Source organism: Ambystoma mexicanum, chromosome 3q (genome assembly GCF_040938575.1).
Source record: "Ambystoma mexicanum isolate Mex_15411 chromosome 3q, UKY_AmexF1_1, whole genome shotgun sequence".
Taxonomy (NCBI): domain Eukaryota; kingdom Metazoa; phylum Chordata; class Amphibia; order Caudata; family Ambystomatidae; genus Ambystoma; species Ambystoma mexicanum.
Window position 1 is genome coordinate 521,808,345 of NC_090926.1, and position 144,179 is coordinate 521,952,523.

The following is a 144,179-nucleotide window of genomic DNA, read 5'->3' on the forward strand; positions in this document are numbered from 1 at the left end:
GGGGTGCAGGGGGAGATGTGTGGAGTCCTGGTGGAGGGTGCCCCTGCACTGCAGGGGGGTGGGGGTGGTGGGAGACGTGAGTGGGGACCTGGTGGAGGCTGCCCCTGCACTGCTGGTGGGTGTAGGTGATGGGAGACATGAGTGGGGGCCTGGTGGAGGCTGTCCCTGGTGGCTGGTGCGTGGAGGTGCAGGGAGACATGAGTTGGACATGAGTGGGGGCCTGGTGGAGGCTGCCCCTGGTGGCTGGAGGTGCAGGGAGACATGAGTTGGACATAAGTGGGGGCCTGGTGGAGGCTGCCCCTGCACTGCTGGGGGGTAGGGGTGATAGGGGACATGAGTGGGGGACTGGTGGAGGCTGCCCCTTGTGGCTGGGGGGGTGGGGGGGTGGAAGACATGTGTGGGGGCCTGGTGGAGGCTGCCCCTGCACTGCTGGGGGGTGGGGGTTATAGGGGACATGAGTGGGGGGCTGGTGGAGGCTGACCCTGGTGGCTGGGGGGTGGGGGTGGTGTTAGACATGAGTGGGGGCCTGGTGGAGGCTGGCCCTGCACTGCTGGGGGGTGGGGGTGATGGGAGACATGAGTGGGGGCCTGGTGGAGGCTGCCCCTGGTGGCTGGGGTGTGGGGTGCAGGGAGACATGAGTTGGACATGAGTGGGGGCCTTGTGGAGGCTGCCCCTGCACTGCTGGGGGGTGGGGGTGATAGGGGACATGAGTGGGGGCCTGGTGGAGGCTGCACCTGGTGGCTGGGGGGTGGGGGTGGTGGGAGACATGAGTGGGGGCCTGGTGGAGGCTGCCCCTGCACTGCGGGGGGGTGGGGTGATAGGGGACATGAGTGGGGGCCTGGTGGAGGCTGCCCCTGCACTGCTGGGGGATGGGGGTGATGGGAGACATGAGTGGGGGCCTGGTGGAGGCTGCCCCTGCACTGCTGGGGGGTGGGAGTGCAGGGGGACATGTGTGGGGTCATGGTGGAGGGTGCCCCTGCACTGCTGGGGGGTGGGGGTTGTGGGAGACATGAGTGGGGGCCTGGTGGAGGTTGCCCCTGGTGGCTGGGGGGTGGGGGTGATAGGGGACATGAGTGGGGGCCTGTTAGAGACTGCCCCTGGTGGCTGGGGGTGGGTGTGCAGGGAGACATGAGATGGACATGAGGGGTGGCCTGGTGGAGGCTGCCCCTGCACTGCTGGGGGGTGGGGGTGATAGGGGACATGAGTGGGGGCCTGGTGGAGGCTGCCCCTGCACTGCTGGGAGGTGGGGGTGATGGGATACATGAGTGGGGGCCTGGTGGAAGCTGCCCCTGGTTGCTGGGTGGTGGGGGTGCAGGGGGACATGTGTGGGGTCCTGGTGGAGGATGCCCCTGTACTGCTGTGGGGTGGGGGTGGTGGGAGACATGAGTGAGGGCCTGGTGGAGGCTGCCCCTGGTGGCTGGGGGGTGGGGGTGATAGGGGACATGAGTGGGGGCCTGGTGGAGGCTGCCCCTGGTGGCTTGGGGGTGGAGGTGCAGGCAGACATGAGTTGGTCATGAGTGGGGGCCTGGTGGAGGCTGCCCCTGCACTGCTGGGGGGTGGGGGTGATGGGAGACATGAATGGGGGCCTGGTGGAGGCTGCCCCTGCACTGCTGGGGGGTGGGGGTGATAGGGGACATGAGTGGGGGCCTGGTGGAGGCTGCCCCTGCACTGCTGGGGGGTGGGGGCGATGGGAGACATGAGTGGGGGGCCTGGTGGAGGCTGCCCCTGGTGGCTGGGGGGTGGGGGTGCAGGGAGACATGAGGTGGACATGAGTGTGGGCCTGGTGGAGGCTGCCCCTGCACTGCTGGGGGGTGGGGTGGTGGGAGATATGAGTGGGGGCCTGGTGGAGGCTGCCCCTGCACTGCTGGTGGGTGGGGGTGCAGGGGGACATGTGTGGGGTCCTGGTGGAGGGTGCCCCTGCACTGCTGGGGGGTGGGGGTAATGGTAGACATGAGTGGGGGCCTGGTGGAGGCTGCCCCTGCACTGCTGGGGGTGGGGGTGATAGGGGACACGAGTGGGGGCCTGGTGGAGGCTGCCCCTGGTGGCTGGGGGGTGGGGGTGCAGGGGGACATGTGTGGGGTCTCCTGGTGGAGGGTGCCCCTGCACTGCTGGGGGGTGGGGATGGTGGGAGACATGAGTGGGGGCCTGGTGGAGGATGCCCCTGGTGGCTGCGGGGTGGGGGTGATTGTGGACATGAGTGGGGGCCTGGTGGAGGCTGCCCCTGGTGGCTGGGGGGTGGGGGTGCAGGGAGACATGAATTGGACATGAGTGGGGGCCTGGTGGAGGCTGCCCCTGCAATGCTGGGAGATGGGTGTGATGGGAGACATGAGTGGGGGCCTGGTGGAGGCTGCCCCTGGTGGCTGGGGGGTGGGGGTGGTGGGAGACATGAGTGAGGGCCTGGTGGAGGCTGCCCCTGGTGGCTGGGGGGTGGGGGTGCAGGGGGACATGTGTGGGGTCCTGGTGGAGGGTGCCCCTGCACTGCTGGGGGGTGGGGGTGGTGGGAGACATGAGTGGGGACCTGGTGGAGGCTGCCCCTGCACTGCTGGGGGTGGGGGTGATGGGAGACATGAGTGGGGGCCTGGTGGAGGCTGCCCCTGGTGGCTGGGGGTGGGTGTGCAGGGGGACATGTGTGGGATCCTGGTGGAGGGTGTCCCTGCACTGCTGGGGGGTGGGGGTGGTGGGAGACATGAGTGGGGGCCTGGTGGAGGCTGCCCCTGGTGGCTGGGGGGTGTGGGTGATAGGGGACATGAGAGGGGGCCTGGTGGAGGCTGCCCCTGGTGGCTGGGGGATGGGGGTGCAGAGAGACATGAGTTGGACATGAGTGGGGGTCTGGGGGGCTGCCCCTGCACTGCTGGGGGGTGGGGGTGATAGGGAACATGAGTGGGGGCCTGGTGGAGGCTGCCCCTGCACTGCTGGGGGGTGGGGGTGATGGGAGACATGAGTGGGGGCCTGGTGGAGGATGCCCCTGGTGGCTGGGGGGTGGGGGTGATAGTGGACATGAGTGGGGGCCTGGTGGAGGCTGCCCCTGGTGGCTGGGGGGTGGGGGTGCAGGGAGACATGAGTTGGACATGAGTGGGGGCCTGGTGGAGGCTGCCCCTGCAATGCTGGGGGGTGGGGGTGATGGGAGACATGAGTGGGGGCCTGGTGGAGGCTGCCCCTGGTGGCTGGGGGGGTGGGGGTGGTGGGAGACATGAGTGGGGGCCTGGTGGAGGCTGCCCCTGGTGTACGGGGGGTGGGGGTGATAGGGGACATGAGTGGGGGCCTGGTGGACGCTACGCCTGGTGGGTGGGGGGTGGGGGTGCAGGGAGACATGAGTTGGACATGAGTGGTGGAGGCTGCCCCTGGTGGCTGGGGGGTGGGGGTGATAGGGGCCAATGAGTGGGGGCCTGGTGGAGGCTGCCCCTGGTGGCTGGGGGTGGGGGTGCAGGGGGACATGAGTTGGACATGAGTGGGGGCCTGGTGGAGGCTGCCCCTGCACTGCTGGAGGTTGGGGGTGATAGCGGACATGATTGGGGGCCTGGTGGAGGCTGCCCCTGCACTGCTGGGGGTGATGGGAGACATGAGTGGGGGCCTGGTGGAGGCTGCCCCTGGTGGCTGGGTGGTGGGGTGCAGGGGGACATGTGTGGGGTCATGGTGGAAGGTGCCGCTGCACTGCTGGGTGGTGGGGGTGGTGGGAGACATGAGTGGGGGCCTGGTGGAGGCTGCCCCTGCACTGCTGGGGGGTGGGGGTGATGGGAGACATGAGTGGGGACCTGGTGGAGGCTGTCCCTGGTGGCTGGGGGGTGGGGGTGCAGGGAGACATGAGTTGGACATGAGTGGGGGCCTGGTGGAGGCTGCCCCTGGTCGCTGGGGGTGCAGGGAGACATGAGTTGGACATAAGTGGGGGCCTGGTGGAGGCTGCCCCTGCACTGCTGGGGGTGGGGGTGATAGGGGACATGAGTGGGGGACTGGTGGAGGCTGCCCCTGGTGGCTGGGGGGTGGGGGTGGTGGGAGACATGAGTGGGGGCCTGGTGGAGGCTGCCCCTGCACTGCTGGGGGGTGGGGGTGATAGGGGACATGAGTGGGGGCCTGGTGGAGGCTGCCCCTGGTGGCTGGGAGGTGGGGGTGGTGTTTGACATGAGTGGGGGCCTGGTGGAGGCTGCCCCTGCACTGCTGGGGGGTGGGGGTGATGGGAGACATGAGTGGGGGCCTGGTGGAGGCTGCCCCTGGTGGCTGGGGGGTGGGGTGCAGGGAGATATGATTTGGACATGAGTGGGGGCCTGGTGGAGGCTGCCCCTGCACTGCTGGGGGGTGGGGGTGATAGGGGACATGAGTGGGGGCCTGGTGGAGGCTGCACCTGGTGGCTGGGGGGTGGGGGTGGTGGGAGACATGAGTGGGGGCCTGGTGGAGGCTGCCCCTGCACTGCTGGGGGGTGGGGTGATAGGGGACATGAGTGGGGGCCTGGTGGAGGCTGCCCCTGCACTGCGGGGGGTGGGGGTGATGGGAGACATGAGTGGGGGCCTGGTGGAGGCTGCCCCTGGTGGCTGGGAGGTGGGGGTGCAGGGGGACATGTGTGGGGTCCTGGTGGAGGGTGTCCCTGCACTTCTGGGGGGTGGGGTGGTGGGAGACATGAGTGGGGGCCTGGTGGAGGCTGCCCCTGGTGGCTGGGGGGTGGGGGTTATAGGGGACATGAGTGGGGGCCTGTTGGAGGCTGCCCCTGGTGGCTGGGGGTGGGGGTGCAGGGAGACATGAGTTGGACATGAGGGGGGGGGCTGTTGGAGGCTGCCCCTGCACTGCTGGGGGGTGCGGGTGATAGGGGACATGAGTGGGGGCCTGGTGGAGGCTGCCCCTGCACTGCTGGGGGGTGGGGGTGATGGGAGACATGAGTGGGGGCCTGGTGGAAGCTGCCCCTGGTGGCTCGGGGGTGGGGGTGTAGGGGGACATGTGTGGGGTCCTGGTGGAGGGTGGTGGGAGACATGATTGAGGGCCTGGTGGAGGCTGCCCCTGGTGGCTGGGGGATAGGGGTGATAGGGGACATGAGTGGGGGCCTGGTGGACGCTACGCCTGGTGGGTGGGGGGTGGGGGTGCAGGGAGACATGAGTTGAACATGAGTGGTGGAGGCTGCCCCTGGTGGCTGGGGGGTGGGGGTGATAGGGGACATGAGTGGGGGCCTGGTGGAGGCTGCCCCTGGTGGCTGGGGGGTGGGTGTGCAGGGAGACATGAGTTGGACATGAGTGGGGGCCTGGTGGAGGCTGCCCCTGCACTGCTGGGGGGTGGGGGTGATAGCGGACATGAGTCGGGGCCTGGTGGAGGCTGCCCCTGGTGGCTGGGTGGTGGGGGTACAGGGGGAGATGTGTGGAGTCCTGGTGGAGGGTGCCCCTGCACTGCAGGGGGGTGGGGGTGGTGGGAGACGTGAGTGGGGACCTGGTGGAGGCTGCCCCTGCACTGCTGGGGGGTGTAGGTGATGGGAGACATGAGTGGGGGCCTGGTGGAGGCTGTCCCTGGTGGCTGGTGCGTGGAGGTGCAGGGAGACATGAGTTGGACATGAGTGGGGGCCTGGTGGAGGCTGCCCCTGGTGGCTGGAGGTGCAGGGAGACATGAGTTGGACATAAGTGGGGGCCTGGTGGAGGCTGCCCCTGCACTGCTGGGGGGTAGGGGTGATAGGGGACATGAGTGGGGGACTGGTGGAGGCTGCCCCTTGTGGCTGGGGGGGTGGGGGTGTGGAAGACATGTGTGGGGGCCTGGTGGAGGCTGCCCCTGCACTGCTGGGGGGTGGGGGTTATAGGGGACATGAGTGGGGGGCTGGTGAAGGCTGCCCCTGGTGGCTGGGGGGTGGGGGTGGTGTTAGACATGAGTGGGGGCCTGGTGGAGGCTGGCCCTGCACTGCTGGGGGGTGGGGGTGATGGGAGACATGAGTGGGGGCCTGGTGGAGGCTGCCCCTGGTGGCTGGGGTGTGGGGGTGCAGGGAGACATGAGTTGGACATGAGTGGGGGCCTTGTGGAGGCTGCCCCTGCACTGCTGGGGGGTGGGGGTGATAGGGGACATGAGTGGGGGCCTGGTGGAGGCTGCACCTGGTGGCTGGGGGGTGGGGGTGGTGGGAGACATGAGTGGGGGCCTGGTGGAGGCTGCCCCTGCACTGCTGGGGGGTGGGGTGATAGGGGACATGAGTGGGGGCCTGGTGGAGGCTGCCCCTGCACTGCTGGGGGATGGGGGTGATGGGAGACATGAGTGGGGGCCTGGTGGAGGCTGCCCCTGCACTGCTGGGGGGTGGGAGTGCAGGGGGACATGTGTGGGGTCATGGTGGAGGGTGCCCCTGCACTGCTGGGGGGTGGGGGTTGTGGGAGACATGAGTGGGGGCCTGGTGGAGGTTGCCCCTGGTGGCTGGGGGGTGGGGGTGATAGGGGACATGAGTGGGGGCCTCTTAGAGACTGCCCCTGGTGGCTGGGGGTGGGTGTGCAGGGAGACATGAGATGGACATGAGGGGGGGCCTGGTGGAGGCTGCCCCTGCACTGCTGGGGGGTGGGGGTGATAGGGGACATGAGTGGGGGCCTGGTGGAGGCTGCCCCTGCACTGCTGGGAGGTGGGGGTGATGGGATACATGAGTGGGGGCCTGGTGGAAGCTGCCCCTGGTTGCTGGGTGGTGGGGGTGCAGGGGGACATGTGTGGGGTCCTGGTGGAGGATGCCCCTGCACTGCTGTGGGGTGGGGGTGGTGGGAGACATGAGTGAGGGCCTGGTGGAGGCTGCCCCTGGTGGCTGGGGGGTGGGGGTGATAGGGGACATGAGTGGGGGCCTGGTGGAGGCTGCCCCTGGTGGCTTGGGGGTGGAGGTGCAGGCAGACATGAGTTGGTCATGAGTGGGGGCCTGGTGGAGGCTGCCCCTGCACTGCTGGGGGGTGCGGGTGATGGGAGACATGAATGGGGGCCTGGTGGAGGCTGCCCCTGCACTGCTGGGGGGTGGGGGTGATAGGGGACATGAGTGGGGGCCTGGTGGAGGCTGCCCCTGCACTGCTGGGGGGTGGGGGCGATGGGAGACATGAGTGGGGGGCCTGGTGGAGGCTGCCCCTGGTGGCTGGGGGGTGGGGGTGCAGGGAGACATGAGGTGGACATGAGTGTGGGCCTGGTGGAGGCTGCCCCTGCACTGCTGGTGGGTGGGGGTGCAGGGGGACATGTGTGGGGTCCTGGTGGAGGGTGCCCCTGCACTGCTGGGGGGTGGGGGTAATGGTAGACATGAGTGGGGGCCTGGTGGAGGCTGCCCCTGCACTGCTGGGGGTGGGGGTGATAGGGGACACGAGTGGGGGCCTGGTGGAGGCTGCCCCTGGTGGCTGGGGGGTGGGGGTGCAGGGGGACATGTGTGGGGTCTCCTGGTGGAGGGTGCCCCTGCAATGCTGGGGGGTGGGGGTGGTGGGAGACATGAGTGGGGGCCTGGTGGAGGATGCCCCTGGTGGCTGCGGGGTGGGGGTGATAGTGGACATGAGTGGGGGCCTGGTGGAGGCTGCCCCTGGTGGCTGGGGGGTGGGGGTGCAGGGAGACATGAATTGGACATGAGTGGGGGCCTGGTGGAGGCTGCCCCTGCAATGCTGGGGGATGGGGGTGATGGGAGACATGAGTAGGGGCCTGGTGGAGGCTGCCCCTGGTGGCTGGGGGGTGGGGGTGGTGGGAGACATGAGTGAGGGCCTGGTGGAGGCTGCCCCTGGTGGCTGGGGGATGGGGGTGATAGGGGACATGAGTGGGGGCCTGGTGGACGCTACGCCTGGTGGGTGGGGGGTGGGGGTGCAGGGAGACATGAGTTGAACATGAGTGGTGGAGGCTGCCCCTGGTGGCTGGGGGGTGGGGGTGATAGGGGACATGAGTGGGGGCCTGGTGGAGGCTGCCCCTGGTGGCTGGGGGGTGGGGGTGCAGGGAGACATGAGTTGGACATGAGTGGGGGCCTGGTGGAGGCTGCCCCTGCACTGCTGGGGGTGGGGGTGATAGCGGACATGAGTGGGGGCCTGGTGGAGGCTGCCCCTGGTGGCTGGGTGGTGGGGGTGCAGGGGGAGATGTGTGGATTCCTGGTGGAGGGTGCCCCTGCACTGCTGGGGGGTGGGGGTGGTGGGAGACGTGAGTGGGGGCCTGGTGGAGGCTGCCCCTGCACTGCTGCGGGGTGGGGGTGATGGGAGACATGAGTGGGGGCCTGGTGGAGGCTGTCCCTGGTGGCTGGTGCGTGGGGGTGCAGGGAGACATGAGTTGGACATGAGTGGGGGCCTGGTGGAGGCTGCCCCTGGTGGCTGGGGGTGCAGGGAGACATGAGTTGGACATAAGTGGGGGCCTGGTGGAGGCTGCCCCTGCACTGCTGGGGGGTAGGGGTGATAGGGGACATGAGTGGGGCACGGGTTGAGGCTGCCCCTTTTGCCTGGGGGGGGTGGGTGGAAGACATGAGCGGGGGCCTGGTGGAGGCTGCCCCTGCACTGCTGGGGGGTGGGGGTTATAGGGGACATGAGTGGGGGGCTGGTGGAGGCTGCCCCTGGTGGCTGGGGGGTGGGGGTGGTGTTAGACATGAGTGGGGGCCTGGTGGAGGCTGGCCCTGCACTGCTGGGGGGTCGGGGTGATGGGAGACATGAGTGGGGGCCTGGTGGAGGCTGCCCCTGGTGGCTGGGGTGTGGGGGTGCAGGGAGACATGAGTTGGACATGAGTGGGGGCCTTGTGGAGGCTGCCCCTGCACTGCTGGGGGGTGGGGGTGATAGGGGACATGAGTGGGGGCCTGGTGGAGGCAGCACCTGGTGGCTGGGGGGTGGGGGTGGTGGGAGACATGAGTGGGGGCCTGGTGGAGGCTGCCCCTGCACTGCTGGGGGATGGGGTGATAGGGGACATGAGTGGGGGCCTAGTGGAGGCTGCCCCTGCACTGCTGGGGGATGGGGGTGATGGGAGACATGAGTGGGGGCCTGGTGGAGGCTGCCCCTGCACTGCTGGGGGGTGGGAGTGCAGGGGGACATGTGTGGGGTCGTGGTGGAGGGTGCCCCTGCACTGCTGGGGGGTCGGGGTTGTGGGAGACATGAGTGGGGGCCTGGTGGAGGTTGCCCCTGGTGGCTGGGGGGTGGGGGTGATAGGGGACATGAGTGGGGGCCTGTTGGAGACTGCCCCTGATGGCTGGGGGTGGGTGTGCAGGGAGACATGAGATGGACATGAGGGGGGGCCTGGTGGAGGCTGCCCCTGCACTGCTGGGGGGTGGGGGTGATAGGGGACATGAGTGGGGGCCTGGTAGAGGCTGCCCCTGCACTGCTGGGAGGTGGGGGTGATGGGAGACATGAGTGGGGGCCTGGTGGAAGCTGCCCCTGGTTGCTGGGTGGTGGGGGTGCAGGGGGACATGTGTGGGGTCCTGGTGGAGGATGCCCCTCCACTGCTGTGGGGTGGGGGTGGTGGGAGACATGAGTGAGGGCCTGGTGGAGGCTGCCCCTGGTGGCTGGGGGGTGGGGGTGATAGGGGACATGAGTGGGGGCCTGGTGGAGGCTGCCCCTGGTGGCTTGGGGTGGAGGTGCAGGCAGACATGAGTTGGTCATGAGTGGGGGCCTGGTGGAGGCTGCCCCTGCACTGCTGGGGGGTGGGGTGGTGGGAGACATGAGTGGGGGCCTGGTGGAGGCTGCCCCTGCACTGCTGGTGGGTGGGGGTGCAGGGGGACATGTGTGGGGTCCTGGTGGAGGGTGCCCCTGCACTGCTGGGGGGTGGGGGTAATGGTAGACATGAGTGGGGGCCTGGTGAAGGCTGCCCCTGCACTGCTGGTGGGTGGGGGTGCAGGGGGACATGTGTGGGGTCCTGGTGGAGGGTGCCCCTGCACTGCTGGAGGGTGGAGGTAATGGTAGACATGAGTGGGGGCCTGGTGGAGGCTGCCCCTGCACTGCTGGGGGGTGGGGGTGATAAGGGACATGAGTGGGGGCCTGGTGGAGGCTGCCCCTGGTGGCTGGGGGGTGGGGGTGGTGGGAGACATGAGTGGGGTCCTGGTGGAGGCTGCCCCTGCACTGCTGGGGGTTGGGGGTGCAGGGGGACATGTGTGGGGTCCTGGTGGAGGGTGCCACTGCACTGCTGGGGGGTGGGGGTAATGGTAAACATGAGTGGGGGCCTGGTGGAGGCTGCCCCTGCACTGCTGGTGGGTGGGGGTGATAGGGAACATGAGTGGGGGCCTGGTGGAGGCTGCCCCTGCACCGCTGGGGGGTGGGGGTGATAGGGGACATGAGTGGGGGCCTGGTGTAGGGTGCCCCTGCACTGCTGGGGTGGGGGATAATGGTGGACATGAGTGGGGGCCTGGTGGAGGCTGCACCTGCACTGCTGGGGGGTGGGGGTGATAGGGGACATGAGTGGGGGCCTGGTGGAGGCTGCCCCTGGTGGCTGGGGGGTGGGATTGATAGGGGACATGAGTGGGGGCCTGGTGGAGGCTGCCCCTGCACTGCTGGGGGGTGGGGGTGATAGGGGACATGAGTGGGGGCCTGGTGGAGGCTGCCCCTGCACTGCTGGGGGGTGCGGGTGCAGGGGGACATGTGTGGGGTCCTGGTGGAGGGTGCCCCTGCACTGCCTGGGGGGTGGGGGTAATGGTAGACATGAGTGGGGGCCTGGTGGAGGCTGCCCCTGCACTGCTGGGGCGTGGGGGTGATAGGGGACCTGAGTGGGGGCCTGGTGGAGGCTGCCCCTGGTGGCTGGGGAGTGGGGGTGGTGGAATACATGAGTGGGGGCCTGGTGGAGGCTGCCCCTGCACTGCTGGGGGTGGGGATGATTGTAAAGCTCACCTGGTTCCCACGGGGGCGCTGGTCAAGTCTGGATTGCTGTGGCCTCTTCTAGTGTGATGCGCAGGACTCGGAACACCGATTGGACAGGACCTCCAAATCGTGCTTGCCTGGCCCGTAGGAATATCCTTCTGCAGATGAGAAAGGCGATTAACAGTCTGCAGAATAGTGTGCTAACTCCCCCCTTTCCCCCTTCCCCCTTCGTTCCTCTCTAACTTCCTCCAAACCCCGGTTTAAGCTCACCTTATGGTTTGGAAGGATGAACTCTCCATCCTGCTTCTGGTGCAGGGGCGCGCGTTCGTCCAGTTACTTCACTGGTTTTCAGAATGGCGCTGGCAAAATCCACTTGACTTTCCTGAGCGATGCGCCGTAAGTATGAAAGTTCAAAGTTCAAGTGAGGCCCCCTTTATGTTGTCTTTCTAACCTGTGATCTGTCCTTTATTTCAGGTGCAGAATGAAGGCGATGCGTCGAGGGGTTAAACTGCCGAGGTGAGTAGTGATGAGGGCGATCCCTCTAAATGTCCTTATCATTCCCCAGAAATGTCTCTTGTCCTTTCCCCATAGGGGCCGGGGTACGGTACCTACCAACGGGGCGGCGCCGACCCGAAATGTGGAAGAAAAGCCGGTAAGTAATATGGCTGTTAATCAGGCTTTCCTTCTGTGTTCCTTCTGCTCACCTTTTGTTTCTTCCTCTCTGCCCTAGGTGCAGAGATGTGGCGTCCGATGCTGACAGCCGCAATGGAGCCGGGAGATGTCTCGAGGACAGGTGAGTGAAGCGTGGTGCTGCAGTGAGCAACGTGATGCTTTTAAATGGAAGTCTTTCTTCAGGGATGCTGGCGAGAAGATTCCGGATGCAGGTAAGAAGTTTGAAATAGTCCTTGGTTTTCACCTTTCTCTTCTCTTCCTTCCTTGCAGGTCTTCCAGGTTCGAGGCGGGCGTTGCTGGAGTTTAGGAGCAGACACAGTGAGCGTTAAGCTGCAGGAAGCAGAACAACGCGAAGCATGAGCTGCTGTCTGGGCATGGCTTAAATAGCCTCCAAAGAAGTCCCAGGTATGTATCCTTCCCCAACTAGGTATGTATCCTTCCCTGGCCACGCCCGAGTGAAAAAATAGTCCCTATGAAAAAATAGTCCCTTTCAGGTCTCATGGAGGCCTGAAGCGTGCAGCATCGTCTGCATCAGGTAAGTGCACAAAACACCTCCCTTTATGAGCATGGCGCCTATGGCGCCAGGACCGATGTCCAACATGAGCCTGGCGCCAAAGGCGCCAGGACTGAGTCAAAGAGCCCCTATAAGGGGCCGCTGGGCTTTTACCCGAGGGCATGATGCCTGCTTGGTACCTGCAGGTGCTGGGCCTGGCCTGGTGCTCCGGGGGTAGGCATCATGACAGCACTCCCCCCCAAGGCCCCTCCCAAGGTCGTTCCTTCTGGAGGTTTCGGTTTGTTTGGGAAATTCCGATGGAACCTTTTTACCAGCCGAGGTGCATGTACGTGATCACTGGGTTCCCAAGACCTTTCCTGAGGCCCGTACCCTTTCCAATCAATTAGATAGAAAAGTTTTGATTTTGAGATCTTAGAATCCAAAATGTTCTTCACCTCGAATTCAGGCTCCCCATCTATCTGAATCGGTTCTGGTGGCTTTGTTAATCTGGTTCCTGGGTGCACTGGTTTCAAAAGTGACACATGAAAAACGGGGTGAATCTGCATGTTAGCTGGTAGATCGAGCTTGACTGCCACTGGGTTGATTATAGCTTTGATCGAGTAAGGGCCTAAATACCTTGGATTAAAAGTTCGAGGCCCCTTGAGTGATAGGTGTTTGGTAGCCAACCATACTTGATCCCCTATTTGGTATGGAGGCGCCTCTCTTCGATGCAGATCCGCATTCTTTTTGTATTTCCCTTTCGCATGTTGCAAATGTGCAGTTGCATCCTTGAAGGCTTGAGTAATCGTAGAATGCAAATAGTCCACTGGGGCATTTCAAGGCTCAGAGGTGAGTCCAAGTCTGAAGTACGAGGGTGATGCCCATATAGGGTATAAAAGGGGCTCTGACCAGTTCCAGAGTGTATCGAGTTATTGTATGCATATTCTGCCACCCATAAAATGTCCTTCCAATTACCCTCTGATTGGTGCAACATACATCGTAGATATTGTTCAAGGGTCTGGTTCGTTCTCTCCGTCTGACCATCGGTTTGTGGGTGGTGGCTGGTCGAGAGTCTTACGTCGATTTGTGCCAGTTGACAACACTTTTTCCAAAAATGAGAAATAAACTGGCTTCCCTGATCGGAGACTAGTATGGACGGGAATCCATGGAAACGGATGATATTTTCGAGGAATTCTTTGGCAAGAACAAAGGCTGAAGGTAATCCTTTCAACGGAATAAAGTGGGCCATTTTGGAAAATAAATCCACCACGACCAGAATAGTATTGTAACCATTACAAGAGGGCAGGTCTGTGATAAAATCTAGTGACAGGGTGTGCCAAGGTGCTGGTGGAATGTCTAAGGGCTGAAGAAGACCGGCGGGTCTTGTCTTTTGACCTTTGTTTTGGGCACAAACTCCACAGGACATCACAAAAGATTTAATATCCTTTCGCCAGGAAGGCCACCAGAATTGTCGTTTAACCTTTTCCTCTGTTTTGGCAATGCCAGGATGTCCTTCCATCAGGGTATCATGATGACGGGAAATAACCAGTTCTTGCAATTCCTTTTCTGGCAAAAATAAGCGTCCTTGGAAGTAAGGTAAGCCATCCTTGACTGAAAAGTTAGACCCCCTTTTGATCCAATCCTGCAAGGCTGAAGAGTCCAGGAATTGTTTCACTCGTGCTTGAATGTCTTCAAGGGTTTGTAAAGTGGTTATCCCCAAAATTCTTTGTTCGGGAATTATCGGCACAGGTTCTGAGTTTGTGTCTATTTCTTCCATTCCAATTCAGGATAGAGCGTCCGCCTTACCATTCTTATAGCCGGGGCGGTAGGTGATTACAAAATCAAACTCAGCAAAGAACAAAGCCCATTGGAGCTGTTGAGACGATTGAGCCTTGGCAGTTTTTAAATATTGTAAATTTCGGTGATCAGTGATCACGGTGATGGTATGCCGGGCGCCGAGGAGATAATGCCGCCAAGCCTTCAAGGCGGACTTAATGGCTAATAGTTCCTTATCGGTGATCGCATAATTTATCTCCGGCGGCGAGAACTTTCTGGACCAAAATGCTACGGGGTGCAGTTGGTTGGTTTCAGGGTCTCTCTGAGACAGGACAGCTCCCATGGCTAAGCTGGATGCGTCGGTTTCGACTATATATGGGAGATCGGGACGCGGGTGCTTCAAAATAGGTGCAGACGTGAACTTAGCTTTCAACTCCTGAAAGGCCTGTTCGGCTTCCTCGGTCCATTCAAAACGTTTATTTTTTCGCAAGAGTGCAGTGATGGGTTGCACCACACGTGAAAACTCCGGGATAAACCTGCGATAAAAGTTGGCAAAACCAAGCATGCTTTGGACACCTTTCACCGAACTAGGTGATGGCCATTTGAGGATGGCATCCACTTTCCGTGAATCCATTCGGACCCCTTTAGGTGTCAGGATGAATCCGAGAAACTCAACCTCGGTGGTATGGAAAACACATTTTTCCAGCTTGGCAAACAGTTTGTGCTGGTGCAGTTTCTCTAGGACGGCCCTGACATGCTTTCTGTGATCAGATTCCGAAGAGGAGTACACAAGAATGTCATCGATATACATGACAACACAGACATCGATGAGTTCCCGAAGGACATCGTTCATGAAGAATTGGAAGGCTGCAGGCGCGTTGCACAACCCCAAAGGCATCACCTGGTATTCGAATAGTCCATATTTTGTACGGAAGGCCGTTTTCCATTCATCGCCTTCCTTTACTCGTACCAGATGATAAGCCCCCCGGAGATCTAACTTGTTGTATATGCAAGCGTCCTTCACCTGGTCAAGGAGTTCAGGGATCAGAGGCAGAGGGTAACGATTTTTAACAGTTATCTGGTTCAATGCGTGGTAATCGATACAAGTTCTAAGGTCGCCTCTTTTTTAGGCACGAAGAACAAAGCTGAGGATGCCGGGGACTTTGACGGGCGAATGAAACCATTGGTGAGGTATTGATCTAAATATTGTCTCAAATGCAGATTCTCTGGTTCAGTAAGGGCGTAAATCCTGCTACAAGGGGGTTGTGCACCGGGCACCAGATCGATTTGGCAATCGTACGATCTGTGGGGAGGTAACGTGTTGGCCTGTTCCTTTTGGAAGACGTCCTGAAAGTCTTGGTACTCTGGCGGTAGTTGCACGGGGACAGAGGTTACTGATGCTAGATTAATCTTTGGATTTTCTGGATAGCAGGTTTGTGCACAAAACGGGAAGGTTATTCTCTTCGCTCGCCAATCAATTCGAGGATTATGTGTCTCTAACAAAGGGATTCCGAGAATAAGCTGAAACTGTGGAGCCTTCATTACATCAAACACAACTGCCTCCCGATGGCCATCCGGACCTACAAGTGTCACCTCAGCTGTGGAATGTGTTAACGGTCCAGAGGCAATTTCGGTTCCATCTACTGTGGTGATGACATCTTTGTTGGTTTTAGGACGCAGAGGGAGGTTTATCCTAGAGACCAATTCTCGATCCACATAGTTTCCTATAGCCCCGCTATCGATGTATGCCTTTATAGCATGCAACCGTTTAGGCTGTTCCGGATCTACGAGGACCATTGGCACAATGAAATGCGAGGTCTGAGAGTTAGTTTTCAAGCTCAGCAAGCGGACACCTACGCTTGCCGGGCGTGGTCGTTTCCCGATACAGAGTTTCCATGGATTTTATCAGCGGCTCCTACCACCTTCTTGGGCGGCTTAACTGGGCAATCTCGTAGAAAGTGTCCAGAGGACCCACAATAAAGGCATAATTGCATCTGTCGTCTTCTTTCCCGTTCTTTTTGAGTTAGGGGTCCTTTAACACCTCTGATTTGCATAGGCTCCGAGGCATCAGCCCCTTGGGGTTAGCGTGGGTCTTGGCCAACACCCGGGTTTCAAACTTGGACCGATCTGCTTTTCTGTTTTGCAGCCTGTGATCCAATTTGACCACTAAGTCTATATATTCAGTGCATTCTTGGGGCGGATTTACAACTTGTGCCAGGACATCTTTAAGTTCTCCGCGTAGACCTCGATAGAATAACGTGATTCTTTTATCCTCTGGCCAACCAGTTTCCACAATTAGTCTATTGAAGGTTGCAATGTAGGATAGAAGGTCTTGATTGCCCTGTCGCAGAGATAGAAGTTCGTCATCCAGAGCCTGTCCCTGGGAGTCTTGAGCAAATAACCTTTCAATGCTTGTTTGAAATCCATGAAAATCACGAAGAATCGGGTCATCTTGAGTTACCAGTGGGACTGACCAATCGGCAGCACAGCCGCTGAGATATGACAACACAAAGGCTACCTTGGTCTGATCATTAGGGAAGGCCCCAGGTCTGCATAGGAAGTGCAAACGACACTGATTCATGAATACGGCGAATCGTTTGGGGTCCCCAGCAAAGCGTTCAGGTGGGGCCAGCGGCATGTTTCCAGGTAGATTAATCTGCACGGGTTACTGGAAACCACAGGAGCGGGGTTCCCCCCCGGAACCGGGTAAAGGAGTTTGTCCAGCTTGACCTTGCAAAAGCTGTCTAGCCAGGTCATCAGCTCTATCCTTTATTACAATCACTTCCCTCCTGAGGGCACTAGTCTCTTGATGAGCGGCGTGTACTTTGGCCCGTGATTCCGCCAGTAATTGGGCCAACTGGTCAGTTTCGGAAGTTTCCATAGCGCCTGGGTGGGAATTTGTAGGAAGGCTTCGCGTTCTGTAATGCTCACCTGGTTCCCACGGGGGCGCTGGTCTAGTCTGGATTGCTGCGGCCTCTTCTAGCGTGATGCGCTGGACCCGGAACACCGATTGGACAGGACCTCCAAATCGTGCTTGCCTGGCCCGTAGGAATATCCTTCTGCAGATGAGAAAGGGGATTAACAGTCTGCAGAATAGTGTGCTAGCTCCCCCCTTTCCCCCTTCCCCCTTCGTTCCTCTCTAACTTCCTCCAAACCCCGGTTTAAGCTCACCTTATGGTTTGGAAGGATGAACTCTCCATCCTGCTTCTGGTGCAGGGGCGCGTGTTCGTCCAGTTACTTCACTGGTTTTCAGAATGGCGCTGGCAAAATCCACTTGACTTTCCTGAGCGATGCGCCGTAAGTATGAAAGTTCAAAGTTCAAGTGAGGCCCCCTTTATGTTGTCTTTCTAACCTGTGATCTGTCCTTTATTTCAGGTGCAGAATGAAGGCGATGCGTCGAGGGGTTAAACTGCCGAGGTGAGTAGTGATGAGGGCGATCCCTCTAAATGTCCTTATCATTCCCCAGAAATGTCTCTTGTCCTTTCCCCATAGGGGCCGGGGTACGGTACCTGCCAACGGGGCGGCGCCGACCCGAAATGTGGAAGAAAAGCCGGTAAGTATTATGGCTGTTAATCAGGCTTTCCTTCTGTGTTCCTTCTGCTCACCTTTTGTTTCTTCCTCTCTCCCCTAGGTGCAGAGATGTGGCGTCCGATGCTGACAGCCGCGATGGAGCCGGGAGATGTCTCGAGGACAGGTGAGTGAAGCGTGGCGCTGCAGCGAGCAACTAGATGCTTTTAAATGGAAGTCTTTCTTCAGGGATGCTAGCGAGAAGATTCCGGATGCAGGTATGAAGTTTGAAATAGTCCTTGGTTTTCACCTTTCTCTTCTCTTCCTACCTTGCAGGTCTTCCAGGTTCGAGGCGGGCGTGGCTGGAGTCCAGGAGCAGACACGGTGAGCGTTAAGCTGCAAGAAGTACTAAGTAAGAGTGTTCAAAACTATCCTCAGTAACCTCTGAAAGCACCAAGTATGCAAATGAGTCGCCAGCTCTCTAAGAAAACTCATACAACTGCAAGACATATGCAACTATCACTACGAAAACCCATAATAGTAGACTACCACTTCAGAATGTACACAGATGTGAAACTAATAACAGGAAAGCACAAGCTTGTAAAGGTACCCTTTTGGAATGGGACACTGTAAACAGTTATAATACGCCACCTGGTATCTAACTGCAACCATAATACTACAATGTTATTTGTAGCATTAAAACAACCCAACTCAACCTTCAACAACAAGTGTGCTAAAAACATATCCTCAAACACTTCCAAAGTATGAGCAGTTACAGTACGCCAACATGTACCCAACTACCGTCACAATTCTGCAGTAGCACAGTACAATGCCACAATACTTGCAAAACACCACCAGCAACCAAACACATAAAGAAATAGTGCTACAAAAAGGAAACAGGCAAACATTTAGAAAACACCAACTGCTATACAACGCCACCCATTGTTAGGGAGAATTCTCCATAATGGATAATTTCCCTTACCTACCGAGACCCTCATCAGCTTTGCTGGATTTCTAGGATTTGTTTTATCCCCTGGTAAGAGTGTGAGCCTTTTCTCCTTACTCTTACATGTGTTTTGCTGTGTGTGTTTCACATGTTCTTGTGTTTATAGACTGTGGAGCCTCACCTACTCCAAAGGCATCATCGTTTTACTGTGTGTTACACAGCACCTACACTGCAGTGATACAGGGTTGTCTTTTAGACTTCCCAATGCAGACTCCATTTTCTGGGAATGACTGCTGTCTCCCAGAGCATGTAAAGTTGCCAGTGACTTTATTAGTCTCTTTTAAAACTCACAGACCCAGTAAAAACTATCTTACATATAGTTCTGGAAAGGGTTAATACTTATCCCTTTTTGTCTGTTTCACTTGGAACATTGTTTCATTCCCTTTTCATTAAGACTTTGCTGGTGGCAGTGGTCTCTACCCTATTTTTCCTACCACGGTTTTCTTAAATAGCCCTGATATTGCTTTAGGCTATCTTGGTTGCCTCAAACTTAAACCCGCCGGACCATATACATTCTTATACGGTTCCGGCTGGGTTTATTCGCCATTTCTTTTTGTAAAAGTCTTTCTCGTGTTTTACTGTGCGTGCCAAACCAGGTTTGGTTCCTTTGTTTGCCGTCCTTTCACGGGCTTCTGCAAAGAAGCCCCCCTTAGTTGCCTGTATGGCTGAGGGTGACCGGATGTGAGGGAGGGGTTTAAGACTCCCTGCACAGGGTCTCCTTGGAGACCCATGTCACTCTCTGATATCATTGGCTGTGGTGAATGTACCGGCAGGACACCCACCCTGCTGTGTGATTGACAGCCAGGCTGTGTGAATGGGGGAAAACTGCATAAAAATCTGGTCTCTGGGTATGGAAAGGCAGAGTCACCACTAGATCGAGAGAACTGATGAGAAGCTGACAGAAGAGGACCACTACCACGACTGAACCTCCAAGCAAAGCCCTGCTGCAGGTCCAAATCTTCAAACTTCGACAACAGGGAAGATCTGCAAGGAATCTTCTCCCCTTGAGCTGGTGGGAACAACCAGTTCACCAAACTGCTCACCAGGCCTCCCTTCTCTGGTCAAATTTGCTGTACAGAGCTACAGTGAACCGGATAGCCAGGAGGAACGGACCCTGCTTGTGTTTTAAGGAACACACCTTTTATTTGTTGCTTTGCTTTTTTTTTTGCTTTTTTTTATTTCATTTAGTTTTTGAAAGCTTTAACTTTTACAATTCTCTATTCCTCATTTCTGCAATCAGAAAAAAAGAACACTCAATTAAACTAGACTGGTCAGTAGTGAACTTACACTTGACTCGTCACATTTTAGTTCATGTCTTACGACCATTGAAAGAGTTCATATGGACACTTTCCTTGGTTGCAGTCTTCATCATTTGCTGGCTGTATCTTCTATTGCTTATTGAATGTTTCTTCTTTTGGGGTGTCTCATCCTCCCCGTACGGTGTTGTCGCCTCTAATTGGCTTTGCATTTGATCCAGGAATCGCGTTGTTGCAATCAACAGTGATCGGCTCTCAGCAATGTGAAGGTGCTTCCACCATTCCTCTAAATCATATGTTTGTACTCTGCTTCTCTCCTTTCCGAGGCAATTTTCACGTTGGACTTTAAATTCGGTACAACACAAGACTAGATGTTTTAGATCTTCTATTTCGCTTGCGCAGAACCTACATTTGGAATTGTCCACAGGAATCTTCCTGCGATGAATTAAGACTTCTTTAGTTTCGTAGATGTTCAAACGAAATTTCAAATATAGCCTTCTTAGACGTTTGCAGGGTGACAATGTTAAGTAGGACGGAAGCATGTTGCGTCTTTTAGCTTCTGGAGGAGTATTCTGCATAGATTTTTGTGATGCCCTTTTATCATTGATTTCAATCCAGTCCCAGTCGAACAACTTCTTTTTAACCAGGTCTGGATTCCACCACAAAGTTTTTTCATCTGTGCCCAATTGTGCTAGTATCACTCTGCACAGATTTTTCCAAAGATACATTGCCGAATTTTCCTCTCCTTTTTCCTCCGACAAAGATTTTACAGATGGGAGGTTTGCCTCCACATATGTCTTCCTAAATAACGCCAGCTTGTTCCAGGTGATTCTTGCGTTAAGGGTAGAGACTCCAACCTCAAACAGTACGCAGGCTGTAGGTGTACTTAAAGGAATCAGAAGAATCCTTTTCCAAAAGAGACTTTCACATCGGGCCCATACTTTGTAACCACATCCTAATATGTTCTCGGCTCCGTAAACGAGAATTGGAGTCACTTTGCTTTGATAAAATCTCCTTATTGGCTCGTAAGAGAATTTGCCATATCTTTGCTGTAAGATGGTACCTTGAGCTATTAATAATTTACAGTTGTTTAGGAGTTTTTTAACCATTGGGGTGTCGTTGATGCTAGAGTTGAAAGTAATTCCTAGATATCTAGTGTGTGGTACCTGGTTTAGTTTGTTTGTGCCTATGGACCACATTGTTTTTTCTTTTGTTTACAGATCTGCCTCTTTGGTTTCCTAATATTAGGATCTCCGATTTGGCCACATTGATGTCTAGGCCTAAGTCTTCAGTGAACATGTTAAAAGCTGAAAGTTTTCTTTGGAGACCAACAGGGGTCTGATCTAGAATCACCATATCGTCCGCGTACATGATGTGATTTATTGGCACTCTGTTTATCTGTGGTGGAAATGACGCGACAGCTGCCAGAGCTGTTCCAACTTCGGAAATATAGAAGTTAAACAAGATAGCCCCTAACGGGCATCCTTGCTTCACACCCCTCTCCGTTGGAATGGGGTTGGTTAAATTTCCTTCTCGATCTAATCTCACCTGGATATGGGTGTTGGAATACAGCTCTCGGATGGCTTGGATGAGGCTCGCATTACATCCCCTTTCTTTAAGTTTTTTCCACAGGGTTTCTCTATCCACACCGTCAAAGGCATTCGCCATATCGATAAACGCCAGATATATTTTTCGTCCAGTTCTAATGACATCAATTTTTAGCAGGTTCAGTATAAGAAGGTTTACACTACAACCTACACCTTTAACAAAGCCCGACTGGTGTTCATCATAAACTTTCTCGTCATGGATCCATGTGGTCAATTGGGCTAGCAGCATCGAGGCGAACACTTTCCCCACTACGTCCAATAAGCCGATTGGACGATACTTTGCCGGGTCTGAGCGAATACCTTTCTTGTAGATCGGGACAATAATCCCAGATTTCCAAGTCTTAGGTGTTTTCCCTTCCTTTTTTATGGCAGTAAAAGTGTATAGCAGAAGTCTGACCATTGTTTGCTGTTTGCCTTTAGGTCTGCGTTCAACAGACCATCTGGCCCTGCGGCACGAGAGGCGTTACATTTCCTGATGGTAGTTCGTATGTCATCTCTCTCCATTTCAATTTCCCACTGCTGGCTTGACTCTACTTTTGTCGGGCTCGAGATTTTTCTTCTTTTGAATAGTTTTGTGTAGTGATTTTCCCAATCCTTTTCCTGAACTGTGCTTGATAGTAGTGCCTTATCAGCGTTCTTTGCATCATTGATAATATCTCAAAAGCCTCTTGTGTTCTTTCGATTTAATGCCTTCAGCATTGCTTCCGCATCCCGTTGTTCCAGGGCTGCCTTACGCTGTTTACACTAGTTGTTATACTTGTTTTTTCCTTTTTTATCTGCATCATTAGGTCTTCTGGGTTTAAGGCACATATTTTCCTTATGATTTTTCTTGACTCTCTCTTTCTGACTGCTACGTCTGGATCATATTTGTGCCTTTATAGCACAGGTCTTGTCAAGGACGTTTTTTTTGTTGACTTTATAGATCTCAAGGAACTGTTGATATTCCGTTGACCTTGATGGATTCTGATCTTGCGCTTCCTGTAGCAGTTCAGTGATAGTCACAATGTCGCACTGGTTTATACGCAGTCTGTTGTGACCTGGGACCAGGGATAGATCTTGTCTCCATTGCCTACGCTCCATTTTCTTAGTGTTGGTCCATTCTGCTGCCACCATGCTGTGGTCACTGTATTTTGTCGTAATCACTTTGAATGATTCAATTTCCTGGAATATGTTGCCGGAGACGAACAAATAGTCTAGTATTGAATTTTGGGTTCCTCGTGACCATGTCGGTCTAGCTGGGGTATCACCCTTTGTTCCTCCATTCAGCATTACTAGATTTCTTAGCATCATATAATCAAGCCATCGCTCACAGTTTGTTTTTTCTCTGTGATTCATTTGTTGCTTAGAATGTGGGTTCTCTATCAGTTTCATACTGAAATCTCCACATATAATTATTAAAGCTTGTGGATCTCCCACTAGTATGCTGTCGATTGCGTCTAAGAAGTCATCTTCGAATTTTAAATGCAGTTTTGAGGTTGTATTCCAGGAGACGTTAAGAATGTAAATAGTGTGGTTATCTGGTGTTACCTTATTCACTGGATCAATGCAAGTCATTTGAAGATAGGACGATATGTTCCAAGAGTTTTGGATTCTCAGGCCACTTTTTCTGTTTATCAGGGTTAACTGTCCTGACATTGGACGACCTTTCTCTTTGCAGATTGCGGGGTTAAAAGCTACATCGAAGCCTTCTACACATGGTGTACTTGTTAACCATGTTTCTTGTGTACATATGATGTCTGCATTCTTCAGGAACATGGGTGCTGAGCTCAGCAGATGGGTGAACCCTCTCGTATTCCACGAGGTTCTCACCAACTTTTCCTTTTGGCATTAACTCATTGCTGATCCATTTAAGGATTTTGCTATCCAACCCCATGAGTGGGGCTCCTCGTCCATAAACGAGGTGTCCTTACCTGTCACCCTCTTTGAATCCTGGCTATTCTCCACTGTTATTTTAAATTTCTTCAATTTTATCTCGTCCAATGAGTATTGTGCAACCACATCCTCATCTACTGATTTTCTTTTGACTAGATTGTGGTCTTTTTTTTTTGCACTATTGTCCAGCTGAGTGGCCAGCTGTGAATCTTTTTGATTTTTCTGCAGACCCTAGTCAGCTAAGTTGCCAGTGTCGTCTCCTGCCAAAACACTGTCTACCTCATATACTTGGTAGCCTGCGTTGAATAATTGTCTCTCATTTGACATAATCTGTTCCACGGCCTTTGTTTCTACAATGTGTAGCAGAACACATTTTTGGTTTGAGTCTGCTATTATTTCAACCCTTTCAATTTGAGGACTCTTTATAGATCTCAATGCCGGGATCTTTTGAAATATCTGTAGTACTGTGTATCTATTTAGCGATGGGTCGCTTTTGTTGCAGTTGGTTTTTTCCACCAAAATTCTGTATCCAATTGCTTTGACATTGTTGGTAGGTTTCCTTTTTAGCTCACTAGAATTAGAGGTTTTTCTTCCGCTTTCAGAAATTGCTGTTAAAGCAACTTGAGCCCCCTCCATCACTTTGCTTATCGAACCTTTCTTGGTGACCTTGGTCGCTGGTCCCAGTGTGATACTGTCACACCGCTCCCCGCACAAGCTACGTCTCTTCCTACTAAGACACGCCCCCCCACTTCCACAGCCTCTTCTCGACCAGCACCCAAACACACACGTCCCGACAGGGGTACCTTATTACCTTATCAGGTGTCACGCCATGGGGCACGGCGTGGCATGCTCGGCAGGGCTGGAGTTTATCGCCCTTCATGTTTGTGGCAAGCGAACTGGAGGCTTCATCACAGAAACGCATGGAGGACTGCGCGACCCAGCGCGGCTCGGAGCACGTGACTCGTTGCCTAGCAATTCTCAACACTTGGGTACACGCGTCACGTGACAGAGGTCACGTGTTTCCTTTCCATGGATAAAAGGAGTCCGGTTACGGGAAGCGTTGCTTCACAGCTGTTCTCTCTGGATCACGTGTTGCTTACGCTTCGTTTCTAGATTCCTTCCTTCATCCGACCTCGGCTTTGTTCTACGGATCGCTCAGTGCCTAACTCTTGTCTGCTTTGGAACTTTGGACTAATTGTTGACAAACTATTTTGCCCAACGGATTGCTTGTGTCTTGCCCCTTTACTACCTTGGAATTCGGATCCACTGATGCCGACCTACGCTCTGCCCTACGGACTGCCTTGTGTTTAGCCCCTCGGACTGATCTGGTGCTCTCTACGTTTCGTGTGTTACAACAGGACTCCGGTCCTGTCTTAGGTGGTTACCTGCCCGTCTCTGCTGCCACGTCTGCCCGGACCCGCTGCCCCTTTCTGAACAACTGGCTAACGCCTACTTTCGATTTCCTGGGACAACGCTCCAGTACTCACAGGTATTTAGTGCCCTGGATATTCCCACTACGATTACTACATTCTGTACAGTTACATAACCTTATACCTTCCTTTACAGCGCTCCAGGGGTTCTTCCGGTTGTTCCCGAGTCCTGGCTTTACAGACTACCTTCTTTGGCCCTAAGCATCACTCTGGCGGTATTACCATAATTGTCAGTCTGATACTTGGGAACAGAGGGATAGCCCATACTCTGCACGACCAACAGCTGCGTAACAGACTGTGAAGCCTTTTGGTCATCCAGAGTATGAATCCCTCCACCGGGGACCCAGTGACCACTTTGATGCAAGCAGTAGCGGCCCTCAGGACCGACATGGCCGCCGCCACAACAGCCATACATGACCGTCTTGACGCCTTACAGAGCACACGTTATCCATTACCCCCAGACACCGAATTCGGGGACTCAGGCCCCTCGGATCAGCCAGCACCTATCCCGGCCTCTGCACCCACTCCTATGTTGCTTCCAACACCCGTCCCTCTTGCTGCCCCAGAACTCTACCAGGGGGACCCTCGGAAATACCGTACTTTCATTAATCAATGTAAACTCCACTTCTTGTGCAGACCCTTGGCTTTCCCCGATTCAGTCACAAAGGCCGCATTTCTTCTGTCACATTTATCTGGGGTGGCGGCCACCTGGGCAAATCCAATGTTGGAAAACGATCATCCCGCTCTGTATGATTTTGACCTTCTCATAACGGAAATGGCCAAGGTCTTTAATACACACCATAAGGCCCAATCGAGGGATCTGGAACTCCTGGACCTAAAACAGGGTAAACTATCGTTGATAGAATACTTTGCTCGGTATAACCAGCTCGCCGCCGAGACTTCCTGGCCGGAGGAGAAAAAGGCGATTGTGTTTTACCGTGGCTTATGTAACACCATGAAGGATGCGCTTTCAGTAGTTCCCGCCCTTCCCTCGGTGTTTTCGGATCTGGTGGATCTCGCTTTACAGATAGATGCAAGGAGATCCGAGAGAAGGACAGAAACAATGTTCACTAGCCAGTCCGGTCAGGCCTCTTCTACCACCCCTTCCGAACCCATGCAAATAGGTGGTATCCGAAGCCCGATAACGCCGTCCGAGCGTGAACGCCGGAGGGCGGATAACGCCTGCTTTTATTGCGGGTTAAACGGGCACTATGTAAGGGAATGCCCCCGACGCCCTAAGAACAAAACCCCGGGTTTTCAGAGGGCTCGACCATGATACAGGGGGCACCGGCGAGCCTGTCTTCAAACACCTCTGAACCCGCCTTCGGCCCTGTCAGACCAGTGATAGTCCAGGCCCTTATGAAACCCACTAGGGAGGTCGCACATATGGTCCAAATTGTAATTGACTCTGGGGCCACAGGTTGTTTTATCGATATAGCCTTGGCCCATCGTCTCAACCTACCCCTGGTCAGAAAAGAATACCCGGAACCCGTACATGCTGTTGACGGCAAGTCCTTGTCGTCCGGCCCCATTCAGTTTCGGACCGCGCCCTTGGAAGTATTGATTCAGAGCACCCACAGGGAAATCATGTCATTTGACCTTATCACTACACCACAATTTGGTGTCATATTGGGAATACCCTGGTTACGGCAACACAACCCGTTGATTAACTGGGGGACAGGACAGGTCACGTTCAAGTCAGAGGTGTGTCAGCAGTTTTGTCTTGTGGATGGCGATACGCTCTCCTCTCCTGCCACTATCCTGGGCGCCATGGCCTCTACTCGCATTACTGACGTAACTTCAGAGACTGGGCCTTCACATACTGTGGGGGCCATCCTGGCTAATATCCCCATCGAATATCATGAATTCCACATGGTATTTGATAAAGCCACGGCGGAGGGTCTACCCCCACATAGACCATACGACTGCCCGATTGATTTGGTTCCGGATGCCCCTATACCCAGGGGGAGGGTCTACTCGTTGTCCCAATCAGAGGAGCAGGCCCTCAATGACTACATCCATCAGGCGTTGCAATTGGGTCACATCCGTCCATCGTGTTCCCCTGCTGCCAGCCCGATATTTTTTGTGCCAAAAAAGGAAGGCGATTTGCGTCCATGTGTGGACTACAGGAAGTTGAATGCCTTTACCATAAAAAACAGGTACCCTCTCCCGCTCATCTCCACACTGCTGGACAGATTAACAAGGGCTACTGTTTTCACCAAGTTGGACCTAAGAGGGGCATACAACCTGATCCGTATGCGACTTGGGGATGAGTGGAAGACGGCCTTCTGCTCTCGGCAGGGGTTATTTGAGTACACCGTAATGCCTTTTGGGCTTTGTAACGCTCCCGCAACTTTCCAGCGATTTATCAATGACATATTCTCTGACATCTTGGATACATACGTGGTGGTATACCTGGACGATATATTGGTTTTTTCGCCCTCGTTGGAGGAACACATTGGTCATGTCAGAGAGGTCCTCTCTCGCCTTAAGGCGAACGCCTTGTTCGCCAAGCCGGAGAAATGTACTTTCCATTCAAAGGAAGTGGAGTTCCTAGGTTTCCACATCTCCCCCGGAGGCCTGTCCATGAACCAGTCCAAGGTTCGTGCTGTCATGGAATGGCCGACTCCGACTAACATTAAACAACTTCAGTCCTTTCTGGGTTTCGCTAATTTCTACCGACGGTTCATCGCCGGCTTCTCTTCCATCGTTTCTCCCCTAACCGCTTTGACTAGTCCTCTTGTCCCGTACTCTTGGACCCCTACGCAGCAAAGGGCATTCGAGGCACTCAAATCCAGGTTTACTTCTGCCCCGGTCCTACAACACCCCGATCCCGACCTCCCCTACGTCCTGGAAGCAGACGCCTCTTCGTTTGCACTAGGTGCGGTGTTGTCCCAGCCATGTCCAGCCACGGGTCGGTTACATCCGGTGGCCTATCATTCTCGGAAGTTCTCAACAGCCGAAACTCACTACACTGTAACCGAGAAAGAGCTGCTGGCCATCAAGGACGCCCTCCAGACATGGCGACATCATCTCATGGGGGCAAAGCACCAAACGGTGGTTTACACAGACCACAAAAACCTGCAAGACCTGGCCTCCCTGAAGTGCGTAAACAGCCAGCAGGTACGCTGGCACTTGTTTTTTGCTGCCTTCGATTTCGTTGTGAAACACAGACCAGGCCTCATTAATGGCAAGGCTGACGCTTTGTCCCGATCTCCCGGTGGTGAATCCTTGGTTTCATTTCCAGACACATTATTAGGGAAAAGCCATGTTGTTTGCATGTGTACGCCCTCACCACCCATGCTCACTGCCATTAGAGAATGGGTTTCTCAACATCCTCATACACTCACGGAATGGGACATTACTCTCCAGGACGGGCTACCTTTCATTCAGGGCAAACTATTCCTTCCTACATGCGATGCACGCAACCAGGCGCTGGCATGGTCGCATGATGCGGCCATAAACGGCCATCCCGGGCAACAACGCACCCTTGAATTGTTACAACGCTGGTGCTGGTGGCCATGCATGAGAAAGGACATAGAAAATTATGTAAACACATGTTCTATATGCGCACAATGCAAAACACGTAGAGGACGGCCATTGGGGTTACTCCTGCCATTACCCATACCTCCCAGGCCGTGGCACACCATCTCTATGGTCCTCATCACTGATCTACCTTGCAGACAGGGTTACGATACCATATGGGTTATCGTCGACTCATATACCAAAATGGCCCGTTTTATTCCCTGCACAGGCATACCATCAGCCCCAACACTGGCCCGCCTGTTCTTCAAGACAGTTTTCTGGCTTTTCGGTTTACCACATGTCATTATATCAGACCGGGGATCCCAGTTCACGTCCTGCTTCTGGCGCGCTCTTACCGGACTCCTGAGGATCGATGCTCGCTTCTCCTCGGCGTACCACCCTGAAAGCGATGGGCAGACGAAGAGGGTTAACCAAGCCCTAGAACAATACCTGCGCTGTCTATCCCTTCAGTACCAGGACTCCTGGTTCAAGCTGCTCTATCTGGCTGAGTTCGCATACAATAATTCTCGTCATTCGGCCACTGGGTTCTCCCCTTTCTATTCCCTGTATGGACAACATCCTCGCGCCCTACCGCTCCCTGATTTCTCCTCTGTCACTCCGGCTGCTAACGCCTGCGTACGAGATCTAGCAGGAGTCCATGCACAAACTCTGGTCCACCTCCGCGAGGCCCAGTCGGTGATGAAGGTCAAAGCAGACCGTAAGCGGGCCGAGGCGCCGGTGTATCATGTGGGCGATCGGGTGTGGTTGTCGACCAGACACTTGCGAATCCCTGGTTGTCGCAAGCTGATGCCCCACTTTTGTGGGCCCCTATCGGATCGTCAGGATACTAAATCCCGTGGCCCTGCGTCTGTCTGTTCCGCGTGCTTGGCGGATCCACCCGGTTTTCCATGTCTCCCTCCTTAAGCCATTCCTTACTTCTACTTGCATCCTTGTTCCTCCCGCCCCAGTCTCTGTGTCTTCTCAGGACGTATTTGAGGTCAGTGCCATCCTCGGGTCCCGTTTCCATAGGGGCCGCCTACAGTACCTAGTGGACTGGCTGGGTTATGGTCCCGAGGACCGATCCTGGGTTCCCTCCCATGACGTCCAGGCCCCTCTTCTGGTGTCACAGTTCCATAGGGATAACCCGGCTAGCCCACGGGGTCGTGGGCCATTGCGGGGGGATTCTGTCACACCGCTCCCCGCACAAGCTACGTCTCTTCCTACTAAGACACACCCCCCCACTTCCACAGCCTCTTCTCGACCAGCACCCAAACACACACGTCCCGACAGGGGTACCTTATTACCTTATCAGGTGTCACGCTATGGGGCACGGCGTGGCATGCTCGGCAGGGCTGGAGTTTATCGCCCTTCATGTTTGTGGCAAGCAAACTGGAGGCTTCATCACAGAAACGCACAGAAACGCACGGAGGACTGCGCGACCCAGCGCGGCTCGGAGCACGTGACTCGTTGCCTAGCAATTCTCAACACTTGGGTACACGCGTCACGTGACAGTGGTCACGTGTTTCCTTTCCATGGATAAAAGGAGTCCGGTTACGGGAAGCGTTGCTTCACAGCTGTTCTCTCTGGATCACGTGTTGCTTACGCTTCGTTTCTAGATTCCTTGCTTCATCCGACCTCGGCTTTGTTCTACGGATCGCTCAGTGCCTAACTCTTGTCTGCTTTGGAACTTTGGACTAATTGTTGACGAACTATTTTGCCCAACGGATTGCTTGTGTCTTGCCCCTTTACTACCTTGGAATTCGGATCCACTGATGCTGACCTACGCTCTGCCCTACGGACTGCCTTGTGTTTAGCCCCTCGGACTGCTCTGGTGCTCTCTACGTTTCGTGTGTTACAACAGGACTCCGGTCCTGTCTTAGGTGGTTACCTGCCCGTCTCTGCTGCCACGTCTGCCCAGACCCGCTGCCCCTTTCTGAACAACTGGCTGGGACAACGCTCCAGTACTCACAGGTATTTAGTGCCCTGGATATTCCCACTACGATTACTACATTCTGTACAGTTACATAACCTTATACCTTCCTTTACAGCGCTCCAGGGGTTCTTCCGGTTGTTCCCGAGTCCTGGCTTTACGGACTACCTTCTTTGGCCCTAAGCATCACTCTGGCGGTATTACCGTAATTGTCAGTCTGATACTTGGGAACAGAGGGATAGCCCACACTCTGCACGACCAACAGCTGCATAACAGATACATCCAATTGGATTTTGTTGACGTTGCATGCTTCTTATATGTTTTTCTTCTAGCGTTGGAAAATGTTTCAGGGATATGGCCCAGGGATGACGAGCGTATGATAAGTGAAGGATGGTGAAGGAGAGGAGTGCACTCTGCCTCATGCCCCTTCCAGCGGTGTCCCAGACAACGCTGAGGAGAATGAGGAGGATTACGAGAGAATTAAAGGAAGCAGCCGACCCCTGAGAGTTGACAGCGGCAGAGGGATATTCGAACCCTATGTACAACCCACCACTGTATGCTCTGGGAGAGCACTACCAAAACACCCCACCCAACGAGGGCACGGTAGTTAGGGAAGGGACACAGGTGGATGATGGCGGCATAAAAAAAGCAAAGCTTGAGTTAATAGGGGTAGGGCTGGACGAATCGATAGCAGTGCAGGTACTATTAAAGCTACAGGCAATGACCACAAGGCATTAGAAGGATTGGAAGGAGCAAAAGTATGAAAGAATAAAGAGGTAAGCAACATAGAGGAAGGGAGCTTAACGAGGGAGGAGGAAGAGAGATTGGAAGCGAAGATAGCAGAACTGAAGGAAAGAAGAAACATACTCTCCAAACAGCTTGAGCTACATGAACTAGAGAATCAGGTGCAACTAGAGTGGGAAAGAGGAGAGAGGATAGAACTAGAGCAAAAAGAGAAGGAAGACAGAGAGTGGGAGGAGGCACATGTACGGGGCATCACAGAACAGGCAGCGTGTATGGAACAGCGGGAGAATAGGAGAAGGGAAGAAGAGAGGGAGGAGGCTGACAAAGAAATGGCATTCTGGAAGAAAAAGATCATATCAGAGAGCGCACTTAAGTACGATGAGGGCTGGATAATAGACAGCATACTAGCAAGGGGTAGTGGAGACCAGAGTACGAGGGATCGGGATGCGAAGTCCCTAAGCAAAGTGAGTGACGCAATAATAAGGGAACTAAACAGGGTCAAGGCAGACGTGGAACAAGAGAACGAGTGGCCAGGTGAATGGGCACGAAAGGAAGATGAAAGAGACATGAGGAGTAAGGTGGGTGCGTACACGCGTTACTAAATTAGTGGCAGCAAACAGGATAGGGGCGGATACAGAAGACGCGGGTAAATTCACAGACATAGACTTGGAAACGGTAACAATACGAGAACCACACCCAAAGCTTACATTCTCTGGGGGTTTCTGCAGCAATGAGGATGAGGAAGAAACGTGCAGATGACCAGGTGATGTAAACAGAGAATGGCTCAGCAAACTCTATATCACAGGTACAAGCACAGGGAAATCATGGGAACGCAGAATACAAGACAGGAAAGTGACAACACAGGGTAGTACAGACGCGCGGAGGGAAGATGCACTACAGACAATAACACTGTCAGCCACACATACTCCATATGTCAACAGACTCAGATCTCTGAGGGCACAGAAGGGGGGGGTCAATGATAGCGCACAACAAGGGACATTCATGCCAACGCGGGGGGGATAGGGGAACAGGAGACATGCCTTATGCACACAACAGCATAGTCCTCCCTGACAGGGTCTCCGATATGGAGGATGACACATACAGACCACAAAGCCTATACGCACACTGGAGGAGATGGCCGAATACACACAGATGCTGTTATTGGAAAGGGGAGGGATAATACCACAATATGTACCTTGGAAGTATACCGACAGGGAGAACGTTAAGTGCAGACTGCCCTCCCTGAGTGGGGGGGGCAGGGAAATGGATAAATGAAATGGAAAAATTGACCGCAGGGCACAGACTAGCGGTGGGTGACGTATAGGGGCTCTTGATTTCAATTTTGGGTGACGCGGCAGATGACATCTGGAAAAGGGCGGGATTCCCTGGAGTGACTATTTAAAACACATTGCATAACGGGTAGCCCTTTGCAAACTGTAGACACACGGTATGGCAGGCCTTAAGGGTACAATACCCCGACACGTCAGATATAGGTGTGATTACATCACACATGATGCAAGATAATGAGGATCCTGTTAATTACATCGAAGAAATACAGGAGATGTGGCGCCTGGAAACGCAGGAGCTGTGGCACAAAACATTAGCTATTTTTTTATCATATATTGATACAGGGACTCCCAAAAATTGGTGGGGATGGAAGCGAAGGTGTGGCAAGAGATCCAACTCACTATAGTACACCACTGTAGACGATGGCAAGAAAAGATGAAACAGAAAGAGGAAGGCAGGAAGGCAGGTGAGGCAAAACTGATTCAGAAGAAACTATCAAAATACACCCAAGAGGGAGCACTCATAACAAGCCCTGCCACACAGGTGCAGACAGCAGGAGCGCAACAACCACTACAGCCCATACCCCAACAACTACCACACCCGCCCCCATATACAGCACAGCAACAATATACACAACACATGGGAGGAGGGTACATGGCTATGGCCAATGGCTATACAAATCACTATAGAGGTAGAGGATGGTCGAACAGAGGTAGGGGATTTGGGCCACCGGCACACCACCCGGGGGGAGGGATCCGGGGCTACCCCCAACAAGGACTACAGGAATACAGGGACGGCACAGATACATTTCCATGGCAGGCACGGCAGGCACGGGAGCCGACCACATGCTGGGCATGTGGGCTGGTAGAACACATTTTGCGCACATGCAGTTCAAGGCCGGCACAACAGGGATGGGGCGAACAAGGACAACAGGGCTACCAAGGGGGACCAAATGGATACTACCAGCAAGACACCCAACAGACTGGACAGGTGCGAATGGGACAGCAATATAAGATGCTACCGCCACAGCCACAACAGCACACACACACAATCCCTAATGCATAACAGGTGCAACAACACCAACCCCAACCTGCCCAACAACAGGCACAGCAAAATGGTGACGGCACACCAACAACATGTCCAAACAGTGCAGCAACTAACACAACTACGAGACAACTCACAACAACCCATGGACACCACAGTCCCAATTGCACAAATGGGAGGGGTGACTATCATGGGACATAACCCCTAGATGGGTAACGGACAATCATCATACCCCCAATAGGACAGCCCACATACTACATTGTTGTGTCCCATCCTGTCGGTAACACCTAACCCTATGGAGGAACCACGCATTAAGGTGGCAATAGGTGACAAGACAGTCTACTTCCTAGTTGACACAGGGGCCACTAGGTCATGTATAAGGGAGGGTAATTTTAAATTGTCAGGCGATGCCATGCACACTCAAGGATATTCTGGGGCTCTAGGAGTGGTTACATTTACTGATAACATCTCCTTATCTGTCGGAGATTACGATTTATCTCTGCTATTGTTATACTGAAAACAAGCACCAGTGAACATAGGCGGCCGTGACATCATGAGCAGATTGAACATGACCATCTCATTCACTGACAAAGGCATAATATGCTCTACACCAGGCATGCATATGCTCACAGCAAGACAGATACTTCAGGCTCATTGTGGTAAAAGCGTGCTAAGGGCTGAGCCAGTGGACCCTGAAGTATTCCAATATGGAACAGACATGGAGATAGCATGGCTACCAGGAATTGCAGGTAAAGTGTGGAGGAGACCGGCCACCTATCTATTTAGACCAGAGACACCCGCAGGTGAGGAAGATGGTAAAGTAATGTCAGTGGATATCGAAGGGATAGGGGCAAGGCAGGACTGGATAGCCGTGCTTGCTCAGGATGGGGAGGGAAAGGCATGGAGAGCAGTGATAGCATTAGAGGATGGGTGTTGGTTAATGCAGGTGTCAGGCGAGGAACTGTTCTCAGAAGAGAAAGGAGATGGCAAGATGGTGTTTGGAATTTACGTCTACATCTGGTTTTGAATGACATACAAAGAGGTAGCACAGAAAATGGCAATGACACTGGAGGCACCCCTTCCTACACCACCCACTTTTTGCAAGGAAGATTTAGCTACTGTACCAGACTCACTATGGACCACTAGTTCCTATGATGTGGGGTGCATAAAAAGCAATGGGGGTGTGAAGATAAAATGAAAAAAGGGAGCAATACTACCTAGAATTAGACAATAGCCACTGTCAAAGGAAGCCGATGAAGGGATTCATGAGACAAAAAGTGCCTTAATAGAAAGGGGTATCTTTGTACCGTCAGAGTCACCATGTAATACTGTTGTGTACCCTGTGTGCAAGGCAAACAGAGGGTCTTGGCATTTCATACAAGATTTGAGACCTCTGAACAACATTGATAGGGATAGTGTAATTGAAAGAGTGGCACCCAGAGCTGTTAAACTAGTAAGTAAAGACGCTTGGAACCATAGCCACAACATCAAGCCCTACAAAGCACCAACCTCACCCCACTACAGCAGCGATAGGGCCAACGCATCAGCAACTTTGACAACAGACAACGAAAACATGACCTCACAAGAATTAGATACCGCTACGGACACAAACGAGTCAAAGCCCGTACAACACACCATGCTCAGGAGATTGCAGACACAAACTGTTCCCACTGTACAACTGATTGACATTTGATATGAAGCTGCTATTGAAATAACGCAGTGTGCAATAAAATAAGTGACAGGCAATTGTTAATAAACAATAAATGTTGACAGGGGTATCAGCAGTATGCACCACACTATGGGCCTCATTACGACCCGGGCGGTAAGGGATTACCGGTACCGGTAAGGGCACCGGTACCGGTAATCCCTTACCGCCCTATTACGAGTTCCCTTTGCGGGTCCTCCCTTAATGCCTGGTTTTACCAGGTGTTTTACCAGGCGTTAAGGACGGGACCCGCAATGCTACAACAGCTGCAGGACGGCAGCATAGGTAAGGTCAACATGCCAGTGATAGTAAAGATTGTGATTAAAATGTTATCGGTATTCCTGACCACTGGTCTGATAACTGCCATTCTCTGGCAGGCCTACTGTGCTTTGCATGTATCTGCAACATCCAGTACTAATATTTTCCCTACCCAATTTGCCAGGAGCACTGTGTTACGTGGTACAGACAGCTCAGACCAGAAGGTAAGAAGAAGTAAATGTAGTGTTTCTGCTGATGTAAACGGGGTCGACACATATATATCTTACAGAAACAGCACATGTTTCAAACAACATGTGGTATAAACACATGTATAAAATTGGTAAAGATACCACGAAGGACAACTGCTATGTTTGTTCATTGATTCCTTATGCCATGAGTGCCTCCCGAACGTTCGTTACCACAGCAGTACCAGCACCCACTGCACAGTGCCTCCTGTATCTAGCACTGTTTCAGATGTGAGGACGGTTCCAAGGTTAATCAGCAACACTTAGATGGAAATCAAGATCAACATACCCATACAATGATAATTTCATCAAAACACTATTGGCAGCTCACAGAAGGACTTTGGTAAATAACAGACAGACCGGACAAAGGGGAGACAAAGGAAGTGACACTGAACTATCTGCCATGCCAATGGAGCGCAAGAGAGCTAGGAGGAGAACCTGGATGCGGAGAAAGACTGTTGATACTGATGTTTTGCAAGGTGTACACAAAGGATGGATGGGTGGATGGAGTGGCAGGGAGCAATATACTAATGTTGGTGAAAGCTAAAGTGGTGAAAGTGCAGGAAGAAAATGACAAGTGCTACAAGGAATGGGCAAAGAGTGCAAGCCTACTTGTTTAGATGAAGAAGAGGAACCATTACAATAATTCCCCTGTCATCTCCCACGCTATGCTGCCAACATGATGGAGAGATAGCTGTAGGAGTAACCAAAGGATGCAAAAGGATAGATAAACTTCCAGAGGGGGGTGCAGGAAGTATTGGGCCTGTGGGGCAAAAGCATATTACAGCCTACCACAAAATTGGGGAGGAGTATGTACCCTGGTACACATCCATGTACCTTCAGTGGTAGTACCACAGAAACACATCAAACTGGACGACTCCCCCAAAATGGACGAAGGAAATAAAAGGAGGAGAAGGTCCCTGGGACAAGCTGGCCACCCCTTCCAGGCTGACACCCCACATACAAGGCACTGACGAGAGTGAAAAGACAAGGACACTCTCTCACCGGAAACTACCTCTGGGGCACATCAGAAGCTGCCCTCAGCAAAATACCAGCCCCTCACAGACTGTTCAGTAGAGCAGCAATGTTCTTCTTGTTGATAATACATCCAGGGATACAAGCATATGCAAGTGCAAAATGGCTGCAGATAACCAGATGCGAGCTGATGATGACAATAAACTCCACGGTGAATGGATTCAATTTGTAGTAGACAAGTCGACCAGAGGGGGGACTGAAGATGAGAAATGGGAGTGTCACTTCCCTCAGGCCATGCCTCCTATTTGGAAGATGACATCACAGCTAAAGTACCACCGGCCGTGCGAGGCTGCACCTCCACCCACTGCCCCGAATGCCAATGCACACCGTAACCATGCTCCATCTGTGAAACCAGGCTGAATCCCTCCCAAAATACACGATGGGAACCAAGACGCAGCTGGAAATGATTACATGGACCAGCTCGACTAAACACCATGCAAGCTAAAGCTGTCATCGTTAGAGATGACATGAGGTCATAGCCACGTCACACAGAAAATGTATGGGCTGTCGCACACCTGGATCACTCACACACCAATCTACATGAAGAACATGTCCAGTGCTATGTGTTAGCGGACTGCACGTACAGGCCAACAACCGCATTGCAGAAATGCAAGACTCCGGAAGAGTTTGTGTATATGCTTGCAGATGCTTCACGCTACTAACCCCATGGACAGGACACTATGGACAGACCGAAGCGCAAGGGATCCCACTAAGCACCACACCCCCTCTACCCTCTGGACGCACAACCCAAGCCGAAGTAGGCCTCAGAATAGAACCGACAGGCCAGAGATGGCCCGCAGAGACCTCGGAGCTACAAGATGCTGAGAGCGCAGAACAGCCCCTGGGCGGAGCCACCTCAGCCAAGGTCGCAATGTTGCAAACCACATTCCGCACTCGCCAAGCCAAGGTGACACCTGCCACCGCCACGACTATCCAAAGCAAAATACAAATCAAACCATTATAATTCTGCCCCAGCAACAGTCTCCTAACAAGTGACCTGGCCGAACTGACATAATGCCAATCCCCAGAGACTGAAAGAACACTGGTGTCCCACGTCTGGGCCCATCCTTGCTACAAAGTTGTAACAACCCACACACAGGCAGCAATGAGCGCTCTAACGGCATCAGCAGAACTGTCCATTGTTTCTCACTGAAAACATAGTCGTACATTGTTGCCAGCACCAGGTACATCCCGGGCTGGGACCAAAGATGATTCCCAGGCTTGGAGGCTCGCTGTTGGACCAATCAGGACATGGGGGGCTAACCACTGACGACAATACCACATAACCAATCAATAACCTCTCTATGTATCACTTTCGGTATAGCAATTCTTGGGGACGTACCAAGCCTACCACCTGACCTCTGATCCATCAATAACACCTTGCTCTATATGGTCCTATACCGAACCTACCACTCGGGGATCCAACCCGGAGTGCCAATAGGTTTGGGGATTAACTTTCTCAGGCAATGCAAATTGTTACGTCACGCAGTTAGAAAACGGGCCTGCAAGCCCGACTCAGATGAGAAGTTGCCTGGAACCTACGCTCCATGAATTTGTCCCTGCTTGTTTCTTCTAATAAACAGCAGTAACTACTTGCTCTTGTGTGGACCCTCTACTTCTTTGGGATGCAGAAGGAGTTAGGGCTTTCCTAGAGCTGGAGGTTCGCGGACCTCAGGTACTGCTCTGCCGACCCCCAGAAATTTGCCCTAACAATTGTACAGTAGTTTTTGATGGCAGTAATCACACGCCATTACAGTGGCATGTCTCCACCATTCCCCGTATATTGAAACTGTGATTGCACTTCGTTTTGTTGCCATTCTCCCCCAGCCCTCGGGGATCCAGACATAAAGGACAAGACGAAAAGGGAACGCAATTCATGCAGTGAAACAGCACACCTTATGCTCACTTGTGCAGTGCTACATTTCCTGTTTTGCCCTTAGTATGTCCTTTCAAACAATTACCAGTTCTGCACACCCTCATTGTATTTAAAGTAATAATGGCCACAGTTGCACACAGCAGTAAACCGGTACACAAACATCGACAGCTCACATTTCAATGTTGCATTTTATTAGCAAACCAGCTCCTGCATTCTCCTGCAATCAGAGGGGACCCCCATGAGGGTTGTTTTTTTTATTTTTGGACACACACAGACACTGTGCTGCGGGTCTAACAACATACGCTAGCACTGTCATTTTTTGTTAAAAGGAAACACATGAAAGAAGCTTCTGGTGGCAATTTTTCAATACATTTTTCTTGTGTGGAGCTGTAAAAGGACAGTATCACCTACACAACATAGAGCAAGGCAGTGGGTTAACATATGATGATACTCACTAACGCACAGTACATGGTCCATGAGGCAGCCACCTATTACGACATCCTTTCCGCAAACTCTTGTTCTGAACATTTCCACTAATAATGGATACTTACATATATTGTTATTCCTCTTTCTTCTCAGATACCTTGCACCTTACTGCACGTGCCATTCCTTCCACAATCCAAAAGATGGGTGGTGGTCCAAGCATTGCAGGATTACCATAAGCAATGTGTTTTCTGTCATTATCTGGGCAGACCGATATGGGCCTGTATGCCCATATGCGGTTCCGGCAATACGAACCATCCTGCAAACATTTAAGCTGTAAGGCATACGAGAGGCAACAACTGCTACCTTGTCTACCTTGCAAAGAAGATGTGTTCTTCCACACGGCCCACTAAGGACCACAACGTAATCCTTTTCCCACTTTCCTAGACAACAAAAGAAGTACAGAAGTGCACAGACGCCATTGCACACTGGATTTTGTTTTTTAAAAAAATAGCATTCTGCAGCAAAATAAAGCACTTGCAACAATTCACAGTGTTGTTGGTAAAGTACTGGAATGTTCTGGAACCATACGCTCTGTGTGTGCATGTCTGCTTTTGCTTTTGTTTATGTTGTTCCTTTCCGGAGCTAGGTGTTCACATGACAGAGTGCGCTACGCTTGGCACGCACATAATGAACATACTTGGAGTGCACACCATGAGCAACGACTCTCCACAACTAAAGTCAGCTATGACAATGACTGTTGCGATGGTGTATGCCACCCAAACGTATAGGTAATGGAAGTGATGAACACAATAGGAACACCAACCACGTTAGTTGCCCTCTCAACAAGTATGCAAAAGAAAACTAACAGTAGATGGCCTGCCGTCCTGTATATTGCAGCATTGATGATTTTGTCCGGTGCTAATATATATGGGTCAGTCTGTACATTATCTATACTTCAAATGTGTAATGCTTAGTAACTTGTGTCATGTTGCAATATCTTCCTCCACTCTCAAAGCACAGGGTATTGTCAGGGGCACACCATACCAAACACACATGGTGGCATGTCAGTCCCTGAATGGCAACAAGTCCATTGACTTACACCATATGCAAATGCAGACATTTCACGTCACCTCTGGTTGTGTACCAACTGCAAAATGTCCTCCACAACCATTCTGTAATGGTAAGCACTCACAGGAGACATGCATATTTCCAAGAGTGTACGCTGGAGTTACATATCAGTATGGGAACGGACCAAAAGAAGGCAACATTCTGAAACCTACTTCCAACCAGTTTCCAGACTGTTAGTTCAAAGGGTCCTAGCCATGCACACAAGACAGTAGGGGCTTGTCACTCCCAACACAACATAGTACACCAAATCGAAAATATCCCAATATCATCTGCACTACTCTCCACATCCCCAATGGGCTCTGCCTTTGCAGCTACCCAACAATGAACTATATGTCAGTAGCTGTGTACATGTTCCATGTCTCAAAAGTGTGACTGTAAAAAAATCCTTTCATGTCCCAACGTCTTACAACAATCCCTGAAGCAAGGCTCTGTTCACAGCCACACCATTCCAAATGCAAATGGTGGCATATATCACCAATGCTGCTGAAGCAAGTGTAAAATGTCCTCCACAATGATTCTACAAAGGTGAGTACCTTAGGACATCCACATATTTAAAAGTGTGTGGGATGGAACAAGCTATGGTTATAATAACTTAACGAAGTTAGCAAAGGCAAATGAAAAGCACTCCATATACATATTTGTGCTATCGAGATACCATTATAACAGTGCTCCCATGCATGTTCCAATGTCTTTTTGCACTCCCTGTAGCAAGGCTCTCTTCACGGCCACACCAATCCAAAGGCAAACAGTGGCATGTCTCATCACTGCTGCTATAAGAAGTCTAACATGTGCTCCACAATGAATCTGCAAACGTGAGTACCTTAGGACACTTACATATTTAAAATTCTGTGGGATGGCAGGTATGGTTCTAATAACTTATCCAAATTAGCTAAGGCAAATGGAATGCACTCTTTATACATATGTGTGCATTACACATACCCATATCACAGTAGTACATTCATAGATACATTGTGTTGCAGGGTTTGTGCCCAAGGCCTAGGCTCTTGGGTACATGCACCCAAGAGCCTAATCCTTGGACACACCCTGTTGAAGGCAATAGAGCCATGCTTGGGAACATGTGGCCACATAGCTTTCCTTACTACAGGTAAATATGGGTATAGTAACGGACCCAACAGAGGCAACATTCTCAAACCTACTTCCAACCAGTGGTCAGACTGTTAGGTCCAAGGGCCCTAGCCATGCACACAAAGCAATAGGGGCTTTGCAGATACAACACAACATACTACACCGACTGGCAATATCGTCATATTATCTCCAATGCACTCCCCATCCCCAATGGAGTCTACCTGCACTTACCGAAAAAAGATAGTCATCTATGCAGCTACCTGCCAATGAAGTATAAGTGAGTAGCTGCGTGAATGGTCTATAGTGCAAAACTGTGATGGCAAAAAATCCTTCGATGTGGCAATGTCACCCATTCTCAATTTCTTTGCATCATCTGCAATGCAGTCCCCATTCCCAAGGGAGGGTACACACAGTCACCACAGAAGGTAGTTGCCTGATGAGCTACCCGCAAATTGCCTCACTGCTCTCCCATGCATAGAGGCATTGCATTGCAGGGCTGGTGCCCAAGGTCTAGGCTCTAGAGTACAAGTGGATGCGTACGGCCTCCGCCCATGCACCCAAAAGCCTAGGCCTAGCCCACAATCACTACAAGGCAATACAGGCATGCATGGGAACATTTGGCCATGAACCATACTTCACAAATGTACTAGAGCCACCGACAGCCCAACCCACCACCATAACACAAAGGAAACCCACAAAGTTAACATAAGCAACGGTACCTCAGGGCAACAGCACAACACATTTTCAATTTCTCTGCATCATCTGCAATGTACTCTGCGTTCCCAATGGAGGATCCATGCAGTTGCCACAGAAGGTTGCGCCTGAGGAGCTACCCGCAAATTGCCGCATTGCTCGCATACACCCTCGCACCACCGTCTTCTTTGACCTAAACAAATATATAATATTTTCTGCTTTTCACTCCCCAAACTTTTCATCCACTCTTTCACCTACCCAATCCTGCAAACCATGTTAGGCAACCCCTTCCAGCGCGGCACTATCCTCCGATACACCATGGCGGCATTTACAAAAAATGTTGATCCACTGCACGCTTCCCTCCAGACAACCACCTGCCGCGTCCAATGTTCACCGACATCACAGCGTACTTCAAGCCAATGGGCCTTATTACAACCCTGGCGTAGGACCATGGTGCTATTAGCACCATGGTCCATGCCGGATTCCGCCATGGTGGATGGAGGATTTACCGCCCCATTCCAAGGTTGGTGGGGTGGTAAATCCCCATTCACCATTGCCCCTTCCCCATTCCCAGTTTTGCCCCATAGGGCTCAATGGGGATGGGGAAGGTGCTAATTACGGCACCGTAAATTACGGTGCCGTAATTAGCACCAAGGTCGCTTAGCGCCTTGGACTTTAACGCCTGCAAAAAGCAGGCGTTGAAGTGGGAATATGGCGTTAAGGGTTTAAAGGCGCCGGAGCCTTTTACGGTGCTGTTAACCGCTTAACACCAGGGTTGTAATGAGGCCCAATGAGACTTTTGTCCGTGGAGCGAACAGGAAAATGGGTCAGCGGAGTGGAGCCAGATATCACACTTTTTTTAGAAGTACATTTCAGTTCTTTGCAAAAAAAGTAATGGTCAGATTTCCACCAAACACAAAAGCTTGCATTCTGAACCAAGACCCCACTTCTGCCCCAAATTTGGTTTAAATACGTCAAGCCGGTTGGCCTGTAGCCATGTGCAAAAAAAATTCCCCATTCAGTCTAAGGAAAAACAAAAAGTTGGAAACCTCCTATAATCCCTCGTCCACGAAACCTCACCCAACTTTCCAAAAAACTCATAAGTATATAATGTATATATTACACGGCCTGCTGCAGCAGCCGTGTAGTTATGGTTAAGTTGCTAAACCCATAGGAAGAGCACTTTTTGGCTGCTTATAACTTTGCTCCCCCTGGACGAATCCTCATCAAACTTTGCAAAAAATTACATGGCCCGCTCTGAATGTTTTTTTGGTAAGTTTGGTGAGGTTTTCTCAAGGGGGGGGCTAAGTTATAGGGGGGCACCACATCATTTTTTCTTTCATAGACATAAGGCCTACAACCCAAACCGCTGGATGGATTGTCACCAAATTTGTGACAGGAGTGGCGGCTTGGTCAAGAAAGCGTGATTTTGTAAATTTGGTGAAAATCCGTCCTGTCGTTCTTTTTAAAAATTGGCAAAATGTAGGTACCAAAAAATGAGTGATATCTGGCTCCGCTGACACATTTCCCAGTTCGCTCCGCAGAATGGACACTGATTGGCCTGGAGGGACGCGTGATGTTTGCAGACATACGACGTGCCTGCTGATTGGATGGATGGAAGTGTATATTTTTCTGAAATGCCCGCCATATTGTATACGCAGATATTCGCGGATAGCGCAGCGGCGAACATGGCTGGAAAACATGTTTTGGGGCATCTGGTGTTGGGAAGAGGTGCTTTAAAGGGTGGGGGACTGAAAGATGGTTCATATGATGTTTGATTAGGTGGAAGAAGACTGTGTTGTGTTTGCGGCATCTGCAAACACCACAGCAGTTCACAGATAGATCCTCAGGTGAGCACCTTATGTGGTGACTGCAGGTATCCTTTATTAGGGTAGGATAGTTCCTGAGGTGAGCATCTTATGCGGTAACTGCAGGCAGGCTTCATTAGGGTAGGGGAGTGGAATGTAGATGATATGAGGATGTATTATGCTGTGGTGTTTGTGGCCAGCTACTAGAGTCTCGGGTGCATGGCCGCAGGCCATGCACCCAAGAGTCTGCCCACTGGTTGAAGTACTGTAATAGTATGTGTAGAGAGTTGTTCAGGGCTACAAGTGGTTTAGGGGAGTGGAATGTGAATGGTTGCAAGTACTCTACAGCACTTTGTGGGTAGGTCCTGAGGCGAGCAGCTTATGTGGTGACTGTAGGCAGGCTTCATTAGGGTAAGATAGGTCCTCAAGCGAGCTGCTTATGTGGTGACTACAGGCAGGCTTCACTAGGGTAGGGGAGTGGAATCTAGATGATATGGTGATGTTTATATAAGCTGCATTATGCTGTGGTGTTTGTGGCCAGCTACTAGACTCTTGGGTGGATGGCCGGAGGTCAAGCAGCCAAGAGTTTGCCCACTGGTTGAAGTACTGTGATAGTATGTGTAGAGAAGTGTACAGGGTTGCAGGCGGTTTAGGGCAGGGAAGTTGAATGTGTATGGTTGCAAGTACTCTGCAGCACTTTGTGGGTAGGTCCTCAGGTAAGTAGCTTATGTGGTGATTGCAGGTAGGCTTCATTAATGTAGGATAGGTACTCAGGTGAGCAGCTTATGTGGTGACTACAGGCAGTCTTCTTTATGGTAGGGTAGTGGAATGTATATGATATGAGGATGTGTTTATAGGTTGCACCCAAGAGTTTGCCCACTGGTTGAAGTACTGTAATATTATGTGTAGAGAAGTTTAGAGGGCTGCTTGCGGTTTAAGGTAGGGGAGTTGAATGTGAATGATTGCAAGTACACCACAGCAGTTCATGGGTAGGCTTTCAGGCGAGTAGGTTATGTGGTGATTCTAGGCAGGCTTCATTATGGTAGGGGAGTGGAATGTGGATGAAATGAGGCTGTTTGTATAGGCTGTAATATGCTGTTATGCTTGTGGCCAGCTACTAGACTCAGCCAAGAGTGTGCTAATTGGTGGCACGTACTGGAATACTATGTGAACAGAAGTGGACAGGGCCTCAGGTGGCTGGCTTATGTATTTGGGTTGTGGCCAGTGCACAGATTGTTGGGTGCGTGGCTGTATTATGTGGTGGTGATTGTGACTAGCTAGTAGAGGCTTGGGTGCATGGTTGGAGGTGATGCACTCAAGAGTCAAGAGTGTTTCCGAATGGTTGAAGTACTGTAATGGTATGTGTAGGGGAGTGGACAGGGCCTCTGGCGTCTGGCTTATTGGAGTGAAGAGTGTGCATACTGTTTGCATGTCCTGTAATACTATGTGTACAGAAGTGGACAGGACCTCAGGTGGATGCCTTATATGTTTGGGTTGTGGCCACTGGGCAGATATTTGGGTATTTTACTGTATTATGCAGTATTGGTTGTGGGCAGTTAGTAGAGTCTTGGGTGCAGAGGGTATGCATCCAAGAGTCTGTCCATTGGTTGGAAGTACTATAATAGTATGTCAATGGAAGTGGACAGGGCCTCAGACAGTTTTGTTATGTGTGTGGGTTTTGGTAAGTGGGCAAATGCTTGCATGCATGGCTGCATTATGCTGTGGTGGCTGTGGCCAGGGTCTAGACTCTTGGGTGCATGACCAGAGGCTGCAGTTTTTCTTTTTTTGTGTGCATTCTGGGCATTTGACATAGGATCCTGCTCTTGCATGTGGTGTGGAAATGGTCTCAATGTGCTGTTTTACAAAAATATCACAGGCAGTGGTAGTGAAATTGAAATATGTGGTTTGCAGCTGTTATGCTAGTGGGCATTATAAGAAAAATCTGGAAGCAAACAAAATTGTAAGTAACTGTCTGTTGATGTGAGAAAATGGTACACATGATGGCATGATTATTTGGCAGGCTATGCAGGGCAAGTGGCAGGCACCCTGTTTATATGCATTCAATATATGTACTTGCTATGCTTTGGTACCATACATGCAGTTTTCATTTTCTATGTGCATTCTGGCCTTTTTACAGCAGGTGTGTTAGTGGGAGAAGTGATTGTAAAAGTGACAGTGGAGGAAATAACAGTTTGCACATTACACTGGGTGACATGGGCAAGCATGTATGTTGTGGTAATATATTGAAGTTTTACATAGGATCTGGCACTTGAACTTGCTGTGCAAATGTTCTCAATGTGGTTTTTTACAAAAAAATCAGAGAGTGCTGCTAAATTTAAAATATGTGGTTCGTAGCTGTTTGCAAGTGGGCATTAAAAGAACACTTTGAAAGCACATGGCATTGTAAGTAACTGCCACTTGATGTCAGGAGATGGGACACATGAGAGTATGATTATTGATTAGTTTATGCATGGCAAGTGGCAGGCACCTTTTTCATATGCATGCAATCTATGAACTTGCTATGCTTTGTTAACATACATGCAGTTTTCGTTTTCTGTTTGCATTACAAAATGTATGAATAGCTGTACTTTGTGTTGATGGATGTAGATGTGGATGAATCTGGAAGTAGAAATCTTGGAGAGTTTTACAGTACTTTGGATGCAGATGCTTGGGAATCACAGGAGACCTGTACTCTGAGTGTTGAACAGTACATCTGTAGTGTTGAATTGAGATGACAGAGTTAGATGTAGAGATCTTGGATGTGATTGGTGGATGGGTGTGTTACTGCTTAACAGTAGCCAATGAGGGATGCTGCAAAGAGAGAAGTGGAAGGGAAGAACGGCTGCCCCCAGGGTCCATTGACACCGCAGTAGTTCGCAGATCGCACGTGCCACAACCGGGGCTCGTCAGCATGCTTGGCATGGAAATGGGAGTGTACTATGGGGATTATCCAATCATGTGTTAAGGGTGTTCTTTACAGGATGGGAGGCTTACACTTTTTGTCATTGCTGTGTTGGTTGTTTGGTGAAGATGGCAGGAATGTGTTTCTGGGTACTTGGAGATAGGTTTGTTGCTGATCTGGAGAGATATGCACAATCAAGTGGTGTTGCTTGCTACAGATTTTGGGTTTTCACGCATGGAGGTTTTGTGGTGGAGTGAGTGTTGACTTTTGGTAGTCCAGATATCTTGTTAGTGCACTGTGGAGGAGAGTATTTGGGGTACATCAGTGACATCATCAATGACATTTGTGATGTCATCAATGATGTCATGGCTGTGAGTCTTAGCAGTGCACAGTGGTGGCGCCATTGCTTAGATTACCATAACTGGCGAATTTCTGTTTTTTTTTGGTTTTACTTGTAATAAACATAATATGGATAGCTTACTACTGCAAAGTAACAATAACGCCCATTTAAAAAAGCGTTTGCACTGAATTTGATAGATTTTTCCTAGGGCAACTGAACCATAACGTCCCTTTAACAACGTTTTTTCACTGAATTTGATAGATTTCTAGTAGTGCAACTTAACCATAACATCTCTTTAACAAAGTTTTTTCACTGATATATACATATGTATTGGGTCAAAGCTTATGTAATACCACCCACCCGTAACTCTAGGTTTATTATTTTTGTTTTTCTTATTGACGTCAAGCTTATTAACAACACAGAAGTCCTAAACTAACCAGAAAAGATGTGTTCAAGTCTATGGTTGTCTCATCAAGGCGTACTAGGGGATCTCCATAAAAAAATAATCTCAAGAAAGAAAAAGTAATCCAAAAAGGAGCAATCAACAAGCAAGAATTAAGCAGATTTATTGGACACACACAGCTGGTAACTACAGTTTAGAAATCCCTGTGGAACTGAACTGAATGAAAAGAGCTCAACACCACCCAATGTTGCTATACTTTTTTACATGAATCACAAAATGACCATAAAACATTTTAGTTACATTTGTGGGGCAGGCCACAAGAGCTGATTGTTGAAACTACATCAGACTCCTATAGTAAGCTATACTGTACATAACCCTTATTGGATAAAACATTTCTAGGAACAAAATCACATTAACACCCCTTGTGATTACCCGATCCTTCCCACACCACCCCGCAATTAATTGATTGTGCTGATCCGTCAAAAACACATATTTGTCATTGTTTGGCATTGCTCAATATACTAATGGATAAACTACTGCGTACCGATTGAACATGGCATCTTGAGACAGTAATGGGCGAGACATTCTTAATGGGTCTAACCAATGATATGTCCCACAGACATCAGCAAGAACATTGGGGAAATCAAAACCTCTCTCTGTTGATTGGCTCCCTGTTGCGTGCCCCACAACCACTACCCCATTGCTCTGGACACCCAGCTTCCTTCTCACACCTTGCTGCCAATTGTACTCTGAAAAAATGTACCGCACTGTGGCTGGATTTTAATTGACTGTAATTGATTTCTATTTCTCTGCCAATTCTTCTCGAACACCCAGGTGCCTAGCTCAGTGACCGCAAAAGTATCTCCTGGACCGGCTTTGATGTGACTGAGTTCTCCTCAGAAACTTCAGTCTTGCAACATTTCTGCACACCTTTTCTGCTGAATATTCAATACATGATGATTACTGCCACCAAAGCCTGCAGCCCTTTATCATGAGCTGTCTACACAATGCTTTCCTAACCTAGACCTACAGAACATGGCTTCTCTAATGTTCACATATTGCTCAAACATCCCCAGACCCACCTACTATAATAACCCATAAAACACCTCAAACCCATACCCAAATGCCCATGCTACATCAGATACCCTACCTAGTTACACACACACACACACATTTCCATTCCCCTGTGTGTCTTTCTGTGTTGCATCAGCACCTGTGTCTTAATAAACTATTCCTATACTACCTGCACCATGTGCAGTGATGTCACCTCTACCAATGTCACCTATCACGTCACTCTTCATGTCACCACACTACTTGCGTAACTGCATAACTGGTACATGCTCCCCCCTTGGCAGCGTTGGACTTGGGCCCGTTCAACATTGGATTGTAGTTTAATCAGCCTGAAACAAAACATTAATATGATCCCAAAGTGGGGTAGAATGACCTTATGTTTTTTAAGTGCTGATGATAGGTATCCTACAAGCAGGTTAAATAAAAGCTTGTAATCTTTATTTTTTGCCTTGGGGTAAGTGACTCGTCAATACAGATGAAATAATAATGCCTTATCACTCGAGAGATGTTGCAAAAGAAACAGCATAAGAAGCAGTAACTGAATTTGGTAATGACAAGGCATTGTCAAAGGTGAAGACTTGCTAGGTTAAAGAAAACAGTGAAACCTGGGAATTTTGTGATGGAGTCGCATGATAATATCTATCCAGTTATGCTGTCCGTACTACTCCAAAGACATGGACACATCATGCAAATGCTAAGTATACAGCAGTGGCACTTGATGTTGTATCAATACAACAATGCAGCTTCAACTAGAAGGTGGTGTCACAGTATTAAGGTGTGTTGAATCTGGTGAGCCACTAACTATAGGAAAAGGTGGTACTTCTGAATATAGTGATGTTATCACTGTAGACAATCAAAACAATCATCATTGCAAGAAGTAAATAATGAAATGTTGTACTTTTCTAACTAAAAATCCATGTTAAATAGCTCTGTGTTGAAAGGGTTTCAGATCTGCAAATGTGGACTGCAATTAAGTGCAAGTAGAATTTTGTAACAGGTTCAGCGAATATGCCAACTAACTCTATCGAGGAAATAATCAAAGCCAATTGTGCTCCTGTCCCCATTCTGTGAAGATGGCTGTATCAGTGAATTTTGCATGTCTTAATCACCAGGTGTTGTATCTGTGCCTGACCGGAGGAATCCTTGCACCTGCTGCTCCTGGGAATGTCACCAGAACCTATAGGGAGAAGTTCAAACTGAAGCACCCCCCCCCCACTCCCTTCAACTGCCAACCCTCAATCAACACATCCAGTCATCAGGGAAAATCAAAGTGTTGGGGTTAAGTACATGCAAAATGTGTCTCTACCCCCGTTCTCCATAGGACAATATTGGGAACTAGTCCCTTTGTGTCCTACATTCCATTCTGCTGCATTTGGTCATCAAACTTCTGTAGTTCCATCTGAAAGAAAATAACACACTTACCTAGTAACTTTGATGCATCTCTTCCTTTGAAAAAACACCAAAACAATCTTGAAGCCTTGAAGCCTTAGCAGATCTGATACTCTAGATCTAAATCAGGGGCTCGATCACAGGGTGGGTCCTTTCAGTGTCTGCTCTTCCAGCCATTGGAGAATCTGGTGAAGAATGGCAGGTCCTGGTACACATCAATTGTCACACCCAATGTGCCCTGGTAGTCGATAGGGGGCAGAGTGAATGGGTGTGACATTTATTTCTGTTTCCAGCCCATCTTCTGGGGAGTGGGTGTCCCTGAGGAAAGTGTGTTATCTGCCCTAACAAAGGAACAAAGAGTGGAAATTGCACCACATCCCCCAAAAAGGTAACAGTCCTGCCGGTGGGCAAGGGGAAGACTTGTCTGGAATGAATACACATCACTTTCCACAGCTAAACTCGGCTCATAGGAGTTTACATGTATGTGGTCAAATTGGATTTGGCTGCAATGATTAGTGCCATGCACCCTGTCTTACTCCAGACATAGTTTACCCTGCCACCATCATGGGCTATTTATGATCATAGTTTTGACACAGGGGTGCATATCATATTTGCAGCCCCTGTGCTGCAGAGACTTGTCTGTCAAATGGGCAGTTCTGACCTCTGAATCTGCTCTGTGCCAATGTTGTAGCAGGTGCTGCAAATCAGGATATGGATGCAGCAGGACACAGAGGCACACTATGCTTTTGGAATGGAGCTTATGAAAGGGGAATCCGATCAGCAGATTATCTTTTCAGATATGGATGTACCCACATAATTGTATTTAATAAATTGCAAGGGCTTTCACACACTTGTCATAATTCTTCAGTGTGCATCTGACCAGGTGTGAAGGGTCGGACTTTCTGGTGGGTTGCCTGGAAGGCTTCTGTCATTGTTGGACTCGGGTGGTCTGCATATCGGGGTGCCTGGGCTGTCCATCTGTCCCATCAGGAACAGTCTCACTGAGTTTGGAATCGCTGCTTGGCCTGGTTGAATCCCAAAATACCACAGCACCTGCGACCCCTGGGCTTTTAGCAACAGAACCACTGATAGATTTGGGCAGCGAGTATGGTGGTTTCTAGTGGAATCTAAGTACGAGCAATGAGCGTGCAGTTCTGTTTCCACCTCCCCTCAAGCCTCCCCTAAGCGTGAGTTGGTGACATTCTCTAATTTGGTATTTTTAAAAAGTGTATACTGTACTTGTTAACAACCCAACTGCACCTCATAAATTAGGCCTAGGATATTCTATGTCCTAGTACACATCAGAGCCTGGTGAGCTTGAAGGGACCTAAGTTAGGAAGAGCCATCTAAAGACATTGATCACAGGGCTCCAGGAAAATCTTAACACCCAATGCACCTTTCAAATGCACTGGCTTAGGAGACAGTAACCAAGCCTCAACGCTGTGCTGTGTGTTACTTTTTTTATCTCTAAAAATGCTTAGTAGCATGGTGTGCAAAGAGGCTTTAAACTCCACATGCACTTTATCAGCACTTTATCAGCACTGTATGCAATTACAAGTATAGCAGGCCTGATACGATGTGTGTTTTGAGCCATTACAAGTATAGGGTCTACTGGGTCTTTTGCAAAGCCCTCAAAACACAGCTATTCAACTAAACCATCTCCCGCCCACCCCACCCACTCATCAGAACTTCTCTCCTATCACTACCCTGCACAGTATAATTAACTGCTATGACCTCCACACTATGGTATCTAAACTGTATCTACCTCTGCAAATGTACCTATGTTTTCCCTACTGTTTTCCATAATTACAACAATACTACAATATTGCAAATACTGTACATCTTGCTCTGTCCAACTGACATGTTCTTGCAACAGTGCCTCAATGCCGGGTTGTATGTGCGAGATACAGATGAAATAAATAAATATCACTCCAGATGAACCAATACAAGTTTAACAACTCTGAAGAGTGCTGTTACAGGTATACCAGCCATGATGCGTGTGTTCTGATCCATTACAGGGACACAAGCCTGCACAAGCCTCCTTGCAGGTGAAGCTCCCTGAACAGGAGAAGCTGCCTTCCCTACTCTATTATTTATTTCTTTATTTATTTTCTTCATTTTTATTTATTCAGCACTGCACATGCTTTCTTTTGCCCCTCACTTCTCTGTCCTCGCTCTGTTCACGTCCCTCTCTCCCAGGCCTTTTCCTTGTCTACTCCACTCCCTGATTGGATGCAGGGCCACCCAGTAAGGCTGGCATTTTCAAAACCCATGACAAGGCAGACCCTCTCCCTTTCCAGCATGACTGCACGTGTGACACCCGCCCTGAATAATCCACACTGCAGGTGAGGCTCCCTGAAGCTTAGAAGCGGCCTCTGTTATGTATTTATTTATTTTAAATTAGCACCACTTTCTTTTGACCCTCACTTCCATGTCCTGGCTCCGTTCACCTCCTTCCTCTCCGGGCCATTTCCACGTCTGCCATGTTCTGGATTAGATGCAGGGCCATCCAAGAATGTCTCATAGTTGGGAGTCCCAGGGTAGCCGGTGGAATGCCACAAGGCAAAGGGCAGCTCCCTTCTGGGCAGTTCCTATCCCCTTTTTGCCCATGGAAGTCTGATTGAACATCCTACAGCGATAACTAACGTAAGGTGGTACGGGCAAGGAGCGCTGGTAAAATCTTGCTATTCTTTCTCACTTTACTACCACATGTTCCTAACAGTGCAATGATCTCCTCTGTGCAGTAGTAAATAGACCATGTGTTAACAATGTAGTGCCTGGGGTTATCACAGTGTTAAACCTTCCTGTGATTTCTAGATAGCCACTGTGCAAGCAATGTTTTGCACTTAGATGGAATCGGGAGGTGAGCAAAGTAATGCACGTAGTTGGAATTTTTGGGTAGGCAATGTTTTTTACTTAGATGCAATTTGGGGGTGGGAAACATGTTGCTCTTAGATGGAATGAACTTACATGGAATCTGGGAGTTTGGGCAATGTGTTGCACTTCGATGGAACTTGGAGTTGTGCAATGTGTTGCACTTTGATGGATTGAGAGGATGGGTAATGTGATGCACTTAGAGTGAATTTGGGGGCGGGCAATGTGGTGCATATATTAGAATGTCTTTTCTATTACACTAGACGTTTTATAAAGATATCCTGTCTGCTGCTCTTAGAAGATATCTGATTGTAGGTGACCTGCGCGCATGCTGTGAAGACAGGCTCCTGCGGAGCTCCGTCCGTGATCCTTCAATATGACAAGAATATCGCTGTAATGGGTCGGTAATCCAGGAATGGACCGGACGGGACGGAAGGGGAACCACTTCCCGATACTCGCCCTGACTCCCGGCCTGAATCGGAGAAGCAAAGCCAGAAAACGTGAAGCCCAAACTCGAGCCCCTGGGGCCCGCAAGATGGCGGCGCCCGTTGCGCACCGAGACTAGAGCTGCGACCAAGTGCGACGTACTGCAGGGCGAGACGTACGCCAGCACCGAGGCTGCTGGGGCTAACTGATCGCGCTCCGGCTACGCCTCAACCCTGGTGACTGCGTGGAGGAGCGGCGAAGTCTGGGATTGCACCCCCCGGGCCTACGGAGCGATTGCAGTTGCCGGAGGCGGAGCTGACCGGGGCCTCGGGCCTCCAGCGGCTTCGATGTCCCCCACTGGAAGGACCGAGGCAGAAGCGGAGCAACTCGCCCCGCGGAGCAGGAATGGACCGGGAGGAGTGTGGCTGGCGCAGCAGGTGAGGAGGAGGGAGCGGAGCCTGCCTGATAGACCCGTGAGTGGGAGTTCGTGCTAGACCGCCGCCCACGGTTCCTCCATCGAAGCTCCTAGAAAAGGAGCGGACAATAAGCCCCTGGGAACTAATCCTACAGAGGGCCGGGAACACCGAACCCCGCAGGCAGTCCACTGACAAAATAGGTGGGGGACCCCTGCCACCCCCTCAAATCCCAAATAAGCTTCTGAGAGAACGCCATCTTGGATCCGTAACTCCCAGAACTAAACTCACTGGCCGAGAGTCTGCAGACCGGCCCTTGGGAAGCTCCTTGCTAGACACAGTGGCAAAGGCGGGGTTGAGACCCTGAAACTAGCGGGCAGCAAGGGCCTACGCCCGGCCGGATCGACGGTCCGAACAACAGCGACAACACCCCACCCAACTGCCCTGGAAGCGAGAGAGGGGTGTTTGCAAAACCACAACTGGGCCGCCAGATACGGAGCTGCTAAGGGCTACTCGACATCTAAAACACATTAGCCGAGAAAAAGGGGCCGCTAAGCCAACCTGCACACTGCACAGAAACGAACCCGCAGCCCCAAAAACAAGAGATGTCTCCCCCCAAGGGCAAGCTTAAACTGGTCACGATGGATTCCTTCACGACAGTTAGACCCCAGAGACAGTCACAACAAGACCCAGAACCTGTCGATGAACTGCCCCAACAAGGAGAGGATCTCAAACATGCGCAAGTCTTACAAGCAATAGCTGCCCTCCGTACATCACTCGAAGGAAGACTGGAAGAGGTGAAATCGGACATTCAGCTCATGCGTCAGGACGGCCCGCAACCTAACGGAAAGGGTCACGGTGGCAGAGACTACTCTCCAGGAAAACGTGGAGGACACCCGAGACCTGAAGAGGACGGTCCAGGGTCTGGAACAGAAAGTGGTTAGGCTGGAGGCCCGCTCTGAGGAGGCCGAAGGGCGAGCCCGCGGAAACAATATCTGCATACTAGGGGTCCCTGAAGACTTGGAGGGCCCAGACCCGACAGACTTCATCGAAACACTGTTGCTACAGGAAATTGGACCGGGTAACCTCTCCCAAGGGTTCTCCGTGGAAAGGGCCCATAGATCCCTTCAGAAACGTCCTCCGCCCGCTAGTGGAGGTTCTTGTGGGTTTCGGCTTTGGCCCAGGGTTCATTAGATGGATCAAGATACTTTATACCAAACCTACGGCCAGAGTAAAAACAGGAAAATACATATCAGAGGCCTGGGACATATGCTGGGGCACTAGGCAGGGATGCCCGCTCTCCCCCATGCTTTACGTACTAGGACTGGAACCCATTGCTATATACTTCCGAAGACAATTATTTGATGCTGGGATACGGCTGGGGGGTATTGACCATATTATTTCTCTTTACGCAGACGACATACTATTGTACGTCAGAGACCCACAAAACAATGTGCCCACGACGTTAGACATCTAGGGCAACTTTGCAAGGTTTTCTGGTATACAATTTAGTAGGGCGAAGTCCTGCCTGATCCCCCTGGCAGGCCTCAGGGGGAAAGACAGAGCAGAACTTCCTGCGGTAGGAATACACTGGGAGCTGACCTCATTTAAGTATTTAGGTATACACATAATGCATACCCCTACATTAATGCATGAGCACAATACGAAGACTGCGATCCCATCCCTGAGAAAATCTATGCAATTTTGGGCGAAACTCCCCCTATCCATGATGGGAAGAGCTGCCATAATTAAAATGATTGTCCTTCCCAGATTCTTGTACGGGTTCCAGAATATACATTTTTACATAAATGCGCCTTTTTTCCGCCTGCTAGAAAGGATAACCCGGGACTTCTTGTGGGGGTCAGGGAGACGCAAAATAGCACTTTCCACCCTGATGCTACCGTACACCCAAGGGGGAATCCAACTCCCGAACTTTGAAAAGTACTACCTGGCAGCACAGCTTAGTTTTGTCACCAAATGGCTAGCAGATGAAGCCACATCCGAGACCCCCCTGCTGCAGACCCTAGTATCCCCGTTGCATATGAAAGAACTCATCTGGGCCCCCTCCCACCTGATGCGAAATGCCCCTTTCATGACCATCCTGGGACAAAAAGTATGGCGCAGGACAGTAACCCTTACCTGCACTAAGCGCCACTACTCCCCGGACATACCACTACTCTCGGACCTATGTGGCTCTGTCGCAGATTTGCACCACCTCAGACACTGGGAAAGGAATGGGATATACTCATGGGGGGACCTGTTTGTGGATGGGGCTTTTAAAGACTTTGAAACACTTCAGGAAGTAGATGGAGTCCACGCGGGCCAGAGTTCCTGTGGTATCAGAAGATGAGAACCACAGCAAGAACCAAATGGACGTCATGGCCGGAAGAACCGGAATCAAACCCCCTGATTACACTACTTTATGCTCTGGGCGAAGGCTGGAAGCCGGTGTCCCAGATCTATGCCCACCTAAGCGACGTCCCCAACCCACGGAGTGCCGTTTTGAGAGGCAAATGGGAAGCAGCTGGGAACTGTCAGATGGAGAATGGGAAAGGGCCTTGACATTCCCCAAGTCTGTCTCCAGGAACCACAGATTCAGACAAATACAACTCAACCTGCTACACCGAACATACTTAACCCCATCCAGGCTGGCAAAAATCAATAATATGTCACCCTCTAATTGCACATGGTGTGGACAGAGCAATGCGGACTTGATCCACGTGTTCTGGAAGTGCATTAGGACACAATCCCTGTGGACCGCCATACAGCAGACAAGCAACAATCTGGGGGTGACTAGATACAAATGGACCCTGGAGGAATGCCTATTGGGCACATACACTAGACCGGCCAAACTCAAGCACCTCACCAGACTAATGGACATTATGTGTATACTGGCAAAGAGGACTATGGCAATGTCTTGGAAGAAAACGACTGGGCCCCAACAGAAAAGCTGGCACTCTGAGCTGAAGCGCTGGGTACGAGCAGAAACAACGGCCTGGGAGGACAGTGTAGCCAGATCCACAGATGACTCTAGTACGACCCTTGAGGCCTGGAAAGAACTCACAGACTCCCTGTTTTGCCCCTCAGATGACAAGCCCCCATGAACTGGTATGAATCCAATGAAAACAGAACCATGAACCGAGTTGGCAAGACCTGTGACCATTACGCTGCCACCTCACTGGGCTCTCACAGACATGGCCCCCTCCCTTTTTTCCCCACCTCCAGACCATCAGGACCCCCCCTGCTCCACCAAACGACATCACCTCAACAGGATAACACTGGGAGATACTTGTTTGGTGTCCTGTAAATGTACTAAATAATAAATGCCAATAAACAAATTTGAAAATAAATTAGAAGATATCTGATTGTAGCCTGGCTATTGCATTCAGAAGATCTAGGAGTTACCCAATGTATTGAGCACAGAAGATATATGCAGGTATCCTTGTTATTGCACCTAAACAAATTCTGAGGATAGTCTGTCTATTGTGCTTAGAAGATGTATTAGGATAGCCTGTTTTTTACACTTAGCCTGGTATTGCACCTAAAAGATTCATGATGTTAGCCTGTCTATTGGACTTAGAAATTGATGAGCTACCCAATGAATTGTACATACAAGATATATGTGGGTAGCCTTGAAACCACTGTTAGGACAGTTTTTCTGAAGTGGCCTAGCAAAACCATTCTACTGAGGCAGTACAAGACTCCACTCTTAGAATAAGGCTGTACCACCTGAGTTCGGGGTAGCGTAGACAGAGCAGCCAGGCTTATCTTAGGAGGGAGAGAGGGCAGTAGATACAGTACAAGTGAAAATTGTAATACAAATGATCCAAAGAAACACTGAAACACTATGTATTATAAAAATAAAGGATTTATTTAAATACAAGTAGGCCCAGATAAATCTAGGGGTTAAGTAAATACTGAAACATTATATGAAATCACAATATAAAACACAACACTATACTTGAAAGTACACAGACCCAAGTATAGACCTTATTTGGAACACCTAACAGTAGTTCTAGGGGAGTCAAAACCTTGTTATACACATTTAGTATAGGCCAAGCCTATTCCTTGGGAGTAAAAGACCAATGGTTACTTTTAGATTACTTTTGGCAATACAAGGACAGTAGGCCCTTCCAGTTGTACAGTGACTCTTGGAACAATTCACATAAACAGTCAACTGGCCAATATACTTTTGGTGAATAGTGAAACACTTATTCTAGGTGCAGTAAAAACCTATCACTACTTTTGTCATAACACACAGTTATACCAGGTGAGCAAAACCTAATGGATGTAATATACAATTACAGATGCTTTGGAAATCAGGGAACCCCAGATGGAGATAAGCAATAACTCTTGTAACTTGTTTTGGATGGCACACAGCTAACACAAGGTAAGTAAAACCCACTTACTTTAACTTCACAATGAAGGGGAAAGTAAAACCCAATGTCACACTTTACAGAATAGATATTCTAGGTAGGCAACAACCTATTGTAGACTTATTAAAGACAGGCTAGCAGCAAGCCAGGGGAAGCAAGACCCAGTTGGGGGACACTCATACAGTTATCCTAACAGGACTAACCTGGTGATACCAACAGTTGGAGTACACTCATACAATTACCCTTCAGGAATAATCTGGTGAAACCAACACATTACTTTTGTAAAGAGGCACAACCTAATCACAGGAGAGTAAAATACCTTCACATCTACTTTCTTTTAGACTGGCAAAACAGTGGCTAAGGAAGAAAAGATGTTAACCATACTTTTAAGAACAGTGCATCACACATTCAAGATCAGTAAGAACTTTTGTAACTGTGCACTCTTAGAATTACAGTTACCAACCAACCAACTCTTTACAAGTAAGTAAACCACTTGATTTCTTTTCTAGGCAGAAGTCCCAATCCCTTCAAAGTCTTCCCCTTTGAGCATGAGTGTTCTCAGTGGCAGAAGGGGGGTCACTAGGACTAGTGACCAACAGGCAGTGTTAGAATAAGTTCTTTAGTAGCAAAAGTCAGGGTTTCCTTAGGAAAACTGGCAACCAAGTGAGGACTTTACTTCTAGGGTTAGAAGAGGGTCCAGGGGCTTCACAGAAGACACCCCAGCAGGATTCTAGCAGTGGGACTGGGTGTACTGGACGAGGGACCTCCCAATCACAGAAAACACCCCAGGACTACACAGAAATCCCAACAGGCTTAAGGTAAGTATATACCCTAGCCAACACAGTACCTCAGCAATGAAGAAGAGATTGCAGCAGGAGAACTTCAGGGACTGCAGCCAAATACCCGGTCACTGGATTCCTTGTCCTGGAGACTGAACACAAGACCTCAGAAGGGACTTTGCAGCAGGGATCGATGAAGAAGGCTCTAGGCAAGATTTCTCTCGCGGCTGAATGCGGTTCTGCGGGTTTGGCGCCTTTTCAAGGAGCACAGATGAAGACAGAAAATCGCGGTTGAATTCTCGTCGTTTAAAAGGTCCAGCACTCTTGTGAGGGGACTTTTTGGACTCGATTCGTGTCTCTGGAGATAGACCAAGATGCCCACGAAGTTTCAGTGAGATTCGGAATTCGGAAGATTGTGCACCGCACAGTGGCAGGAGGTCCCAGGGTATTGGGGTATTGCAAGAACGCAAGGTCGCAGGAACCCGTGGGATGGCTCAAAATGCAGGTCGTCTTGAGTCTAGTGGGTCTCACCAGGCTCTGGGTTCGGGTCGTCGTTTTCGGAGACCCCAGGTCGATCGGAAGGAAGGGCTGCAGCAGGCTCCGGTTACACAGCAGGCTCTCCGGCCGCTGGAAATCATTCCCGCCGCTTTTCCTTCGTCATCCTCTTCGGTTTTCAGTTCCAGTGGTCGACATGACTTCAGCCTCCAGGTTTCCAGTATTTATCAGGAACTGCAACACAACCTCTGCATTCTCGCCCCGCATTTTACAAGAAAGGGGCGTTTGGCTGTCCAATCAGGACAGCCAACCCCCCACTGGGATTTGGCCCAGTTGAAGGAAGACCTAAGACAAAGGAGGGGGAAGTTTGGGACCCCTCCCCCACTTCCTGTGCTTACAGACTGACTGGAGCCTGGGCGGGGTGTCCAGGGGACTCCCGCCGAAGACAAAACTCAAACAAAGGATTTTCCCGCCCTGGATGTCAGGGGAAGGAACAAGAAACGACAAGAAACACTAAAATGGCAGAAAAAGAAGACAGGGGCCATTTTGGTAAAAATGAGCACCCTTAGGTGCCTTTACTGCAGCTGTGATTACAGCACGCGGTAAAGGTGCACCAAATTAGTAAAAGGTATCACTGCCACCAGCCATTAAAGGTAAGCTTGTCACTGTAACATAATTGTTACAGTTTAAATGTGAAAGGGGATACATTGTATCTCCCCAGCACTCCACATAAGGTGGGGTGTGCTGGTTTCACAGAAGTAAATGTAAAAGGGATCCAAAGATCCTTTCTACCCTTGGGAACTGTAGTTCACTCAAGGTTAGCACAAGAAAGTTAAAGGGGGAGCCCCTAGGGCAACCCAGCAACAACAGGCACTTATTGCCAATAAGTTGTTAGACATGATAACTTTTAAAAAGACACTATGGAGAGTCTTAAAAATGACACCCATCAAAAGAGTTAAAGACAGGTGAGTGTGGAAAAAGGTTCCCACTCACTGAGGTATTAATGGAAAATATCTCACTAGAAAAGCAAAAAGTTCTGGAGTTGAACCAGGCAAGGAAGATTTACCAGCCCTGTGGAAATCTTACCTAACACTCGTCCCCCCCAGACTAAGGAACAGGGGAAGCTAATCCTCACCTGGATAGATCTCTTGTTTCTAGTCGGTTAAACTGTTTGCTGAGTCAACTAGCAATCTTTTTGTAACCCTTGCTGTGATACTTTTTCTTATATTAGTTATCATTTGCAAACTATATGACCTACAAGTAGTGTTGGGCACTTTACTCTTGTCTAAGGTATAGGGGATCTGTTTAAACAGTCCCTCAGAAGTTGTGACAACCTCTGAACCTACAATAGGCTTTTTAAAGGGGTTCTTATAAAGAATTCCCTTAGACCTAGAGGGGTCTCCATGATTCCTCACCACCTCTCTCACATGAGCAGGTTGGGTCTCAGGTATCCTAGTTGGAGGGGTTGTGGCAAAGCATTGTACATCCTTCCACTTCCTCTTAGATCTGTTTTTACCTTGGTTAGGGTTTTCCCTTCTAACTCTAGGATTTACAAGGGGGTCTTCAGCAGAAGAGCCCACAATGTCAAGGGGTTTAGCCTTAGACATATCTTTTCTGGATTTCCACCAGCTTTGGGGTTTACCAGTCCTCAAAGGCCTAGTTAGGTTTCCATCTTGTCTATCCACCCCTTCCTCAGAAGTAGTGTGGGTCAAAGACTTTAGAATTGGAACTGAAATGGTAGAGCATGGTTTGTGCTCCCATTTCCCTAATAGTCTAGATTTTGATTTGCCTTTGTTAGAGGTTGCCCTGCTAACATTAGGACTTACAGTAGGATTCGCTATAGAGGATCCTACTGGTTTAGAGTGGTCTCTTGAAACAGAGATCCTAGCCATGTCAGAACACCTATCCATCTCTCCTGTAGGAGTAGTTGGAGTCCCAGGCTTTTTATTAGAAGGCCTAGTAAGAAAGCTACTCTTAGGTTTCTTATAACTCTTTTTGGTGTTCAGTTTTTCAGGCCTAGAAGTTACATTCTGGGCACTCTGAACTAAAGGAGGAAACTCAATTCCTACCTTGGGGTCAAGGAAACTCCTTGCCCTCTTAGGGTTGTTAAAAACACCTAAGCTTTGTACATCCATCTGGATCACCTCCACTGTAAGTGGGTTTTCAGGCGTATCCATGTTTAGAGTTTTAGGAAGCATTTCCACTGTAAGTGGGTTTTCAAATGTTTCAGCCACTACAGGTTTAACTGAAGGGGCCTTTATTCTAAAGGACATACACCACACAGGGTGTGTGACATGAACACTAAGGTTCTTGTGAGGTTCAACAAAGTTTTTACACAGTGTTATAGATTGGACAGGAATACATAAGTTTCTATCCACAGGTTGAACCACTTCCACTCTAGGTGGGTTTTCAAGAGGTTCTATAAACTCAGTGTTAACTGAAGGTGGGGTCACAGCAGTGACCTGGTTAATGGTATTACACCATATGGGTACTAGAACAGAAGTTTTTAAGTTTCTGGGAACTAGTTGAACCACTTCCACTACATGTGGTTTTTCAAGAGGCTCTATCACCTTAGCAGCAGCTAAAGGTGGGGTCACAGGAGTGACCTCTAGCTTTGTGGGCCTAGGGGCTTTGTCCCTATTTGAAGTTATGGGTGCTACACCCAAGTGCCCTTCAGAGTGGCAGTTAATGCCTTTTATCTCTAAAGAGGGGTCTCCTAAGGGGACCTCTCTTACTTCAAGGTTAAGAGCCTCAGCCTTTTTACAAGGGGGCTCAGCTGAGTCTAAGACCACAGCTTTTCTGCTATACTCAGTATTGACAGATTTCTTAAGGGATGAGGAGACAGCACTTGTTGACCTACCTCTATCCTTAGAGTCCCTTAAGGAGTGTAGATAGGTAGAAGTTGTTTTCTTATATCTATCTATGAGAGCTGTTTTTACCCTATCCCAGTTACCTATTTCTACTTCAGGTAAATCCAAGAGCACATGGTAGTCCATCTTGGGAAGTCTAAAAAGAACCCAGGGTATTCTATCACTCTCACACAGACCAAACCTTTTACAAGTGAGGTCAAAAGTTTTCAGCCATACAACAATGTCACACTTCAGATCATACTGACTCACCAATTCTGGAAACCTGGAAGCTGCAGACATAGAAGAACTGGAAAAAGAAGAAGGGTGCAGAAAATGGTCTTCTACAGACCTGTTATACTTTTTCTCATATTCCCACATCTTCATATTGTGTTCCCACAGGAATTGTCTTATATTCAGTGCCTCAGATATCTCAGAGCACATGGTAGGCAGTAAGGTAGAGGCAGGAGAAGGAGAGGGGGTGAACTAACATCCTCCTCATCAGAACCCTCATATTCCTCCTCTGAGGAGTTTGGACAGCTGTCTGAACCCTCATCAACCTCACTCCCAGCAATATTGTAAGAAGTGGACACAGGTTCACTGGAACCATGCATATGGTCCCCTAACCTTTGTAATAATTCAAGCTTACTTCCTTCACAATTGAGGCCCTTCTCTATACACATTATGACCAAATGTTCTATTGCAGCATAAGAGGAGTCCTCAGGCCTAAAGCAGGCCATGGTGTTGGTTCTTGTGTTAAATACAATAAGTACACTTTACCTTGGCTAAACCAAACCTACTGGATGGTTTCCTTTGGACACAAAGTATATCAATAATCAATGTAATGCAATCCACCTTGATCCCAGCGCATGCCAACAGTGTTAGGACAGTTTTTCTGAAGTCCAGTTAAGGGCCTAGCAAAACCATTCTACTGAGGCAGTACAAGACTCCACTCTTAGAATAAGGCTGTACCACCTGAGTTCGGGGTAGCGTAGACAGAGCAGCCAGGCTTATCTTAGGAGGGAGAGAGGGCAGTAGATACAGTACAAGTGAAAATTGTAATACAAATGATCCAAAGAAACACTGAAACACTATGTATTATAAAAATAAAGGATTTATTTAAATACAAGTAGGCCCAGATAAATCTAGGGGTTAAGTAAATACTGAAACATTATATGAAATCACAATATAAAACACAACACTATACTTGAAAGTACACAGACCCAAGTATAGACCTTATTTGGAACACCTAACAGTAGTTCTAGGGGAGTCAAAACCTTGTTATACACATTTAGTATAGGCCAAGCCTATTCCTTGGGAGTAAAAGACCAATGGTTACTTTTAGATTACTTTTGGCAATACAAGGACAGTAGGCCCTTCCAGTTGTACAGTGACTCTTGGAACAAATCACATAAACAGTCAACTGGCCAATATACTTTTGGTGAATAGTGAAACACTTATTCTAGGTGCAGTAAAAACCTATCACTACTTTTGTCATAACACACAGTTATACCAGGTGAGCAAAACCTAATGGATGTAATATACAATTACAGATGCTTTGGAAATCAGGGAACCCCAGATGGAGATAAGCAATAACTCTTGTAACTTGTTTTGGATGGCACACAGCTAACACAAGGTAAGTAAAACCCACTTACTTTAACTTCACAATGAAGGGGAAAGTAAAACCCAATGTCACACTTTACAGAATAGATATTCTAGGTAGGCAACAACCTATTGTAGACTTATTAAAGACAGGCTAGCAGCAAGTCAGGGGAAGCAAGACCCAGTTGGGGGACACTCATACAGTTATCCTAACAGGACTAACCTGGTGATACCAACAGTTGGAGGACACTCATACAATTACCCTTCAGGAATAATCTGGTGAAACCAACACATTACTTTTGTAAAGAGGCACAACCTAATCACAGGAGAGTAAAATACCTTCACATCTACTTTCTTTTAGACTGGCAAAACAGTGGCTAAGGAAGAAAAGATGTTAACCATACTTTTAAGAACAGTGCATCACACATTCAAGATCAGTAAGAACTTTTGTAACTGTGCACTCTTAGAATTACAGTTACCAACCAACCAACTCTTTACAAGTAAGTAAACCACTTGATTTCTTTTCTAGGCAGAAGTCCCAATCCCTTCAAAGTCTTCCCCTTTGAGCATGAGTGTTCTCAGTGGCAGAAGGGGGGTCACTAGGACTAGTGACCAACAGGCAGTGTTAGAATAAGTTCTTTAGTAGCAAAAGTCAGGGTTTCCTTAGGAAAACTGGCAACCAAGTGAGGACTTTACTTCTAGGGTTAGAAGAGGGTCCAGGGGCTTCACAGAAGACACCCCAGCAGGATTCTAGCAGTGGGACTGGGTGTACTGGACGAGGGACCTCCCAATCACAGAAAACACCCCAGGACTACACAGAAATCCCAACAGGCTTAAGGTAAGTATATACCCAAGCCAACACAGTACCTCAGCAATGAAGAAGAGATTGCAGCAGGAGAACTTCAGGGACTGCAGCCAAATACCCGGTCACTGGATTCCTTGTCCTGGAGACTGAACACAAGACCTCAGAAGGGACTTTGCAGCAGGGATCGATGAAGAAGGCTCTAGGCAAGATTTCTCTCGCGGCTGAATGCGGTTCTGCGGGTTTGGCGCCTTTTCAAGGAGCACAGATGAAGACAGAAAATCGCGCTTGAATTCTCGTCGTTTAAAAAGTCCAGCACTCTTGTGAGGGGACTTTTTGGACTCGATTCGTGTCTCTGGAGATAGACCAAGATGCCCACGAAGTTTCAGCGAGATTCGGAATTCGGAAGATCGTGCACCGCACAGTGGCAGGAGGTCCCAGGGTATTGGGGTATTGCAAGAACGCAAGGTCGCAGGAACCCGTGGGATGGCTCAAAATGCAGGTCGTCTTGAGTCTCGTGGGTCTCACTAGGCTCTGGGTTCGGGTCGTCGTTTTCGGAGACCCCAGGTCGATCGGAAGGAAGGGCTGCAGCAGGCTCCGGTTACACAGCAGGCTCTCCGGCTGCTGGAAATCATTCCCGCCGCTTTTCCTTCGTCATCCTCTTCGGTTTTCGGTTCCAGTGGTTGACATGACTTCAGCCTCCAGGTTTCCAGTATTTATCAGGAACTGCAACACAACCTCTGCATTCTCTCCCCGCATTTTACAAGAAAGGGGCGTTTGGCTGTCCAATCAAGACAGCCAACCCCCCACTGGGATTTGGCCCAGTTGAAGGAAGACCTAAGACAAAGGAGGGGGAAGTTTGGGACCCCTCCCCCACTTCCTGTGCTTACAGACTGACTGGAGCCTGGGCGGGGTGTCCAGGGGACTCCCGCCGAAGACAAAACTCAAACAAAGGATTTTCCCACCATGGATGTCAGGGGAAGGAACAAGAAACGACAAGAAACACTAAAATGGCAGAAAAAGAAGACAGGGGCCATTTTGGTAAAAATGAGCACCCTTAGGTGCCTTTACTGCAGCTGTGATTACAGCACGCGGTAAAGGTGCACCAAATTAGTAAAAGGTATCACTGCCACCAGCCATTAAAGGTAAGCTTGTCACTGTAACATAATTGTTACAGTTTAAATGTGAAAGGGGATACATTGTATCTCCCCAGCACTCCACATAAGGTGGGGTGTGCTGGTTTCACAGAAGTAAATGTAAAAGGGATCCAAAGATCCTTTCTACCCTTGGGAACTGTAGTTCACTCAAGGTTAGCACAAGAAAGTTAAAGGGGGAGCCCCTAGGGCAACCCAGCAACAACAGGCACTTATTGCCAATAAGTTGTTAGACATGATAACTTTTAAAAAGACACTATGGAGAGTCTTAAAAATGACACCCATCAAAAGAGTTAAAGACAGGTGAGTGTGGAAAAAGGTTCCCACTCACTGAGGTATTAATGGAAAATATCTCACTAGAAAAGCAAACATTTCTGGAGTTGAACCAGGCAAGGAAGATTTACCAGCCCTGTGGAAATCTTACCTAACAACCACACTTGGAACATGTGTTAGGATAGCCTCTCTATTGTGTGTAGATGATCAATGAGGGCAGCCTGTTAATTATACAGAGAATCTGATCACACAGCTACTTCAAAAACAAAGTTCCATCCGAGCCTCAATGTGCGATTCACACACCACTTCAGTGGAAATCTACCACAGCCACGTCCACCCATCTACGACCTACAACAAAAATCCAGGTCTAGTTGGACACAGAATTTTTTTGGCTTCATACAACAGACTAAAAACACAAGGCACAACACATCTGCCGTCAGGATACAGCAACAACCTCTGACAAAAATAATTATAGTTGAACACATAAGTCTCCTGCACTTGGACAATGTCCTGACCACCTCAGCGCCTATCCATATGCCTGACCTTCATGGGTAGCTTACTGGAGATTGGCCAGCCCACCTAACCCCTTATCTTGGCCAAATGCACACACACATTCTAATAATTCTTACCATGTTTCTGTGACCTTGGACTTCAGTCCCCATGGCCATTCCCACAGTAAGTGCATTGAGGCCATATTAATGGGATAAAGGTGCTATATAAATGGAAAACGACTACTATTACTACTACTAATTATCAGCAACAAGGTAACTCTTTTTGTGGGATACTGAAATTGAAAAATGCCCATATGAGGTATTGAACTAATGGTCACATCATTAAATACGCACACTGATATCTTCAATGTACATACAAGGAGTACAACCTGTTACACATAAGTGACAATGGCAAACATGCTAATGCACTTGAAAACACTCCTTACCTCCAACATCAACGGTTCCATGTCTGACACCAACTGTGCCAAGTGCTTAAATCAACCGAGTTATTATGGGATGTTTGACTGAGGTTACACAAGTACGAGCAGGCCATTGGCAACATTGTAAGAAGTACAGTGAATATCAATCAAACAGTATTTTCTCTTTCCCAAGCATGTTAAGCTATTGCTGGGATGTACATTCATCATAATATTTTGATAGTAAAAGTATAATAGTGGGTCTGGTAAAAGGATAATGAGAAAGAGTGTTAACAATTATGTCAATTCTTTAAATAATTACATTCAATTATTCAACATATTAATTGTTGCTCACTCTGACAACGAATTGTCTTGAATTAGTCACATACGATCAACCCTTGTTCAATTTTGGCGACCAGTGTTTCTGTAGATGGTATGCAAATGTTCTATTGTGCCATACATGCAGAAACATTTTAAAAGGCATTACATTAAACAATTTGCAGAATATGCTCACTGATGAATATATAATCAATTATGGATACTTGTATCCAAACTTTATTTCAAGTTGCAGTATATAGTGCACTGATATAGCCAACACAATACTTTAGACATTATGACTTATGACCAAGCCATGGAACCATGGGTCTGATTCACGAAGCATTTTTCAATAGGAAAATCCCATAAAAGAAAAACATTGTGAATGATGCCTCTTTAGTTTTGAAAGGATCTAGCAACTGAAATCCTGAGAGAGAAAAAATAGCTACTAATTGTGAATTAGTTTCTGCACTACACTGTGGGGGTCATTATGAGTTGGGTGGTAAGGGATACCGGGCACCGGTAAGGAGACCGGTGCTGGTAGTCCCTTACCGCCCAATTCCGAGGTCCCTTAGCTGGAACTGTAAAGGATGTGCAGTCTGACCACACGTCCTTTACGGGTCCCGCTAAGGGACCAGGGTGCAGATTACGGGCCTGCTATTAGCAGGCCCATAATTACAGCCTTCCACATTCCCATTGAGCCCTATGGGGCTCAAATTGGAATGGGGAATGGCTGGTTGAATGGGGATTTACCGGGTCCTCCAGGGTCGGAATGACCTGGTAAATCCCCATCCAACCAGACCGGACCCGGTATTGGAGGCAGCCATGGCGCTAATAGCGCCATGGCTATCTCCAATCTCGGAATGAGGCCCGGTGTGTCCTGAAAGATTAAAGTATTTAATGTAACTACCTTCTTAATCTTTTGGCTTGCATTGTCTAGGGCATATCTTCAATCTGTTGTCCCTCAAGGATAATTTATCATATGGCCAATGTCTTTGGATAAAAAGAAATTGTTCTAAGTCTGAAGATTTTGAAAAACATTGTGATGATATGGCCTGTAGATTGAAATCTAGAGGGTATCCAAAAAAGGTTATCAAATACGCCAGGAAATGAGCCAAACATCTAATAGGGAAACATGCCTTACCAAACACAATTGGGCGACACAGAATACACTGATATGTGTCACCACTTACAGCCCCATCAGCTATGGCCCCAGGAGAGTGTTAATGGTCATATTCTAAAAATAAAAGACTTTAATCCTAACAATCCGAGATTTGGTTAAAATAAATCTGAAAGCATAAAACAATCCTTTTATATCCTTTTATGCACACCTATGAGCATATCTTTGCCAGCACAACATTGATTACAGAGATGTGAGGACTAGCACCTGTGACTGGACACCATAGCAGTAGGAATTGTTCAGTGTGTTCTCTAATGAGGAACATGACAAGTATTCAACTGTAACACTTACACTGGGAATTCAAATAATTCAACATCTGCAAAACAACTTGGGCCATTTATGGCATTCCATGCCCATGTGATCTGATTTACATTGGTAAAACCAAGAGAGAAGTCAGGCAAAGTATATCCTGTCTCAAATACCGGGTGGCAGGCACATCTCTGGTTGAACACTTTACTCCCCAAAATCACAAACATACTGATTTAGTGTGGTTTATAATACAAACAGTGAATTCCCATCATAGAGGAGGTGAGAGGGATAAACACCTTAGACCAACAGAGCAAAAATTGATTCAATGGCTAGATACTGTCCGAAATGGTCTGAATACTAGTATCAAGTGGACACTATTCTTCTGATATGTACTCCAGAACCATTCTTTCTCTATAGAGGGTGTTTATATTATCTAGCAAGTTCTTAAAAGGTTGGCTAGATTGAGAGACTTGTTCCAAGCTCTATTTTGTGAGCATGATATGATAATCCTGACCTGATGATTGACGACAATTCCTGGTTCCAATGTAGTTGCCACACATTATTGTATCAGGATCATCCTGTTCAGAGATTACAATGATATAAATAATGAAAACAAATATGATATATGCCATGAATGACATGGATTGAGGTCACATGATTGCTGTCATCAATATACTTTTGAGATACGAACAATATATAATCATAATTAACGCCATCCACTTTAAAAACTTTGCTTTTTTGGTGTATTTAATTCCAATCCTTCTTGTACTTTTATTACATGGAAGTAACCCACCAAGACTGGGTCTCAATTCCGCACAGGGGTACAATAACTGTACGAGCCCTATCTGAAATGTGTTGTTATATGATTGTTTAAAGATGGCCGCTCCGATGTAGGTAGACTGGTTCCACATATGTGCAGAACATCATCTAGTTGCGCTGAGTGGGAGACTATTAAATTGCCTCTCTGGTGTCGGCAACAATGGCTGTATCGCATTGCTGCAAGTAGCCCACATGCATCAGAACTATGACGCAGTAAGCATGCTATCATTATACAGGTGCTTAATCTATACATATATATATATATATCTATATATATATATATATATATATAGATATATATATATATATATATAGATATATATATATATATATATATATATATTTGTGAAAGTGTGTTTGTATGTTCATGGTTTGTTTCAGCCCCATAACAGTAGGTAGGCTGAACTGTTGCCCCATGATCAGTATACCAGTCTTCGGTGTACTAGCAATAGTGACATTTTATCAACTTCACCCTTTCACCCTTTCACCCTGCACAGGGCGGGGTTGAGCTATCTGCTATCATTATATGCTATTTTGGGGGATTGATGATTATTTGATTGTTGGCTCCAGCTCCAGGTGGGCTGAAATGCTGGCCCGAGGTCAGCATACCGGTGTGGGGTGTACTGGTGATAGTCAAATAATCTGACCAACCCCATCCATTTGCCCTGCTTAGGCGGGGTCAGACCCTGTGCTATAAGTATAGGCAATTTCGGGAGATTGACGATTTTCTACTTTTGTAATAATAGGAAATTAGTTTGGCATACCAGTCTGGGGTGTACTGGCGATAGTGAAATTTGGCCAACCCCACCTATTCGCCCTGTACAGGGGTTGAGCAGGGTCCGGCCCTGTGCTATCAGTATAAGCGATTTCAGGAGATTGTCAATTTTGCAATTATTAAAAAAAATAGGAAGTTATGACACAATAAAACATACACAAGGCTATAGCAGACCTCCAAGTGCATGCCAGCTACAGACCCATCCAACACCTGGTGGTACCACTGGTATGTTCATGACCAGTAAAATATTGTGGTTGAGTACTGGTGAATGTGTCTTTATAGTTAGCTACATCCTTGTGGTATTGACAACATGCAAGCATGGGGTCTCTGAGGTCCAGTTCCAGTACAATCGTTTGTGCGAGTCAGTAAGTGTGATATCATTAGCATTCTATGGCATGTTTCAATTATATGAAATCAGCAAAAGTAAGATGTTCTATCATGTTTTTACAGATATGAGGTATGAAGAAATGTGATGGTCTACAATTGCAAAACAATTCTGAGTAAGGAGGTTAGTGGACAATTGTGAGAAATAAGTGTGAGTTACATAAGAGTCATGAAAACAAGAACAGTCTAAATTACATAGTTTTCACTGTTCATATGCAGGGTCTCAAACAAGCAATGTAATGCACTAGTTGTGAGCAGTTAAAGTTGGTTTGATTGAAGTCAAGAATAAATATGTTATTCGCCCCGGCACCTAAAATTACCAAATTTAGGGCACTTGGACATGTCATATGATAAGAAGAAAACAACATTCATTGAAGGTCTCCTTCTATTATTATATATTGTCTGCAACTTGGAGGGATGGACTGAAACACCCAAAAAATCTCAACATATTAAGAAAAATGAGGTGCCCCGTCCCGTGTGCTCAGTATTGAATTCAATCCAAATTAAACTCTTTAGTGATGGTTTATTATTAGATTGTTCTCCTGATGTGAGTTCATATGAACTGACAGAGAGTTCATATCAGAGTTGTTAATCTTCCCTTATGTATACATAGGACAAACACCACATCCAGTTCACCACAACCTACCCAGGCAGATAAAGAAATTATTCAGTACCAATAACACTAATGTGTGATCTTAACACGTTGCCAACACAATCTAAATCTGCAAAACATCTTCCTAGCCAAAAATAAGAAAGGGGTGCCCCTATCAACAAGATGAAGAGGTGTCCAAAAGGGGTCAGCACCAATCAGGGACAAGAACAACCAGGAAGCAATTAACAAGTCAATTGGGTTGGTACCTTTATATTTTCAATAACCCTATTAGCCATAGCATACAAGACAGCCCATTTCATTAAGCAAGGTGAGGGGTACACAACATTTCAGAGAGTTGCTGGTGGAGGTAGTGTTAGAGAGATTTATCAGTTTGATTTTCTCTTCTAGTGCGACCCCCAGCACTTTCTGCTGGACCTCTGGACATGTTTCTTTCTATGCTGAATGAGTTCCTGAGGCAGAAGGCAAGTCTGCCACTGGAACATTAGATCCGAAGCTGAAGATGACCAGAGACGCTTGCAGACCCTTGCAGTAACCGGGAAGCAACCACCGGTGTCCAGACCCCATTTCAACAGAAGACTCCTTCCCTTTGGCTAGTGGGACCAATCAGACCTGTGACGAGCTGCAGATCGATCCATCCCCCGAGGTGCAGTAATCTCTCCAGGGGTGAAAACCACACATACCAGGGGACATTCAGCACATTTGCAGTGCAATGTCTTTTGCAATACTGAATCTGTCCAGAATATTGATGAGATCTAGTTGGACCTCCAGAGGCACAATCCCACTCATCCAAGTCCCCTCACCAGAGTGCAGCACTGAAGAGTCAAGGAAGATTGACCGAGTGATAACTATCTTTGTTGCAGCTGATGAAAATGTGCCAAAAACACAAACCGACATGGGGGACAGAAGACATTTGTGCTGAGAGTCTTTTCTCACAACTGTTGCTGTGACATACCATTCAGAGTCCTTTCTTTTGTCACAAGACTGAGGAATCAGGACAACAGGTCTGTCGCTGTTGTACAGGAAAGACTCCAACTGCATTTACCTCTTCTAACCTAAGGTACTGTGGGGCTCCTGGCAGAACGTATATCCAGCCGAATAATTTCTCCAGTGTGACTGGAGTGTGTTACAAAGTGTTTGGGTGTCCACCCATACCTCTGGCTCAGACTTCACAGCGTGTGTTCTATTAGGATGTCATTTGCAGGATCCCTAGAAACTATGTTATCTTTCTAAAGTATTTTATTTAAAGTGGCTTAACTGTCCTGAGGATATTTGTCTTTTTCTGTTTCTGCATTAGACTTTTTTTCCACTCCTACACTGACTTTTGTATAGTTAGGGATTGGACCTCCAAAGCATTAGAAGCCTTGAAAAGTGTTGCTACAAAGTCATTGATTCTAAGGCATTGAAAAACCCTCCTGTTGCCACCTATAGACTACCTTGTGTGACTTTACTAAATGAATGCATCTATAATTTCTCTGTTACAAATGTGAATGCATGGCACTTCAAGTAATACGGTAGAACTGTCAGTGTCATTTTCTGTAACAATTGTAAGCGCAACCAACTACTATTGAAGCACTCACCATAGAAGTATTGTTGATATTTCCTATGTGTTTTGGATATTTAAAAGAGTATTTCCTTACTTCATGCCGGCAGTAATAGCACTGGCGGTTATAGCGCGGAAATAGCCGAAAACAGGCAGAAACTGGAGATTTACCTTTAGCAATAAGTTGGAGATAAAACACCAGACTTTGCACCCAACTCATGATTGGGTCAACCCTTAAATGCTGTGGTAATAGTGGTACTGCCACATTTAAGGTCCACTGCCCAACTTGTGATGAGGCCCCACGTGTATATAAAATAAATATATTTGATTATAACTTTCAGTGCATAAGGGTTTCTTCGGACTATTGTATTGACTGGGTTCATTGTACTTACCTACAGCTCACATCCTTCCCCCAATATAAGCGTGGCTGCTGTGCCATTCTACCATATCCTTTGGTTTGTACAGACTTCTACTAAGAGTTGGCGACCTGTACAACAAGGGATAGTTTTATAGATTCTTACCTCCAAGTGGAATTTAGGAAAAAATCCCCTAACAGGTAGATAAAGAGAGAGAAGAGCAGGAAAGGGGATGATAAGGAGGAGGAGGAAAGAGTGGGAAGCAGAGTGGGGGAAAGGCTAGAGCTGTAGGACGAAAAGTAAGATCCACAGTAAGAGATTAAAACAATTTGGAGAGAGATGGAAGGTTTCGAGTTATATGATTGAAGGATTCATTTGAAAGAGGAGGAGCACATGTGAAGGAGAGGTAAAAGGTGGAGTTGGACGATACAATGCAAGAGAAGGAGAAGCAGGAAACAGCCAGGAGAAGGACATATAGGTCTGACGTAATATATCACCATAGGTCCAGCCAAAAGAGTTAAAGTGCATGCTAGAGGGTGCAGAGGGAAGCTGGCATGGTCAGTTGGGCATGATTGGAGAGACGCTCCAGCAAAGTATGCGCCAAAGACACATTGAGTTTCTGAAAGGCAGAGCATGGAACTAGAATATACATTACCCAGAGCTAGCATCAAGACCAAGGTAGGGGGAATTTTGAGGAATTGGGGACTGAAGCTGGCAGGAGTCAAACTGAGTGAACCTGTACTATTGCTGAATATGCCAGGTGCCTTATGTTGCCTACATTTTAAATAGTGAGCAGGGTGATTTAGCAACTCCATCTAGAGAGGTAGAGACAGAGAAATAGTCTGGGGTGTAAATTAATGTGGCATTTAGCAAGACACCAGCAAAAGCATGATACTCTAGAGTTACAATCCAGGAGAGAGAGCTCCTATCCAGAACAACCCAGGATGGGGTGGTATCCCTTCACAAATGGTCCCAGGTGGAGACCATCATGCCAATGTGAACCCATAAGGGAGAACTATGCACCTTCTCATTCCACATGTTGCCCCGGGCATGCCAGCCATGCCCATTATATGATATGATTTGAAATGGCATTTATAATGCACCTATACACAAGTGTTTCAAGAGTATTATGGGAGCAAGGAGAACTACACGCCTGTATATTCTAAACTTCTATGGACATACATGGTAAAAGTAACACCACAGTACATCTTATGTCCCATGAGATGATGTCGCCAAGACACACTCCAAGCTATGACCATAGTATGATTGGAACACTCCACTGCAAAGAAACAAGGAGTCCTGGGAGCAAAAATCTCCCAGTGACTGTAAATAGCTTTGTTATATTTTGGAAAACCAACTTTTTAGACTAGTCTCTTTACTTTTTGAGAATTACCAATGGTCCTTTGGGAGAACGGGATCCACCATATTGTGTGGCTGAGCCTGACAGTGCGGATGATCTTAGACCATCTCACTTACCTACCTGCTAGGTGTCACTCCACTCCCTGTACTTTCAATAAAACAGTAAAGCATTGAACCTCATAGGCCATGTTTATGTGCTCTGTGGACTTCTAAGTGACAATGATGTATCTAAATGTGCTATAAGGGATGCTTGTCTTTGTGTATTCAGATGTCAACACCCTTTGTTATGTATAACCTCTCTATACTGTTGATGTTCATCTTATCCAGACAAAATCAGATATATGGATATCACTTTGTGTAGCTAGAACTATTTCTGGGGGAACATCATTAGATGAGAGAAAATAATCAATTCTGGGACAGCAATTAAGAATTGATGAATACAAAGAATGTTCTTTGTGTGAACAGTTCAATGTTTGTTTCTGCAATTCAGATAATGTTTTTAAAAGGCAGCCACAAACACTCTGTTCTGCTCTCTAATGTGCTGATTCTGCCCCAGGGCAACCTACACATGGAACCAACGTCAGAAAGCACGTCCCACAGCACATTCCTTTTTTTAATCAGAAAAGTGCTCTGTGTTGCATACATATTTTGCGCTGTGAGCTGATACACACAATAAAGGGGGTAATTCATAGAATTCTGCGCACAAGTGGCGCACACGGCTGGCGCACAGTGTGCGCATGCGACTTCCAGCGCCAGCCGCGTGCGCTAAAATCCATTTCTGCGCACAGCGTATTCATGGATTTTAACATCCAAAACCAGACGTGGTGCAGAGTGGTGCAGCGACCCTGCAGCAACGCCAGTTACGCCCCCAACCCCTCCCCGTGCGCCATGTACAGTGCACAAATCCTGTACTTGGCGCACAGGATCACAACCTCGAAAACGCCTGTAAAACTCCCCGCGCACCTTCTGAATACACGTACACGTACTACGTGGGTAGTCTCACACGTGATTGGGCCTGTGCGAGTGGGGTACATGGATTACTGGGGTGCGTGGGAAGTTTCACACGCGATTGGGCCTGTGTGAGTGGGGTACGTGGGTAACTGGGGTGCGCGGGAAGTTCAAAATGCGATTGGGGTTGTGCGTGCGAGGTACGTGGATAACTGGGGTGCGCGGGCAGTTTAACACGTGATTGGCCCTGTGCATGCGGGGTACATGAATTACTGGGGTGCGCAGGAAGTTTCACATGCTATTGGCCCTGTGCGAGCAGGGTATGTTGATTACTGGTGTGAGCGGGAAGTTTCACACGCGATTGGGCCTGTGCGAACGGGGTATGTGGATAACTGGGGTACACAGGAAGTTTCACACGCGATTGGGCCTGTGCGAGTGGGGTACGTGGATATCTGGGGTGCGCGGGAAGATTCACACGCGATTGGGCCTGTGCGAACGGGGTATGTGGACAACTGGGGTGCGCAGGAAGTTTCACACGCGATTGGGTCTGTGCGAGTGGGGTACGTGGATAACTGGGGTGCGCGGGAAGTCTCAGACGAGATTGGGCCTGTGCGAGCGGGGTACGTGGATTACTGGGGTGCGCGGGAAGTTTCACACGTGATTGGCCCTGTGCCAGCGGGTTACGTGGATAACTGGGGTGTGCGGGAAGTTTAACACGCAATTGACCCTGTGCTTGCGGGGTACATGGTTAACTGGGATGCGCGGGAAGTTTCACACGCGATTGGCCCTGTGCGAGTGGGGTACATGGATTACTGGGGTGCGTGGGAAGTTTAACACGCAATTGGCCCTGTGCGTGCGGGGTACATGGATTACTGGGGTGCGCGGGAAGTTTCACACGCGATTGGCCCTGTGCGAGTGGGGTATGTGGATTACTGGGGTGCGCAGGAAGTTTCACACGCGATTGGCCCTGTGCGAGTGGGGTACGTGGATTACTGGGGTGCGCAGGAAGTTTCACACATGATTGGCCCTGTGCGAGCGGGGTACATGGATAACGCGGTACGGGGGAAGTTCCACATGTGCTTTCGCTGTCAGAGCAGGGTACGTGTATCCAGGGGGGTACGCGAGGAGTCCCACACGTCAATTGGCAGTGTGGGTTCTCACAGGTGTGCCCTCTACCCCCTCCACGGACCCTGCAGGCAAACCACACCACAGGGGACTACCCAGCACCCCTGGTCATGTCCCGCAGTCAATCCATCCACCATGGGCATGCCCCCAGCCAGGCCACATGTCACCTTGCACTAGTGACCACCAACTCATGTCCCCCAGCACCCCCACCCCCCAGCAGTGATGGGCACCTGCCAGCAGGCCCCCACTCATGTCCCACTCATGTCCCCCTGCACCCCCACCCCCCAGCAGTGAGGGCCACCTGCCAGCAGGCCCTCACTCAAGTCCCTCTGCACCCCCACCCCCCAGCAGTGAGGGGCACCTGCCAGCAAGCCCCCACTCATGTCACCCTGCACCCCCACCCCCCAGCAGTGAGGGTCACCTGCCAGTAGGCCCCCACTCATGTCCCACTCATGTCCCCCTGCACCCCCACCCCCCAGCATTGAGGGGCACCTGCCAGCAGGCCCCCACTCATGTCCCACTCATATCCCCCTGGACCCCCACCACCCAGCAGTGTGGGTCACCTGCCAGCAGGCCCCCACTAATGTCCCACTCATGTCCCCCTGCACCCCCACCCCCCGGCAGTGAGGGTCACCTGCCAGCAGTGACCCCCTGCACCCCCCAGCAGTGAGGGGCACCTGCCAGCAGGCCCCCACTCATGTCCCCCTGCACCCCAACCCCCAAGCAGTGAGGGGCACCTGCCAGCAGGCCCCCACTTATGTAACCCTGCACCCCCACCCCCCAGCAGTGAGGGTCACCTGCCAGCAGACTCCCACTCATGTCCCACTCATGTCCCCCTGCATCCCCACCCCCCAGCAGTGAGGGTCACCTGCCAGCAGGCCCCCACTCATGTCCCCCTGGACCCCCACCGCAATCAGTGAGGGTCACCTGCTAGCAGGCCCCACTCATGTCCCCCTGAACCCCTACCCCACATCCATGAGGGTCACCTGCCAGAAGGCCCCCACTCATGTCCCCCTGCACCCCCACCCCCCAGCAGTGAGGGGTACCTGCCAGCAGGCCCCCACTCATGTCCCACTCATGTCCCCCTGCACCCCCACCCCCCAGCATTGAGGGGCACCTGCCAGCAGGCCCCCACTCATGTCCCACTCATGTCCCCCTGCACCCCAACCCCCAAGAAGTGAGGGTCAACTGCCAGCAGGCCCCCACTCATGTCCCCCTGCAGGCCCCCCAGCAGTGAGGGGCACCTGCCAGCAGGCCCCCACTCATGTCCCACTCATGCCCCCCTGCACCCCCACCCCCCAGCAGTGAGGGTCACCTGCCAGCAGGTCCCCACTCATGTCCCACTCATGACCCCCCACCCACTCACCCACCCAGCAGTGACATGCCCATCTCATGACACAAACCACAACTCAACTATGTACATCAACACATGTCCATCACACACACACACACAGGTTGCCATTGATTGAGTAAACCCACATGTCAACATGCATGAGCACAATGAGTGAATCCCACACATTGAAGTAAAGATCAACATGTATTAACAAGAAAACCAATTGAAAGTACTTAAACCCTGCTGGTGCATGGTGGTGCAGTCACAGGGTTCAAGGACAGCGACATGCACAGGGCCCTCCGTGGTGACCTGTGCTGCCTCCTGACCCTGGCCCTGGACTGCACCACTTGCACCAGTGGTACTCCCCCCACCAGACCCCATGTGCGGCTCAGTAGCGGGCTCCTCCTCCTCTGTGGAGACCTCCAACCTGGATGTCTCCACACCGTCTTCCGCCATTGCAAGCCCCTGTGGGGGCTCACCAGGCCCTTCCACCACAGCCATAGTGGCAGACGTGGCACCAGCCCCCACACTCCCGGATGATGGCAAATCCTGGGAGGGTGGCTGGGCCTTGCGTCGCCGCCCGGTGGAGGCATCCCCGCCGCTTGGCTCCACAGGGCCGTCTCCGCCCTCTTCTTCAATTGACACTGCATAGAGGGAGACATAGATCACAAGCATCAGGTTACAGTACAATATTCCCCTAGACAGGAAGCATTAACACATGAGTGGCACTGTCAAACATCACTTCCATCCTGTCCCTCCATGACACATGGGTGAATGCATGCAACACACATGCAGAAACAGGCACAGCGCCTGCAATCAACATCAGCATCCATGTACAAGGGCCTCTATTAACCAAAATGTTGCCTTCAAACTCACATGCATCATGGCTCACATTGATCCCATGCATACACATCACTGGAGGGTCATGCATCATGGCTTTTACACCACAGACACAGTGGGTAGACACAGTGCATACAACGGTGACCGCACTGCATGAGTGAATGTACACATCATCACGGACATGTGTTATGCATCTATGGTGTTTCAAAGTCACACACACACTTCTCAGACACACACACATCTGCACCATACATGTACATGACAGCAGCACCCATCCCTCACACCCCCTCCATGTCCAATAACAGAGACTGGCATGCTTTCATGTGTGCATTTGGCATACAACTCCCCATGTTGCATTGTAACACATGCACCAACCATGTGGTTCACACATTACTGGTCTCACATGCATGACCATAATATCCCTGCACACACACATCCATACACGGCCTATGTCACACATACAGGCAAGTATCAGACCACCAGTACAGTGCGACTTGCCCTGTCTCACACACCAATGCTTGGCCACATACCGTTCAACTCCAGACGGGTCTTCCTCCGAACGATCTGGGCGTGGAGCTCTGGGCATACGCGTTCCAGGACCCTCATCTGGGTGTCACTCATGCTGACCCGGCCCCCCTCCGCGTGGCGCCGGGCCTTGTAGAGGGTCCTGGACCTGAAGTCCTCCCAGCGCTTTTTGACGTGCTTGATGTCACGGGTTGCCACCCCCTCCGGGTTGATGGCAACCACTACGTTCTCCCAGATCCTCTCCCGTCCTTCCTTGTTGGCGTGTGATGTTCCAAAGTGGGCATCAAAATGCCCCAGGACATGCTCCACCAGGACACCAACTTCCTTCACACTGAAGCTGGTGGCCCTCTGCCTCTCTGGCTGGGGGTCGCCAGTGGTCTCAGATGGTGTTTGTCCCGACATGGCGACCCCTGAGGCAGGCGTGGGTGGGCAACTGGGTCCTGGGGCTGGGCTGTGGCGTGATGGTATCCCAGTCGGGAGTCTTCTGTTCCAGCAGGGGTGGACACAGCAACTGGAACCCTGGCTGACATGCAGGCACCAAATAGCAGGGCACATGGGCAGCGGGCAGGCAGGCAGCAGCAGATGGCAGGTGGGAGCGTGCTCAGGGCTCTGGGGGGCAGTAATTCAGCCTTCTGGGCAGGAGTGTGGTCTTCCGTGTGTTGTTGCGTGGCCAGCTTGATACAGAGTGATTTGGCACGTGAACATCTTGCACTTCTGCGTGTAAATCGAGGAAAGGCCCTTAGCGCGTAAGCGCGTCTGTGACGTTACGCGTGTGGGCGTTTCAATCGTGACGTGGGCATAGTGGTTCTGGGCGCGTGAAAAAACTGCACGTCCGCATCTGAATGCGTGTAATCTGAGGAAAGGGCCTACACGTCTGTGACGTGACGCGCAAGGGCGTTTTCCTCAACACGGGTGAATGTTCATCATACACATGCAAAAACTGCACATCGGAGTGTCAGCTCGTGTAATTGGAGGAAAGGGCCTTAGCGGGTACACACGTAAGTGACGTTGTACTTGTGGGCCGGTTTAAAAGGTATGTGTAGGACGCCATTTCCTTGTACGTGCTTTTCCTGGAGAGTGAGTGGGTGAATTCTGTACTTCTTGTCGGTTCACACGCGATTACTTCACAGCGTTTCAAGTTCGTACTCCCTGTTACCTCTGACAGCGTTCATTTCTTTTGTTGGGCATGTTTCCTCAAACAGCGTTTACTTCTTCTTTTGTCCTGTCTCCTCAGACAGCGTCCAATTCTTCTTTTGGCGGGGGTGTTGCCAACGAGCACACACGCGTCTTTTTCACGTTCTTTTTCCAGGCAGACAGTGAGTCGCGCATGTGTTTATCAACTGTGCTTGCCCCGTGTGTCGCGTAGCCCTTCAGAGGTCATTGTAGGCTGCGTGTAACACGCGTACGCTTATTTTTGTGTTTCTGGTTGCCACAGTGTAGTACGGGTTCATTTTTCCATGCACGTGGTCTATGAGGGGTTGCGTGCACGTTATTTTTTGTTTTTGGGGTGCCTGTGCGTTGTGTGACCCGTCATCTTCTCCCAGGAGTCACAGACAGCCTTGCAAGAGCACTAGGGTACGAATTCCATCTAGTACCCTCCCCCTTTCACCCCCAATTGCCCAGGACAATCGTTGACTTCTACTCCCATACGCACAACAACATAAGTGCCATGGTTGGGAGACGACCAAGTGGTAAGGGAGGCAAAGGTGGCAGACCTCCAAAAGGTGGGTGTGGTGGGCGCGGTAGGGGACATGGCCAGGATTTGCAGGGTGCCCCTAGACCCCCATGTGTAGGAGCAATCAGGGATGCCCATGCCCCCCCATGGTTGAGGGAAACGTAGCTGACACCATCCCAGCTCAGCCCTTGTTGGACCAGCCCATTGTGGCACCTGAACCAGCACAGGATGACTCCCAGGCTGACTTCCAGGTCAGCAAGTCTACGCCACGTGTGGCGGTGCAAGTTGGTGTCACCAGGTCACGTGGATCTGGTGCAGCTATGTCATCTGCTGCCCCAAGTAGGCAGGGTGGGGAGGCTGCAGAGGCAGCTGCAGCTCTATCCACCCCAGCTCTGAGTCTCCCAGCTGGGACAGTGTTGGTCCCCGTCCATCAAACAGACGTTGCCCCTGCCAACATCACCCTGCAGCTAATGACTGCACCAAGACCTATGATCATTGTGCATTCGCACACTCCTAGTACCCAGTCCACCGGCGCTTCTGCCCCTACTGACCAGAGCAGCGTAAGCCACTCAGGAACCGCACCACCTTTGAAAAAGAGGAAGAAGGGTGCTCTGGCACTAGAGGCTGAGACCCCAGACACGGCTACACACTCCGGCACGTCAAGGAAGCCTAGCTTTAATGACGCCGAACTTGATGCACTAGTGGCCTATGTGTCAGCACATAAGCGCGAAATGGTGGTGACTGCAGGGTGCAAGACCACACCTGGTCAACGTAAGGCACAGTGGCAGACCATCGCGGACATCATTAGTGCCTTTGGATTAGTGAGGCGCTCAGCTGATGATTGCTACAAGTGGTGGAATGACCTGAAACACAGAGCAAAGAACAAGCTGGCCTCAAATCATGCTTCTACTCTGGTGACTGGCGGTGGGTCTCCACAAGAGGACAACCAACTCACTGAACATGAGTCTGTTGCTGGAACATTAATCACAGAGGAACAGATCCAAGGCGTGGGAGACCTACCAGATTACGACGCATTGTCCGGTGAATGCCCATGCATGTGTGTGTAATACATTTGTATGTTGTGTGGGTGAGGAGTTCTGATTGAGTGCCAGGTGAGGGTGTGTGCACCTGAGTGGTATTGTTAGGAAAGATTTCATGATTGTAGGTAATTTTCCTTCCATGTGGCAACCCCAAACTTTTTGCTGTTGTTTTACACCCTGATCTAGACTTTGCCGGAGAAGCGCAGCCTTCCGCCGCACTCCTTTGGGCGTTCGCTCCATTCTTACGGGGAAACTGACATGACCTTAAGACAGTCAGTACTGGGAGACTTTGTTTCCCTTAGTCCTTTCCTCATGTTGCAGTTTTTGAGCAACCTGAAACAAGAGTGCACCGTAACTTACATTACCGCACACTTGGGTCTCTAGTCATTCCAATGGCCCTCGAAACTCTCGCTGTACTTATCATGAAATGTGCAAGTGTGTCACGGACGGGACTGGTGGCAGCTATCGTTTCTTTGTGTTTTGAACCCCTTTTTGCCATGTTAACCGCGCTTCCAGCGTTTGACCCAAATGGGTGGCCTGGCCTCCAAAATGGCCATGCCAAGAGGTTCTTTGTCACGTCCGCTAACCGTCTTGCCCCTTCACATACTCCCAGGTCCAAGCCGACCCGGGCAGTCCTTATTTGGTCATGCACTTTCCCACGAAACGCAACGCTTTTGCAGGCTTCTGCATGCCTTGTGTGTGCCTCCAGGATGTGGGCTGGGATGTCTGTTCCCAATACACATCCTGGGTGCCAGAAAGTCTAGAGTGTCTTGAATGCCTGGGACCACCGTGGTCCGTGATAGGTCCACGTATGGTGTGAGTGTTTTGTGAGCAGATCTCCCATTGGGTCCTCTCCGTTTTGGCACAAGGGGAACTCTGGATAAGAGGAGGCTGGAAACACCACTACCATGTCGATTTCCTGAGTTCTCATGAAAAAAGGATAAGGAGCCAAATATCCTGCAACTGAGAAGCTGAGTCGAGGAATCGCTGGTGACCCGCTGAAGGTTTGGCACCCTGCACTGCTGTTGTCCTGTGAGACCCCTCTGCCTCTGATCGAAGAAGGCCTGTACTGGTGCTTTGACCCTTTAGAATAGTGGGAACAACTATTCTCGGCATCTTCACCAAATCCTGTAGTTAAGCCTTCGGAAGCGTCCCTGGGCCATCCAGTGGACTGACCAGCCTACACAGGAACCTTGCTCTGTCACCGCCGTCTGGCTTACTGCTAATCCCGTGTCCTCGGCACTCTCACACGAGTCGTACACTTGGCATTCCCAGGTCTGAAGTGAGACGTGTGCTTTGGGACCCGAATACATGCGGTTGCCGAGTTGCCCTGCTGTGGTAACAAACCTGTGCGTGTTCGCTGCATTTGAGACACCCTCGACCCTGACTCCTGCTGTTCACCTCTCTGAACTGCCTGATCTCACTGAAGAGACTCTCCTTTGCCCGTTAGCACCCACGTGTGCAGGTACTTTTGAGCACAAAGCTCTACTCTTCGTAGGGCTCGGACTTCCTACTAGTTAGGTGGTCTCTGATGTCGAACTGGGTCTAACGATTACTGGCACTGCCTGTTTTCCTCCCCATCTAAGTGGTCTGCATATTTCGTGCTTCTAACTCTTTAGACCCCTTTACCGTGATTCTTTACTATGGTCGATGTTACAAAGGCCTTGTGATAAATGTGTCTATATTTTGAATATAACACCTGTCTGGAGTAATTTGTAAGCGTCCTTGCTTTGTGTGCTCATTGCGGGCTTTCAGTCACCCTCACCCCTCTTGAGACCTAGTCTTGACCGCCGCCGTCGCTACCCTGATTGGTCTGGCTTCTTCACAGGTTACCCTGTTCCAAGAAACTAGGCTGGCCTTCTGAACCTCTGCCCCTCCAGGACAGAGTTCAGAAATCCATCTTAACAAATTGGTGTACAGCGGTGGGATACGACTGAAGGTATCCAGTGTTGCGCACGAGCGACTGCATTTCAAATTATTCCTAACAGGACACGTAGTGAATTGTCGTAGTATAACTCTTTAAAGGCCATAGTCCTATCAAACAGTATGGAAACAGGTACCTTGTTAACCCAAAATGCTTCTAAATCCAAAACATTGAAAAAGATGTGTGCTGAAAGAGGTGTCTCCTCACAAGGCACAACAATGGAAATGATCCAAAGAATCATGGCGTGGCAAGAAGCTCAGCTTGATGCTATAGCTTCCGAGGACAGTGCAGAAGGAGGTGGGGCTGCTCTCACTGGTAGAACTAACAGTTCTGCCGCTGCACAAGTCCACTGCGACCATGAGGACAGGAAGGATGAAATGTCCAATGTTTCCTCTGCCAGTGCTGATGGGGAGGTCATACTTGAATTCAAGAAGCAGGAACTGCTGTTTAGGCAGAAGGAGCTTGATTTCAATATGGCCAAACTAAAAATCGAACAGGCAGAAACACAGAAAGACAGAGACACCAGTTGGAACTGGCCAAGCTTCAAGTTGCCAATGGATCCAAGGGTCCTGGACATGGGTCTGGGGCCTCCTCTCATCCACGGTTTCCAAAAGATCTGCTCAGTGTGTATGAGGAAAAGAATGACATTTTGGAATGTCTGAATAAATTTGAGTATGCATGTGAAGTTCAACAAGTTGACAATGCTGATAAAATTGCCTGGTTACTCAGCAGACTGCGCCATTCTGGCTGCAGTGCCATTATGGAAATATCGAAGGCTGAACGAGCAGATTTTGCAATCTTGAAGCAAACTCTCATTTTAAAGTTTGGAAAGACTCCTGCCCAATATTTAAACGATTCCGAGAGTATAAGAAAAAAGAAGGTGGTACTTAGGTATCTTATGTAACCGAATCCTTAAAAAAACTTGACTGGCTGGGTCGAAGGTTATAAGGTTCCTACCTTTGAAGGTATGATAAGTCTTGTCATGCTGGAACATATTATTGCATCTTCTTCCCCTGAGCTTAAGCAGCATTTGGCAGATTCTAAGGAGATAGATCCAAAGAAGCTTGCCATTTTAGCAGATTTGTGGGTGTCACATTGAGTGTCCCATAAGGACAAAACTCAGCCTGGTAAGCAGGAGGAAGGGAAAAAGTCCAAAGATAAGGAGGGTGGAGAAACTGATAAATCTTCTTCTCAAAAGGGCCCCAAAAAGAAAAATAAGGGTAAGACACAAGAGAACTCACAGGGTAGCGGAAGTCAGCCTCCGAAACAGAACTCTGGTTATAATAAGACTCCCTATGTAAACAGACCCAATGGATCGTGTTTTGCTTGTGGAGCAACTGACCACGTAAAGGGGGATCCCCGGTGTAAGGTTAAACCTTTGGGAGTCCACTCTGCTAATCTGGCCTTCTCCTCCTGCGAGGAAGAAGAGATTACAGGAGCATCCTTCTCCTCAGACTCCTTCCCCAGTGGGATGGAAGCTGAGGTAGTTTTAGTTTCCCTGGGTTCCTGGGAGCCTAAAGTCACAGAGGCTTATGCTAGGATTCCAGATAATACCAAGCACAACTTTAAAGACAGTGTGCTGATCAATGGAGTAGATACTCCAGCTCTTAGGGATACTGGGTGCAGTCGAACTGTAGTGGCTTACACCTTGGTAGACTCAGAGGAAGTTGCCATAGCTACTCTGATGCCCACTAAGTTGGCTGATGGCCCACCTCGCATGTTTCCAGTAATACCTGTAGATCTTACTATCAATGGTACAGCAGTCAGGATTCCAGTGAGCATTCAGAGCAACGTCCCAGGAAAGGTCTTGTTGGGCAACGATCTCCGAGCGTTAGGGCTCGTGCGAGACACTGCCGACAGACCCTGCACAAGGTCTCAAACCAGGGCAGCACTGACCAAGATCAGTGAGCTGCCCCAGACAAAGGGGAAACCCAAGGCTAAAGGAGTCAGAAAATCAAAACGAGGGAAAGAAAATATTCCCCCGAACTCACCTACCACTGCGGTGGAGGAAGTTGGTCAAACTCCCGGACCTGATGAGGAGGCGACGATACCTGAAGTATTTGAGCCTAATGACCGTCCTGGACTAAACGACTTGTTAGTAGAAGGTGGTCCTGACAGGGAAGAATTCAGTAAAGGCCAACGTGAGTGCCCATCTCTGGAAGGCCTAAGGAGACAGGCCTGCTCCCAGCTTGAGGGTGAACCTCCTGGGAAGCATCGGATTTATTGGAAAGGTGGACTCCGGTATAGTGAGCCCACAGAGTCTACAGAAGGAGACCATAGGAGGTTGGTGGTTCCGCTTGCTGTAAGACCCTTCCTCCTGCAGTTGGCGCATGAAGTGCCCCTTGCTGGTCACTTTGGTATTCAGAGGACCAAGCAAAGGTTATCCATGCACTTCTACTGGCCCAAGATGGGGGTGCAAGTAGAAAGTCACTGCAGGAGTTGTGCCTCCTGCCAGTTATCTGGTAAGAGTGGCTCAACAATCCAAGCTCCATTGGTACCACTCCCAGTTGTGGGAATACCATTTGCAAGGGTAGGGATCGACATTGTTGGTCCCCTTGACCCGCAAACATCCTCAGGCTATAGGTTTATCTTGGTGCTGGTCGACCATGCTACCAGGTATCCTGAGGCCATCCCATTAAAAACTGTAACTGCCAAGTCAGTTGCAAAAGCGTTACTTGGCATCTTTACTAGGGTTGGCTTCCCTAAAGAAGTTGTGTCGAACAAGGGAGCAACTTTATGTCGAAATATATGCAGGCTATGTGGAAAGAATGTGGGGTCACCAACAAGTTCTCTTCTGCATACCACCCCCAGACCAATGGTCTGGTGGAACGGTTCAACAGAACGTTAAAGAGTATGATTGGGGCTCTGGAAGAACCCCAAAGAAGAAAATGGGATCTTCTTTTACCATGCTTACTGTTTGCCTACCGAGAGGTACCACAGGAGGATGTTGGCTTCAGCCCCTTCGGACTTCTGTTTGGTCACCCTGTGCGGGGACCCTTAGCCATAGTCAAGGAGGGATGGGAGATGCCCACTCCCCCTATTACTACCAACGTAGTAGACTATGTGTTAGGGCTCAGAAAACAGATGGTACTCCTGATGGGTCTGGCTAGTGACAAGTTGAAGGCAGGACAAGCCCTGGTGAAACATTGCTATGACCAGAAAGCTTCCCTCATCAACTTCACACCTGGTCAGCAAGTCCTGATCATGAATCCCATAAGGCCTAGAGATTTACAGGATAAATGGTCAGGCCCTTACACAGTGGTGGAGCCCCTGGGTGAGGTCAACTATTTAGTGGACCTTGGAAGGCTTGGACAGGCTCCAAAAGTGTTCCATGTAAATAGGCTGAAGGCTTTCGTCCCAAGAGTCTAAATCGCAGCACTGCTACTGGCTTCAGATGTTGAGGAAGAGGAGTCTGAACCTCTCCCCGACCTGTTCCAAAGCGGTCTACAGATAGCTCCTTTGAGGGTGTCCGAGTGGCCCCTCACCTGACTTCTGATCAGCAGGCTGAGGTGAAAAGTTTGCTTAGGCAATTTTCCCCCCTGTTTTCGCAGTCCCCTGGATTGACACCTTGGTGCAAATATAACATAGACACAGGAGACAGTGTACCTACCAAAAGTAGAGGATACAGAATGTCAGACAAAGTACAGTCTTACATTAAGACAGAGGTCAACAAAATGTTAGATCTTGGGGTGATTGAACCCTCTATTAGTCCTTGGTCCAGCCCTGTGGTTTTGGTTCCAAAGGCAGGTACTTCTGAATTGAGGTTCTGCATGGATTACAGGGCTCTGAATGCTGTCACCAAGACAGATGCACACCCCTTGCCTTGAACATATGAGCTGGTGGATGCCCTGTGTGCCTCCAAGTATCTCAGCACGTTTGACCTCACTGCAGGCTATTGGCAAATAGCCCTAGCAGAACATGCCAAGGAGAAGACAGCGTTCTCAACTCCAGACGGTCTTTACCAGTATCTAAGAAGTCACACTACCAGCTACACCTCCTCAGAGGTATCCTTCCTTTCCTCTCCTTCCCCCAGAAGCTCACTGTCTCTAGAGCCCTTGTTCTCTCTAAGCTGGACTACTGTAACAGCCTCTATCTTAATCTGCCCGCCTCTACTCTCCGCCCTTTGCAACTCATCCAGAACAGGACTGCAAGACTTGTCCTTGGCCTCAAGCCCAGGGACCGTATCTCTCCAGGACTGAAATCACTACACTGGCTCCCAGTGACTGCGAGGATCAAGTTCAAAACCCTCTGCATTGTCCACAAGGCCGTCTGGGGCCTTGGGCCAAAATACCTTCAACTCTCTCTTCCTAAATATCTTCCTTCTCGAGCTCTTCGCTCATCCGCCTCCAACTCCCTCTGGAACAGCCTTCCTACCTCCCTGAAACTTGAGGAGAACCACCTCCGGTTCCGGAAGCACCTCAAAACCTTCCTCTTTGCCTCCGCTTTCTCTCCCCCTCTCCCCTGCTAATACTACTGAAACTGCACTGAATCTGCAACTGGGCCATTCACCGTTCTCGGCCCAGCCACTCTCCCCTGCACTGCCTCCACGGCAACCCCTGCACTACGGGACTGTGTCTGTATCCATACAGCCCCCCTTCCCAGCACTTGTCTGCACTTACCTCGCACTTGCCACCAGCTGGCCCTTGTTATTTATCCTGTATGCTGTATGCTTATAACCCTGTACTGCGCTTTCCCCTCTCCCTTTCCCCCATGCACTTTTCCCTTCCCCTCTACCCTTGCGCGATCTGAATGACACCTGGCCTAGTAAGATCGTTGTCTGTCTCCCCTTGTTCCCCCCCCTGCCTCGTCGCGCCTTGAAACACTTGTGTATAGGCGCGTTACAAATGCCTTATCATATCATATCATATCATATCATATCATATCATACCAGTTCAGGGTAATGCCGTTTGGGTTGAAGAATGCACCTGCCACTTTTCAGAGGCTTGTGAATCATGTGTTAAATGGGTTGAATGAATTCTGTCTTGCATATCTGGATGATATAGCAGTTTTCAGCGCCACCTGGGAAGACCATGTGAAACACCTCGGAATTGTGCTACAGGCTCTTCAGAAAGCACACTTGACCATAAAGGCTAGTAAATGCCAGATTGAACAAGGCTCCATGGTTTACCTTGGGCATGAAGTAGGTGGAGGGAGGATACAGCCTCTACCCAATAAAGTACAAGCAGTACAAGACTGGCCTGACCCCCACTACACAGACCCAAGTGAGAGCTTTCTTAGGACTCACGGGGTATTACCGCAACTTCATGGCAGACTATGGTACCATAGCTGCCCCTCCGACTGCTCTCACCACTCCGAAGAAACCCAAGAAGGTAACTTGGACCGACGAGTGTGAGAAGGCCTTCAACGGCTTAAAAGTCTCCTTGTGGCAGGTCCCTGTTCTCAGGGCCCCTTATTACCAAAGACCTTTTATTGTGCAGACAGATGCCTCTGACACTGGGATAGGAGCTGTACTATCGCAAGTAGATGAGAAGGGTAAGGAACACTGTATTGGTTTCATTAGTCGCCAGCTTAAGGACAGAGAGCTCAGATGGTCCACAGTAGAGAAAGAATATTTCTCTGTTGTGTGGGCCCTACGGAAGCTGAGGCCCTACCTCTATTGGAGCCACTTCACTGTGCCAACTGATCATAAGCCCTTAAAGTGGCTAATGAACATGAAGGGAGAGAATCCAAAGTTGCTTAGGTGGTCCATAAGTCTGCAAGGCTTTGACTTCACTATTGAGCATAGGCCAGGTGTCCAACATTGCAATGCTGATGGGTTGTCCAGAATGTTTAACCAACCTGAACAAGAAACTCATCCAGGGGTGGATTAGTTCCCCCTGTCCTTAGTCTGGGAGGGGCCAGTGTTAGGAAAGATTTCATGATTGTAGGTAATTTTACTTCCACGTGGCAACCCACAAACCTTTTGCTGTTGTTTTGCACCCTGATCTAGACTTTGACTTTGGGATTTTGCTCCATTCTTACGGGGAAACTGACATGCCCTTAAGACAGTCAGTACCGGGAGACTTTGTTTCCCTTAGTCCTTTCCTCATGTTGCAGCTTTTGAGCAACATGAAATAAGAGTGCACCGTAACTTACATTACCGCGCTCTTGGGTCTCTAGTCATTCCAATGGCCCTAGAAACTCTCGCTGGACTTATCATGAAATGTGCAAGTGTGTCACGGACGGGACTGGTGGCAGCTATCGTTTCTTTGTGTTTTGAACCCCTTTTTGCCATGTTAACCGCGCTTCCCGCGTTTGGCCCAAATGGGTGGCCTGGCCTCCAAAATGGCCATGCCACGAGGTTCTTTGTCCTGTCCGCTGACCGTCTTGCCCCTTCACCTTCCCCCAGGTCGAGCTGACCCGGGGCAGTCCTTATTTGGTCATGCACTTTCCCGCAAAACACAACGCTTTCGCGGGCTTCTGCATGCCTTGTGTGTGCCTCCATGATGTGGGCTGGGATGTCTGTTCCCAATAAACATCCTGAGTGCCAGAGAGTCTAGAGTGTCTTGAATGCCATGATAGGTCCACGTATGGTGTGAGTGTTTTGTGAGCAGATCTCCCATTGGGTCCCCCCGGTTTGGCGTGAAGGGAACTCTGGATAAGAGGAGGCTGGAAACACCACTACCAGGTCGATCTCCTGAGTTCACACGAACAAAGGATAAGGAGGCAAGTATCCTGCAACTAAGAAGCTGAGTCGAGGAATCGCTGGTGACCCACTGAAGGTTTGGCACCCTGCAATGCTGTCGTCCTGTGAGACCCCTCTGCCTCTGATCGAACGAGAAGGCCTGTACTGGAGCTTCGACCCTTTAGAATAGTGGGAACAACTATTCTCGGCATCTTCACCAAATCCTGTACGTAAGCCTTCGGAAGCGTCCCTGGGCCATCCAGTGGACTGACCAGCCTACACAGGAACCTTGCTCTGTCACCCCCATCTGGCTTACTGCTAATCCTGTGTCTTCGGCACTCTCGGACGAGTCGTACACTTGGCATTCCCAGGTCTGAAGTGAGACATGTGCTTTGGGACCAGAATACATGCAGTTGCCGAGTTGCCCTGCTGTGGTAACAAACCTGTGCATGTTCGCTGCATTTGGGACACCCTCGACCCTGACTCCTGCTGTCGTGGAATCTACACGGCGTCGAGACATCCTGCTGATCGCATCTGAACCTGCCAGTACCGAAACGTAACCGGAGAAGCCTGGGTTTGCCTGCATCGGGGACCGGTGAGTAGTCAATACCCTAACCGGTCGCCCTCCCGCAGGAGCCTGTGGCTCTCCACCACTGTCGTAAACAGCAACCCTTTTCCGCACTCGCGCCCTGATTCTGCCCACAAGTGGAGGCCGTGCTTGAGTAGCGGGGAACTGTTCATCATCGTTTTGTTCACCTCTCTGAACTGCCTGATCTCCCTGAAGAGACTCTCCTTTGCCCGTTAGCCCCCACGTGTGCAGGTACTTTTGAGCACAAAGCTCCACTCTTCATAGGGCTCAGACTTCCTTCTAGTTAGGTGGCCTCTGATGTCGAACTGGGTCTAACGATTACTGGCACTACCTGCTTTCCTCTCCATCTAGGTGGTCTGCATATTTCGTGCTTCTAACTCTTTAGACACCTTGGTCTTGTATACATATTGTATTGCTTGTGATGTGTTGGTTTATTGGAGTTTTACCATGATTCTTTACTATGGTCGATGTTACAAAGGCCTTGTAATAAATGTGTCTATATTTTTAATATAACAACTGTCTGGAGTAATTTGTTAGCGTCCTTGCTTTGTGTGTTCATTGCGGGCTTTCAGTCACCCTCACCCCACTTGAGACCTAGTCTTGACCGCCGCCATCGCTACCCTGATTGGTCTGGCTTTTCCAGAGGTTACCCTGTTCCAAGAAACTAGGCTGGCCTTCTGAACCTCTGCCCCTCCAGGACAGAGTTCAGAAATCCATCTTAACAGGTATGGGTCACCCATGTGCTTTCTCCAAAACGTTCACTGGCCTTGGATTTGGGTATGACAGTATCCCTTATGCCCACAGTAGCCATTTAGCGCCACATTACTGCAGTTGCCCTTGAACTGTCATCTTGCAACAACATTGTTCAGAATTTTTCAGTGTTCATTCAGGCTGATTGTTTTAATTCTCCCACTTTTGCAATGCATTTTTCAGCCCTATTGTCATGTGACAATGTCTAATCATGCACATAACAAGGTAACAAATGTGGGCAAATGTGGGGTGTAATCAATGACAGAAGCATGTCACATATGTATGTGACATGCTTCTTTCATTGATTACACCCCACATTTGTCCACATTTGTTACCTTGTTATGTGCATGATTAGACCATTCAGGCTGATTGAGTATTGGCCTGCTCACATTGATTTTTGGTGCCTGTTTGTATGTGGTACATGATAGTTGTTTCCTGTGAAGTTTAAGTGACCAACCATTGATATGTTCATCTGCCAGCAATCACTGTATTCTTGTACACTGGATGTGTTGCAGTGAGTGGCAAATGCGTATTTCGTCACACTATGTAGCTTTGTTCAGCTCTTCATGTCCATCTCACATGGATGGCAGACAGTACTCATTCATTGACATATGGATGTATTTGTGAAATGTACAATGGCTATGCTACATGCCATCTGTGTGCTGGCATGTGTCATGTATGTGTATTGGACATGCCACTCACAGGCTAATGTGTGATGCCAGTGCTACCCAGCATGCAGCAAATGTGTTGTTTTTCTATCTTGGTGTCATCAGTGTCTGCTTTTTGCCTCCCCTTCCAACTCAGTGACAGTACATGCATGCCAGGGTTATAGTCATGTGGGACATGTGTAAATCATGTACTGGATCTCTGGCTTGTCAGGCCTATGTGTGTACTATGGTACTAATGCCTGTTTCCATTTTTTGTCTTTCATGTTTTTGTAGGTGATGACGCACTTGATGCTGTTGAGGTTGAGGAGATGGTGCAGACCCAGGAGGAATCTCAGGCACGACCGGGCACCAGTGGGGATGTGGTGTGGTGGTGGGTGAAAACCCAATCTTACTGCAGACCATACTGTCCAGGGGTGCCTCTGGGTGCACCTCCCCAGACCTCTATTCAGGGGCTGAATCGGATGATGAGACTTATTTGCCGTCGCAGGTGAGTTTTTCTGGCAGGGATTCTGTTCTGTCCAACCCACCTGCACCAGGGGTAGAACCCTCTATGGGGATGTCAGTGTTGGTAAGTCTACCCTTGGCGGTTACGGATGCAGGGTCACACTCCACAACATATGATCCTGTTCCTGGGACAGCAGATCAGATGGGGAATGCAGTCCTGCAGCCTCAGGCAGTGCCAGCAAAGCAAGGTTCAGATCGCCTTGCCCCGAACAGATGTGGTGCCTGCCGACGTGATGGCCGTACGCCACCAGGCAATACTGTATGGGAAAACTCCATGTACGGTATGGCAACCCAACAGGCAGCATCAGTTGAAATGATGGCTCAGGCAATGGAGAGGATGGCCACTTCCATTATCCCCCCTGAAAGGCAGATGGAGCAACAACAGCAGGCAACAGACTCCATTAGCCAATCACACAGGAAAGACATGTTTGTGTCCAACAGGGACCGACGGGCGGCACTGGAGACTCTGCGGGAAGCCATTTCTATAGAGTCACAAGGCCACAGGGAAGCCCTGAGGGTAGAACTCCATAACCTCAGGGAGACTCTTGCTGAACTTGAGGCTTCCACAAATTTGAGGACAGAACAGCAGCTGGAGCGGCTCACACGTTCGCTCTCAGCTGAGCTGCAGGCAACTCGGGAGGAGATCCGGGCATCACGGGAGGCCATGCGTGCAGAAATGCAGGCAACCCTTCAGGTGCTGCATGGGGATCTCCGTACTATCATCCTCCAGAACGAGACCTTCCACACCTGCATGCTTGCTGCCATGGAGGACCATACCAAGGCATTGCGGTGGCAGCCTCCCATAGCACCACCACCTCCTGATGCAGCAGCAGAGGGTGATGAGAGCGACAGCAGCACTTCTCCCACAGTAGTGTAGCCGTGCAGGCCATGAGCCCATGGAGGTGTTTTTTTTTTCGCAACATCAACACAGGTGTGTGTTGGTGTGCACCCTGTCCTCTGTCCTCCTGGGTGCCCCCCCTGACCCGCACGTGGCCATTTCTGATTTTTCTTTTTTCTTTTTTTTTTTTTTTTACAGTGTGTTGCCTTGTGTGGCGTCCGTCGGCATCCACTGTGTATTCCGGCTGGGCATATGCAGGCTTGTCCTGTGTTTGGGTTAGATGCTTGGGTTCCTGACACACACACCCCTCCTGCTTCCCATTTCCATGGGTTCGCAAAGGGTGTGACCAAGTGACAGTGACTTACACAGTGACATTGGGCTCCCATGAGCTGTGTGGGTAGTCATAACTGTGTGGACATCCATAGTGGGGTTTGTTTTTGTATTGAACACTGCATGGTGTATTTATATGTGCTTGTGCATCCATATCTTCCTCCTTATCCGCAGGTACCTTCTTCATGTCTTCACAAGGCCGTCTCCTTTGCAGATGCAGTTCATGTTGTATGCAGTACACTGACACATTTGCCTGACAGCAACACTCTGGAGTTGGAAGGGGTCGATGTGCTGGCTCATTGAGGTTGTATGACTTACGTTACTTTGAGTTTGTACTGTCATATTTTGGCAATGTTTCATGCTATGTTGCTGTATTGTGTTGCTGGTAAGTATTTGATCATGTGTGCTGTTTGTTATTGATTACTGGGAGCATATTGTCTGTGGCCTGTTTCCATTTGGGACAGTGCACTGTGTGACACTTGTGTCACGTGTTGTGCATTCCTTTGTTTGCTTTCACATTGCAGGACATGCCATGGTGTGTTGGGTTGCAGAGATGGGGAGGGGTTGGGTGACATGGCGCTATTTTAATGTTGTATTTTGCAAGGGGGTAGTCATTCATGCAGCATAAATGTGTGTCTTTTTGTGACACAGCATTGGTTGTCTTTGGGTAGGTAGGGATGCACACAATGTAACACTCCCAGGTGACCAATCTCAGGCTGGTATGGTTGTGACACTTGACTGTCCCTTATGTCATCATCATTGATTGTCAGCTGGTATGTGCCAGGGCTGTGTGGACTCCACAGAGGTGTGATTTTAGGTGAAGTAATTAGCAACCAGCTGCGTACGGGCTGCCTCACCACGTGCCATTTCCCCTCCCACGCGCAGCGGCCGTGCCTATGGTTGGGGATGTGGGGGCACCACCATGTCCACCGGCAGGTCCCAGCATGTTGCAACGTTGTGCAGGACACATGCTGCCACTATGATCCTGCACACCACTGGGGGCGCGTATAGCAGCTGACGACCAGAGCGCTAAAGGGAGCGAAAGCGTACCTTGAGCACTCAGAATGTGCACTCCACTATGCCCCGGGTTGCAATATGGGCTGTGTTGTATCTTACCTCGGGTGGTGTGGTGGGGTTCCGAATTGGCTTCATCATGTGGGTGCTCAGAGGGTAGGCACCGTCCCCTGGGGAGGTGATGATGGGTATCATTAGTGGGGTTGTGACATAACTCAGTATCTGACATGCATGCATATGCAGGGACATTTATACTCACCAAGCAGCCATGCCGCCCAGCTTCTAGGTCCCGGTTTAGGGTTGACATTCTGTAAATGAAACTGTCATGGGTGGACCCTGGATAGTTGGCATATACTGAGGTGATGATTCCCTTGGCATCACATACTACCTGCACGTTGATGGAATGCCAGTGCTTGTGGTTTCTGTCGATGTGCTCAGGTGCCCTGGTAGGATGTAGAGCCACATGGGTGCAGTCAATGGCACCTAGCACTTTGGGGAAGTGTGCCACCCCATAAAAATCCTGGACGACAGCCTGCCTTTCTGCAGGTGTTCAGGGCAGGTAAATGTGCCTGCGGACTGACGGGCATGCAGTCATGATGGTCAACACCTGGTGCAGGCAGCGTGACTTTGTGGCCTGCGACACCCCCCCCACTATGGCACTTGTCCGCTAAAATGAACCAGTGGCCAAGAAGTGCAGTACATTGAGCACCTTTTCCAAGGGGCTCAGTGATTGGGAGCACAGGGTGGGTGATGTGAGGTCATCCTCCCACTCACTCACCAGGTCCAGTATTATGTGAGGTGGAAACCTGTACCTGCCATACACCTGGTCATCAGGCATACCAAAAAGGCTGGTTCTGGGTGTAAAAATTCTGGCCCTGACTATCCTCGTCCTCCTCCTCCTCCTGCGGTATCCCACGACCACTGCTGCAAGGAATGGTATATTCATTTTAGCGTCTGAGCTTGTTTGTTGTTTGCGTGCACTTTTATGCTGCACGGGTCCACGTACGCCTGCTTCCTGCTGGCGTACGTGTTTCCGGATTAGCACGTCTTTTTTGGCGCACGCGTTAGCCCCGTTCGAATCCATGAATACGTGTTGTAGGCGCGCGTGTGGGCATTCCGCGCATTTGCCTCCTGTACTTCCCCTGTGACGCCCACATTTTCACGCGTTGTTTCCCATTCCGCGTGTTATGCCCCGTGTTACACCTACTTTTGTTGTGTGCACTGTGCTATGTGCGCTTTCGGTGTGCGCGTAGCGCACGCTGTTTGAAGACGTGTGCACCAGCATGCGCCACGCAGGATCCATGGATTTACACGGGCACTGACTTCCATGAATCGCTGTGCACGGGTTTCGCTGTGATTTTCGCACTTTCGCATGCTTGCGCAGAAATTTTCACCGCACATTCATTCCATGAATCGGCCTGAAAGATGTCCTACTGTTGGTTTGCATTTATTGGAACAAATTGTCTTCTCCTCTTGATATTATCATTGATGAAATGAATTCGCTATTAGTAGCAGCTTTTGCACGAAATTCAGCTCTCAAAATAATTGTTGGTGGTGATTTTAATGCATTATGTTATGATTTATCATTAAGCAAAAGGAATCTGGTTCCCAGCCATTCTCTTAATTCTGTACGAAATGGACAAACTTGGCTTGATTTTTTTTTGGAATGGGACATTCAACCAGCTCCTGTATTACTAAATCCATTTAATTTTTCTTGGCATAGGGGTAACTCTAAATCTTTGATTGATTTTTTCTTTGTATCAACATGTTTATATTCCTCTATCAAACCGGTTATTATTTCTGACCCTGAACTTGGGGATCATATGTTAATTTCCCTATCTATTCGACTATTTACTGCTCGTTTTGACGCTATGCCTAGCTTAACTTTACTTGAATCTGATCGACATCTATTATCTATACGATGGAATCCAAAAGTGTGTTGCAAACTGTTGCAAATGATTGCGGCGGATCCGCTCATCTCTACTGACCTCTGTGATTGTTATTTCTCCTTATGTAAAGTTGAAGAGCTTAATACGAAACGTATTCAATTTCACCTAACAAAAATTGCCTTGTTTAAATGCTTCACAACCAAATCTAATCCAAACCACATACATAAATTCAATAAGTTGGTTGCTGACTCAAAAAAAGAGAAGTACAAAAAAATCAGGGAGATCATGAGATCTATGTCTCCCTCTCTTTGCAGGTCAATTGCGCTAAATCGAATAAAACAAGTCTACAAAAACAGAATTAAATCTCTGAAAATTTCCATGTACATTACTGATAATCAAAATATGATGTATCACCTATTAAAATATAATACAAGGCAATCTTGGTCACTATTATGCTCTTTAAATTCAGGCCAACAATCTGATCTGCAATGCGTAATTTCTGCTGATGCGTGGACTAACTTTATAACACAAAACTTCAAATTGCCCGATCGTTTTTCTTTTGTCAAAAACCATTATCCAATGTTCATTCGTAATACAAGAACTGGATGGACGGTTAATGACATCATTGGTGTAATCAACAAACTCAACAACTCAAAAGCACCAGGTCCAGATGGGCTCCCTCCGTGTGTGTATAAATAGGATCCCCTTTTTTGGGCATACATCTTAAAGATCCGGTTTGATTTGATTTTACAAACCGGAGAAATTCCCGCAACATGGCACTCAGCACATATAATACCTATTTATAAAAAAGGCCCCCCTGAATCGCCATGCAACTATCGCCCCATTGCACTTACTGATGCCTCATCCAAAATCTTCTCTCTTTTACTCCTGCAGGAACTTCAAATGTATATCACACGTAATAACTTGCTCTCAATATTTCAGGTAGGCTTTAGAAAGCTCATTGGCTGTCCCTTGAATGCAACAATTCTTGCACATCTCTATGCACAGACGAAAAATGCACACATGGGGCCTGTGTATATGGCCAGTCTGGATCTGACAGCTGCATTTGACAGTGTAATTCGAGAAATTCTCTGGGCCAAACTGATCGAAATCGGTATCCCTTATTCATTGGTTGCACTGATCGCCATGTTGCACCGCAAGACCTCTTATCGAATTCGCTTAAATCGTAATGGTGCCTTAACCAATCCAATCAGCACCGAAATTGGTGTTAAGCAAGGATGCAATATGGCGGCAGTCCTATTCAACTTATATCTATATGGGATTGACTTTCTTTGGAAAGATCAGCATGTATTTCCAGCTAAGTTGGGTGCACTTAGGCTTGATTGGATCGGTTTTGCAGATGATCTTCTCTTTTTTGATCGCACCCCGTTTGGCCTTCAGAATAAACTTGATCTATTTGCTAAATTTGCTCACAATCTGAATCTTATAGTTAATCCAACTAAATCTTCAATTCTTACCTTCTATGATGGGCGATGCAAGGTAAATAAATTTTCATGGCTCTTGCAAGGAGTCGAACTTTGCTACACTTCATCCATCCGCTATTTGGGCTATCCACTGATGGATTCTTATTCTTTAAGTATGTGGCAAACATTTCTTAACAATAAAGCCAAAAATTTAGCCACTCAGATGAAAATCATATTTCATAAATATTGTTTATTCTCTTTATTACCTCTTATTCATTTTTACTTACTCAAAGTTGAACCCTGCTTATTATACCCTTTGGATATATGTTTATATGAAATTGATTCTTTTCTTGATACAATACAGGGAAAAATGTGGAAGTCTGCCCTGGGTTTAGCTCAGTCCATACCAAATGTTTTTATATGCCACGAAATCAACATGCTGCCCCTATCTGTAAAAAGAAATTGGCGAAATATCAAAAACTATATTAAAATGCTGGACCCTCCGGCAAACTCCTTATATGTTAACTTGAATAAATTACTTGAGAATTCAAATATTCACTCACTCAAAGTATTCACAAACAAATTAAATGCAATTTTAAATGCTATTAATGAAACCCCCGAAAGTATGACCTTGCTGCTTCCTGCTCAAAAAAAAAAATATGAACTCTACTTTTGGTGTAAGCTTACAGATAAAATGGGAACTTACCCATCGTATTCTGAATATAACCAATTTCGCAGAAAGTGGGGTGATCGTGCATTTTATTTGACTCAATTTCCCTCTGCGGTGGGTAGAAATCTTCTAATCCGTTTTCGTTTGAATCAATTTCGAACTCTATCCAAAACAAAAAATTGGAATACATCATTTCAGACCGTTTTTTCTACTGTATGTCGATTTTGTGAAGCTCCGGAAACAGATGAGACACTTAAACATGTGGTCATTGCTTGTCCCTTTTTCTCACCATTCCGTAAAAAAAACTTCAATTTAAAGGCTCAATTCCAAACAGACATTAGCATGGAAGCACTTTGGACCGTTGTATGTGTAGTAATAGTTTGTCATTTAATTTGAAATTGATAGAATTATTGTGAATCATTGAAGTAAAACTAATGAATTTACTACACTTTCGATATGAGAATTCGAATTTGATATATTAAGTACAAACTGTGGTATGGAAATATTATCCTTACAAATGTCATGTATGTTTTTAACTCATTGTTAAATTGTTATTGTGCTGGATGTTTTAATCCTTATTTTTAATGATTGTAAAGGTTTGTATAAACCAAACACAATAAAAAAAAAAAAAAAAAAAAAAGAAAGTCTGCACTATCGGCGCAAAAGAAACACAGTAGCAATGTACAGACCCACAACACGCCCTCAGTGCAGACTTAGATTGGCTGTGGACCTGCATAGCAGTGTTTATGGAAACAGTACACATGCAATTACATAGTTTTCATTGACGAATGCCCGGAGTACATGCCAGTAAACTGGATGGCTCCTACTCCTACTTTCCCTCGTAATAGTACAGACTCAATGAAGACACTCGGTATTCAAATACAGAACGCTTTCACAAAATGTGAAATCCTCCTCATTTGACCCTGCCCTCACTCATAGCCTGGGGTATAAATCACCAGACCAGTCCCATAATTCACCAGTCAGTATAAATGAACTTGTACAATCTTATGCCTTGTAAGGCAAAGCATTACCTGCACATCACGATTCAAAGTCAAAATCCATTAAGTGTGCAAACGACTCAAATGCTGTACATAATTGCATTGCAAAGGAATTACCTCAACATTCAAAAAGGGAGAATTTTGTAACCTCAAAAGTTTCTTCTCTCCTCCTCACAACAATTCTGCACCCCAGACCCACAATCACCTCACGTCATCATGCCACAACTCAACCTCATTAATTTACCTAACCTCACTCAACCTCCTCAAATAACCTTTCCATTCAACCAAATCACAACTTAAACTCACTATATCCGTCACCTCTCTCCACCCAGCAAACCTCATTCCACTCTCTCATATTCACCCTTTTCAACCTCAATCCACCATATCACCCCACCCCTAATCCACACCCACCCCTTTCGATCAAACTCATCCACAACTTTACACCGAACTTCTCGCCACCAACTAATCAACTCATTTCAGTGTGACCCTATAACCTCATCCACACCATGCACCCAACATCACACTAACACATGTCTACATTCAGCGACCACACAGAAAATGACTGCCTCACCTCAGCCATGCATACCTCACCACGCCCACTCAGTTCAGCACCGCACCACATCACACTACTTTCCTCAACCCACAACCTCACCTAACCGTCCCTACCCACCCAACCAAATTTCAACTCCACCTAAGCTCACTCCAGCCCCCAAACCAAGCACACACCAGCAATCCATTACCCATCCTCCATATGTGCACAACCCAGTTACTTGACAGCCACCAACTCTTGCTCACCCCAACAACCTATATTTTGCCACTTAACCTGGCATGCCTCAACCACACATCCAGGCTTACTGCAATGGCCCAAATACCATCCTAGCTCACCCAAGCACCCCTCACTAATATCCTAACTTGCCCCACTCAGGCGCTATACCTTACCCCAGCAGCCCATCCACCCATCATAGCCACTCCAATGTAGCACCTAACTTCCCAAGTTCGCTGTAGCACCACCAGCTCAGGCTCTGCCAAGCATCACCAAACAGAAATTACCACAACAGCCCCACACAGCATGGCAGCATAACGCTGACCTAGCCAACTACGCTATCACAAGGTAATGTCCAAAAACATTCTCATGTCAGCACTTTTCATTCAACCTCTCACCTTAGCTCATGCCAGAACAACCACTCATCCACCATAGCTCACACAGACACACCATCCATGCACCAACCCCAGTTTAGCTGAACACCCCCATCCTCCAATGTTAGCTTAACAGAGCACTCTCATGTTCACCTATGAATCTAGTTTACCACCCAGTCTCTCTAGCTCACACCCCAACGGCCTCATAGCTCACACCAGCATCCCAATCACTTATTCACTGTAGCTCATGCCAGCAACAATACTAGTTTACACCTTCACTGAGAACGAATCATCCTACCCCCCTCCAACACCACACCCATTAACATTTCCCTGCTGGGGCAAAACCACACGCCTACCCTCCTAAACAACAGAACACATACAACCAACAACCTCTTACACTTCACCTCACACCAGCAACATCCACTCCCACTAACTCACCCCAGAATCTCCGTCCCTAGGCCATGCCAGCACAATCCTCCCACATGTTGAAATTTCTCCATCCCCACCAGCTCCACTCAGGCTAGTCACTCACCTCATCCAGCTGACCCCAGCAATCAGTGTCCACCCACACCAGTAGACCCCCGCATCACTCAGCTGACCTCAGCAGACCCCAGCTCTCCCCAGCACTCACTCCCCACTGCAATTTACCCCATAAAACTGTCTATCAACTCTAGCATAAACTAGGTCCAGCACGCCATCCCTCACAAACAACCCACACCTCCCCAACTGTAGCGCCACAAAGCAAAGCACGCCTAGCACCTAAATGCAAGTTTATCCCCAACCAGGGGCACCGAGTACGCAGGTCCTCTGTGCCGCAGCCACTCACTCCAGGAAAAGCCATCTGCACTAAAAGTCCCTATACTTCCAATGGAATTTCATATAAATGTGTCCACGCACCCGCCCCTCTCAGCAAAATTGAAAGTCAGCTCCCTCTCAACCTATCAGGCCTCAACTCAGCAACCAGTACCTCAACCCAACAACACAAGAGTCACGCCCAACCACACTAATTCAGCAACGCCCGTCACCATATCATGGTAACAATGGACAATTGAATTAAATATTGCATCATATGACACTAGTGGTTGCCGAACGTCTGCCAAATGGCTTTTTAATGCCAACATATTCATAGCTGGTGTGTTTGCCGAAGCTTGTCTCGCATCCATTATTTCTAGATAAAAAATATATATATATATACTAACAAAACTTGTCCAAGAATAATCTGCCTTTAAGTATGCCTTTGCAATTTCACCATATTGGCAACATTGTACCCACTGGACTATATCAGACAGCTAACGATGAGTTTTCAGGTCAGACACTTGATTATTTCCAATTGAAACGCAAGTGAAGTAGCTAATATTCTGACTGTACTTACTATAATCCTGCATGAGAACGTGTTCCCTTTGATGCTGAATATTTTAACATAACTATGAGCACATTTTGCGGCCATGGCTAAAATCACTTTTCAGAGGGCCTCAGTACCATCCATGCAGCACAATGACCGTCGTGGATCGGGTGACAGTTAAAAGGCAGAAGAGAAGGCTTTAGATGCCGGAGTCAGACTGATAAGGGCCTGCCACGGTGAAGGCAATATGAAATAATTTGGTGTCTGCATCTCCTCACGTGTGACAGTCACACATATAACCTACGGTGAATATGTCTGCCCTGATCCAGCAGCCTCCTTTACACATCCATCAGACAAAATTAGACGACACACATAAACCCTCCAGTCTTACTTTCATGTTCTGTCGACAAGGGATATTCGATTAAGACATTGGGTACAAACCATTCAACAACTGTGTTCGGCTGTTTAAAATTTTGATTTCTTTTTCAAATTATTCTCCAATTTCTACTCTTTTAAATCCGCCATAAATTATGAAGCAAGCAGATTACATTCTATATTCGTCAATCCTTTAAAAGGCAGGTATATATTTGTTTTCGTCTCTTTGCAAAACGGTTGTAGTTTCATGATCATCTTATGTGGAAATACTTGAACATGTCACTGTATGCACATGTTCACAGAAGTAATGTACCATTGGAAGTTAAAACAACAAAAACACATCTGCTGTTTTGACTACGGACTGACTCATTAACTATGCACCCTTGCATCAAAACATTCAATTTTCAACATGACGACTTTGTCCACTGTGCATTATTCTGCTTGAGTATGATGGAGTATTGTAACAGACAAAGGGCAAGGCGATTTTCACGTAGTCCCTAGGGGTAAAGCTATTCTTGTGTGGTATTTGGCTGACATGTGAAACTATACAAGATGTTGCTATGTCCAGTGAGTGTTCAATGGCGACCCAGAGTTCCACTGAATGTACAGTTAGGGCAGGTAGACAGATTCCTCTTTTCTACCATCCTCGTGTGCTTCGGTTTACGTTAAGGTACCTAAAAGGGTTTCACCATCAGAAAATGAATCTGTGGAGTGCACACTCTGCAGGGTCAAAACGTCTTGGAAGCAGGACAATCTCTGATATCCATTCACTTGGTATTGCATCCCCTCCTGAATGATATGTTGTATGACAGTGTGTATGATAAGTTACAACCAGCCACAGCTCGATACCAGTGATGATATTGACTATCAACAGTGACCTCCAAGAAGGGCATAGCGAAAGGGCATCTACAGTCTTAGTTGGTACCGACCCACAGAAGGGCCAGGCTAATTCCAGGTTCCATTCTAGGGAATGTGGTAGACAGGTTCAATAACCCAGAAGGCAGTACAATTGACAACATTGCCTGGCAGGTCGGGACATTGTGCCCATTAAGCAGCAAGAAAATGACATATTAGACTTGGTTCAATGTAGTTTAACTAATCAATTGGGTGTTGAAGAATAAACAATCAATTGATGATAGACACTTAAAAGCAAACATCCTTGCTCAGGAATCAGGATTGGAATTCATTTGAATAGGATTTCAATCTATAACACTCACTACACCATTATTCTCTCTATGCTCTTTTCAATCAGTGGTGCACCATTTGCTTTTCTAAGGAGAACACATGTAGACATAGGCAGTAATCTTTCCTAACACAACAGCATCTAACAATTTAGGATGTGTGATTCTATCCTCTGGCAACAGTTTGGTATAGTTTACAGAGATTTGAAAATGAAGGTAGTTCAGACATGAGAGGGATTCTTCAAACAACTCCTCTCTATTTGGGCTCATGTCCCTGCAAGAAAAGAAAACATTGGCCTTGAGTATGTTACCCACTCCTGTGAGGTAGGACAGAAGTAAATGTTCAGGCTTTGCCACCACCTCTGTGGAACAAGAGAGGCCTGAACAATGTACTATGTTCCCTCATCCCTAAAAGTGAGAAGATACAAGAAAATCAAGAGTGTGCTCCCACCCATGAGAGGAAGGAGAGATGGGAAGATTGAGTGCATTGCCCCCCTAACAAGACAGGAGGAATACTCAATTCAAGTTGTGCCCCCACCCCTGAGAGGTTGGAGCTACATAGACAATGAGTGTGTGATGTACTCTGTTCAGTCATTGCAACATTTAGGTTAAATGCATTATGTTCAACTGTCTTATGCTCTGATAGCAGACACATCCACTCCAGCCTACATGTTACTTCGCAGTCTGGGTGGGTGTGTCATCAAAATTGCTATTCACTGTAGCACATCACCACAACACAATGCAATTTCCACAGCCTTGTAGTATAAACTGAAAGCACAGTAGCCACCAACCCGTCCACTGTCCAGTCTGTCCTTTCCACTGGAACACAGAAGGCCATCTTCCGAGTCAACTACGATCTGTTGCTGACTTAGGGGATCATGTCACTGTGTTTGTGAAATCAATGGTATTTTGCCATAGTCAAGTATAATATGGTGCTCATTCATTTTAATGAATGCCAGTTGTTCTACCAGAGCTATAGCGAGGCTTCTCCCATGGCCAGAAAAAATAGCATGAGCAGAACTGAAAATATGACCTGACTGTACACTTGCAGCTTAGGGTGACACATACTGCTGGTTACACGGACTGTTGGTATACCAATACTGCAGCCAGTCATGGTCCTTGTCAAACTGTCATGTATTCTCAAATATAAATACGCCATCTGTGTAGCTGTAGGCCCACTACTGCAACTGTTGTTCTCCCAGGCCTAGAAATAATTATGAATACATAATCTGAGCGTAAGTTCCAGATGCTTGCAGATGTGAGAACTACACACTCTACATGGGGTATCCCTACATCTGGCAAAATTGCAGTTTAGAGGGCACCCAATGAAGACATACTTCTCAAAGGCAGTTGGAGATGCAGATATAAGAACATATTACATTTAAATCAAATAATATTAAAGAAAGTGAAACCTTATAGAAGATGCAGTAAATGAGCATGGAGAGTTCATTTAAATCCAATAGAAATAACACAGGATCCACATATATACGCGATCAATGTGGTTTCAGACCATGGATGATGTTTAAATATGTAAAGAGTAGACGCAATATGTGGAATGTTACCTGAGGATTTATCACTAATGCACTCAGACCTTCAAAATAAATATCCCATAAATGATATATAATCAAGTTTTTCTTGGAGTTGGACACCACATATTGGTGGTCCAACACTCACAGCACAAAAGAAGTAATCAAAGAAAAGAAAGACTTGCTGTAAATTGTGGGAAAAGATTGAAATGCATTTATGTTTTGCATTGTACATTTGTCCTGATGCATGCCCATATTTAATTGGTTTGTATGAAAGAGGATTGTGTGTCAAACTATTTTGTAGATTGTTTAATAAAAAGATGTTGGGGGCGCTGTTGAGCACTGACAAGATGGCTGCTTGCTTGATTAAGTAGCTCTGTAGCCTGCCTGGACATCGCAGCAAATAACTATCCTCTGGAGGCACAGTTGGCACTAAGAACATCTTTACTGAGGTTTGGAGCTGCCAGTGGGCTGCACACTGGCCCCTGGCCCCCATCGGGTTCCCATACCCCAAGATTCTTGAGATGAACCCTGCCTGGAGGCGGGCCCTCAAACCAGCAGCTCCATGATGACTTTCAATGCTGTGAGAGCCGACTACACAGGGCAGTGTGCAAGGGAGTTCCCTCCAAGGCTTCACAGCATCCAGCCACAGTGATCCACACCGCACCACGGGGCATACAGGAGCCAGCTCTCCGCACCTGGCAGAACAAGGTATTCACTGCTCGATTGGGCGGTCTGCGCGGCCGGGGCACAGCACAGCCCAGTCTAGGGTCTGGGTTGGAACTCGAAGGGCCGATGGCAAAGTCAGCAGAGTTTAGTCCAACTGTCAGCCAAGGCATCCAGACCCCCCTCCTTGGATACATGCAAACCTACGGAGATACAGAAACTCATGAATTTTGTGAGGGATGGATTCACTACTATCAATACCAAATTGGATGACATGGGTGGCATGATCAGCGCCATAAAGGTCCACATGGAGAAAACAGACACCCAAATTTACAAGGTTGAGAGCAGAGTCGGAACAACTGAAGATGGCGTTGCAGGGCTCAGATCCGATCTTACAGTCCTAGCCAAGCAGGTACAAGAAATTAACAGGAAGAATGACGACCTTGAATCAAGATCTAGGTGTAACAATATACACATCATAGGGGTGCCCGCAGATAACATCACTGGTCCAATGGAAGACTTTGTAGAATGCATTCTCATCTCATTGTGTGATAACCCCACACTATCCCCCAAGTTTGCGATTGAAAGAGCGCACCGATCCCCGATGATGAAACCCAGACCTGGAGCAACCCACGCCTGATTATTACCAGGGTTTTGAACTATCAAGACAGGGACACTTTACTTTGAGCCGCCAGAGCCAAAGGAGAATTACTGTTTGGATCTAAAAAGATTAATTTATTCCCTGACTTCTCTGTGTCGGTCCAGCAGGAGCGGAAGACCTTCTTGGCAGTGAAGAGCTGGCTCTGAGACCTTGGTGTCAACTACGCCATGATGTTTCCCGCTAAACTCTGTATAGAGCACTCTGGTAAGCAATGTTCCCTCTTGGCTGTGCGCATGTGCGCTTGCACAGCTTCTTTCTGAGTTCCTCTCAGAAGAATTTTAGCAGCGCACACAGATAATTTCCACCTTCTCAATAAGTAATAAGCCACACGCAACAGCAGTTATCTGGCATTTGCTTTCTCTCCTAATGAAACTAAATTATACTAAATTGTGTTGATATTCTGGTCTTGCCTAATTACATTACACTACCATGAAAGTGTGATCTTAAAAACCTAACAACCTTAAAACGGAATACACCCTCAGGAGGTTAAAACGAATATGAAAAAGTGGCTCCATGAACAGAAGATCTAACTCAGATATGCCCACACACATCAATGAAGTATCCTTCCATCCCCACCCATGACTCCTATACTTGACTATACCACACGTGTACCTTGTACCTATTGTGCCTCAGTCCACATTCAGATATTACTGGACAACCTTGCCTCTACCTATGTTGTCTCTGTGAAAGGTTACCAGCCTATATCCACTTGTTTTATGTTAGTTGTAGTATGACTAACATTCAAGCACCAGAATTTGTGTTACTCATGGGCCTTAGCAAAAGCATCATCCACACTATGTAACCCAACTGTGAGCTCATACATCAGATACTAACTATTCAGCAAGAAGGCTACCTGGATGTGGAACCTCTCACCATGCTTCTCATTTGTACATATGCCACACAAGTGCTTTGTAATGGTACCCTTGCAAGTAATTTATTATTAAAATCAAATATTAATTTGCCCTCTAAGGATTTTGAGTAAGCAAATATAAGTGTAGAACACCATTGCAATATCATTTACTTGGCCTGTAAGGGCTAATGGGCAACAAATGCGACTGAAATTACTCATACATTGTATTAGGGCAACGGATATTCATATAGCTAGATTATGTTTTGCACAGTCTGCATCCTTTCCATGTTTTCAGAGTTTCCTTGGGCGTGGACCTTAACAAATTATACAGAAACTCTCTGCTATTAAACTTTTTTTTTTTTTCAATGAGCACTTGTTTAATCCTACCCAATAATATTGTGGTGAGGTACACATTTGTACATTTCAAAAACCAAGTCAGATGTTTCAGCAGTACAGCACAGTGAATGAAAAGTGTTGTGTGTTTGCTAAAGGAGAAGAAACTCTAGTAGCAGTCTATAAACTGCACCTTCTATTTCTTTCCATGCTCATTAACTGAGGGCTTTTCAATACAATCACATGTTCTGTGTCTAGTGCCTTTAGCATCCCCATTCATCTTGTTTAACTGATAACAGTGAATTGCAGAAGAGTTGTCCCTTGTTACAGAAGATGGAACTCAAATTGTTGTTCCTCTGAGAATGCTGCTCTTAACGTAAACGACAAATGCATGCACTTTTCTTCCACAGGTTCCATGAGAAACCTCAATAAGGCTCTTGTTGAATGTGTACAGGGGTGTAGGAGACACATAAAATCTGAGGGGGACCAGGGACACCTTGGGGACTTTGCTTTTTTTATTTATTTTATTGTATTTTAGTCAAAGAACTCGACTTTTCACAACATTAAAATCAAAATAGAAGTACGTATTAAATTACAAATATCATCACTGTATAAAACAAGAGAAAAGAAAACAGAAGAAAATGAAAGGATGCAGCAGCAACGAACATGTCTTTATATGTTGCACTTCTAGATTTGTCATCTGACTATGAGCTCATGGTAAGAGAGAGGAAATAACCATTAATTCCAGTGGGCCACAGCTAGGACTCCAGCTCGTTAAGAGGCAGATTACCTGTAAGTGGACTCCTGCCAAATAAAGGAGTTGCAGCCTTTCCTACAACTGCAAGTTGCTACTTTTTTGTGTGGGGCAAAGAGACGTGTGTTTCTTGGAATGGAAGGATGGGGGTTTCAAAGAAAGAGGAAATCTTGCTTGTACCTCCGAGTAAGTCCTGTTATTGGAGTAGAGGGACGAGGTGTGTGATGTTGCTGCTTTGACTCTCCTCCGGGGTGGCAGAGGTACAGCAAACAAGGAAGATGATTAATCGCAAGCCCACCCCCTTATAAGCACTCCCCAGGTCTGTGGCCGGATGTGTCGGACCCTGGGGATGCCTAGTAGGTGGGGTGTATGTGGACCCAGGGGGTTGTCCCTTGTTACAGAAGATGGAACTCAAATTGTTGTTCCTCTGAGAATGCTGCTCTTAACGTAAACGACAAATGCATGCACTTGGTGCACGTGAGAGGCTGGCCCGGTGAGGACCGGGCCAGCCTCTCACGATGATTCTGGTCCCTCTTATTCCATCTCATGCTGGCTTTAGAGCGTAGCCTTTCTTTGCCTTTGTTATTCTGAATGCAGAGCTGAACTCTGTTCCTTTCTAGTTTAAAATTTGCCATATCTATTTGATTCTCTCATATGTTACTAGGATGGCAGAGCATGGGTCCTCTGCCCTGTTACACTATTCAAAGAGCCCCTCTGGCCTTTCTTTACCTCTCCCTTGTCTCACTGCTTGCTTGCTTAATACATACCTCCTTGCTTGAACACTCAACATATTCTCCCTAACACAGCAATGGCAGCTGCATTCTGTCTTAACTGCTATTGGTTCCGTGTTTTAAATTGGCCTCTTATTTCCGCTTTACTGTCTGCCCGGGAAAGGCATTTGCCAGTCACTGCCATAATGGTTCTACCTGGCCATAAGGTCAACAGCTAGCCAATATTGAAAGAACATGGGCATATAGGCAACTGCCTTCCTAATGCCTACACAAGAGACACAACTCTTGCCTTTGTTTCTAACAGTAATTCAGTGGATGAAGAAATGCGAGAACACTTTTTAGACTTCTGGCTTTAAATAATGTTAGTATCACCTGGAAACCACAGAGGTTGCTCAACAGGGTTCCTGGAGCACGAGGGGTACCCTACTCGTGGACATGTATAAATTGAGGGCATTCTTGCCCTGGTTTAGAGCCTGGCCCTTACAGCCATGATGGGGGTGAGGGCCTATTACTTTTAGTTGTATGTACACTTTGAGGTTGGGCAGACATTGCCTCCTTCTTTAGCCCACTAACAACTCTGCTTTGCACCTTTATCACACATACCTGTCAGATGGCATGTAATTCAATGCTACTAATGTTATCAGCCTCAGAAGTCTGGAATCCTTTACCACATCAACTAGGTTACAGGTTTGCCACCCGAGACTTACCCATGTCTGAGTCGGCATCCAGGGCTGTCAGAAGATGCAGTGAGGCCCGGGGCCAAACATTTGGTGAGGCCCCCTTACAATTCTTTGCACTCGGCCAGCGGCGGCACATCCGCAAACAGGAGACTCAAGAAAACTACCCTTGAGTTTCTGTGCAGGATCCCAAATATGGTTTATTACTAAAATTCCAAATCAACTACAGCAAAGTTAGATTTCGCAACTGAGTAAAGGTTCATGCCAGACTAACTTTTTTATCATATGAATAAATATATATAAGATGGCATAAACTCTCCACTGCGCTCTTTCTGTGGCTGGGGCCTCCCTCTTGAAACAGCCTCCCTGCCTTGCTGAAACTTGAGGAGAACCATCTCCGGTTCCGGAAGCACCTCAAGACCTTTTTCTTTGCTTCTGTCTTCCCTCTTCCTCTCCCTTGCTGATCACCTGCCTGATCCATGCACTGGTAACCTCGTCAAGCTCTGAATTCGGGCCCAGGTCCCTGCCTGTCCTGTTGGAATCCTGCACTGCCTCTTGGCTCCCCTGCCCTTGTGGTCTGTATCTGTGACCCTACAGTCCCTGCTCTTGCTCTTATTCTCCACCTGTTGGCTGAATTTATGAGTTCTCACACTTGCCACCCGTTGTGTGCACTCTTGTTTCTCCTTTGTTCCTGCACTTCTGCATCCTACCCCACCCTCGGCACTTCTCCCCTCCCCCCTTCCCTGCTCTTGCGCGATCTGAATGACACAAGGCCTAGTAAGATCTGTGTTTTGTCCTACTCTTCTGTTTCTCCCTCCTTGTCTTGTCGCGCCTAGAAACACTTGTGTACAGGCACGTTATGAATGCCATATCATATCATTAAGGAGCACCCTGCCCCTGTGTGCGCATTAACACACACATCATACACAGTGACAAATGATGTACAGTGGAGGCTGGTACATTTCTGAACTTAAGAGACTTACATGTTGTGCCAATTAGGCAGGATCAACAGAGCACAGTGAGGGAGCCCAAACCAAACAAGGGTTGCTTGAGGGGGTTCTCACTCCCTAGAAAATGTTTTAAACATTGGGTTAAAAGTATGCATTTTACAGCACTTTCTTTGCAAAATTGGGTAGACATCCATACAGTTTGCAATTGGTTTTGTATAGAAGCACAAGGAAATTCCCAATAGTTGCAAATCAGAAATTGTGTATAGGAACATTTTCCAATACATTTCATGCCGTCTTTCCACGCGGGATATCATAATATAAAAATATATTCATGCTGGTTGTCCTAATTATGTCAATGCAGGCTGCATCAATATATGCCATTATTACCATGTGCAGACTAACAGCCAGTAAAAATGCCATGCCACAGAAAGTATATCCAGGCTGACTGTGTACCATAAGTGTTATTACTGGCTAGATTGGCCTACATTCAATGTGGGCTAATTTGGCCAAGTAGTATGTTTGCTATAACCTTGATGCATAGTCCTGTGCATCAAGGGTAAAGCAAAAAGATCACTGGTAATGCTAACAGTTTGGGCATTTGTGTCGGCATAGGAATGGCACTTCTGTATTGGCATTAGCTGGCCATTGATAGTGCCAGTGCAAAATGGTTTGAGTACCTGAGCAGCTAATAGCAGTGCCTGTTAACATCCTAATACTTATACACAAGCCAAAACTAATGACTTTGCCAATGCTTATTTTTAAAAGAACTTCAGCGAAAGACATGCAGGGTGTTTTTAAATTGAGTGGCCAAAGGCAGACCTAATTAAGACATTTTTATTACACCAGTTACGTGTTTACAACTCCAATGAAGTCATGAACTCTCAGAGGACTCCTTTGAGGAAACACTTGCAGGCACATTGAGGGCAAAGATTGATGGCAAGGCATGTTTAAAGCTAGCTCAAAGAGTTCCAGTGAGGAGGTATTTTGGGTGGGGAGGGCAGGAACGGGGTGAGAATTGCCATAGGGATTACCATGGCCATGAGAAGTCATTTCACAGTTAGCACCTGCATTCATGTCCGTAAATGTTTAGGTAATTGAAATCGTGATGTGGGGTTATCACTTGCATGCGAGGGGAGTGATTAGAAGGGAAGTGGTGACATGAGACATCTCATTCTCACAGCAGTCCTTAAGTGTGACGTTTCAGAAATGAAGGAAAGATGTTAGGTGCCCCCACACAAGGAAGTTTGCCCCTTCCTCACAGCCTCTGACGTTAGCGCCTCTCCCAACATTTGAAGTGTTAGTCCCCTTTCCCCCCTGACATTTTAGCCTAGGTGCACCTCTGATGCCATCAACCCACCCCTTAATGAAGTGGCCCCCAGGGCGGCTACATTTAGGGGTGGTGCTGAACACACACTCACAAAAAACACTTTCACCCATGCATTCATCCACCAGTTACACAACTCCATACATGCATGCATACATAAAACCAAACTCAGCATTGACACAAACATCAACATGCACTCATGCATTCATACATACACATATACATACTAATTTAATTTAAATACACATATACACTTTTAATTTAAAATAAAAAACACTTCACTTACCTCCATGCACCCTTAAAAAGAATCCACGTAGCCGACAAGTAGACATGCTGCCTGACAAGAGAGAACTCCTCTCCCATCAGTCAGCGTGATCACGCTGACAACATGAACACCCTGACTGACAGGAGAGGAGCCCTCTCCTGTTAGTCAGTGTGGTCATGCTGAGCAACGTGAACACACTGACTGACAAGAGAGAACTCCTCTCCAATCAGTCAGCGTGGTCCCGCTGAGCAATGTGAAGACACTGACTGACAGGAGAGGAGCCCTCTCTTGTCAGTCAGCGTGGTCATGCTGAGCAACATGAACGCACTGACTGACAAGAGAGAACTCCTCTCCAATCAGTCAGCGATGTCACGCTGAGCAATGTGAACACACTGACTGACAAGAGAGAACTCCTCTCCCATCAGTTAGCATGATCACACTGACAACATGAACACACTGACTGACAAGAGAGAACTCCTCTCCCATCAGTCAGCGTGGTCACGCTGAGCAACATGAACACACTGACTGACAGGAGAGGAGTCCTCTTCCATCAGTCAGCGTGATCACACTGACAACATGAACACACTGACTGACAGGAGAGCAGTCCTCTCCTGTCAGTCAGTGTGGTCATGCTGAGTAACGTGAACACACTGATTGACAAGAGAGAACTCCTCTCCCATCAGTCAGCGTGATCACTCTGACAACATGAACTCACTGACTGACAAGAGAGAACTCCCCTCCTTTCAGTCAGCGTGGTCATGCTGAGCAACGTGAACACACTGACTGACAGGAGAGGAGTCCTCCCCTGTCAGTCAGCGTGGTCATGCTGAGCAATGTGAACACACTGATTGACAAGAGAGAACTCCTCTCCCATCAGTCACGCTGACAACATGAACACACTGACTGACAGGAGAGCAGTCCTCTCCTATCAGTCAGTGTGGTCATGCTGAGCAATGTGAACACACTGCAATGCAAGAGAGAACTCCTCTCCCATCAGTCAGCGTGATCATGCTGACAACATGAACACACTGACTGCAACTCCTCTCCTGTCAGTCAGCGTGGTCATGCTGAGCAACATGAATGCACTTACTGACAAGAGAGAACTCCTCTCCAATCAGTCAGCGATGTCACACTGAGCAATGTGAACACACTGACTGACATGAGAGAACTTCTCTCCCGTCAGTCAGCGTGATCACACTGACAATATGAACACACTGACTGACAAGAGAGAACTCCTCTCCCATCAGTCAGCGTGGTCACGCTGAGCAACGTGAACACACTGACTGACAAGAGAGGAGTCCTCTTCCATCAGTCAGCGTGATCACACTGACAACATGAACACACTGACTGACAGGAGAGCAGTCCTCTCCTGTCAGTCAGCGTGGTCATGCTGAGCAACATGAACTCACTGACTGACAAGAGAGAACTCCCCTCCTTTCAGTCAGCGTGGTCATGCTGAGCAACGTGAACACACTGACTGACAGGAGAGGAGTCCTCCCCTGTCAGTCAGCGTGGTCATGCTGAGCAATGTGAACACACTGATTGACAAGAGAGAACTCCTCTCCCATCAGTCACGCTGACAAAATGAACACACTGACTGACAGGAGAGCAGTCCTCTCCTATCAGTCAGTGTGGTCATGCTGAGCAATGTGAACACACTGCAATGCAAGAGAGAACTCCTCTCCCATCAGTCAGCGTGATCATGCTGACAACATGAACACACTGACTGCAACTCCTCTCCTGTCAGTCAGCGTGGTCATGCTGAGCAACATGAATGCACTTACTGACAAGAGAGAACTCCTCTCCAATCAGTCAGCGATGTCACACTGAGCAATGTGAACACACTGACTGACATGAGAGAACTTCTCTCCCATCAGTCAGCGTGATCACACTGACAATATGAACACACTGACTGACAAGAGAGAACTCCTTTCCCATCAGTCAGCGTGGTCACGCTGAGCAACGTGAACACACTGACTGACAGGAGAGGAGTCCTCTTCCATCAGTCAGCGTGATCACACTGACAACATGAACACACTGACTGACAGGAGAGCAGTCCTCTCCTGTCAGTCAGCGTGGTCATGCTGAGCAACATGAACACACTGATTGACAAGAGAGAACTCCTCTCACATCAGTCAGCGTGATCACTCTGACAACATGAACTCACTGACTGACAAGAGAGAACTCCCCTCCTGTCAGTCAGCGTGGTCATGCTGAGCAACGTGAACACACTGACTGACATAAGAGGAGTCCTCCCCTGTCAGTCAGCGTGGTCATGCTGAGCAATGTGAACACACTGATTGACAAGAGAGAACTCCTCTCCCATCAGTCAGCATTGTCACGCTGACAACATGAACACACTGACTGACAGGAGAGGATGCTGTGGTGATGCTGAGCAACGTGAACACACTGCAATGCAAGAGAGAACTCCTCTCCCATCAGTCAGCCTGATCATGCTGACAACATGAACACACTAACTGCAACTCCCCTCCTGTCAGTCAGCATGGTCATGCTGAGCAACATGAACACACTGACTGACAAGAGAGAACTCCTCTCCCATCAGTCAGTGTGGTCATGCTGAGCAACGTGAACACACTGACGGACAAGAGAGAACTCCTCCCATATCAGTCAGCGATGTCACCTTGAGCAGTGTGAACACACTGACTGACAAGAGAGAACTCCTCTCCCATCAGTCAGCATGATTAGACTGACAACATGAACACACTGACTGACAGGAGAGGAGTCCTCTCCTGTCTGTCAGCGTGGTCATGCTGAGCAATGTGAACACACTGATTGACAAGAGAGAACTCCTCTATCATCAGTCAGCGTGATCACGCTGACAACATGAACTCACTGACTGACAAGAGAGACTCCTCTCCTGTAGGTCAGCGTGGTCATGCTGAGCAACGTGAACACACTAACTGACAGGAGAGGAGTCCTCCCCTGTCAGTCAGTGTGGTCATGCTGAGCAATGTGAACACACTGATAGACAAGAGAGAACTCCTCTCCCATCAGTCAGCATTGTCACGCTGACAACATGAACACACTGACTGACAGGAGAGGAGTCCTATCCTGTCAGTCAGTGTGGCCATGCTGAGCAAAGTGAACACACTGCCAATGCAAGAGAGAACTCCTCTCCCATCAGTCAGCGTGATCAGGCTGACAACATGAACACACTGACTGACGAGAGAACTCCTCTCCTGTCAGTCAGAGTGGTCATGCTGAGCAACATGAACACACTGACTGACAAGAGAGAACTCCTCTCCCATCAGTCAGCGATGTCACCTTGAACAGTGTGAACACACTGACTGACAAGAGAGAACTCCTCTCCCATCAGTCAGCATGATCAGACTGACAACATGAACACACTGACTGACAGGAGAGGAGTCCTCTCCTGTCTGTCAGCGTGGTCATGCTGAGCAACGTGAACACACTGACTGACAGGAGAGGAGTCCTCTCCCATCAGTCAGCGTGATCACGCTGACAACATGAACATACTGACTGACAGGAGAGGAGTCCTCTCCTGTCAGTCAGCGTGGTCATGCTGAGCAACATGAACACGTGAACACACTGATTGACAAGAGAGAACTCCTCTCCCATCAGTCAGCGTGATCACGCTGACAACATGAACACACTGACTGACAAGAGAGAACTCCTCTCCTGTCAGTCAGCGTGGTCATGCTGAGCAATGTGAACACACTGACTGACAGGAGAGGAGTCCTCTCCTGTCAGTCAGTGTGGTCATACTGAGCAATGTGAACACACTGATTGACAAGAGAGAACTCCTCTCCCATCAGTCAGCGTTGTCATGCTGACAACATGAACACACTGACTGACAGGAGAGGAGTCCTCTCCTGTCAGTCAGCGTGGTCATGCTGAGCAATGTGAACACACTGCCAATGCAAGAGAGAACTCCTCTCCCATCAGTCAGTGTGATCACACTGATAACATGAACACACTGACTGATGAGAAAACTCCTCTCCTGTCAGTTAGCGTGGTCATGCTGAGCAACATGAACACACTGACTGACGAGAGAACTCCTCTCCCATCAGTCTGCGTGGTCACGCTGAGCAACGTGAACACACTGGCTGACAAGAGCGAACTCCTCTCCTGTCAGTCAGTGTGGTCATGCTGAGCAACGTGAACACACTGACTGACAGGAGAGGAGTCCTCTCTTGCCATTCAGCATGTCTACATTGTCAGCTGAATAACGGGAGGCAGCAGAGCTCACTTCTGAGCCCTGCTGTCTCCCATTATTTTGCTGTTTGTTGCGGTACCAAACGGCTTTGTAACAAACAGTAAAATCATTGCAGGGGCAGAGAGGAGACAGCACAGTCCCCCGTGTGAATAAAGGACACGGGAGACTGTGCTGCCTTCCACTTAGGAGAGGGGACCGCGAGGCCCCCCACAGGGGTGAGACCCGGAGCAGTTTGCTCCCCCTGAACCCTTGTCGTGACGGCGCTGTCGGCATCTGTCGCCCTGTGAGGAAGACACACACAGAAAGAGCAGGGCATGGTGCCCTTGTGGGTTTTTCAGGCTTCTTCCTCGGGGTGGGCACAATTCACTCCACAGAGAAATTGGCACATTCTAGGCAACATTCTCCCACTTTGACAATGTCACCCAAAGAGCTAAATTGGCCATTTGAAATACCTCTGTTGATGTATTATTGCGCAATCCAAACTGATGGTTTTAAGCACCTGTTTAATGTGAGATGGCAATTAACGGCATTTGCCAACGCACTCAAGAAGCACAGGACACCCTACACTAGCGACATGCCATGCTAAGACATTCTGATCACGAATTGCCATTTATCTGGGGTCATGTTAAATGTATTTATTTATTTATTACATGTGTAGCATCACGCAAAACCCACAAGCATCAAGGCGCAAAGTAAACTGCATGGAGCGGACCACTTCCATTGGTGCAAGTTTTTACTTTTCCGCAACAAAATGGAAGATTTTAGCCTAAAGGGCAGGTGAAATCACATTGCTTTTCCACTCTGGAAGAGTGTAAATACCTCACGCAATTAGCGATTGCTGGCGGAATTGGCAATGACTTCCTCTGGACTCCGCCCGCTTTTACCAGGTTTCATTTGCAAGGAGATCCCAGAGGAATCCCTTTCCTTATTTCCAGCATGAGAATCCCTGCTGGCATTAAGGCCGCATTTGTCTGGCGGAGCAGGAAATACCGGAGGTCCTGGTGTGTCCACTCGGCTCCCGAACTCCACTCAGAAAATGCACGAAAATTCGGCCAATTAGAAAAAGCAACAGTAATAGTGTTTTCCATCACTTTTTCTGAACCAATTGACCTGGAAAATGCTGTGTTGCATCAGAAGCTGAATGCATTCACTCTGCATATTATCCGACCGGAAGATTAAGTCAGTTGCTGAACACAGGTGTTACATATTCCTGTGCACAATCTGCATTTGGAGCATTAACTCACTGAGTGCCTTACAAATTATATCTCTTCTGGGGCTTTACCGCCTTAACCCCTTAACTGCCATGGATATTTCTGCAAGGCCTTTTTTGATGATTTCGGTATGTCGCCATTCAATCCCTTGTACATAAGATATCTCTGCCAAATTTGGCTCCTTTTTTCCCCGAAGGTAGGCGGTCATAATGTTTCGGACTTTGCCGGGGATTGTAGGTAATAAATTCAGGGGCGATTTACGCAAGTCAGACCTCTGTGGATTACCCCGGGTGTCCTCTTTTCAGAAATGCATGAGGTTCCTGTCATGATCTCTGCTTCCAAAAGGTCAGGGTTTTCCCAACTCCCTTGGAAGCAGATCCATAACCCATGTTCCGAGTGCCAACCAGTCCCAATTGGGACCTTTTGGACCCAGTCCTGGCGCCAGTGGCACCAGGCTCATAAATATGCCCATTCCCAGCGCTGGAAGCGCCGGGCTCATAATGCTTGGGTGGACTTACCTGCAGCAGACCATGCTGCTTACTTCCCTGCCAGTTGAGCCTCTGATCCTCTTCTGTTTGGAACTACTTTTCCTGTTGGGTGGTGCAGGAGCCACTCCCTAGATTCAGAACACTGGAACTCTTCTGGAAAGCAGGAACTCTTTTCTTACCTAGGCGTGGCTGTGGAAGGAGACACCTAAGCACTACAGGAGGCTATTTAAACCACACCCGATGGATGAATCTTGCTTTGCGTTATTCTGCATTCTCTGTAGCAGAACGCTCATCGTGTCTTCTGCTTCTGATCCTGGGCCTAAGGGAACAAAGGCTTACCATCCTGGAATCCAGTCTTCAGCAGCACCTGTAAAGACAAAGAAAGAACAGGTTAGCACTACGGTCTTCAGTGGCAGCGCATCTCTTACCTGGTCCATCGGCTGTCACCAACACCTCGCGCTGCATTCCGGCATCTGAAAGACAAAGGCTTACCTACTCTTCGCATGCTCCGGAGGTCTTCGCACTGCATTCCGGCATCTGAAAGACAAAAGCTTACCAACTCTTCGCACGCTCCGGAGGCCTTCGGCGCTGCATCCCGCATCTGAAAGACAAAACAAGGTGCGATTAAAGACATTGGGGAACTTTAATACTCACGTGCCATTACTCCTTTCCACATCTAACCCAGTGGGTATTCCGGCACCCTGCAGCCGGTCCGAACTTGTACCTGCAAAATAAAAAGACAGTTAGAGCGCATCGTGAAGCAGGCAACAAGCGCTTACTTACGTGCTTCCAGGCGCTTCTATTCATCACACGGGCTCCATCTTCAACTCACTTCAGCCCGTCATCCGCCATCGCCGGAACCCTGCAAAACAAGAAACATCATTACTAAAGACTTTAAAGACATTAGAATTACTCGAAACTTACCGTTCGTGCAGTAAACGACGGACAGCAGTCCTCTGAAGTCAAGAGGCCTGCTTCCCTTATCCAGTGAAGAAACTGGTTACAGCACCCTGCCCCGAGGCAGATGGAGAGCACGGCGTTCACTTACCTAAGACATCTTACCCTTCGAGTCAGACATACAGTGCACAGAGGTCCAGCCCAAAGAGCCAGCCGTGTGTTACACATCACCTTTGAAGATACGGTATACGCCCAGTCAAGACCGGCGCCTCTACGGGAATCAGGTGAGCGTTACAGTTCCCTGTTTTCCTTGGTGGCTTTGACACCATGGGCCCAAATCTGTATGTTGTCCACATGAGCAAAATCTGCTCTGCCGAAAGGCTTGGGGTTACCAGTGGGTTAGCCTTTTCCCTTTGCGCCCAGGTGGGTGACCACACATGTGAGGTACAGTTTTCATTGGGACTCGCAGGGTGGCAGGAACTGTGTTGTTGGCGGCGTGTTTTGGTGGGTGTCCAGAGTGAAATGTCTGATAATTGTGTTTTTTCCACCAAATTTCTGAGACATTTCCCTCTGCCCACCGAACAAAACACACCGCCAACAACAGATGTCCTACCTTCCCGCGTTCCCACAGGTGTCCCAATAACAAAATGGTACCTCATATGTGTGGGTGCACCTACCTGGGTGCAAAGGGAAAAGGCCAACCCACTGATAACCCCAATCTAGCAATCTGCCCCCAGGGAGGGCTACATGAGATGCCCCCATCCATTTGGGGTGGGGGGGAGAGGGCCACCCCCTTTCCACTAATAACATCCATGGTGGTTCAGTGGCCCCCCACACCCACCCAAATCAAGTTATAATTTGTTTTATTTTTGTTTTGCCCCTTTCCTAGGGGCAGATGGGCACATGTGTGTGGCTATCTTCCCCCAGAGGGGTTGGGGGGGAGGAATGTACTGCCCCAGGCTTGGGGGCTGGATCTGCCAATATTTGCAGTGGCCTCTCACCCCCACCCCAAATGGATGGGGGGCATCTCATGTACCCCTTCCTAGGGGCAGAAATCTGTCCCCAGGCAGGGCTACATAAGGTGCTCTCATCCACTCAAGGTGGGGGGAGAGGGCCACCCCCCACTTTCAAACAGAACAAATCCTGGTTGTCTAGTGGGTCCCCCTGGTCCCCGCACCCAAAACAAGTTATAATATATTTTTTGTTTAGCCCCTTTCCTAGGGGCAGATGGGCACATGTGTGTGGCCATCTGCCCCCAGCGGGGGGTAACGTACTGTCCTAGGCTTGGGGGGGGGGTGGTTTGCCAATATTTGCAGTGGCCTCTACCCCTCCACCCCAAATGGATGGGGGGAATCTCATGTACCACTTCCTAGGGGCAGAAATCTGCCTCCAGGGAGGGCTACATAAGGTTCCCCCATCCACTTAGGTTAGGGGAGAGGGCCCTCTTTCAAACACACAAAAATCCTGGTGGTCTAGTGTCCCCCACCCCCACCCAAGTTATAATAATGTTTTGTTTTTTTTGTTTTTCCCCTTCTCTAGGGGCAAATGGGCACATGTGTGTGGCCATCTGCCCCCAGGGAGGGGGGTCAAAACATACTGCCCCAATCTTGGGGAGGTGGTTCTGCCAATATTTACAGTGCCCCCCCACCCCAAATGGATGGGGTCATCTCATGTACCCCTTCCTAGGGGCAGAAATCTGCCCCCAGGGAGGGCTACATAAGGTGCCCCCATCCACTTAGGGTGGGGGGGAGAGGGCCACCCCCTTGCAAAAATCCCTGGTGGCTAGGGGCCCCACCGGCACCCACCCCCACCCAAAACTACGTTTTAAAAAATATATATTTTTTTTGTTTGTTTGCCCCCTTCCCTGGGGGCAGATGATCACCCATCTGCCCCCAGTGTATTTCCCCCATTCAGGGGGGCGAGGGCTGCTTACATAGTAAGTAGCCCCTCCCCCCACTTCAAAAACAGATCCCTGCACGAGACACCAAATATATTCTGGGGGGGATAAATGACATTACACCCCCCACTTAGAATTGTGGGGGGGTTTGTCCCCCCTACCCCCCATGTCCTATGCCCATGAATGTGTATCTAGGCTGTAGTGAGGAAGGGATGGCAAAACCATAGGTTGTATTGTGTGCCCTGTCCTTTCACTTCCTATGTCAGGTTTGCAAGTAGGGCTCTCGTGAGATTTTACTGCCTACATGGAATAAAATGATTTTTCAGGGAGTCAAATAATTTGCTTTGCCAATAGGGATACTTTATGCCTATTAACAGATGTTCTTTCCCTCAATGATTCCTCTGGAAATTATGCAGTAATATTAGTAAGGTTCCTTCTTATGCCACTGCTTTCAAATATAAATGGAGCTTTGTTGGTGGAAGAAGGGTGATATATGAATATGTTCATTGTTTACCATTTTTGTTTGGCACGGTTTCCTGTTTTTAGGGAGTAAAAACTTGTGGCGGTATAAAATGTCAAGTTGCAAGTTACTAGCCAGCCAAAAAAAGTCACTCGCCACTTTAATTCTACACATACACACAGCACACCATGGTCTTCCATGGTCCCCATTCTCATTGAGTCCTATGGGACTCAAATGGGAATGGGGATTAACATTTACCAGTGCCCGACTTCCCAGAACGCTGGGGTCGTAATCCCCCGGTATTTCCGGCAAGCCAGGCGCTGGTAAATATTGCAAGTCCTGCAGGAACCTGCCGGTTAAATTGGCATGGTTTCCGCCAGTCTTGTAATGAGGCCCCATTTCTTACTCACCAAGAGTCAAATACAACTAGCCAGGGCTAGTGGCGAGTGCACATTTTGCGCCCTGCTTAATGCATTGTCTCAGAAGGAGTGAGTACTTTTGCTAGGTAGTGTGGCAGATCCTCACGTCTTAGACTGGTTGACTCTTTACAATCGCATATAAAATAAATATTTTTTTCGTCTATCTTTGGAAGAAGTTATGCAAATTACACTGTTTACACTGATGTGTAAAGAGTTGCAGTAGCTAGAAAGGACAAATTGCCTTAGAAATTGATAGCTCACAAATTGTCTTAGTTTGTCAGTTGTGCATATGAAAAATAATGAGCGCACAAAGGTCAGCCATTTCTGCATGTAGAGAAAAATAATGAGAGGGAACATTGCCGGTAAGGTCTTCTTCTTCACCATGCCTGAGGAACCAATGACATTCCTTGACCAACATTATCCAGGATGAAGATGCTGCATCCCTCTGACACATCCGAGTGTGTGACACCTGCGGTGCGTTTGCTTGCAAAGATGGGACTCCTCCTGTGGCTCAATATCCTCTTTAGCTACGTTTATGTGTATTGTTCAATAAGTGCCAATTGTTCTTCTTGGTTTCTCTCTATTACTGGCACCCCGCCGTTATGCAGGTGGGCTACACAGCATTGAAACCCCCGCCCCCCCGACATGTGGATTTGCAATGTGTTATGTTTTGGGTGTATCAACCCCTGGTTTGGGCAAGGGGGTGGGTGGCGGGAGGGTTAGGAGTTATTGGGGTTCAGAAAATGTTGGGCACTGGTGGCAGATATATCAGACATCAGCACTACTCTATAGGTCTTCACAAGGGAGGCCAGGATCTTAAGAAAGAACTATTTCAGGTTTACTACTTCTTGGCATTTGGCGATGGCTGAACCATTGAGATGCTTAAGTTGGAATGTCAGAGGCATAGTTACAGTTGTCTGTAGAATGCCATAGTGCCTGCATTCTCCTCTTGCAAGAAACGCATGCACAAGCGGCGGTATCCAACAAATTTGCAAAGAGTTTGGGCACACAATGCTTCTACAGTCAATACTCGACCGAAAGCTGCGGGGTAATGACCCTAATCCATAAATCTCTCCAGTAATCTCCCATAGCCAGACGCATTGATCCATTGGGGCGATATGTATTACTGTATGGTACACTTGCTGGGACAAAACTGGTTCTCCTTAACATGTATGGTCCTAACATAGACAAGCCTGAATTCTACTTAGACCTATTGAACATGCTCGCCAGATATCTGCTGGTCCCAGTCCTGAGGGGGGGTGATTTTAATACCATTCTGGACCCTGAGGTGGACAGATCTGGGATCAGGCCCCAGGTTCTGTCCAGGGCTGCCTGTGTTGTGTTGGGGACGCGGTCATGCCTCGGTATGGTAGATGCCTGGAGATAATTGCACCCGAAGTCTCGTGGGTACACCTTCTACTCTTTGGTGCATGACTTTCACTCTAGGAGCAACCTATGGCTTTTGTCACCCCGCCATATCTTCCAAACCCTCTCTCGCCTTCTTTCCCGTCCCACTCCTGACCCTTCCACAAACTCTCTCCTCTCTCCCTCTGATTTCGCCAACTTGTTCTCATCCAAAATTCTCTCTCTTTGCCAAAACATCCTCTTCTCTCCTTCTTTCTCCCCTCCTTCCTCCTCCTCCTCTTCCACCACTGCTAACATGTCCACCTTCTCTCCTATCACCCCAGCCTGTGTCTTCCATCTCCTGTCCAAAACTCATCCTACTTCCGCCTCCACTGATCCCATTCCCACCTCTATCATCCCGAAAGTCTACCCTCTCCTCATCCCCTACCTAACCACTTTCTTTAACACGTGTCTCTCCTCTGCTACTTGTCCTTCAGCTTTCAAACACGCCACCATCATCCCTATCCTGAAGAAACCTTCTGCTAGCCCTCTTCTTACCTCCAATGTAACGCTCACCTGATTCCCGTAGAGGCGCCGGTCTTGACTGGGCGTATACCGTATCTTCAAAGGTGATGTGTAACACACGGCTGGCTCTTTGGGCTGGACCTCTGTGCACTGTATGTCTGACTCGAAGGGTAAGATGTCTGCAGATAGAAAATATGGGATTAATGAACTGGGCTATTGAATGTCTCTCTCTTCTTCCCTTTCTCTTCTCCTGTAGAACCCCAAAGGTTAACGCTCTCACCTTAGGTAAGTGAACGCTGTGCTCTCCATCTGCCTCCGGGCAGGGTGCTGTAACCAGTTTCTTCACTGGATAAGGGGAGCAGGCCTCTTGACTTCAGAGGACTGCTGTCCGTCGTTTACTGCACGAACGGTAAGTTTCGAGTAATTCTAATGTCTTTAAAAGTCTTTAGTAATGATGTCTCTTGTTTTGCAGGGTTCCGGCGATGGCGGATGACGGGCTGAAGTGAGTTGAAGATGGAGCCCGTGTGATGAATAGAAGCGCCTGGAAGCACGTAAGTAAGCGCTTGTTGCCTGCTTCACGATGCGCTCTAACTGTCTTTTTATTTTGCAGGTACAATTTCGGAGCGGCTGCAGGGTGCCGGAATACCCACTGGGTTAGATGTGGAAAGGAGTAATGGCACGTGAGTATTAAAGTTCCCCAATGTCTTTAAACGCACCTTGTTTTGTCTTTCAGATGCGGGATGCAGCGCCGAAGGCCTCCGGAGCGTGCAAAGAGTTGGTAAGCTTTTGTCTTTCAGATGCCGGAATGCAGTGTGAAGACCTCCGAAGCGCACGAAGAGTAGGTAAGCCTTTGTCTTTCAGATGCCGGAATGCAGCGCGAGGCGTTGGTGACAGCCGATGGACCAGGGAAGTGAAGCGCTGTCACTGAAGACAGTAATGCTAACCTGTTCTTTCTTGTCTTTATAGGTGTTGCTGAAGACTGGATTCAGGATGGTAAGCCTTTTTCCTTAGGCCCAGGATCAGATGCAGAAGACACGATGAGCGTTCTGCTGCAGAGGATGCAGAATAACGCAAAGCAAGATTCATCCATCGGGTGTGGTTTAAATAGCCTCCTGTAGTGCTTAGGTGTCTCCTTCCACAGCCACGCCTAGGTAAGAAAAGAGTTCCTGCTTTCCAGAAGAGTTCCAGTGTTCTGAACCTAGGGAGTGGCTCCTGCCCCACCCAACAGGAAAAGTAGTTCCAAACAGAAGAGGATCAGAGCTCAACTGGAAGGCAAGTAAGCAGCATGGTCTGCTGCAGGTAAGTCCACCCAAGCATTATGAGCCCGGCGCTTCCAGCTCTGGGACTGGGCATATTTATGAGCCTTGTGCCACTGGCACCAGGACTGGGTCCAAAAGGTCCCAATTGGGACTGGTTGGCACTCGGAACCTGGGTTATGGATCTGCTTCCAAGGGAGTTGGGAAAACCCTGACCTTTTGGAAGCAGAGATCATGACAGTACCCCCCCTCAAGGCCCCTCCCAAACCGGGCTTCTCCGGGGGTTTGATTAGGCGAGGAGCGTGGACATATTCAGCAGGTTCCCAGGATCTCTCTTGGGGGCCGTAGCCTTTCCAGTCAATTAGGTAAAATAGTTTAGATTTGGAGATCTTGGAGTCCAGAATGCTTCTGACTTCAAACTCGAGTTCTCCATCAACTAGGATGGGTTTTGGAGATTTAGTTAGTCGGGTTTGAGGTTGCACGGGTTTTAATAGAGAGACGTGGAAGACCGGATGTATCTCCATGTGCGGGGGCAAGTCCAACTTGACCGCTACTGGGTTTACTATGGTAGTGATGGAATAGGGACCAAGGTATCTTGGGTTGAATGTGCGTGGCCCTTTTAGAGGTAGATATTTGGTGGATAACCAGACTTGATCCCCTACTTGATATTGAGGGGCTTCCTTACGATGTTGATCTGCTCCTTTCTTGTATTGTTCTTTAGCCCTTTGAAGGTGAGAAACAGCTTCCTTAAAGGCTTGGGTGATTGTAGAATGCAGGTAATCTACTGCTGGTGTTTCAAGATCTTTTCAGTTTGTTGCAGCATGCAGCGTAAATACTGTTCCAGAGTTTGATTGGTCCTCTCGGTTTGTCCGTCGGTCTGAGGGTGGTGACTGGTCGATAGTCTCACATCAATTTGAGCCGACCGACAGCAACTTTGCCAAAAATGAGAAATAAATTGACTACCTCGATCCGAAATTAGAACCGAAGGAAAACCGTGCAGTCGGACGATGTTTTCGAGAAATTCTCGGACCAGAGTTGCTGCTGTTGGCAAGCCTTTGAGCGGAATGAAATGCGCCATCTTGGAGAATAAGTCCACGATTACTAGAATCGTATTGTATCCGTAATCACAGCAACGGTGTGTCGGGCCCCCAGCAGATAATGCCGCCAAGGCTTAAAGGCAGACTTGATAGCCAGAAGTTCCTTGTCAGTAATCGTGTAATTGATTTCAGGAGGCAAGAATTTGCGGGACCAAAATGCCACGGGATGCAACTGATTGGTTACCGGGTCCTTTTGTGATAGAACTGCCCCCATGGCAAGGCTTGAAGCATCAGTTTCCACGATGTAGGGGAGTTCGGGGCGAGGGTGTTTTAAGATTGGTGCAGAGATAAATTTAGTCTTCAAATCCTGGAAAGCTTGTTCCGCCTCGGTAGACCATTCAAAACGTTTGTTTTTCTTTAACAAGGCAGTGATGGGCTGGACTATTCGAGAAAATTCGGGGATAAACCTGCGGTAAAAGTTAGCGAAGCCTAACATGCTTTGCACACATTTTACGGAGGATGGTGATGGCCATTTGAGAACTGCATCGACCTTCTTTGAATCCATACGCACTCCGCTAGGTGATAATATGAATCCCAAGAATTCAACTTCAGTCACGTTGAAAACTCATTTTTCCAACTTAGCGAAAAGTTTGTGTTGACGCAATCTTTTGAGGACCATTTTCACGTGTTTCCGATGTTCAGATTCCGATGAAGAATAAACGAGGATGTCGTCAATTTAAACAACAACACACACATCTATGAGCTCTCTGAGGACATCGTTCATAAAATATTGAAAGGCGGCCGGGGCATTGCAAAGTCCGAAGGGCATGACCTGATATTCAAATAGCCCATATTTGGTGCGGAAGGCCGTCTTCCATTCATCGCCCTCTTTTACTCGTGCCAAGTGGTAAGCTCCTCTAAGATCCAGCTTTGTATATATGCATGCTTTTCTGACTTGGTCCAGGAGTTCAGGGATCAAAGGTAATGGATATCTATTCTTGACGGTGATCTGGTTCAGGGAGCGATAATCTATAGTTCTAAGGTCTCCTTCTTTTTTTGGAACGAAGAACAAAGCTGAAGAAGCAGGGGACTTGGAAGGACGAATAAACCCATTTGCCAGGTATTGATCCAGGTATTGTCGAAGGTGAAGGTTCTCAGGCTTGGTGAGGACAAAAATTCTACTACAAGGAGGAGTAGATCCAGGTATCAGGTCTATCTGGCAGTCATAAGACCTATGAGGAGGTAGAGAGTTAGCCTGATCCTTCCGGAAAACATCTTGGTATTCTAGGTATTCGGGAGGTAACTGGGGAGTCTCTGAAGAAATTGCTGCCAGTGCAACACCAGGTGGAGGGTGACAAGTAGAGACACATTCTGGAAACTGGACCGTTCTTGCTCGCCAATCGATAAGAGGATTGTGTTTCTCTAACCAAAGTATTCCTAGAATAATATGAAACTGAGGAGCCTTGATCACATCGAACACGATCTTCTCATGGTGTCCATCTTGACTTACTAGCGTCACTTCTTGAGTGGTATGAGTTACTGGTCCGGAGGCTATCTCCGTTCCATCCACCGTATTAATGACGTCCTTTACAGCCTTGGGACAAAGAGTTAGATTCATCCTCAAAACCATTTCATGATCCACATAATTGCCGATGGCACCGCTGTCGACGTAAGCTTCAATTGCATGTAATCGATCCGGATTATCAGGGCTAATGAGGACCATAGGTATCACGAAATGCGAGGTCACGGAACTGGTATTCACGCTCGGCAAGAGGACCTCTGTTCTTGTCGGGCGAGGTCGTTTCCCTGCTCAGAGTTTGTAACTGTGGTAACTGCAGCTCCTACTGCCTTCTTGGCAGGTTTCACCGGACAGTCTCTAAGAAAGTGCCCTGAGTTTCCGCAATAGAGGCATAATTGCAACTGTTTTCTCCTTTCCCGCTCCTTTTGTGTTAAAGGACCTTTCAGGCCCCCTATTTGCATGGGTTCCCCGGAGTCTACTCCTTTGGAAGGAGTTGGCGGTTTGGAAAATACTCGAGCATCAAACTTGGAACGATCGGCCTTCCTGTTCTGCAGTCTGTGATCTATTTGAACGACTAAGTCTATATAGTCCGAACAATCTTGTGGGGGATTCACTACTTGGGCTAACACATCTTTGAGCTCTCCACGTAGACCTCTATAAAACAGGGTAATCCTTTGTCCTCAGGCCATTGAGTTTCCACTATCAGTCTGTTGAAAGACGCAATATAAGCCAAAAGGTCTTGATTACCTTGTCGCAACGAAGAAAGCTCATTGTCCAAGGCCTGCCCCTGTGAATGTCTTGCGAACAGTTTTTCCATACTGAGCTGAAAAGCTTGAAAATCATGGAGGACCGGATCATCTTGATTTACTACAGGGATCGACCAGTCTGCCGCATTGCCACTAAGGTACGAAAGCACGAAAGCTACTTTAGCTTGATCAGTTGGAAAGGCTGCTGGCCGGCATAAGAAATGCAACCGGCACTGATTGATAAATACTGCAAACCTCTTTGGGTCACCAGAAAATCGTTCGGGCGGAGCCAGAGGTACATTCCCAGGTAGGTTGATCTGCACTGGATTCATAGAGGATGTAGAAGGAAGATTTCCCCCAGATGCGGGTAACGGGGTCTGTCCGGCTTGTGACTGTAGCAATTGTCTAGCGAGATCATCTGTTTGCTCCTTGGAAATAATCAGTTCCCTTCTTAGAGCGTTCGTTTCCTGACGGGCTGCATGCACTTCTGCCCTTAGTTCCCCAAGTAACTGGGCTAGCTGGTCGGTATCCGAGGTTTCCATAGCGCCTGGACGGGAGTTTTGCGGTAGGCTTTGCGTTCTGTAACGCTCACCTGATTCCCGTAGAGGCGCCGGTCTTGACTGGGCGTATACCGTATCTTCAAAGGTGATGTGTAACACACGGCTGGCTCTTTGGGCTGGACCTCTGTGCACTGTATGTCTGACTCGAAGGGTAAGATGTCTGCAGATAGAAAATATGGGATTAATGAACTGGGCTATTGAATGTCTCTCTCTTCTTCCCTTTCTCTTCTCCTGTAGAACCCCAAAGGTTAACGCTCTCACCTTAGGTAAGTGAACGCCATGCTCTCCATCTGCCTCGGGGCAGGGTGCTGTAACCAGTTTCTTCACTGGATAAGGGGAGCAGGCCTCTTGACTTCAGAGGACTGCTGTCCGTCGTTTACTGCACGAAGGGTAAGTTTCGAGTAATTCTAATGTCTTTAAAAGTCTTTAGTAATGATGTCTCTTGTTTTGCAGGGTTCCGGCGATGGCGGATGACGGGCTGAAGTGAGTTGAAGATGGAGCCCGTGTGATGAATAGAAGCGCCTGGAAGCACGTAAGTAAGCGCTTGTTGCCTGCTTCACGATGCGCTCTAACTGTCTTTTTATTTTGCAGGTACAAGTTCGGAGCGGCTGCAGGGTGCCGGAATACCCGCTGGGTTAGATGTGGAAAAGAGTAATGGCACGTGAGTATTAAATTTTCCCAATGTCTTTAAACGCACCTTGTTTTGTCTTTCAGATGCGGGATGCAGCGCCGAAGGCCTCCGGAGCGTGCAAAGAGTTGGTAAGCTTTTGTCTTTCAGATGCTGGAATGCAGTGCGAAGACCTCCGGAGCGCACGAAGAGTAGGTAAGCCTTTGTCTTTCAGATGCCGGAATGCAGCGCGAGGCGTTGGTGACAGCCGATGGACCAGGGAAGTGAAGCGCTGTCACTGAAGACCGTAATGCTAACCTGTTCTTTCTTGTCTTTATAGGTGTTGCTGAAGACTGGATTCAGGATGGCAAGCTTTTTTCCTTAGGCCCAGGATCAGATGCAGAAGACACGATGAGCGTTCTGCTGCAGAGGATGCAGAATAACGCAAAGCAAGATTCATCCATCGGGTGTGGTTTAAATAGCCTCCTGTAGTGCTTAGGTGTCTCCTTCCACAGCCACGCCTAGGTAAGAAAAGAGTTCCTGCTTTCCAGAAGAGTTCCAGTGTTCTGAACCTAGGGAGTGGCTCCTGCCCCACCCAACAGGAAAAGTAGTTCCAAACAGAAGAGGATCAGAGGCTCAACTGGCAGGCAAGTAAGCAGCATGGTCTGCTGCAGGTAAGTCCACCCAAGCATTATGAGCCCGGCGCTTACAGCGCTGGGACTGGGCATATTTATGAGCCTGGTGCCACTGGCGCCAGGACTGGGACCAAAAGGTCCCAATTGGGACTGGTTGGCACTCGGAACCTGGGTTATGGATCTGCTTCCAAGGGAGTTGGGAAAACCCTGACCTTTTGGAAGCAGAGATCATGACATCCAACTTCAGACCAATCTCCCTTCTCCCCTTCATCTCAAAGCTCCTCAACCGCTAAGCCTACTCTCAACTCTCAGCTTTCGTCTCCTCTCAATCCCTCCTCCACTCCTTTCAATCTGGTTTCCGTCCTAAACACTCCACTGAGACTGCTCTCACATATGTACTAAACACTCTCCTCACTGCTCACCACGCTAAGCAATCCTCAATTCTCATCCTCCTTGACCTCACCACAGCCTTTGACACTGTAGATCACCCCTTACTTCTTAGCACTCTGTCTTCCCTTGGCTTCAAAGGCTCTGTCCTCTCCTGGCTCTCCTCTTACTTCTCAAACCGATCCTTTACTGTCTCCTGGGGTGGCCGCACCTCCTCTAACTTCCCCCTGAACTATGGCATTCCTCAGGGATCTGTACTCAGACCTTTTCTCTTCTCTCTCTATACCTCCCTTCTCGCCCCCGTTAACTCTTCTCATCACCATTTCTATGTGGACGATACCCAACTCTTTCTCTCCTTCTCCTCATTCACCTCCAACCTCCACCACACTCTGTTTTCCTGCCTCATGGCCATACAAAACTGGATGTCTTCCAACTTTCTTTCCCTCAATCTTGACAAGACTGAAGTTCTTTTCTACCCACCTAACACTCTCTCACCTTCCCCTCCTCCTTTCATCCACTTCCCCCTTTCAATCTCCCCGTCTCGACCCATGCCCACAACCTTGGCCTCCATATTGACTCCTCTCTCTCCTTCTCCACCCACATGTCTCTAACCTCTCGTGCCTGTCAGCACCACCTCTTCAACATCGGCAAGATCTGCTTCTCCCTCACCTTTCACGCTTCTAAACTCCTAACCTCCTCCCTTATTTTCTCCTGTCTCTTGTACTGCTCTGCTCTGCTCTTTGGCCTCCCTATCTCTCACCTGGCTCCCCTAAAATCCATCTACCACTGCTCTATCCTTACTGTACGTCTTCTTGGCCCTCAAGACTATTTCTACCTCACTGTCTCAACTCGACTGGATCCCATTCCTCTCACAATTGAAATTTTGATTCCTCTGCCTTGTCTAGAAATCTCTCCATGACATCGCCCCCATCTTTCCTCCCTCCTCTCATTCTACTATCCCTCCCGCTCTCTCCGCTCAGCTGACCTATACCTTCTCACTGTACCCCCAGCCCCTTGTGCCTCCTCACGCTTCCGCTCCTTCCAACTCTTGGCTCCCCTCCACTGGAACTTCCTACTGCTCCCTATCCGTACCACCCCCATCTACCCATCTTTCCACTCCTCCCTGAAAGCCCTTCTTCTCCACTCCCCCCTGACTCTCCTTCCCTACCTCTCCCCCAAATCACTGCCCCCTTCCCTTCCCCTCCCTCCTTCCCCCTCCTCCCGATGACCTCATATTGGATGCTGTAAGCAACTAAGGTCGTTAATATCAACTGGGAACTCCCCCTTCCCCTCTCCCTTTGAGTACATTGTTCTATTTGCTGTACCACTGGTTTATTTCAAGTTTCTAAATTATGCTTCTGTCTTTATGTACTGTTGTTATTCTGTAAAGAGCTTTGGAGTAAAGCGCTATATAAACTCAATAAAAACAAACACAAGCACTGGCTCTTTTGATTCCCTAGCAACACTAGGGGACGCTTTCAAAGACTATATCCGGGTTATAGCCATATTCAAAGAGTCTGTGATTCTAAGAGCGATATGTGGTACTATCCTAGAGTACAAGTCCTCCTTAAAGGGGCTGGAGACAGCATATGCACTGGATCCGAGCTCGATTGCATTGCATCGCATTAAGGAGGCCCTTGATGGCTTTCGTGAAGTCGCAGAGAGGGAATGCAGATTCCTGGATGACCCATTAGTTGCAAGACAATACAGTGAGGGTGACCGGCGGGGAGGTCTATTGGCCCGTCTGATAAGACAGGAGATTGGAGGTCACCATATACCTCTGATAGAAGGTCCAGACGGGACACTAGTCCACAATACTGGGGAAGTGAAGAAGGTGTTTTGCTCGTTTTATGCCTCATTATACACTAATACACATTCTTAGATTCACTTCCACTATCAATACTATCTAACAGGACCAAGGATGTTCTGGACAGCCCCATCTCAGCCGAGGAGATTTCCTGTGCTATTGACTCACTGTCCCCTAATAAGGCCCCCGGAACGGATGATCTCAGTTTAAGTCCTTCAGACCTCTCCTTGTCCCCCATCTTGTGGCCCTTTGGGACGAGTCCTGTACTAAGGGAGAATAGCCCCCTACACTGCGACAGGCAGTGATATCGGTCCTGCTTAAACCAGGTAAACCTGCCATGCAATGTGGATCGTACCACCCTTTGTCACTGATCAACAGTGGCGTCAACATATTTGCGCAGGTTCTAGCCCTATCTCTAGCCCCATATATGCCTCATTTAATACACACCGACTCCACTGCCTTAAATCTATGACGATTTTTCAATGTCCTATCTCAGATTGACCCTGAGGCAATCACTGTCGCTGCCATGCTCGATGTGCAGTAGGCCTTCGATTCGGTTTCTTGGCGCTTCCTCTGCATGATGTTGGAGAATTATTATTTTGGACCTAGATTTGTCTCCTGGATACAACTGCTATACTCCAAACATGTCGCCTGCGTGCGCACCAATGGCCGACTTTCACACCCGTTTTATATCGGTAGGGGATCCAGGCAGGGGTGCCCTTTCTCCCTATTTATCTTTGCACTAGGCATGGAACCCTTTGCTGATCGTATGCGGTCTAAACTCTCCCATAGAGGTATGCGACTGACTGGAGCTCCTGAGTTCGTTTCCATTTACGCTGACGATGCATTTCTGTACATAAGAGACAGACCCAGAGAGCAACCTCAAGCCTATTATGCAAGACATTTCTCATCTCAGCTCCTTATCTGGCCTTTGGGTTAACCAATCCAAGTCCGAGATGTTCCCTCTAACGGACACCACAGCAGCTCCAATGGACCTGCTGGGGTTTAGATGAGTCCATGCTGAGATAAAATACTTAGGTGTTACAATCACTAGACGTCATGACAGTAATTTTGGATCCTACCTGCAGTAGGTCCTTTATCGCTTCATCAACATTCCTCTGTGGGCCGGCAACACATTTTTTGCAAAATTTCTCTCTGTGATGAATATCTTCCTATGGCATTCTGGTGCGGTACGCCTAAAATGGTCAACCCAGTCTAGACTGCTTGATCAAGGTGGGCTGGCTGCTCCCGACTTTGAAGTATATTGGATCGCAACACAAGCCCATTATGCCGCATTCTGGTCTATTGAGGATCTTCCGCTCCCACATGTGAAAATTGAGCAGATAACGGCCAGGTCCATAGACACCCACTCCCTTCCACTCCCCCCTATCTGGACCGACCCTGGTACTCTCAGCCCTGTAGCTGTTACTGCCCTCGACTGGGAGAAAATTTGTAAACGGACAGGCTCCCCCGCCCGTTCCACAAAGACCTTCCACTATGGAACTTTATTCTCGGGTTCCCCAAGGCTAGCAAATCTATAGCTGATGGATGGTTAGCAGAGGGACTTTCCGCCCTAGTTGAGATATATGAGCAGAGAATTTGTATGGGCTGTTCCGATCTGTGGAAGTGATTGATAGGAACTCCTCATATGTGGCTGCAGTACGATGGGTTAAGGTGAGCTTCTGGGAAGCAGTGGCCAGAGTTCCTGGCGCTCCCCCCGATGAACCCCTGCTTGCCCTTGTAATGTGTAAATTGATTCCCCATGGCATTGTGTCTCTTTTATACAAGCAACTTCAGACACGGTGTACTACACCACTTGCCAAACTTAGGGTAGCTTGGTGCATAGACCTGGGAATTGATATCACTGATGAGAGGTGGGACGATATGTGTAGACATGCTTGTACAATATCTTTTAACACAAGTTCCGCCTAATTCTGTTTAAGGTTCTCCATAGGTTTCATTATACACCCACCAGGCTTCACATTATGTCACATGACCACTCACCTGTTGCCCTCAATGCCATGCTGATAATGCAGGATACTTCCATATGGTGTGGGCCTGCCCCCGTATTTCAAAATATTGGTTCAAGGTCTGCAAAACTGTTTCTATGATAACTGAACATACTGTAGAACCCTCGCTTATGAACTGCTTGTATCATGAACTCTTAGCGCAGCCTAGCACCCGCCGCAAGCTGGCCGAGCTGTGTAGGCTGCTGGCAGTGAGGTGCTTGCTATTGGTGTGGCACGGTGGAGCAGTGGCTTTGAGAAGTTACCCGGGTTTCAGACACTGAGGAGAGATGGACCTCTATAAAAGCACCTGGTTGCAGGCCACGTGATATATGGCCTCCTTTCAGGGCATACTTAAGTACATTAATTGATGACATGACAAGTAATGAGGACGCATCTGGCCCCTCCAGCCCTCACCAACCCAACTAGTTGTGATGTTAGCTGACTGTAGATGTAACAAGATCATGGCCACTGGTATATCCCACTGTGTTATTCCCCTGTATTTGCATACACGCCTGCATGCAATGTAATGTAACAATGTCTGTTTTTCCCTGTTACCTTGACGAACCTAATAAATAAAGTTTATAAAAATAAAAAAATCGAAAATAAAATAAAAAAAAAAGATGTCAAATCCACGTGACAGGTCAATATCTATAGGGCACAGTGAACTTCGATCATTGAAGTAGTGGATCCATTTAATTGTAGTAGTATATCAACAACAAAATAATAATTTGAATGATGATGCATACATGATGTGTTCCCATCTTTTACAATTCCCATAGTGATTTGTTGAAAATAAACAAACATTCATTAAAATAAAAGAGAGGTTGAATGAAGTTCTTTTTTCTGTGACACATAAAGAATACTTTCTTTGGATAGTAGCTGTTTATTCCTCCACAGGACAGCATGCGCAGGGTTATGGGTTTACGAGAACGCAGAGACTCTTTCAAGACGAGAAAAACACGTTTAAAGAAATTATTGCAATTACTGCTGAGTGCACTGACTGCACTAATGCATTTGGATTGTGGCACACTCCCCTTGAGTCTAACTATTATTAATTGGCCTATTTGCTTTTGGGTTAGATTGTTGACTAGACCAGCCCTTGAACCGTGTAGGAAGGCACTGGTACATATCATGTCACTTGAAGGTGCAACAGGATTGAAATGGCTTTTCCACCTACAAAATGTATAATTCTACCTGAAAATGGGTGAGTTTTCGAAAGAAGCAGGTAGGCTTTGTGATTTGAGCTGGACACAAATGAAGCCCCTAATAAAAACAGAGAGCTAGAGAATTATTCCATCTTGAGGCTTCAAAGCTAAGCCTGAGGGTTGCTTACCTAGCTCAGGAGCACATTGATGATTTCAAATCATTCCTGGATCAGATCAGGCCTGCTCATGCAATGCAGGATCACGATACTTGAGGGTTAGATTAGCCATACTGCCTGTCACTGCATTTAGTGCCAAATGGGAGGGTTATGATTTTGCCAGATGCCCCCTTTGTGATGCCTCCGAGGAGTCATTATCACATTTTATGTTATTTTGTAAACCATTCCAGCGGCTGATGATCATATATCTGAGTCCCGTCCTGTTGTAGGCAGGGATCAAGTCATGGCCGAGTGCCGTAGAATCTTCGGTCCAATAAATTACCCCACAAATTGTAGATGCTGGGCCTATTCTTTGCATAGAGCATAGATCTTGAGGAGAAACATGGTAGTTCTTCAACTGGGCAGCAAGCTGCAAGGATAGCTCTCCTGTTGTCCCAGTTATCCCTTTGAGATAGTTAATTGGCATCTTGTTATTGTAGTTGTGGCTATTGGGTGAAATGTTGGTGCATTATATTTTAGCAGACACGCAATGTGTTTTTATATTTCTGTTTTTATGTGTATTTGTGATAATCATGTGTGTGCTATTAATGTATTTAATTTTTTATATAATGTATCCTGATGACTTTATGACGAATAAAGATGTGTTAATATTATTAGAATGTGCTCTGTATGAAAATCAAAGGTATTAAGCACCATTTTTATGAAAAGAGTTTCCTCCCTGATCCTTTTTGATTTATAAGTATGTGGGTTTGAGAAGACAGAGAGCATTATCTGAGATCTAAGAAGTTGTTGCTGTTATACCACTAATAGTATCACATCTGATCATTGTTTTATTAAAATTGGATTACACTGTAGTAAAATACAATATGCGTTCACACCTTCCCAGTTCCACTACTATGTGTTGCCTCAGTAGTTCTTCCATTCCTCTTTTCTCCTATTCTGTAAATGTTGTTGTCTGTCTAAAAAGAGGGTTTATGCACTCCCTTAACGGGTGCCCTCAGGGGACAATGTGACAATTAATTCAAGCACAATCGAAATACATACAATTACATTTCTGAAAAATAAAAACGACTCTAATTATTTTATTGTGCATTTCTTTCTCTGCTTGAGTTCATGAGCAGCTTGTGTATTTCTTCTGTAAGAAATGTTTAATTTTGTTTTGATGACCCAAATGGGTGGCACCATTTCCATTAGCATATTTGCATGTAGATCCACGACTGGGAGTGATTGGATTGGCAGGTTTCCTGCTGATCTCTTAAATTGGTATGATAAAATGTGTTAGTATGTCCTTTCCAGTGCACTGCTGAGACTAACTTAAGAAGGACAGTCAAAGCATGAAAGAGCAGCGGAAAAGGATGGAGTATGTCAAACCAAAAAAAGTGCATGTAATCTGCACTATAAAATATGTAAGAATGTAGTTTCTCATTTATTAGACCTGAGCAAACATGACAGAAATCTAGTGCCTTCGTCTTATGCTGGATAAAATAAAAGGATAAAAAGGTAAGGAATGAAGCAGAAAAAAGCAGGAGACAGACAGCAAGAAGGTCAATGTAGGTGGAACACGTACTTTCTGAAAGGAGCAATGAAAAATAAAACAAGGATGAATAGAAAACACAATAAATGTGCATTTATTGACAAATTAGGTGCTAAATAAGAGAAGAAAAAAAAACAAATGAGCTTAGCAACCTACAGCAAGGAGTATTTTAAATTACAGTGCCTCAAAAATCCAGAAAAAGAAATGCAAACAGATGATATCTTGCATTGCATAAGGTTTGTGACTTTAGGTATGGCATGCTTTACCTTGCCTAGATCAGGGAACCTTAGTACTGTGTGACTGAGACACTTCCCACCCATTGCCACAAGCCAGAAATGTCAATTAATCTGTACATTTGGACAGATGCATGTCGCTGATCAAAGTTTCCCTTGTGCAGACACTCAGCCACTGTATGCGTTATTTATTCCTGATATAAGGATAGAGAAATAGTCTATCTGAAGTTTTAATACATAGGTCAGAAGCCAACATAAACATCAATAGAGCTATAGCAGCACAGGATGCAAATATAATGGTCGATTGGAATCCCCTTACTAATAGTGTGAAATCCAATTGTACAATTTCAAGAGTTAAAGATTGCACCTAAGCCTTTGGATGCAATTTTAGCTTGAAAATATGAAGCACCAGCAACTTGAGACGATCCATGGAATATAGAGTCCCCAAAATCAAGGACTGGAAAAATTGAGTACTCACAGGTGCCCTCTGTTTCAGATGCATTCAGACCTATAATTCATGGTAATTTAGAAGGAAACCTAAGACATCAACATGGTGAATCACAATTTCTAAAGGTGAATCAAGAACGTACTAAAGTTAAGGAAGAGGACAATCACTAATGACACTTCTGAGCGAATTTGGAAAGCACATGATCCAAACTGGATGCAAAGTGGAAAAATTAGAATTGCATAAGCACTTGCCAGTTCGCCAAATCCACAAGTTCAAATCTAAGATGTAACCAGATACAAAACTGGTGAGTTAGAAATCATGTGATTGTTATCATATTTGTAACTACATGGCGTAAAGTAGGACAGCAGAATGGATCAGCAGGATGATTTTTAAAAAGCATACAAATGCCATCAGTCTGCATGAGATATCCTAAATTAGAAGGAACCCACAACCAAAGGTTCAGCTTCTATTTTGAGAAAAAAAAATCATAGAAGTCATGTGTTAAAATTGTCATTCAATTAAAAAAATGCTTTAATTCTTGTAATGATTTTAGTAGATTAGGTACATCAAAAACAAATGTAAGTAAAAGAAAAATAATGTGAGCAAGTATACTAATACAGAGCAGGTTCCAAAACCAGAAGTCACAGTTATAAATAGAAGTGTTTGATTTCCTTAGTTTTTCTGAAATCAAATGCATCAAAAAAGAGCTTAAGTAAATTAATAATTTTAGAAATGCAAGATACTTTAATTGTAGTATTGTTTAGTAACTATCTATTACAAGCATCACCCGTCGCTAAACCCAAACAGCCAAGAAGTGTTGAACAATATAGCATATTCTCTAAAATGTATATATCAGTAGGGAAGCAAATGAAAAGTAATGGAACAAATTATTTAAGAATAAGAAGCTCTGGGGATGTAATTTATCAAATGGATCTTTGTGATTTGGGATATCTATTTTGCATAACTAGTAAATGTCTAATAATGCAGAGTAAATGAATGAGAAAATATGGGGTTGGCATTACTAGATCTGCAAATCTAATCATGGGTAGTATGGCTTCAATAATGCATAGAATAGTGCATTTAGAGGAGATTGTAGAAAACATATTGAATATCATGAGAACACTGTACCGACCAATGGGTTTCATAATGAATCTGCAAGCCAAACATCTTAAAGTGGTAGAAAAGACAAGTGGGGTGGTTTGGCATGAGGATGGAGTACTGGGTGAGGAGGGAAGATTGTGGAATGGTGCTGATAGTAGCTTATTTGGCATTGATTGTATTGTGTAGCATGGAACATTTTGTTGAGGAGGGCATTTTGTATCTTAGTGCACCAGGCCTCGTCTTTGGTAAGGTTGAAGGTAGGGGGGATGGGGATGAAGGGGATTCCGATTCTCTGAGGATAGTGAAGATCTCTCATGTGTTGGATTTGTTATTAGCGGTTCTTGTATTGTATGTGGTGGATTTAGCATGTAGGAAAGCTTGTTCATACAACTTAGCGGATATAGGAAACAACTGTTTGAGGGCATCAGTTGGTGTTCTCTCCATTTGGTTTCTGCTACCCGTTTTTTGGAATTGTGGAGTCCTGCTAGGTCGGACAAGCCTGCATCCCTGTTGCCACTAACAAAACGGCTGAACGTTTCAAAATCTGTAAGAAACTGGTCAATTCCTACTGTAGTCTGCATCTATCCTCTGCCTTCGCTGTCCCTCGGCACTGCACTGACCTCTCCTTTCATCACTAAAACTCTCCTCTGCACAAATCCCATCTCCCTCACCCACTCACAGGCGCCCCCTGGCCTCTCTATCCCTTTCCCTCCTTCTCTCTTCTTTCTTTCCCATATCACCGGATGAGGTCTCCAGACAAGTCTGCCCTATGAATGTCTCATCCAAACAGGTGCTCCCCTGCTCTTCCAGAACAATCAAGGACAACATTGCCTCCCTTGCTCCAGCTTTGGCTGATTTCTGAAATCACTCCTTTGGCACTTGATCCTTCCCACTACTCCTCAAGCTACTTGACTACCCTCTCCTCAAAATGCATTCTGCTATCCCCTCTTGTCTGGCTAACTACCGCCCTATCTCCATTACCTCTTTCTTGGGCAATCTCTTCGAGAAGTTGGCGATCTCCAAGCTTATCCACCACATTGAATCTGTTGGTTGTCTCCACGGCCACCAGTCTGGTCTCAGAGCAGCCCGAAGCATGGAAACGGCACTCCTGAACACCCATTAAGACGTGTTATCTAATCCCATTTCCAACTCTCCATCCATTCTCATCATTCTTGACCTTTTCTCTGCCTTTGATATGGTCAATCATGTCACCCTTAGGAATAGGCTTGTGTTACCCTTCGCATCATGGACCTGGCTCTGGGCTGGTTGGCCTCTTTCCTCTCTGATCAACCGTCCCATGTTCAACAGGGCCCTTTTCTAACCTCCATCTCACTGTCCACCTGTGGTGTCTCCCAGGGTTCTATCGTCTCGCCTTGGCCTTTCAACATCTATCTTGCTCTTCCAGCCCATTTGATCCCCACCTTCTCTCCTAACTTCCATTGTAATGCGACAGCACAGAGCTCTCCTTCAAGCTGCTCTCCACTGTGTCCTCCTCTTCCTTCCTCATTCCCGACTGTCTGTTTGCTATTCGGGCATGGTGTACTGCTAATGAATCATCTCTGCCTTAATCCAATAAGACTGAGATCCTTCAAATTGGGACCCCAAATCCCTCCTTTCCTCCTACACTCTGGCAACTCTCCATGGGCCCACTCCCATCACTCTCCTGTGAGGCAAAAACCCTTGGGGTCATCTTCAACTCCTCTCTCTCCTTCTCTCCTCACATCATGGACCTTGCCAATAAGGTCCCATTTCAGATGCACTTCCTCAGATGCATTCTCCCTTTCCTCACCTTTTCCCAGAACTCAATGTCACAGAGCTCTGGTCCTCCTCAGAGTGGACTACTGCAACAGTCTCTTCCTCAATCTGCCTAACTCCTCCCTTCACCCACTTCAACTAATCCAGATTAGGACTGCAAGACATATCCTAGGTCTCAAGCCAAGTGACCACATCTCCAGCCCTATAATCTCTCCAGTGGGTGCCTGTTACTGCAAGGATGAAGTTCAAGACCCTCTGCATCATCCACAAGGCTTTCTGGGGCCTGTCATCCCAAACTACATCCAACTCGCTCTCCCTAAATACCTCCCTGCTAGAGCCCTTCAGTCTTCTACTTCCCACTCTCTGCAGATCAGACTTTTTCCAAGCAGAGAGTGAGGGTTAGATCTATCTCCTCTGCAGGTGCCTCCTTCTGGAATGGCCTCCCTGTACCTCTCTACCTCTCAGAACTAGCCAGATCTCCTTAATTTCCAGAAGCTTCTCAAGACCCTCCTTTTATCTTCCTCCTTCCCTCTCCCCCTCGCCTGCAAATGTACCCCTATGCCTCTACTGACTGGCTGTCTGGTTTCTTCAGATTCTTACAGGGCACCAGGCCTGCCTCAACCAGTCTACCCCTGCACTTGGTCTCCCCTGACCCCCCCACACTAAACCTGCACCTGCCCTCCCGTGCTCTCGCCCCCTACACTAGCATGACTGGGCCTGCACCTCATGAGTCATCCCAGTCCCATCCCTTGCACTTAGCATGTTGACCGTCTTCCCCTGCAGTCTCTGTATTCCCCTAGCACTTGTCCAGCTGGCCTCCCCTTGGCCCTCGCATAACCCTTGGGCCGTTCTGCCCTGACTGGCACTTCCCCCCTCGTCATTCCCCTGCTCTTCGTGGTACTGCACTTGCACGATCCAAATATCATAAGGCCTAGTAGAACCGTTTTATTTTTCTGTTTTCATTCATACCTGCCACTGCCTTCTTGTCTTGTTGAGGCTTGAAACACCTTAGTTTATAGGTGCAACATACATATCCCAAAAATAAATAAAATACAAATGCTGCTTTTTATACAAATATCCAAACAAACACTTTAAAAGTTGTGCTACTATTAGGATGGACTTTTCTAAACACCTTCAAGTGCTTAATTTGACCACCTTACACACCACCCCAGCCCCACTATTTCACATATGTCATTAATAGGATCCCAAGTGAAAAGTTACAGGGTGCTAACAGGACTCCTACAGGACTCCTACAAAGGTGATATCTCCACCAAGAAAGCCACCAAAACGTAGCATTTAAAGATACTGTAAGAAAGACAAGACATGTAAAAAAGGCAGCCCAAACCGAAGCACACATTTCAATCGATGTCACAATAAAGGGGCATAATTGTGATTATTAGTATTCTATACAATAGCCAAAGCACTGATGACTGTCAAACAGTTCTGAACCTTTACTAGTGATAGGTCCAGTAATGAAATGTCTCTGGGGCTGTGATGAATGGAAACACTATCTCCAGCTAGTAACCTAGTACACAGAACCTCTCAGCCAACAAAGCCGTGATGGGTCAGCTGATATAAAAGCCCACAGGCATACATACAGTACTGTAAGCTGCAACTGTTGTGTGGTTTCTCATATTGTATGATTTAGTTTTCTCCATTTCAAGGTGTGAAACTATAAACAAAACACAATCAACTTTTAAAATGATAATTCAAAAAGGAGTTGGTGGGAAGGAGATGCAAATATGGCTGTGCTTGCCTCCATCCACCAATGCTGTGATGATGAAATCTCGAGAAGCAAAGACACACTTCAACACATTCCCATGCATTACAATGTGTTCTGTAACAAAATGACAATCACATTGAACGATTCCTCAGTAGGGAATGTATATTGCCATCATGAGCATGTTGGTTTCCGTTTCTGTTTTAATTTACAAGTTACAAAACCAATTAAACATTCTTTGACAAAGCCAGTTTTGACTTTTCTGTAGGGATGCACACCTTGTGACTCACCTTATGTGTGGACTACATCTCTTGTGTTCAATTTCAAAAGAGGCACCCATCATCTGCTAACTGCAGTTGATGGGTGATCAATTGAATTCGAGTCAATGCATACAAAATGATTGGTTGATAAGTGCAATTGATTGCCCTTTTTTTATTGATGTGTGGATCGGTCCCACTTGGCCCTTTTTCAAAACAGATCAACATTATGCAGTACAAATAATATAAAATACTATCAAGAAGCCGAAAGCAAAACAAAGTGTTAGTGTGGTGACAATTTGTCAAAGAAATCAAAATACATACAACAGTGAGCCCATCATGAATGCATGTATATTCAATATATGGGCAGAAAAATGGGATGGGGACAAATGAGGATCGCACGTGATAAGAGAGTGGAAAACAGATATTGTATGAATAAATGATTCATAAATCACTAATTCATTCAGTGGTACTTGATTATTGAATACTTGGTGACCGCTTTGTGCTGCCTCTAGTAACTCATAGCGTAGTCCCACGGTGACTAATAATGGTTATAGTGTGATCAATTATGTTATTAATACTTAAAGTATCAAAAAAAACTATTTGAATCCTATTTGTCTAAGATCTTGTGACTCAGTGACAGCTATTACAAATGCTCTGTGATTGCTGTTGGTCCAAGATGTTGTGACTTTGTGACAACTATATCCTTGTCATTCAGCAACAATAATATAAAGAAAGACAAAAGAAATGTTTGGGGAAAAAATGGTGAAAATGCAATCCATGAACACCCATTGACTGTATCGTGCTCCTGTGTGATATGAATGTATTCCAATATATAAGCTTACCTGGAGTGAACTACAAAGATGATGGTTAGTTAGAAATATATATATTTATATATTAAAAGGGTGGGTTCCCTTTACCCTGAAACAACAGGAATGTACAAAGATGGTGCTGTAATGGGGGTGAATCAAGCCTTTGCAGCACGTAGCATTCCAGAGATTTTTTAAGTTAATAATATGGTAACTGAATTCATATCAAAGTGTGCAGTGAGGAACTATGCTGCCACATTACAGATGCTAGGAGCATTGGACTGTGATTGTGTATCCCCTGTGCCTATCAGGGGTGTAGTTGCATTAGAAATATGTGTGCAGTCAGTATCTAATTAATGCCTCATGGCATGTTACAATAGAGATGTCTGAAGTATCTGTTCAGATAGCACGTTGATATATCATGAAGGTTAACAACTGAACACTGGAGGGATGCTTGTTCCCTCTGCATTGAAAATAACAGTTGATCTATATAAAATACTGTTTGGTAGATTAAAAAATACATTGGGTGACCGCCCGCTCACCTCCGTTTTAAGGCAGGATTCACAAATACTCTGGGCTCCGCTGCTGATGTATCACGCCGGCGCCAAAGAAACTGTGGATATATGACACAAGTGTGCATGATGTCATGCATATTACACATGACGTCATGTGGCAATCCACCATCTTGGAATGAGTCAGATTCTGCCTGACTTGTACAATATTGAAAAGAGTGGAGGGTATGAAAGTACCTTCAAAACACAAATATT